We start from the raw sequence: 124,665 nt of genomic DNA, 5'->3' as shown, positions 1-124,665 counted from the left end.
CCAACTAGCCGATGCTCGCGTGGACTTAGGTTTTTCGAAATCCCGTGGGAACTCTTTGATTTTCCAGGATATTATCTATCTCCATTCCAAATTTCAGCCACATCCGTCCATTAGTTTTGTGTGAAGGAGTAACAAACATACACATACACACAAACTTTTGCCTTTATAATATTAGTGTGAAGTGTGAAATCAGTGGCGTGCATAGGGTTCAAAGCCAGGGTAAGCATTAGGGTATGAACTTATTTTCTGGCAGGTCATAATGGAAAATAAGCATTGATCTATTACAACTAGGGTAGGCAGTACTTTTATACCTCTATGAGCTGCACGCCACTGTTAAAAATTACTTGCTTTAACGATGAAGGTTTCATCGTGAGGAAACCTTCATGCCTAAAAGTTCTCCATATTGATCTCAAAGATGTGTGAAGGCTGCCAATCCGTACTTGACCAGTGTAGTGAATTATGGCTTGAGCGCTTCCCATTCTGAGAGGAAACTCGTGTTCAGTAGTGAGCCGGCAATGAGTGATGATCCATACTTAATATTATAAATGCGAAAGTGTGTCTGTCTGCTATCTTTTCACGGCCCAACAGTTTAACCGATTCTGACGAAAGGTACAGGGTTAGCTCATATCCCGGGGACGGACATAGGCTATTTTTTATCCCGGATAATCAATGAGTTCCCACGGGATTCCGAAAAACCCATCCGCTCAACCGATTTGTATGAAATTTGGTACCGAGGTAGCTTGCGTCCCTGTAATTGATATAGGCAACTTTATATCCCGGAAAATCAAACAGTTCCCACGGGATCTTCAAAACTTAAATCCACGCGGACGAAGTCGCGGGCATCCTCTAGTAAGTAAATAAAACTCTTTTTTCTTTCTCATAAATGCATTTAATTTGTCCGTATCATAAATAATAATATGTTTAGAATATCACAATTTGTTTGTTCTATACTCGCCGAAAACTTCTTTTGATAAGTACAATAACAGGGCTCTCTCCGTCACTTACTCCATACAATCGTAGTTCCAATTTCATTTGAATATTAAACAACCAAAGTCTATGAAATTTTGCAGACATATTTTAGATACTAATATCTGTGTCTGTGGTGTTTTAGATTTTTCTAAAAATATGTAGTTTTAAAATTACAGGGGCTCAAAGATTTGTATGTGAATTTTTAAGACCGCGTAACTTTGAAACAGAATATTTTAACAGAAATCTGGAAAACCACAGGCATTGATTTCAGTTTCTAGAAATATATCTGCAAAATTTCATGGACTTTGGTTGCTTAATATTCAAATGAAATTGGAACTACGTTTGTATGGAGCGAGTGACGGAGAGACCCCTCTTAAAATATAATACAATTTTAATACTACATAGTTACAGAATAAATCTTAGGTATAATGCGTAAAATATTACTTCTCACGCGCCATTTTAACATTATATGTCAACAGTACAATTTTAGGCTTCATTCGCACGAGAGCTTTTTTAACGTCCGTTAGAAAAGCGTTCAAATAGAACAAATATCTGTTCACACGTCAACGCTTTTTTAACGCGCACTTTGTATTTTCAGCACAACGCCGGGTTTTAACGCAACGCTTTTTATCGCTCATGCGAACGAGGCCTTAGTCCTAATTTTGAATGTGAGCTGTACTTTTTAACCGACTCCCAAAAAAGGAGGAGGTTCTCAATTCGTTGGTTTTTTTTTTTAATGTATGTTCCCCGATTACTCAAAACTCCTCGACCGATTTGAATTTTTTTTTTGTTTGACAGGGCATAGTGTGCAGGTGGTTTCATATAAGTTTGGTGAAGATCTGATGAATATCTTCGGAGATGGAGAACAGAACTCCTCAATGGATAAGAGCAAATTGCTCGCGATCAATGTAATAGCTTAGTAAACAGTAGGGTTTTAACTGGGCATAGCATATTATAGTACAGTGGGGCCACTAAAAATTGTGAAATAATAAATTTTCAAAAGAAAAATAAAACCAACTTCAAAAACCACAAACACTAAAATGTAAAAAATATTTTTGTTTAGCTACACATGTAATGTACCTAGGTATGAAGTCGGGCGAGCTTCACTCTTGGATTTCTAATTTTGTTTTAATATGCTCGCTCGACTTCATACCTAGGTACATTACACGCGTAGCTAAACAAAAATTGTATTTTACTTTTTAGTGTTTGTGGTTTTTTAAGTCGGTTTTATTTTTCTTTTGAAAATTTTTTATGTCATGACAGTTGACTTAGAGTTAAAATGACGCGTGAGAAGTCATTTTGTACGAGCTGTGTTCCTAGAAATGTCCGACTAAATTGTTCTGCCAACCACAGTATTACAAAATTAGACATTTCTAACAAAACAGTTTTTACCTACATAAGTACATGGTCGTGTCGAAAACATGACAAGTAAAAAACTAAATAAACACAAACTGCATGGCTTAATGATAACGTCACACTAAACGCGCGCGTATCTGTGTTTGGCTAAAAGGAACATTAACGATGGCTTAGTTCAAAATTGCACTAAAATATACAATTGGGATGGCTTGTGTCGAAAATAAATTAATGCTTAGTAAGTAATTATTATTAAATAGGGGGTCTTCCAAAATTCGTAAAATCCACGTCCTTTATTTTTTTTTTAAAGAATATCAGCCATGTTAAATGACTAATATTCCCCTTTCCTCTCCAACTAAGCGTCAGGCTTGTGCTAGGAGTAGGTACGACAATAGTGCAACGGGCGGGGTTTGAACCGTCGGCCATTCGGTTTGCAGTCCACTCCTTTACCGGTTGAGCTATTGAGGCTCTAAAGTTTATAGTTTTAAGTTTTATTATCCATTTTATAAATTGTCGATTGAACTAAAAAAAGTTAAATTACGTCAACGTTTATGACGTCCATCTGTGAATTTCATACGTTTTAAAGTTTGATAAAAAGATACTGATTTGACTAGTTGATTTTACACAAAAACTCGCTTAGTATGCGAGCTTCTATGAAATACTGTGGAAATACTGGCAAAAGACGTCACAGTGACTTGACATGCTTTATTAGTTAAATCGATAAGAGGGCTCTCTCCGTCACTCGTTTCATACAATCGTAGTTCCAATTTCATTAGAATATTAAGCAACCAAAGTCCATGAAATTTTGCAGACATATTCTAGAAACTCATATCTATGTCTGTGGTTTTCCAGATTTCTGTTAGAATATTCGGTTTCAAAGTTACGCGGTCTTAAAAAATTTCATACAAATCTTTGAGCCCCTGTAATTTTAAAACTACATATTTTTAGAAAAATCTAAAACACCACAGACACAGATATTAGTTTCTAGAATATGTGTGCAAAATTTCATGGACTTTGGTTGCTTAGTATTCAAATGAAATTGGAACTACGATTGTATGAAACGAGCAGAAACGAGTGACGGAGAGAGCCCTGTATGTAAAGGACGTAGATTTTACGTACATTGGAAGACCATCTATTTAATAATCACTGAGAAATAATTTCATTTTGCGTAGGCAAATACCGTATGTCTAGGTGTAAATCTGAACTAAGGCATCGGATTTAGTTCCTTGTAGTACAACTTATGAGGAACAGCGTTGGACGCGTTTCTATCGCGCTTTGTGTGACCAACCCTTTAATACTGAAGTTTATAAGATTCAAATTACAATAAAGTTATTGCTTAATTATTTCTAAACTAATAAGTACTTACTTGATTATTGAGATTCAAATAAAAACAACTATTTTACAAAATATGTTAGGATAAACTAAAGTATACGAACACAAATGGGTAAGATCATGCGCCCTGGGCGCGTGGACAGCACGCTGGGAAGAGAAATTAGTTGGCGCTCTACGGTACGATTTTTATGTATAGAGCTTATTTAATAAGAGCCTCACATTATAAGAGCAACCGCCGAGTTTCTTGCTGGTTCTTCTCGGTAGGAACGGCATTCCGAACCAGTGGTAAATTATTTGACTATTCAAAAGCACTTGTAAAAGTTTATTTGAATAAAAATCTATTCTATTCTATTCTTATGTCCCGGCCACATTAACAGCCAACAACGCGATATTTAACGGCGTTTCCCGTTAAGAGGAGTCTCTCCGTCACTCGCTCCATACAAACGTAGTTCCAATTTCATTTGAATATTAAGCAACCAAAGTCCATGAAATTTTGCAGACATATTCTAGAAACTAATATCTGTGCCTGTGGTGTTTTAAATTTTTCTAAAAATATGTAGTTTTAAAATTACAGGGGCTCAAAGATTTGTATGTGAATTTTTAAGACCGCGTAACTTTAAAACCGAATATTCTAACGGAAATCTGGAAAACCACAGGCATAGATATTAGTTCCCGGAACATTTCTACAAAACTCCATTGAGTATGATTGGTTAGTATTTCAATGAGAGACGAACTACGTTTGTATGGAGCGAGTGGCGGAGAGACCCCTCTTAACCTTAATGTAGCCGCACATTAGAATGGATTTTCGAAAATTCTAATGGAATTTTTAAAAAATCTAAATAAACTCGGATGAAGTTGCGAAAGAAAGCTAGTATGCCTACTAAAATACATCTATGTTTCAGCCTTATGCATACAATAAAAGTATATTCAATATTCATTCGTTAATTCATTCATTCACATTAATACAAAATCATTTTTACATAACACTCTATTATTGTCACTAACTTGATATTTTGGCTTAGATACAGTATTTAATATTTTATAAGTATAATTCCTATACATATAATTTTATACTTAGGTATGTACTTATTAAAAATCTAGGTAAAATGTATGAATTTTGAGGACTCAGCATATTTGTTAACTCTATGGTTGAAAAAATGGTGGTGCTAGCACACTTTGACTTTGCTTAGACTTAAGTTTCAGTTGAAACGAGACAGATTTATGCCAGTGGTATAACTCTGTCTCGTTCTAGAAAGGAGACAGATTTATGCCAGCGGTATAACGCTATCTCGTTCTAGAAACGAGACAGATTTATACCAGCGGTATAACGCTATCTCGTTCTAGAAACGAGACAGATTTTTACCAGCGGTATAACGCTATCTCGTTCTAGAAACGAGACAGATTTATACCAGCGGTATAACGCTATCTCGTTCTAGAAACGAGACAGATTTATACCAGCGGTATAACGCTATCTCGTTCTAGAAACGAGACAGATTTATGCCAGCGGTATAACGCTGTCTCGTTCTAGAAACGAGACAGATTTATGCAAACGGTATAACGCTGTCTCTTTCTAGAAACGAGACAAATGTATGCCAATTGCCAGCGGTATAACGCTGTCTCGTTCTAGCAAAGTCAAGTGAGCTGTATGGATCTCAGACTATGTGTCCACTGTCATGTCAAAAGATCGCTAACCTATAGTTCGCGACAGGTCTAGATGGCAATCGTGGTATGGTATTCTCCACCTGTCGCGTACTATACTAATTACAAAGTACTGCTAATACTTCCTAATTCTATAGGCCAGCCGCACGTTTTTTTTTTTATAAATCATCAACTAAACTTAGAAAATAAATTATATATAAAATGTTGTAGCTAGGTACCTACCTTGTTCTAGTAGGTATATTTTGGTTATCAGTTAGTAATCAAAGATAAAATGAAATCCATTAATAACAACTAATTGGATACATATATTAATAATAAAACTTACACGTAATTGATTTATAAATTAATATTTACATTATTTACATTTCGAGACTTTATTTTAGTGATGTTCGTAACGGTATTACAAATAACGTAACGTTACGCAAATTACGTTGCGCATACATTGAAAATAATGATTCGAGTTTGAATTTTTGCCAACAAAAATAATCAGCTTAATATAAATTTCGGCAGCCCGTCTTTCGAAAAATCTCTTGTATTTAAAAAAATATATTCATAGAAAAGGTTAATAAAAGTCTTTCATCTTATACTATTCTATTCTAAGTTCGCGGATTTTTCTGACTATCAAAATTCATCATTAAGTGAGAATACCAATCAAACAAATCTTGCAAAGTGTTTCAGAGGGGTGATTCGCTAACTCAATGAGCCACCAAACTCATTTGACATTTATTTATAATCCATTGAAGGTTTTCTACGAAGAATTATTTTATTATTTCTCCTCGAAGCAGTAATGTAGAACGAACCAATTTCAAACGAACTTGATAGCTATCATTTAGTTGTTGTTCACTGAGTTAACAAAATGCGAATCACCTCGTAAAAGTCACAGATGATTTCACTGCAGTTGACGGGCCACGATTGTCTTCAAAAGAATTAGCGGGCTAGTACCTAATGGTCACGGTTGATAAAATCCGAATGCGACATTTAAGAAGGTACTTCTAAGGAAATTTTACTCTCAGCGTGCGATGCAGAGAGCTATGCTTGGAGTTGCTCTACGTGATCAAATAAAAAATCAGGAAATCTGTAGGAGAACCAGAGTCACCAACATAGTACAGTGGATGTGAAGCTGAAGGGGCAATGGGCAGGGCAGATAGTTCGAAAAACCGTGGGGGTCCCAAGGTGCTGGAATGGTGACCTCATACTGGAAAGCGCAACGTTGGAAGACCTTTCAATAGGTGGACAAACAAGTCGAAGGGAAGCAAGACCGTGGTAGGTACGTGGAAATTCCAACAAGAGATCTATTTCCAGCAGTGGGCATCAGTTGATGATGATGATGATGAAGGAATATTCATTATATTTTAAAACCACACGAGTTCGCGTGTTGGTGGTGTGTTGTGTATTGCTTACTTTTCCTGCTTCTTTAGTAGTAGCAGGAGTGGATGTGCATATTGTATGCTGCACGTTGTACCTCAGAATAAGCAAAACCAGGTGGCTCTCTTCTACAATCAAGTCTCTGTACCATACAGATGTGTGTCTGCTTTGGCGGATCATAGCGAATCAAGTTCCTTATAGAAATATTTATCGACATAACTTTATCAATGTACATATTCGTTAACCCCGCCACCATGGTGGTGAAACTGTTGCGTATTATCAACTATCACGCTAGTGTAACCCCCTTCCTGCACTTGAGGGTTGGGGGTAATTTTTCCAAAACTACCCCCAAAATTCTCCACAGGCCGACCGTTTTGGGGTTGATTGTGACCATAAAAGGTGATTAAATTGGTGTAGTTGTATTGGTTTACTTCGGAGCTTTCTATTGAACTACATGATGATGAGCTCGCGGAAAATGGTCGTTGATTTTGTGGGTAGGCGTAGTTGTTTGGTATGACTTCAGGTTCGGTGTAGTTTTCGTAAAATAGGTCTTGGTATGACCCGTTTTGATGGTAATCTTCGTGATTATCGTATGGGGGGATAACTGGTAGGGTGTATTCGGGGTAGTTGTATCCTCCACTCGAGTCTGCGCTGAAGTCATTTTCGTTGATGTGACTTATTTTGTCGTGTCTGGGGACGATTTGGGGGGATTCGGTGGAGGGGACGTGGCTCGCTGCGGGGATGTCCACGTGGTTCAGCTTCGGTGGTCCTTGCTCGATGTTCAGGATTAGGTGTTTTTCTTCGATGTCGCTGTGAAGAAAAGAATATTATGAAATAAAGAATATGATGTCGGTTTTTATTCTTTGTTGCTATTTAGATCGTACAAATAAAGCGGTGATAGTGTAGTGGTTAAGAGGTAGGTCTCCTAGTCCGGGGGTAGTGAGTTTGATTCCAGGCACGCACCTCTAACTTTTCGAAGATAAAATCATCCTTACCTGAGCACGTAGTTGACGGAGACGATGCAGTGCGGTCGCGAGGAGCGCGAGTTGTGCACGATGGTGGCGTAGCTCTGCATCCACACCCACCCGCCCGACTTGGTCAGGAAGCGGTAGTACCGTGACGTCACTTGCCCCTTTGTTAATACTGTAAACAGAATATTAGTAACAGATAGAGAGTAGTCGTAGTAATCAGAGCCCCGATAGCTCAATGGTTGAGGAGCGGACTGAATTCCGAAAGGTCGGCGGTTCAGACCCCACCACTATTGTCGTACCCACTCCTGGCATAAGCTTTACGCTTAATTGGAGGGGGAAGGGGAGTATTAGTTATTATTAAAATGGCTAATATTCTTTTGTAAAAATAAAATAAAAAGACAGATAAGCGGTGGTAACTGGTTGCCGAGGGCTTCCTGGAGTGAGGTTAAGGATCTCAAGCTGCTGTTGTTCCGCCACGCCCGTGCACTCCAGCTGCACACGCGTCGTTTCATTTATCTCCATCTTCTTTCTTCTAAATCTTTTACTGTTACCGCTATACTGCTCTGGAACTCTCTCCCCTTGGATATCAAACAGTCTAAATCTCTGTCTATTTTCAAAACGAAACTGAAACTATTCTATTTATCCTCAATCTGATGTGTTTATTTATTTATTTCTACTTTTTATTCCTCGTATCTGTCGTCTATTCCTATCCTTATTCCGTTCTTATTTACTGTAATATTATTATTATTATATACTTAATTATTTATTTTAAATTTTATATATACATTATGTTTATTTATTTTATTTTATTAGTACATCCCTTCCACTTGCTTTAATTTTTATTATCTCCTCACCCTAAGGTTGCCTGGAAGAGATCGCTATTTTAGCGATAAGGCCGCCTTTTGTACATAAATCTATAATGTTATTTATATAATATTACTGTCTTGTTGGTGTACAATAAAGAATATTTTACTTTACTTACTCCATGCATACCATATATAGTACTATAAGTGTCACTCAGAAAAGCAGGTATTAATAATTTTAACGGAATATTGGAATGCCTGAAGGGTTATTCGAGAGTTTTAATCTTTAAAAACTAATGGGAAAATAAATAATTTAACTAGATATCCGATAGCGTGATTGATATCCGGCAGACAGCAAGACATCGTGTTATCCAGTTCACGATCTAGAAACGGAATATATATATGCAATAATCTTTCCGAAACTCAGAGGGAGGCTGAACTAAAAACCTTCAATACACCCGTATTTATGCAAGCCTCCTAGCAACAGATCGTATGACATCGAATCAGCCAAATATAGATTTTATTAAACTATCTTCATTAATTTTTTTATTATTAATAACCTTACATGTGTTATTCATAAAATATTGGTTGTCTGTAAAGTCGGTTTACTGACGATAGTTGAACGTGACAACAAAGGCCGATTGTGCTTCTTTGTCGCTCGTTCCGCGCTCTCGCTTGCACTTCAAGCCTTACATGGAACGCCTCAGAGCGAGGTGACGCCGCATGAGTCATGTTTTTTCGTGCGTGCAGCCGGCTCTATCGAATTATAAGACGTTGTCACGTCAATAGGTACTTACATGTACAATGTGAATACCGCATGTGTAACACATCTGTTCCATGTATGTAGTGGTATAGCGTCTTCTCGATTAGATCCTGCGGCTCGTAGCCAGTCAGCGACGCCACCCTGTAACGTTACAAAAATATCGTTACCGATATTATCGCTATACCGTTACTGACAAAACTTATCTATACTAATAAATAAAATTGGAGTGTCTGTCTGTAATTTCGAAATAACTACCGCATATTAAGGTCATATGGTTATTTGAACGATACTATAACTGAATCACACGTTTTTAAAATTTTTGTCTGTCTGTCTGTTTGAAAAGGCTAATCTTGGGAACGGCTGAACCGATTTTGACGGGATTTTCACAGACAAGTAGAGAATTGACCAGGGAGCAACATAGGCTACTTTTTTAACCGACTTTCAAAAAGGGAGTTGTGTTTTTCTACCTATGTACACCGAAATCTCCGAGATTTCTGAACTGATTTGCGTCATTTCATTTTTAATCGATAGAGGAACTTTGCGACATTGTTTCATAAAAAATTTGGAGTCCAACTCTTCAATCCTGATGCTGCAGAGGATCTGACCAATCCACGCGGGTGAAGCTGCGGGCATCAGCTAGTAACTAATATTATTGTGGGTACAGTTACTTTGAATACTCGATATTTGATCGATTTAATTAGTTTTTTCAGTTTACGTCATTATTTTTAACCCCCGACCCAAAAAGAGGGGTGTTATAAGTTTGACGTGTGTATCTGTGTGTCTGTGTATCTGTGTATCTGTGTATCTTTCTGTGGCATCGTAGCGCCTAAACGAATGAACCGATTTTAATTTAGTTTTTTTTGTTTGAAAGGTGGCTTGATCGAGAGTGTTCTTAGCTATAATCCAAAAAAATTGATTCAGCCATTTAAAAGTTATCAGCTCTTTTCTAGTTTTCTTGTAGAAAAGAAGGTTAACTAATCGTTAGGTTCATAATATTATGTCAATTGACAAATGTCGAGCTGTCGAGATGGACGTTGCCTAGATACATAATTATTTATTTGAAAATGATGTTTTGGAAAACTTAGATACTTTGGATAGCTATAATCCTAGAAAATCAGTTCAGCCTGGTTCAGCCGTTTGAAAGTTATCAGCTCTTTTCTAGTTAGTTGTCGGGGGTGTTGGGGGTGTTATAAATTTTTAATTTACACTTGTTATTCTACTTTCTCTACTTTATAATAAAGTAATAAAAAAATTGGAGTAAAATACCCTATTAGGGGGCTAGGCGCATGTTTCTCAACCCTATACAAATCTAGTAAAAAGCTTTTTAAGCTTAATTGGTGTATTATATGTATCGCATGTCACCCCTCACCACTCCGCGCCACTTCTGTTCTTTCATCCGAAAAAACTGTTGACAGAAAAAATCTGATCGCTTCCGCCAATTACGTCGCCATATTGTTTTACACCCCTTCGGAAAAGATTGCAGTTTTGAGCAAAAATGATTTTTTATGGTGCAAGTGCTTTTTAACCCCCGACCCAAAAAGAGGGGTGTTATAAGTTTGACGTGTATATCTGTGTATCTGTGCATCTGTCTGTGGCATCGTAGCTCCTAAACGAATGAACCGATTTTAATTTAGTTTTTTTTGTTTGAAAGGTGGCTTGATCGAGAGTGTTCTTAGCTATAATCCAAAAAAATTGATTCAGCCATTTAAAAGTTATCAGCTCTTTTCTAGTTTTCTTGTAGAAAAGAAGGTTAACTAATCGTTAGGTTCATAATATTATGTCAATTGACAAATGTCGAGCTGTCGAGATGGACGTTGCCTAGATACATAATTATTTATTTGAAAATGATGTTTTGGAAAACTTAGATACTTTGGATAGCTATAATCCTAGAAAATCAGTTCAGCCTGGTTCAGCCGTTTGAAAGTTATCAGCTCTTTTCTAGTTAGTTGTCGGGGGTGTTGGGGGTGTTATAAATTTTTAATTTACACTTGTTATTCTACTTTCTCTACTTTATAATAAAGTAATAAAAAAATTGGAGTAAAATACCCTATTAGGGGGCTAGGCGCATGTTTCTCAACCCTATACAAATCTAGTAAAAAGCTTTTTAAGCTTAATTGGTGTATTATATGTATCGCATGTCACCCCTCACCACTCCGCGCCACTTCTGTTCTTTCATCCGAAAAAACTGTTGACAGAAAAAATCTGATCGCTTCCGCCAATTACGTCGCCATATTGTTTTACACCCCTTCGGAAAAGATTGCAGTTTTGAGCAAAAATGATTTTTTATGGTGCAAGTGCTTTTTAACCCCCGACCCAAAAAGAGGGGTGTTATAAGTTTGACGTGTATATCTGTGTATCTGTGCATCTGTCTGTGGCATCGTAGCTCCTAAACTAATGAACCGATTTTAATTTAGTTTTTTTTGCTTGAAAGGTGGCTTGATCGAGAGTGTTCTTAGCTATAATCCAAGAAAACCGGTTCAGCGGTTCATTGAGGAGTTGGACTCCAATTTTTTTTTTAAATAATGTCACAAAGTTTCTCTATCGATTAAAAAAGAAATGACGGTTCAGAAATCTCGGAGATTTCGGTGTACATAGGTAGAAAAACACAACTCCCTTTTTGAAAGTCGGTTAAAAAAGTAGCCTATGTTACTCCCTAGTCCCTGGTCAATTCTCTACTTGTCTCTGAAAATCCCGTCAAAATCGGTTCAGGTGTTCCCAAGATTAGCCTTTTCAAACAGACAGACAGACAGACAGACAGACAGACAGACAAAAATTTTAAAAACGTGTGATTCAGTTATAGTATCGTTCAAATAACCATATGACCTTAATATGCGGTAGTTATTTCGAAATTACAGACAGACACTCCAATTTTATTTATTAGTATACCTAGATATATTGTGAACTTTTGAAAATACAGATTTTTTTTTAATTTTTAGGGTTCCGTACTTCAAAAGGAAAAACGGAATCCTTATAGAATCACTTTGTCGTCGGTCTGTCTGTATGTCTGTCTGTCCGTCTATTCGTCTGTCCATCTGTCCGTCTGTCGTGTCTGTCAAGAAAACCTATAGGGTACTTCCCGTTGACCTAGAATCATGAAATATGGCAGATAGGTAGGTCTTATAGCACAAGTATAGGAATAAATCTGAAAACCGCGAATTTGTGGTAACATCATTTAAAAAAAAAATTAAATGTATTTAAATTTTTTAAGTAAGATATAACTATACTATAGAGCCTCAATAGCTCAACCGGTAAAGGAGTGGACTGAAAACCGAAAGGTCGACGGTTCAAGCCCCGCCCGTTGCACTATTGTCGTACCTACTCCTAGCACAAGCCTGACGCTTAGTTGGAGAGGAAAGGGGAATACGGCGAAACACTTCGAGAAAAAGGTACGTAGCGCCCCGGCCGCCGTTTGGCTCGTCTTGGCGGGGGCACTGCCGTGCCCCCTGATATTAGTCATTTAACATGGCTAATATTCTTTTTTTTTTTAAAAAAACAACCAAGTGGGGTATGGTATCTTAGCAGTAATCATCAGTACCATCACATGTCTTCGTTTTTGCTGCGTTCTGGTTGTACCTTGTATTTGCTTCTTTTGCATTTTTTGCTCAAATTTTCGCGCGTAAAGTGCAAACAAGTGGCAATTATTCGGGACGCCACCGCGCCATTAGGGCTTGGTTTTTTAAAGTTTTTTTTGTCCTTCCTTCGTATAAGGGTGGACAGGAGAGAATATAGGTGGTATGGAAACTCCTTAAATTAATTTTGTTAGGTATACTGGTATACTCTATTTGTTTTTAGGGGTCCCTACCTCAAAAAAGGAAAAATGCAACCCTTATAGGATCACTTGGTTTTTTTCTAAACTCTTGTCAATAATACAAGAGGCGGCTGCTAACTCCGACGTGGTATCAGAGACTTTTATAAGTTGTTGGTTGTCTGTCTGTCCGTCTGTCGTGTCTGTCAAGAAAACCTATAGGGTACTTCCCGTTGACTGTAAATCATGAAAGGCAGGGCAAAAGTAAAGGAAAAAATCCGAAAACCATGAATTTGTGGTTACATCACAAAAAAAACAAAATGTGTTCATAAAGTGCGCGAGTATGACTCGCACTTGGCCGGGGGTTTTCCTTGTGATGTATGGAACCCTAAAAACGAATTAATTATAGACAAAGTATTATCTACGCGTTACGCTAAACTTAGTAGTAAGTAATTCGTAGTAGTAACTTGATATAAGTATTTGCTCTGAGTAGTCGCGTAAGACAAAAATATGCTAACTTTACATTCTTATTGTCAGTCAGCTAAACGGCACGCTTTGCTGATGCATGCGGAAATGAAATGATGATAAATGCATTTTGCTAATATTATAGATGTGAAAGTGTGTGTCTGTCTGTCTGCTACCTTTTCACGGCCCAACAGTTTAACCGATTCTGACGAAAGGGACAGAGTTAGCTTAGGTATATCCCGGGGACGGACATGTGCTACTTTTTATCCTGGAAAATCAAACAGTTCCTGCAGGATTCCTAAAGACCCATCCGTTTAACCGATTTGTATGATATTTGGTACCGAGGTAGCTTGCGTCCCTGTAATTGACATTGGCAACTTTTTATCAAACAGTTCCCGCGGGAACTTTAAAAACCTAAATCCACGCGGACGAAGTCGCGGGCATCCTCTAGTTTGATATATTTTGAAAATTTTAATCGGAGAAAACATTATCGATATAGATTCTAGATCCTAAAAATTATTTTTTTTGGAATTTCTGTCTGTCTGTCTGTCTATTTGTCTGTACACGCATCACGTGAAAACTACGGAACGGATTTTAAATGAGGTACAATGATAGCTGATACTCCGGGTCAACACATTGGGTTGTTTTATCCCTAAAAAAAAAAATAGAGATTCTTCGGGATACGGGATCTTTCTACCCGATTTTACTCTATAACTTAAAAAGTCCCTGAAAATAAAGAGCTCCCAGGGGGTTTTAAAACACTTAAATCTACGTGGTCGTGGGCAACATTGAAAAAAATTACAACAATAATTTATAACAATTAGTTTAGCTAAAAATAAAAAATAAACCAATGTCATCTCTATACTTTTCTTTATGCTGACACACGGAAGCTGGGGAAGGACATGCTTTAACAGTCTGTTAACACGTATGAGACTTGACAACTTATAATGAGCTCTATTTCCTATGTAATGAGGTTTATTATTACTTGTGGGATGTTTCATTTGCGACTATGTTACAGTTAAGACAGACAAACATCTACAGGACGAACGACATCAAACAAGAAGCCGTACAAGAGACCTAATATGTCCAGCAGTGGACATCGGTTGGTAATGATCGCACTCATTGACGTCGCACCACACTGCCACGCGTTTTGTATATCCAGACCCTTATTTCGATGCGAATTCGTCGTATTTCATGTATTTGCTATGTATTATAGTTAAGAGTATACTTTTACTAGCTATTAGACTGGCGTTAAGACCGCACCACGCAACCGCCTCGCGTTTAGTATACCCAGACCCTTAATTCGATGCGAAATCGTCGTAAGTATTTCATGTGTTTGCTATGTATTATGTTTAAGAGTATACTTTTTACTAGCTATTAGACTGGCGTTAAGACCGCACCACTCAACCGCCTCGCGCTTTGTATACCCAGACCCTTAATTCAATGCGAAATCGTCTTATGTATTTGCTATGTATTATGGTTAAGAGTATACTTTTTACTAGCTATTAGACTGGCGTTAAGACCGCACCACGCAACCGCCACGCGTTTTGTATACCCAGACCCTTAATTCGATGCAATATGGTCTTATCTCATGCCTTAAATCATCAAATTTTATTATAGAAGTCCGAATCATCACGAAACAAATAATAAATCGCAAAATGTCCCTGTCAAACATAAGGTACCTAGGTACCTAGGTGTGGTGACTACTTATTTTAATGTTTAATACGCCACGCGTTTTGTATACCCAGACCCTTATTTTGATGCAAAATCGTCTTATCTCATGCGTTGAATCATCCAATCTCATTATAGAAGTCCGAATCATCAGAAATACAAATAATAAACCACAAAAGGTGTCTCGTGTCAAACATCTGGTACCCAGGTGTGGTTACTACTTATTTTGATATGTAATACCTACTGATGTTTTTATTGCTATAAATACTTTGAACTGTGACCGTATCTATTACTTTTTCTATTAACAGGGCTCTCTCCGTCACTCACTACATACAATCGTAGTTTCAATTTAATTTGAATATTAAGCAACCAGAGTCCCGCAGATATACTTATTCTAAGAAACTAATATCTGTGCCTGTGGTGTTTTAGATTTTTCTAAAAATATGTAGTTTTAAAATTACAGGGGCTCAAAGATTTGTAGGTACGTGGTATGTGAATTTTTAAGACCGCGTAACTTTGAAACCGAAAATTTTAACAGAAATCTGGAAAACCACAGGCATAGATTCTGGAATATGTCTGCAAAATTTCATGGACTTTAGTTGCTTAATATTCAAATGAAATTGGAACTACGTTTGTATAGAGCGAGTGACGGAGAGACTCCCTCTATCACTTTGTACCTAGGTTGGGTTTTGTAGATTCAAAATACCTGGTATTTTCTAATAGGTACCGTAGGTGCTAGATGATGTGCGCGTTTTTTTCCGCGTGGAAGGTTTTTCGAAATCCCGTGGGATCTCTGATTTTTCAGGGATGAAAGTAGTATTGTCCGTCTCCGGGATACGAATCAGACAAGCTATTTCTTATTGGCGTCACTCAGAAAAGCGGGTATTATTTAAATAATTTTATCGAATTATTGGAATGTCCTCCCAAAAACCTACGTAGAAACACAGGTTCAATGCGTAGAGGTTATCCGAAAGTTTTAATCTAAACAAACTAATGCCAAAATACATACAAATCTTTGAGCCCCTGTAATTTTTAAACTACATATTTTTATAAAATCTAAAACACCACAGACACAGATATTAGTTTCTAGAATATGTCTGCAAAATTTCATGGACTTTGGTTGTTCATATTCAAATGAAATTGGAACTACGATTGTATGGAGTAAGTGACGGAGAGAGCCCTGTTATTGTACTTATCAAAAGAAGTTTTCGGCGAGTATAGAACAAACAAATTGTGATATTGTAAATATTAGATTATCTAATATTAGAATTGGAACTACGATTGTATGGAGTAAGTGACGGAGAGAGCCCTGTTAAAAGTGCTGTATGAATTGAACCCAGGAGTCGGGTCTCCTGCATGCAAGGTGGTCGATATAATTTGGCGTGACATGAAATGATGACTGTGTTGTAGGTAGGTACCTACTTTACAAGTGATGTCCATTTAGTTTTAACTAGCTGTGCCCGCGACTTCGTTCGCGTGGAATAGTGACTTTTCGCGCTTTATATAGCCACGGACGCTCAGGCGCGAGGCGCCGTGATTCTTTAAATTGACATAACTTTTTTATTTATGAACCGATTGACATGAAATAAACAGTAAATCCTAAGTGAAGCTTACTACAATATATTAGTGAAAACCGTATCTAAATCGAATAAGCCGTTTCTGAGATTAGCGTGCACAAACACACAGACAAACAGACAAACAGACAAAAAAAAAATTAATTACAATTTCGGGTTCGGCATCGATATAATAACAACCCCTGCTACTTTTTTTTTATATATTTCCATTGTACAGACACCACTTTTCTACAATTTTATTATATGTATAGAAGATTAAGTAACATTTCACCGCGATGAATAAATAGCATCATGACAGAAGGGCTGACTCGTTTTTTTTTAAATTTATTTAATCAAAAAATCGACGATACCTATAACAGGTGTGCGGAAAAACTTATCAAGTTTATGAATACACCTCTACTTTGTAAATTTTGTAAAAATTTGTCCTTAAATAAATAAAATATATTATTATTAAAAAAAAAATTAACATGGATCTTAGCTCACCAAACTGGTGGGCCAGTTTGTTGGCAGGTGGCCTTCTTATTTTAAGTACATAACTAAGTTATCCATACACCTTAATCTACACTTATAATAAACTGTACTACGAGTAAATATTTATTTAAACCTACCTACTTTACTAAACAGTCACAAATGAACACATAAAAAAATAAATAAAAATAAATAGTATAAAAATCAAAGAAAACACAAAACACAAATTACTAATCATGAAGCATGGTACTCCGTTAGGAAGTCCCTAAGTAGGTGTCTTGCGAAAAGGATCAGCTTGGCTGTCCAGCGCGGAAATGCAGTCAGTATTCTTGGCACTATTCCACGCAGGCATGATTTGATTAATCGTAGTTATGTCCGTTTTGAGCAATTAAATATCACATTATACTACAATAGCCTCGATAGCGCAACGGTTGAGGAGCGGACTGAATTCCGAAAGGTCGGCGGTTCAAACCCCACCCGTTGCACTATTGTCATACCCACTTCTTGCACAAGCTTTACTCTTAATTGGAGGGGAAGGGGAGTTTTAGCCATGATTAGCATGGCTAATATTCTTTAAAAAAAAAGTTAAAACACGTTTTCAGAGAAACAACGGGAATTCATCTCATAAACTTAATATACTATTGTGACTACTAGTGCAGGGAAATGTCCCATAACATTAAAGCTAATCCTAACAAAGCGTAGTATTTCACCGCTCGCGTCCCCACCCTAGTGTCGATAATAATTTATAGGCGTTCCGAGAAATGTATCGGTAAAGAACAATATGGCCCTTCAAAGCGTTTTCCATAGGCCCTGGGCAAGATTACATCCATCCATACTAATACCTACTAAAATTATAAATGCGAAAGTGTGTCTGTCTGTCTGCCTGTCTGTCTGCTACCTTTTCTCGGCCCAATCGCCGACCGATTTTAATGACAGATTTAGGATACATCCCGGGGAAGGATATAGGCTACTTTTTATCCCGGAAAATCAAAGAGTTTCCACAGGATTCTTAAAGGCTCATCCGTAATCCGTTTATCCGATTTAAATATGAAACTTGGTACCGAGGTTGCGTCCATGTTATTGACATAGGCTACTTTTTATCCCAGAAAATCAATCAAACGAAATTTAAAAAAACCTAAATCCACGCGGACGTCGCGGGCATCATTTAGTACATACAATACACAATGCGAAAGACGAAGATCTCAACCTGTCAACTGTCACTTGAAAATTGCGGTTTCCAAGGGATTTTTCCGAGGAGAAATGTATCGGTAAAGAACAATGATTCGAACTGTTTTCCATAGGCCCTTCTCAGATGACATAACGATGTGGGCAATAATAGGAAAGTCGATGATCTTGATTTAGTCACAGACCGGTACAGTTACTGTTAGGCAAAAAAGCGCACTGGATAATGGAGGCTATGGGTCTGCTCATGGAAACTGTTGTTTCCTATAGGCGAAAACAACAGGTTGATTGATAAACCAATCGCGCGGAAGAATAGACAACCCTATCGTAACCACTTTGTACAATGAAATAGATCAATAAACCACCCACTGCGCAAGTTCAATGTTAGAGGTATTTTTACTGGACGGCATGTGAATGTCGACACCTATGGCAAACCGCACGGGGCAAGTTCAACGTTTATTAGTTCACGGCACTTAGCAACGCGTAAAACTCTCTATACACTCTACAGCGCGGACTTCGGCGAAACGACACAGGTATGACATTGGACAATCGCATTGTGAAATATAAAATTAAAAAAAAAAAGATTCTGCGCTTCATCTCTCACTCGTCGTAACAAATTGCGGTCAAATCAGATTTTTAGAGTGAGGGAATAGAGTGCTACACGTGCGCGCATATATTATGCACTGCAATGTTTTCTAATGGCCCTAAAATTAAAATGCCAACTAAAATTAAAAGCAAAAAAAGGCCAAGTGCGAGTCAGACTCGCGCACCGAGGGTTCCGTACTCGGGTATTTTTTTTACATTTTGCATGGTAAATCAAAAACTATTACTGCGGAAAAATAAATAAAAATCTGTTTTAGAATGTACAGGTACTTTAAGCCTTTTCGTTGATATCCCATTTAGTGTAGAACTATCTTACTTTGAAAATTGAAAATACTAGGTATGTAGTTATTTGTTCAAGAACACATTTTAATTTTTTTTTTTTGTGATGTAACCACAAATTCACGGTTTTCGTATTTTTTCTTTACTTGTGCTATAAGACCTACCTACCTGCCAAATTTCATCATTCTAGGTCAATGGGAAGTACCCTATAGGTTTTCTTGACATACACGATAGATGGACAGACTGACAGCAAAGTGATCGACTATAAGGGTTCCGTTTTTCCTTTTGACATAAGGAGCCCTAAAAATATGTTGATGTCTCACCTGGCATCCAAGAAAATAAGTCTCATGTCCAGCGAAGCCCTGAACATGAACATGTTGGAGTGCAGCTATTGAGCTCGGTGACGGCGGAGGGCGGGAGGGAGTGTCCCACTGCCACCAGCCCCAGCGGCGCCGTGGCCTCGCCGAACCTCCTCGCGCGGAGGTAGCCCGAACAGTGGATCACCTATACAAAAACCAATAATATTGATGTCTTACCTGGCGTCCAAGAAGATCAGCCTCATGTCCAGCGAAGCCCTGAACATGAACATGTTGGAGTGCAGCTTGAGCTCGGTGACGGCGGAGGGCGGGAGGGAGTGTCCCACGGCCACCAGCCCCAGCGGCGCCGTGGCCTCGCCGAACCTCCTCGCGCGGAGGTAGCCCGAGCAATGGATCACCTATACAAATACCAATAATATTGATGTCTCACCTGGCATCCAAGAAGATCAGCCTCATGTCCAGCGAAGCCCTGAACATGAACATGTTGGAGTGCAGCTTGAGCTCGGTGACGGCGGAGGGCGGGAGGGAGTGTCCCACGGCCACCAGCCCCAGCGGCGCCGTGGCCTCGCCGAACCTCCTCGCGCGGAGGTAGCCCGAGCAATGGATCACCTATACAAATACCAATAATATTGATGTCTCACCTGGCATCCAAGAAGATCAGCCTCATGTCCAGCGAAGCCCTGAACATGAACATGTTGGAGTGCAGCTTGAGCTCGGTGACGGCGGAGGGCGGGAGGGAGTGTCCCACGGCCACCAGCCCCAGCGGCGCCGTGGCCTCGCCGAACCTCCTCGCGCGGAGGTAGCCCGAGCAATGGATCACCTATACAAATACCAATAATATTGATGTCTCACCTGGCATCCAAGAAGATCAGCCTCATGTCCAGCGAAGCCCTGAACATGAACATGTTGGAGTGCAGCTTGAGCTCGGTGACGGCGGAGGGCGGGAGGGAGTGTCCCACTGCCACCAGCCCCAGCGGCGCCGTAGCCTCGCCGAACCTCCTCGCGCGGAGGTAGCCCGAACAGTGGATCACCTATACAAATACCAATAATATTGATGTCTCACCTGGCATCCAAGAAGATCAGCCTCATGTCCAGCGAAGCCCTGAACATGAACATGTTGGAGTGCAGCTTGAGCTCGGTGACGGCGGAGGGCGGGAGGGAGTGTCCCACGGCCACCAGCCCCAGCGGCGCCGTGGCCTCGCCGAACCTCCTCGCGCGGAGGTAGCCCGAGCAATGGATCACCTATACAAATAAACCAATAATATTGATGTCTTACCTGGCGTCCAAGAAGATCAGCCTCATGTCCAGCGAAGCCCTGAACATGAACATGTTGGAGTGCAGCTTGAGCTCGGTGACGGCGGAGGGCGGGAGGGAGTGTCCCACGGCCACCAGCCCCAGCGGCGCCGTGGCCTCGCCGAACCTCCTCGCGCGGAGGTAGCCCGAGCAATGGATCACCTATACAAATAAACCAATAATATTGATGTCTTACCTGGCGTCCAAGAAGATCAGCCTCATGTCCAGCGAAGCCCTGAACATGAACATGTTGGAGTGCAGCTTGAGCTCGGTGACGGCGGAGGGCGGGAGGGAGTGTCCCACGGCCACCAGCCCCAGCGGCGCCGTGGCCTCGCCGAACCTCCTCGCGCGGAGGTAGCCCGAGCAATGGATCACCTATACAAATAAACCAATAATATTGATGTCTTACCTGGCGTCCAAGAAGATCAGCCTCATGTCCAGCGAAGCCCTGAACATGAACATGTTGGAGTGCAGCTTGAGCTCGGTGACGGCGGAGGGCGGGAGGGAGTGTCCCACGGCCACCAGCCCCAGCGGCGCCGTGGCCTCGCCGAACCTCCTCGCGCGGAGGTAGCCCGAACAGTGGATCACCTAAAGGTACAGATGGAACGATCATGTAATACAATTACTTAGAATAGAATAGAATAGAATTCATTTATTTGCATAATGTGTGTATAAAAGATGATGATATGATTACAAGGTTCAACACATTAGCCGGAGTGGCGTACAAATATTGTGTTAGTTATATCTACTTACATGCGCTTCGTTAAATTAAAATATAAAAAAAAAACAAATCAGACATTGAAATGAAAAAAAAAAAAAATTAATACGTACAATCCAAAAAAAAATGTCAAAACCGAATAAGAAATTAAAAGCCAGTCATAACCATGATTAATAAAAAATAAATAAATAAATAAAATACTAGGGTATACAGATGTCAAAATGAATGAAAAATATATCTTATTATGTCAAAATTTACTACACTTTGAATAGGAAAGGAGACCCACCACGAAGACATAGTTCTTTAATTTTAAATGCCGCTTTGCCTTTTTTAACGGTCTCCCTGACACAGTAGTAAACGCTGTGGTTTTATTAGTGGGAGACACCAGGTTCGATTCCCGACAGGGGTTAAAATTTTTATGATTTCTCTGGTCTTGGCTGGGGGGGGGGGGGGGGGGGTCTTCGGTAGGGCTAGTTACCACTCTAGCGGCAAAGTCGTACCGCCAAGGGATTTAGCGTTCCGATATTTTATTTAGTTAGGAGTAACTGCCATACCCCTTCTAGGTTAGCCCGCTTCCATCTTGAATTGCATCATCACTTACCACCAGGTGAGATTGCAGTCAAGGGCTTAAACTTATCTATACTAATAAATAAAATTGGAGTGTCTGTCTGTAATTTTGAAATAACTACCGCATATTAAGGTCATATGGTTATTTGAACGATACTATAACTGAATCACACGTTTTTAAAATTTTTGTCTGTCTGTCTGTCTGTCTGTTTGAAAAGGCTAATCTTGGGAACGGCTGAACCGATTTTGACGGGATTTTCACAGACAAGTAGAGAATTGACCAGGGAGTAACATAGACTACTTTTTTAACCGACTTTCAAAAAGGGAATTGTGTTTTTTTAGCTATGTACACCGAAATCTTCAAGATTTCTGAACCGATTTGCGTCATTTCTTTTTTAATCGATAGAAGAACTTTGCGACATTGTTTCATAAAAAATTTGGAGTCCAACTCCTCAATCCTGATGCTGCAGGGGATCTGACGCGGGCGAAGCTGCGGGCATCAGCTAGTACTGAATAAAAAAATGGTTAGCAAACTTAAAACTAATATCAAACGTGGATTTTATGAATTTTGGAAGACCCTCCATTTAATAGATCCTCAGAAAAAAATCATTTTTGACATACATCATCCCAATTCCAACAATCACACTTCTGAGATTCATACAAGTGGTGGATTAGATTAACAAATGCGTGTATTTGTTATTCGCAATCCCTCGCGTCCTCTGCTTGTACTGCGAGTGTCGCCGCGTGCATTTGTTAGTATAATTGAGAGGGCTTGTATGCATCCGTAATTAGTTCTTAGGGAGCTGGGATTTCAAATGAAAATATGGGGACACGTCCAACTATTATTCATATTTACTTTGTCACGCTTGATAATTTTTGAGTGATGGATAATTTTGCTGAAGAAATTGTGGAAACCGAAAACCTAGACAAATGGAAATAATTTTTAAAATTCATACGACACTAGTTCTTGAAGTTACCAATTTTTTTGAATTGGTAACTTCTTGAACTAGTTTATTATGCATATGCATTTTGTAAAAATCCCGCGGGTACTCTATGATTTTCCGGGATAAAAAGTTGCCTTTGTCAATTTCCAGGATGCAAGCTACCTCTGAACCTTCCATATAAATCGGTTAAACGGATGGACCTTGTTGAATCCCGTGGGAGCTCTTTGATAAAAAGTAAGTAGTAGCCTACGAGTATGCCCATCCCCGGCATGTAAGCTAACTCTACCCAAAATTGGTTAAACTGTTGGACCGTGAAAAGCTAGCTGACAGACAGACCGACAGACAGATTTTCGTATTTATAATATTAGTAAGTATAGAAGGTATGGATAATTTTATACTGTAGTTACCTTATATCCAGAAGTAGTCAGTCCAGCGTTGCGTTTCGCAAGCACGCACTTCATGCGTATGAAGAAGGCTCGCTCGCACTCTATGTCTACGTTGGGACCCCACGTACCTCCCACTGGGTACCTAAAACAAACAATCATAAATCAAAGTCCGTACCTCAAAAGGAAAAACGGAACCCTTATAGGATCACTTTGTTGTCTGTCTGTCTGTCCGTCGTGTCTATCAAGAAACCTATAGGGTACTTCCCGTTGACCTAGAATCATGAAATTTAGCAGGTAGGTACGTAGGTCTTATAGCACAAGTAAAGGAATAAATCTGAAAATCGTGAATTTGTGGTTACATCACAGAAAAGAAATTAAAATGTGTTTCAATTTTCAAAGTAAGATAACTATACCAAGTGAGGTACCATGAAAGGGCTTTGGGTACTTGTACATTCTAAAACAGATTTTTATTTATTTTTAAGCATAATAGTTTTTGATTTATCGTGCAAAATGTCGGAAAAATACCCGAGTACGGAACCCTCGGTGCGCGAGTCTGACTCGCACTTGGCCGGTTTTTTTTTCAATTGCCTGAGTAACACTTGCTTTAACGGTGAAGGAAAACATCGTGTGGAAACCTGCAAGTCTGACAGTTTGTTATATTCTATTCTCAAACGTGTGTTAAGTCTGCACGAAACGTTTTGCGTCTTCATTCCTCATACGCATGGCTAAGGTTTGGAATACTCTCCCGCGATCTGTGTTTCCTACCAATTACAATCCGGGTATCTTTAAAACAAGAGTGAATAGGCACCTTCTAGGTAAACGCGTCCCATCTTAGACCACATCATCACTTTCCATCAGGTGTGATTGTGGTCAAGCGCTTGCCTATAGTGAATAAAAAAAAAAAAAAAAACTTGCCCAGCGCGCAGCGTGGTAGACTATGACTTACCCAAGCGATGGCGGTACGATGTAGGTGTGTGGATGCTGCAGGCTGAGTACCGCGCTCATCTCCTCGTGATCTGCTTGGTGGATGTACTCGTATATCGAGTTGCCCGTCAGTTCTACCTGTAACCCAAAACCGTAGTTCATCTTCTAGGAAATCCTATTTTTTTCGTACTAAAAGTTAGTGAGAAAGATTGGGCCAGTGGGAGTTGGATTCGCAAATGAAGGGTTCCATCGTACAATATATTTCTGTTTTAGGGTACTGTATATATTCCGTTTTTCCTTTTGAGGTAAAAGGAAAAACGGAATATATAGGATCACTTTGTTGTCTGTCTGTCTGTCCGTCTGTCGTGTCTGTCAAGAAAACCTATAGCGTACTTCCCGTTTACCTAGAATCATGAAAGACAAGTAGGTAGGTCTTATAGCACAAGTAAAGGAAAAAAATCCAAAAACTAACTAAGATGTGGTTTAGGAGATTATTTGTTCAAGAAAATATTTTAATTTTTTTTTGTGATGTTACCACAAATTCATAGGTTTCGGATTTTTTCCTGCCAAATCACATGATTCTAGGTCAACGGGAAGTACTCTATAGATTTTGATTCCCTTTTCTTAATATACACGACAGACAGACAGACTACAGATGCACAGACAACAAAGTGATCCTATAAGGGTTCAGTAAGTATTTCCTTTTGTGGTACGGAACCCTGAAAACGAAAAAAAAGTCCATCATACCTACCTGACTCAACCCAAGGTGCACCGACGCCGTTTCACTAATGTACATGATCTTTCCATCGGGAGCTACTACGAATATGAATCCGTCCAGGGTCTGGAGTAGATGGGAACCCAGTTCTCGGATGGACAGCTCCCGAGGCTGTGGGGGTGGAGGTGCTGCACCCCAGGCGTCTCCAAGACCTGGGGATAATTTAAAATGTGCATAATCATCAGGATATATGTAATTATAGCTCTTCAAAAAGTTAGTAGTGGGGTGTGGAAGTTCTTACAAGAGACCGATGTCCAGCAGTGGGTGACGATGATGAAGCGAATACTTCCAAGAGACTTTTTAGAAGATTCGAGTTACCTGTCTCATCTTGAGATAGCTTGTGGTATAACAGATGCCTTGTCGAACTAAAAGATGATGGCAGACGTGAGACGGCAGTGGTAGAAGTTTGGCATGTTCTAGAAACTCGACGTTCTCCTTTTCTTTTCTGGATATTTTTGATCTGTTGGGAACTTCTGCTGAATTTAACTGTAGGTACCTCTAAAGAATGAGATCAAAAGTACCAGGCAACCAGAAGCTTCCAAGAGACATTTTAAGAAAAGAAGAAGCAACTCAGCTTACCATCAGGGAAAACCTGTCTCATCTTCAAATAGCTTGTGGTAAGTCGTATCACAGAAGCCTTGTCGAGTTGAGAGGTAATGGCAGACGGCAGTGGCAGAAGTTTGGATAGTTCTAGAAACTCGGCGTTCTCCTTTTCTCTTCTGGATCTTACTTTTTACACTTTCTCCTCTAACTTGGTAGTTTTATTGTCTTCACGATAAAAAGTACCAGTCAAGCATAAACTCCCAAGAGATATTTTCAGGAAATTCAACTTACCATCAGGGAAAACTTGTCTCATCTTCAAATAGCTTGTGGTAAGTCGTATAACAGAAGCCTTGTCAAGCTGTGAGGTGATGGCAGACGGCAGTGGCAGAAGTTTGGCAAGTTCTAGAAACTCAGCGTTCTCCTTTTCTTTTCTGGATCTTACTTTACATCCTATAAAGCAAGTCTTGGGAATCCCTGCTAACCTGATAGTTTTATTGTCATGATGGGATAAAAAGTTCCAGTCAAGCAGAAACTCCCAAGAGATATTTTCAGGAAATTCAACTTACCATCAGGGAAAACTTGTCTCATCTTCAAATAGCTTGTGGTAAGTCGTATCACAGAAGCCTTGTCGAGCTGTGAGGTAATGGCAGATGGCAGTGGCAGAAGTTTGGCAAGTTCTAGAAACTCAGCGTTCTCCTTTTCTCTTCTGGATCGCGCTGCGTTCTTGCTTTTCTCCTTCATGATTGCCGTGCTGAGGACGTGCGAGCGGTGCGCCTCTTTACGGCAAGCTGGTGGCAAAGATTTTTTTAGAGTTTAGTAGCTGGCTTTATTACCTACTAGCTGATGCCCGCGACTTCGTCCGCGTGGATTTAGGTTTTCCGAAATCCCGTGGGATCTCTTTGATTTTTCGGGATAAAAAGTAGCCTATGTGCTAATTCAGGATAATATCTACCTCCATTCCAAATTTCAGCCAAATTCGTCAAGTAGTTTTTGCGTGAAGGAGTAACAAACATACACACATACACACAAACTTTCGCGTTTATAATATTAGTGTGATCTATTTAATTATAAAGAGTGTAACCAGAACGCTAGCAAAAACGAAGACAGGTGATAGTACTGATATTTACTGATAAGATACAATAAAAAAACGACGTAAAAAATCCTGTATTTTAAAATGTTCACTTTCGGTTAGGCGGATCTTTAGGAATCCCGTGGGAACTCTTAAATTTTCCGGAACAAAAAGTAGCCTTAGGTTCAGCGGTTGAGCCGTGAAAACATAGCAGACAGACAGACAGACACACATTCGCATTAATAATATTAATTGTAGGTATGGATCATTGCATAATTTCGGATTTTCATTACCAATTCCTTCACTCCTGGCAACACTTAAACTTAATGGCGGCAATATGTTGTTTTATTGATGCGGTTTTAGCCTAAGGGCGATTAGGGTTGTCAACTATAGGTAGGTCTACGTATAAGGCGTCGATAACTTCCCACACTATTCTTTTTTCTTCCATCACAAGTTGGCACTTGGCTATAATCTCACCTGGTGGTAAGTGATAATAAAGCAGGATACATATTAGGTACCTACATGAAAACCTATGACAAAGCTGTTTGATTTTCCGGGATAAAAAGTAGCCTATGTTGCTCTCCAGGTCTTTAACTATAGCCCTGCTAAAATCACGTCAATCCGTTGCTCCGGTGCAACGTGATTGAAGGACAAACTACAACAAACACACACTTAAGCATTTATCACACTATCACACTTCACACTAATATTATAAAGGAGAAAGTTTGTATGTGTGTGTGTGTGTGTGTGTGTGTGTATGTGTGTATGTTTTTTACTCCTTTACTGGACGGATTGGGCTGAAATTTAGAATGGAGATAGATTATACCCTGGATTATACATAGGCTACTTTTTATCCCGGAAAATCAAAGAGTTCCCACGGGAATTTTAAAAAACCTACATCCACGCGAACGAAGTCGCGGGTATCAGCTAGTAATAAATATATGGGAGTGATAGGTAAATAACAACAAGTATTTTGCGAGGCGATTAGAAAAACATACATACATACTACTAACAAACATACATACACACTTACAACAAAAATACACTGCTAAACCTGTGCTTGTCAGGTAAAAATATAAAATATTCGACGTTGGCAACCCTAAGTTCCCATATTTCTATTTTCTGTAAGCCGGCAAGGACATTTGTAAGAATTACCAACCCTGAATAATTCAAGATGGCGCTGTTGTTTTTCCGCCAATTTCTTTTTTAAGGTTCCGTACATATGATGGTACGGAACTCTTTGAGTGCGAGTCCAACTATTACTACGATTTTTCAAATTTAAATTTAGATCTAAGAATCGTTTAAGAGCCGTAAAAAGGACAATCTTCTACTAAGATCCAGCGGATTGCACCCAGGTCCCAGATGGATACAGTTTAGTTTTAAAAAAAAAGAAAGAAATTTTCAAAAAAAGAAAATTTTATTTCCTGTGGTACCTAATTCAACATGGCGCGCTGTTGTTTTCCCGCCAATTTTTTTTTTGACGTAGGTGCAAAGGGTGTATGAATATTCATGTTTACATCATTAAAAACCTCGTATAAGTGTGAATGTATAATTTTATGATGAATAATTTCTGCTTAGAAAAGTTTTGTTCACTGTGACCGAGAAAAGTTGTGATAGCATAGTGGTTAACACTTCAGCCTCAGGTATCCAAGTTTCCGGGATTCGATACCGGGCACGCACCTCTAACTTTATATGACGGACTTGACAGACCTTCATTCAAACTTTCAACCCCTAAGTATAATCCCCTAAGGATTGGAATTTTGGAATACCGACGTATTTCAAGTTTCTTACGCTGGCGGCAGGCTGTGCGTTCATAGACCAATCAGTCAGTCAGGATATTATGTCTTTGTATAATTTACCCATATTAAGTACCTGTGTAAAAAATGTATATAGATATACAGACGCAACGTGCGTTGACACGTTGGCCCCGTGTCATATCAGGGAGACAGTATCAAGACCGGGAGCCGCAGCAGAAATGGCTGAAAACGGCAAGCGGCGCAAATATGCCTCTCTTATTGAGAGTTATATTTTTGTTCCGTTTGCCGTGGAGACCCTGGGGCCATGGAGTCTTAGTGCAAAAAAAAATTTACGAGACATTTCACCGCGTTTAATAGCCTCATCGGGTGACAGAAGGGCTGGCTCATTTTTTGCGCAACGGATCAGCCTGGCTGTCCAACGCGGAAATGCAGCCAGTATTCTTGGCACCATTCCTCGCGGGCATGATTTGTATAGTAATTAGATAAGGCTAGCTTTAAGTTTTATTGTAATATTTTCATTTAAAAAAAATATATAAAAATTATAAAACAAAAATATCATCCATATAGATATAAATACCTAGATATAATTGAAATCAGTCAAACATACACCAACCTACTAAAGCCATATATAATGTGTAACAGTTTAGAAACAAAGAAACTTGGAACTTCAATATAAGAATTATTAAGAAACGTATTAAAATGTACTTACGATATTCCATAATATTATCGATTTCAGTTGTATATTTGCTAAACACTTTTCGACACGGATATTTCATTATTAATTTGTAATAATTAATTAGTTTAATCTGTGGTAATATTTCACTGTACTATAAGTATTCTTATCTGTAGAATTTACTAATTCTAATTTTGAAATTTGGATGCATCAATATAATATTCTGCCGACAGTTTCAGAACGTACCTAATTTATTCCAGTTAATTTTCCAACGTTTCTTGTTTTAATTAATTGCACGTTCTAATTTTGAAGAAAACCGTGCTTTATTATCAGTCAAGAAATCAAAGTTTTGGTGTTGAATTCAAAACAGGAATTAAATATTATTAAGTTCTATTACAATTACGATTAAAATTATTATTTGCTCCACATTTCTATTTTAAAAGTTAAAAAATTGTCTATACTCCTTATAAGAAAACTATTTTCTTTCAACTCGAACACGTAAACTTTTACAAAGTCTGATCAAATCCCGAACGAAACGCAATTTGAAAAAAAAAAAATTGCACCTTACACGAACAGGTTCAAATTTATACTGGCGGAGCACACCTTCCTTCCTATGTCCGTTTCCAAAAAAAAGTTTAAAAAAAAAATCGACAGGTACATACAATAGCTGTCAAAAGGCCCGTATAGATTTTGACGACATCGGGTTTCGACAATATTTCTATTGTTATTTGTTAATACTGTTGTTGTCATCTTTATCTGGTTACGTAACGGTTTGGGAGAAGTAATGCTTACTAACTGACTTTTAATCAAACGAAAGTTTCATATCGACTAAAGATGGACCATTTCACAGATAACATGTGAAAATTCATGTGAACAGCCTTTTCACATAGGTATTTACCTTACCAAAGAAGTCATAGTCAGTCTACATGGTAGAGACCAAACTAAAAAACCGGCCAAGTGCGAGTCAGACTCTCGCACCGAGGGTTCTGTACTCGGGTATTTTTCCGACAATTTGCACGATAAGCTATTTTATACAAAAACCGGCCAAGTGCGAGTCAGACTCGCGCACTGAGGGTTCCGTACTCGGCTATTTTTTCCGACATTTTGCACAATAAATCAAAAACTATTATGCATAAAAATAAATACATAATAGGTCTGTTTTAGAATGTACAGGTTTCATATGTTACCCCACTTGGCATAGTTATCTTACTTTGAAATGAAAATATGTACTTATTAAAATGTTTCGTGAACACATTTTAAATTTTTTTTCTTCCTTTTTTCCTTCACTTGTGTTATTAAACCTACCTCCCTACCAAATTTCAATACTCTAGGTCAACGAAAAGTAGGTACCCTATAGGTTTTCTTGACAGACACGACAGACGGACAGACAAGAAAGTGATCCTTCATGAGTTTTTTTTTTCCTTTTGAGGTACGGAACCCTAACAACACTCCGATATTCTATCATAAACCATTCAATATTATCGGGCCATAACCAACCATTGTAATAATAATATTATAATAATGAGCATACAAATTATGCGCGAGCATGTCGCTCGCGTCGTAACATTTGTAAAGAATCAATTAATTGACAGCCGTTTGCATAATATCTGTGACGGCCATCTTGGATCGTGAAAATTTGAAAAGGCGATTCGATCTGAAATTCGAATCGATTTTGCCCGCCTTTTTTCACGAAAAATTGTTTTTAACCCCCGACCCAAAAAGAAGGGTGTTATAAGTATGACGTATGTATCTGTGTATCGTTATTGCTCTAATAATTTGGTACCCAGAGCCTCAATAGAAGGTTTGTAGTGCAGATACATTATCTAGTAATGACACAACATCGTTTGTTTTAGTGATTTTTATCTCATTTTTTTTTAAATTAGTCTAATTGTAAAGAATTTGGTATTTTGTTAAAAAAACCAAAAATATTCATAACTTTTAGAGAAAGTTAAATATGGCCATGCTGTAATTTATTTATTTTTGTTGGAAATGACCTCCTCTATTTCCCTACCGCGTTTTACCAGCCTGTATAAGGAATTTTGCCTTTTGAAAAAATAATGCCTGGTAATTTACTCAATATCCTTTCCTTGTCAATTAACATCCAATAACAATTTCCCAGCAGTAAACAATGACCCGTCCAAGTACCTACACGCCCTAAGTATTATAAGTAGCTAAGCGCGTAGTTGGGGAACAAAACCCGACACACGTGTCTAATCCCGCGGATCCGGGTCCCGGGTTCCCTTCCCGGTGGTCTGTCGTACTTCAAACTGTGTTGTTTTAGAGGGACTATGGGGCTGATAAACTATAGCCCATATTTTTTTAACCCCCCATCCAAAAAGAGGGGTGTTATAAGTTTGTATGAAAGCTTGAATTCCGGAATTTGATTTTAACTCCGGAGCTTCGAAATATTACAGATTAGTTTGTAAAAACGAAGTTATCGTGAACATAACCGGAGTTTCGATTTCATATTTTTAGAAAAAAGTTGAGCTTTTTAGCGTTTACATAATTACAGTAGTCAGTAGGTACATACAGTCTTCATAAATTGTACATATGAAATAGGGTAAAACTTATCCAATTTTAACGATGGAAAACATAACAAAAAATCAAAATGGAAAATCTTTTTACAATCAATTTTACCAGGTTGTAAAATTGATTATAATAAGATAATGTACTTCGTGAAAGAGAGAGTTAGAGAGAAGGTGATTGCTATCGTCACACTTTATCCTGTCAAACTATGGCGGTAGGCCTCCTGACTAACCCGATTGCAATGCGGTTAATCCTAAAGAGTTATCCAAATTACATAATTTATGTCCTTCCCGTGGGAACCAAGTAACAAGTCAATTTTACGCGCCAAAATCAATATCTATGGCATTGTCTTTTTTTTTTCGACAAAGGCGTAGTGTCATAATGCCCATTGTCTATGGCCGCAAAGACGGACGCACGTGTCTATAGCAGGTTTTACTGTGTTTTGTTGATTTTGGACCTTTTTTTGCCGAGTTACACCTGTAGAGTCATTCATGAGTAATTGATAATTTGCTTTGGGTGTGAGAAAATTTTTCGTACACTGTAATTTGTCGTAAAGTTTTTTATGAATGAAGACTCAATAGCTAGGTTTGCGTGTGGTTTGAAATAAATTAGTAAGGTCACAATTTCGATTCCTAATCCTATTAGGACCAGGTGGTCTCAAAGCTACATTTTGCGAGCCAAACTAAAAACCAAAATCATTTACTTATTTCATTTATGCTTCGTCTGTGACGCTGCCACCGGTTCGGAATGAAAATTCTAGCCGCTGGACCCAGGCGGTTCAAGACAAGATATGAAAGATCTATGGTCAACAGTGGACGTCTAGCGGTTGATAGCATCACCTAATTCCCACGCCTAAATAAAAAAAAACCCCCCCGACTTTACTACTTTCAAATTCAGCATTATCGTGTCAAAATGATGATATTTCGTCATTCTGAAATCATCCCTTATTACTGAAAGCATAAGGTTCCCAAAAACGAGTTTTTAATTCGTAGGTTTTTTTCTAAAACTCTTTTGTCTATGATCGGTTGACACTGACAGGTCCAAATTGGCGGGGCGGCATTGTAAAGCGCGGGAAAGATCGTTCAACAATGAGACCTGTTGTTTTAAACTTTTGCATAAATTATATTGCCTTTATTTATTACCGGGTTTATAGGCTTGCGTAGACTTTTATTTCGTAAATTTTGATGCAAGATTTTTTTTTATCAGTATCTATTTTTTTTTAGTACTATTTCATTGTTTTCTTTTTCAATTCATATGCAAAGGATTTAAAATTAAGTAGGTAAGCTGTTATACTACGTAGGTATTTGGTGCATGTATCAATAAAGCAAGGATTTTAAAAATTTAACTTGATATAACTTTATATGTTAATTTTTGAATCGTATTCAATCGATATAAATAGGTTTCTTATTTTTAATATATCCTACTAATATAATACAATATTATAAACGCGAATGTTTTCATGTATGGATGTTTATTACTCTCTCACGCAAAAACTACTGTACGGATTTGGAACATACGCATATACTCGTAGTAAATTTTTATCCCTGAAAATCAATGAGTTCCCACGGTATTTTTAGAAAATAACCACGGGATCCTTCCCGTCGCGGACATCGGCTAGTAAAATCATATTATATTCAAGTATTACGAGATAAAAAGTTTTATAATAATATTTTTTTTTCATACAATATAATTTAAAACTTGCTTTACCTGCAGCACTGCTAAGAAAACTAATCTATGGTAGGTAAAATTAAAAAAAAATCGACAATCAATTTCAACACCCTATAAAAGTTTACATAATCCGCTAAAATTCGGAATGCCATTACAATAAATAGTTATTTGTCACCTAATGGCATATCCGTGACTACCAGAAAGAAGATCGGACGCAATAAAAACAAATACGTCTCTAAACGCAACAAATAAAATGGAAAAAATTTCGAAAAACGTCCGCCATTTTGGATTTTTGACTCACGTACGCGCACCCAAATCGTTATAGATCGTTTTCGTGCGTGATGTTTCTACATTTTTTCGTTTACGGATTTGTTTGGAAGTTTGTGAGTTAAAACATTATTGGAGGAATTACGATTATTGATCTCTTTATGGGTTTGAGAGGGTGATTTTTTATTTTTACACGACTGTACTAAAAAAGGATTGTAAATAATAATTTGTAATGATTTCAGGCTGTAGGTAGGTATGTGAGTTTGTTGATTTCACCATAACTTCTAAATGCCTAAACAGATTTGTCTGTATGAATCCTTACATCATCCCGAGTAACACTGGCTTTATTTATTTTTGAAAAAATCCAATATGGCAGAAATAAATGGATAAAGACATGAAAAATTTCCTTGTTGGAAAGAAGAAACAATGTTTTAATTAAAAAAATTAACTATGAAGTAAAAAAAATTACATTTGAAAATTGTGCCACTTAGCCGCCATATTGATGTTTTCAGGGTTCCGTACCTCAAAAGGAAAAACGGATCCCTTATAGGATCACTTTGTTGTCTGTCTGTCTGTCTCTCTGTCTGTCCGTCCGTTCGTCCGTCCGTCCGTCGTGTCTGGCAAGAAAACCTATAGGGTACTTCCCGTTCACCTAGAATCGTGAAATTTGGCAGGTAGGTAGGTCTTATAGCACAAGTATAGGAATAAATCTGAAAACCGCGAATTTGTGGTCAAAAAAATTAAAATATGTTTCAATTTTCAAAATAAGATAACTATACCAAGTGGGGTATCATATGAAAGGGCTTTACCTGTACATTCTAAAACAGATTTTAATTTATTTTTATGTATTTTTTATGTGTTTTTGATTTATCGTGCAAAACGTCGGAAAAAATACCCGAGTACGGAATCCTCAGAGCGCGAGTCTGACTCGCACTTGGCCGGTTATTTTGGGTAGTCGTGTAAAAACGGAACAAAGATGGCGAAAACAGCTAGTTCTTTAGGTTTCTAAGTATAATTGATTTAAAGGGAGTAGTTAAACCATAACAAATAACAATAAATACAAAATCGTTGTAAATTTGCTCCCTGCAAGAATGTATGAAAGTGTTAAGGCGTGGACAGATTAAGATGAAATGAATGTAGAGTTTAGTCATTAAAAAATATCTCATACTCGTATAATAATGGAGTCCACTTGATTGTATTTTTATCCGACTGCGGCAAAGCCAAAAGGAAGGGTTATGATTATAGCAGTCTATGTATGTATGTATGTACATATTATGTATGTATGTATGTATTTAATGAATGTTTCTGTTATTTTATTTCTACCCGACTATGCCAAAGCCAAAAGGAAGGGTTATGATTATAGCAGTCTATGTATGTATGTAGGTTTGTATTTATGTGTTCTACCGTAGCGCCTAAACTAGGTAGTTGCTAAGCCGATTTTGATGAATGAGCTGTCAATCGATTCGTTATATTATAGTCTGGGTGACATAGGCTACATTTTATACGAATAAAATCGACTTGATGGATGTTACATCCAAAAAGTAAGGGTATCCAAAAATGATTTTTGCTATTGTATCGAGTGGGATATCAAATTAAAGTGGAAAAAATTCTGAGTATAAATATTATATCTAGTACTAATATTAAAACAAGTGTAAATTAAAAATTTACAACACCGCCGACAAGTGAAGGTTACAATAACTAGAAAAGAGCTGATAACTTTCAAACGGCTGAACCAATTTTCTTGGATGATAGCTAAGAACACTCTCGATCAAGCCACCTTTCAAACGAAAAAAACTAAATTAAAATCGGTTCATTAGTTTAGGAGCTACGATACCACAGACAGATACACACGTCAAACTTATGACACCCTTCTTTTGGGTCGGGGGTTGAAAAACACCAAGCGACAGAAAAACAATTTTACTATATCTGTCGCTATCATCGATGTATATGGATAGGCCCTTCGAAGATAAAAAACGCGCTCAAAAAGTCAATAGAATTTGCAAAAGTCTATTGACTTTGTCAATGACGATGACGTACGATTCAAGCGTATTTTTGCGGACGGAATTGTATGGGAAAGACTAATCTATGATGGTCGCTATCTATAGTCAGTTCACTGTTAGTAGTCAGGTTTTAGTGCTGTTTCTTCTGTTATGGATTGCAATTTGCACTGTATTATGGCAACACCTTAACGCCTAGCTGATTATAACAGTGGCAATGGGACGTGCCTGGCGCGGGCCGGCCACGCTATTTACGTTACGAGCACGCAGCTACGCCGTTACTAACATAGTTGCACGATGACACAAACTTGCACTACGAGACTTTGTAGGCTGAGTGCAGCTGCGTTTCTTTGCCTGTTGCACCAAAAGAAGTCAAAGCTCGGGGTCATTGAAATATAATACGAGTATGTGTGGGGCTTTACGTATAGTTTTTTTTTTTTAAATTCAGAAACAATACTGGGGTTTTTTGGTGGTGGAAATGACTGGGAAGCGCTCTAAAGGGGCGCCGCGCGTGTGTCAGCGAGCGCTGGTACAGACGAAGTCCATACTTATATAGTTTCCCTAACTTGTAAATAACTACAAACTTGACATTGGCTAATCTGTGTAAAGTCAGACGAGAGAAAAAAAAAGAGTTTTCTAAATTCTTTCTAAGCGGATGTGTACGTCACAATACGAGTAGCTATCTGCATGCCAGATTTCAGCCCGATCCGTCCAGTAATTTGAGTCATTTAGTCACATTTTCCTCTCACCTATTTTTTGAAAGGTGTAAAAACAACCAATACTTTAACGGAAGAAGTTATAAATCGTCCATGGTTTTTTGTGCAACGCAGCGCTAAGATTATGGGATTAGCGTGTTGGTCGGAAGCAAGAGTTATGGGTGTTGGGGCGATGGTAATCCAACGGCTAAACTGGCGAAACATCTGGCGAAGTTACTAACTACTGAATGGTTAAACGGTAAAGAAGTTTTATGAATTAACTACGTCGTTCGCGTGGACTACACAAATTATAAACCCCTATTATTATTATTTTTAAAGATAGCCACTAGCTGATGCCCGCGACTTCGTTTGCGTGGATGTAGGTTTTTAAAATTCCTGTGGGAACTCTTTGATTTTCCGGGATAAAAAGTAGCCTATGTGGTAATCCAGGGTATAATCTATCTCCATTCTAAATTTCAACCCAATCCGTCCAGCAGTTTTTGAGTGAAGGAGTAACAAACATACACATACACACACATATACAAACATTCGCCTTTATAATTTTAGTGTGATAATTAAAAGAATATTAGCCATGCTTATCATGACTAATACTCACCTTTCCCCTCCAATTAAGCGTAAAGCTTGTGCCAGGAGTGGGTACGACAATAGTGCAACGGGTGGGGTTTAAACCGCTGGACTTTCGGAATTCAGTCCGCACCTCAACCGTTGAGCTATCGAGGCTCTAATGTTTCAGATGTACATTGATAGATCAGTCAGTCAGTCAGTCTTTTTTTTTACTTAGGGATATAGCTATTTAAGCAAGCGTAGTGTGGGTCGCCCTCCAGCACGATGGACCGACGACGACATAAAGCGGCTGGCGGTAAGTAATATGTCCGCGTGGGTTTAGGTTTTTGGAAATCCCGATGATTTCTTTGATTTTCCGGGACTAAAAAATAGCCAATGTCCTTTTCCTACCTGCATTGCCTACTTTGTATTTGTCAAAATCCGTTAGAAGGAAAGTGTGTTTGTCTGTCTGTCTGCAAACTTTTCACGGCCCAACAGTTTAACCGATTCTGACGGGTACAGGGTCAGCTTATATCCCGGCGACGGACATAGGCTACTTTTTATCCCGGAAAATCAAAGAGTTCCCACAGGATTCCTCAAGACCCATTCGCTTAACCGATTTGTATGAAATTTGGTACCTAGGTAGCTTACGTCCCTGTAATTGACATAGGCAACTTTTTATCCCGGAAAACCAAACAGTTCCCACGGGATCTTTAAAGAGCTAAATCCACGCGGACGAAGTCCATCCTCTAGTCCTCTAGTATTAAATAATTTATCTAGTACGGTCTATGAATACTAAAATGACGTAACCCCAAAAACTGCTTTCTCCAAGAAAATATGTGAAAAATGTCTCACGCAAAACCAGTTTATGTGTGAGTTACGTTCAGTTAACGTAAAAAAAACAAGATAATATTGACACATCAAAGCGGAGCGGACTGCGGTAGCCATTTTGACGGTAAACAAACTTTTTTTTTAAAAATGGCCGCTTTGAATTTTTTTTACTTGAATCAAGTTAGCGCATGAGTGTGATCTCACCTGTGTACCTCGAGTACAGTTCTTTTATTAACCCTCGACCCAAAAAGAGGGGTGTTAGTTTGACGTGTGTATCTGTGTATCTGTCTGTGGCATCGTAGCACCTAAACGAACGAACCGATTTTAATTTAGTTTTTTTTTTGTTTGAAAGGTGACTTGATCGAGAGTGTTCTTAGGTATCATCCAAGAAAATCGGTTCAGCTGTTTGAAAGTTATCAGCTATTTTCTAGTTACTGTAACCTTCACTTGTCGGGGGTGTTATAAATTTTTAATCTACACTTGTTATTATTATAATTAGTGTAGATTTACCTAAGCATGGCAACGAAGAAAAAGTGCATTATATAATCAGATATAATACGTAGGTACATATAAACTTGACCCACTAACATCGAAATCTCGAAGAGTAAGCTTATTCAGTGTGCTCAATAAAGTGTTAAGTCAGCAAAAACTGTAATACAAGTGTTACAAGGTCAAAATTACGTTCCTTTTTCCCTTTTCCCTTCCTTTCCACCCCCGACGCAAAGGGGAGTTACATTATACTTAAGTTTGACAAGTTTTTAAATTTGTTTGTCTGTCTGTGCCTCATAATGCTCAAACGGATGGACCGAGGAATATTCAAATCAAATGCATTATTAAATCACATTTTTAGGGTTCCATACCTCAAAATGAAAAACGGAACCCTTATAGGATCTCTTTGTTGTTTGTCTGTCTGTCTGTTTGTCTGTCTGTCTTTCTGTCCGTCCGTCGTGTCTGTCAAGAAACCTATAGGGTACTTCCCGTTGTCCTAGAATCATGTTTGGCAGGTAGGTAGGTCTTATAGCACAGATACAGGAAGAAATCTGAAAACCGCGAATTTGTGGTTACATCATTAAAAAAAAAATTAAAATGTGTTCAATTTTCAAAGTAAGATAACTATACCAAGTGGGGTATCATATGAAAGGGCTTTACCTTTACATTCTAAAACAGATTTATTTTTATTTTTATGCATACTTAATAGTTTTTGATTTATCGTGCAAAATGTTGGAAAAAATACCCGAGTACGGAACCCTCAGTGCGCGAGTCTGACTCGCACTTGGCCGTTTTTTTTTTAAATGAAGCTTCGGAACTCCGTAACTTCAGACTTGTAGAGATAGAAATTACTCAAATTAGGGGATGCAGGGCACGCACTTTTCGGAGTTATGTGCATTTTAAGCGATAGGTAAATATTATTTATTTTATTTAAACAACTTTATTAATAATCATATTATTTACCGTATCATTTTACCGTATTTTTATTAATTTTTTTTTTCTTCCGTTACTTTAGTTTTCTGTTGTTTCTGTCATTTTATTTGTCTTTTGTTTCTGTTATTTATTTATTTTGTTGTTTCTGTTATTTAATTTTTTGTTGTTTCTGTAATTTTTTCTGTTGTTTTTATTATTTTATTGTGAGTTAGTAACTATCATATTATTAGACAAAGAATAAAAATACAGGAGATGCTTAAACAACAAAGAGCAGCCTTATCACTTGTCAATTAATTATTATCATTTGCTTACACAGTAAAGAAAACATCGTGAGGAAACCTGCATGAATGAGAGTTCTCCAAAATGTTTTTTTTTAACTATATAGACTAGCGCTTGGCTGCAATCAGACCTACTAGCAAGTGATGATGCAGCCTAAGATGGAGCGCGCTTGCCTAGAAGTTGCCTATTCACTCCTGACTTGAAGGTACCCATATTATAGGTGGAAGGGAAAACTGACGCCGGAAGGGCGTTCCATATCCTAGCGGTTCGAATTAGGAAAGAGGAAGCAAATCGCTTCGTATGTGTTCGAGGAATTTCGACTACGTACGGATGCAGAAAAGTAGGTATATTAAAACTCTGATGAGCCACACTTAGCCAGCGTGGTGTAAGTACTATAGGCTACACTTAGGATACCTAATTAGACAAAGAGTAAAAACCTCTACAGAATTGAGTAGCTTTAGCAATAGATGGATTTCTTAAATGTGTAAATAGGTATTAATTAGGCAAAATTAGTGTCTAAATATTAGGTAAATCGGTTTTATTTTTCAAATTCTGACTATCGAAACTTAAATAAATAAATAAACTTTTATTTCAGGCCCATTAGACCCATAATTGTGTTAGTATGACAAATAACTTAAACTATGTTAGTAGGTACTTATTTCTAGCTTAACAACTAATTCTATAACTAAAAACTATAACTAAAAAGCCCGAGGGAGCCTCTTGGCGCCTATGTGCGCACCCCCCCCAGCACCTCCAGAGAGGACTATCTAGTTTCCTGGCCAATGCGCTGAGAAGAGTGTTGGTACTACTCATTAGCCTGCGCATCATGGACGCGGCACGCTTGCGCATGATCGCGTAGAAATCATCCACGCGAGCATCCGCAAACATTGCCGACGCACTGCAGTGTCGAGGCTTCCTCAACACCGCTCTCAGCACATTGTTAGGGTAAAACCGGGATAGTTGCCCCACTTTTTGAAAAGGCTTTCTAATTTTCAAACTGTACGTTTTTCATAAAGAATTTCCATGAATATTAAAAGTTTGATCTTTGTACTAGCAATACGACTCGTTTTTGTTGATTTAACAATAACAGATTCTGCATAAATTGAATTTTTGAAAACTCATTTTTTTGAGGATAGATGCCTACCCATATGTATAGATGCCTCACTATGAAAATACTGAGGAGGATAGATGCCTGTGATGTAGGATAGACGCCCTATAGATTGAAATAAGTATAATACATAGTTTTGATATGTTTTATTTGTACTATTTAGGTAATTTTTATAATGGTATCCTTAAAAATAATTAAACTTATTAACATTTTTTTAAGAAAAAAAATCTAAATTTTAATGTGCGTAAGCAGACAAGCAAGGTAATATTAAAAATAATATTTAAAATTCTTAATAAAAAGCTAATATCTAAAATTTTCAAAATTTAACGAAATTAAAAAATCAACATAATTAAATGTTGTCCTTAGTTTAGGTCGAATTAGAAAGGGCTTTCAGTTTGCCACATCTTGAGCAATAATTTCTAAAAAGTGTACAAATTTCGTGCAGCCACTTCTGGCACGATATGCACCGAATCCAATCAGATTTTGACTTCGTGTGTTGATAGCTATCAAAGCATTCTATGCAATAATAGTTATCGTCTGTATCTTTTGGGCTTTCTTGGTTATCCCTCTTTGTTTTCTTTACAGGCAAACCTTGAGTTTTTTTCCCTCTAGTTTTATAGTATGTTGTTGTGGGTGTTTCTTCACTATCACTATCTGTTGTATCATTTTCTTTATCACTACCTTCTTTAGTTTTTTTATTTGTACTCTTAAATTTTCGTTTTTCTTTGGTAGTCTCAGTCTTATTACTTTTGTCTAATTTAGGTTTAACTCGTTTATTCTTCTTCTCAGCCATATTCTTCTTTTCTTTTATTTTTTCTTTTGAATTTAGAATATCTGCTGATTGCTTGGTCCTCTTAGCCATAGTCAAGGGTATTTGAGGTATTGGCGATGCTTGGACCAGAATTTTTGAAGGCGTTTCCTTTTCTTCTATGCCAGCTAGAAACTGTTCAATTGTATCGTCACCAATATCAACAATGCTTATATCTTCTAAAACTTCAGGATCAATCAAAATACTCGGAGATTCCCTATGGACTGAAGCCAGTATCGAATTCGGTGGTGTCTTATTTTGGTCTAATCCAGTAATATTTTCTCTTTCATTAACGGGATTAAGTTGACAACATGTCGATGAAGACGTCTGTGGTAGGGGTGTTTGTGCTCTCCTTTCAGCTTCGACAGGCACACATAGTTCCACAGTTTCACTTGTATTGTCCAGCTCTGGATGATGATATGACAAAGAAGACGTCTGAGGCAGGATTCTTGATGTTTGAGGATCACCTTCATCAGGTCCACGAGATTCGCCCGCATTTTGTCTGCTCAACCCAATATCTGATATTATAAATGTTGTATCTGGTAAAGCATTCGGATCAAGTGGATAAATTCCGCTACCTCTAAAGCCACCAAGAGCGTTTGCAGGTGTAGTAGCGCGAAGCCAAGCATTGCGTATAAGCGCTCCAGCATTGTAACGGCTGATCTTTTTGTTTGGATGCATGCGCATGAACTGATTAGTTTCATGGTTGAAATATGTTTTCAGAGGTCCAAATACCGATCTGTCTAAAGGCTGCAGAACTGAAGTTGTGTGACTAGGCAAACATAATAAAATTATGTCGTTGTCAGCTGCAGCTTGTAGCATGTCTGGTGCAGTTGAATGTGATGAGTGTCCATCTAAAATAAGTAGAACTTTACCCTGCGGTTTGAGGGGAATGAAGTGTTCCGTTAGCCATTTATAAAAAATCTCAGTATTAATATATGCGGACTTTTTATTCATATAAACTTTTGAGCCCGGTGGAAGTCCATCTTCAAATTCTGTCTTTTTATTCACACCTTTTATTATGACTGCCGGTGGAAGAAAATTACCAATCGCATTGCAACAGGCAATTATTGTCATGGTTTCACCTTTCTCCGCAGATGTGACTGAATTAACGACCTTTGCGCCTTTCTTGGCGATAACTTTTCCGGGTTTATTGTTCAACTGAATACCTGATTCGTCCATATTAAATATTCTTTCCGGTTTATCTGAAAGGCCATTATCTATCATGACTTTGGCCAAAAGTTCATAAAAATTATTCACTTCTTCTCTACTAAGACCTTTAGCTCTAGCCACAGATAAACCCTCAGCTTGTCTGATAGCCAGCTCTGGATTTCGTTCAATAAAACTTTTGCACCATTCATTTCCAGCCCTTTGGCTTTCATGGTCAAATTTATGTTTTAACTTCAGCTTTTCGGCAAATTGGTAGGCTAGCATTCGTATGGATCGTCTGTCTGGAGGAAATCCTGCTTCTCCAAGCTTCAAAATATGCTTTACTAGCCTCTTCTCATTTTCAAAACCGAAGATAGGATGTTTTCCTAAAGCAATTAAAATGAAAATTAAAGAAAATGTTTAGAAAATAGATAGGCTGCAATAAATTATCTATTTAGTAGAAGCGGAACAAACTACTATTATTTATATTATATTTGTTATCTTCCTATATCTACCTATATTTTAACACATTCAGTGTAGGAAAAAAATACCGATCTACACTTTTTAAGTGCCCGCTTACATTCATATATGTACTTACTAACCCAATGTTAATTTTGTTTTGTTTTTAGCAGCATAACGTCTCCGTAATGTTCTGGACGGAATTCCGAATTGTCGGGATATTTTGTTTATCCCCATGATATTCTTGTCCATTTCATCAAAAGCGTTTTGTAATGCCTCTGTAGTCCAAGAAACTATTCGAGGTCGTACTCCTTCCTTTCTTTTATATCTTCGTGGCATGGTTCAACTGTGATTAGTAGAAACAAACAAAAATACACATTCATTAAACAACATAATACTTGAAATATATTTTCAACACTATGATGGTATACAGCCCCAAAGAACATTACAAACCATCAGTAGAGATCTATATGAAAACGCAATAAGAATTATATCAAAATAAAAAAAAAGTAATTTTAAAAATATGCTATCATATAATGTATAGTATTATGGGGGATAGATGCCCCTAAGGGCATCTATACTGCAAAAAATTGGGGCGACTATCCTTTTTGTTATGGATAGATGCCCTTTTATTTTTTGAATTAACTAAATACAAAAGGGTAATTATTAATAAGTAGATATATAGTTAATTAACCAATATATGTATATAAAAAAATAAAACAGAATTTATTACTACATAAAAAAGATACGTAACAGTAAATACTTACGTTTGAAACTTTGAAGCATTCGTCGTGTTCGTCGCGGAGATAATCGCACGCACGAGCTAAACACATCAATCCCGTGCGATGGTCTGCGGGGCACTGAGCATGGGGCGCACGCGCTCTCGGTTTAGACTATTAACGCTGTGTTGCGATTTTGCGAAGTTAGGTTTTTAGAAAATGGGGCAACTATCCAGCTGCGGCATCTATCCCGGATTTACCCTATATTGAACACGCAAGGCACTGTAGGTCCGCTGCCTGTAGTCCGTCCACAGACTGCACGTGTAGAATGACTGGCAGTAAGCCCTGAATAAGGTCAGCTTTACTTGCCCAGTACAGCGCGCAAATCTGCGGGCTAACATATTGCCTCGGACCGACAGAGCCCGGCGCTCTCGTTCCATGTCACTATCATCCCTCAGGCTGTCGGTTACTACATGACCGAGATACTTGAACTCAGTTACTTGCTTCAGGGGATTACCACATAATTGTATCTTTGGTTTAAAGCTGGATAGTTTGTTCTTTCCCCTGAAAAAACCAAGAAAAGTCACTAAATTGGCTCTAATACTCTTTGATCTTTGCCTGGGCCAAATGGGAAAACTAAAAAAAAAAAATAGGGAACAGACAGCGTTAAAGCAACAAAGCTTTCAAAGATATTTTCTCCTAGAAAAAAACATGATTTCGTACCCATTTTCCTTGGGATCTTCATTTTTCACATAAAAAAATCCTTGGAACACAAACACAAAATTTAAAAAACCACCAAAATTAAATAATAATATCACTGGCACAAAAAAATCCCATTTTCGTTTTTCCGAACGTTTCTAACAAAGATGGCGGCGTGAAAAGCGCGCGAACCGAACTGTCAACTTAGAATGAACTAATTAGGTACAATGCATTTACAGTGCTTTACATGCGTTGAAATATATTAATATACATAAATGATAGGATTGTCTGTCCATCGAAATAATATGGACTTAGGTAGGTATGCAGTTTTTGTAAATATTTGTGTAACTTATTTTAAGTCAGTTAAATTCAATAGGTACACATTTTTTCTGGTAGATCATCATCGTCATTGATCATCGACGGCCAACTACTGAGCACAGAGTATACTTTTAGAATGTTAGTTTAAGCCATGGTTCACCATCTACTTAGTGAAAAGATACGGGGAACTCTCAGGTAGGTACTCGTACCTACATGCAGGTTACCTCACGATGCATTCCTTCACCGACACGATAATTAATTATTGTTGAGTTTGTTGTGGGCTCTTCTCAGACCTGGGCGCGTTTGGAACCCTCGTAGCTTTAGTTTTAAGTTACGTAATTAATTATCACCACTATATCTTACAAAAACAATTTCGACCATCAAAAGGAGTACAATTGTACCTACTTTGAATAAATGATTTTAACTTTGACTTTGACTTTTATTATGATATGAGACTGCATCTTTATTTTTCAAATTTATTATCGAAAAAAAATAACACAGACACAGTCACGGTTAAATATTAGTTAATTTCATATCTTCCGTGTTTTATTTGAAGCGAGCCCAGTTTCCGCGCGGTCAGCCATTTTCAATAAGTTATTGCTTGAGACATGACGTTGCCCTCATTTCTGTAGAGTGTCTTGTTGTACACATAGTCGGTTCAGCATATTTAATTCCACATTTTCAAGTATTAAAATTTTACTAGGTCAATCTTTAAGGCTTTTTTAAGGTTTTTTTTTTTTTTTGAAAGAATATTAGCCATGTTAAATGACTAATATTCCCCTTTCCTCTCCAACTAAGCGTCAGGCTTGTGCTAGGAGTGGGTACGACAATAGTGCAACGGGCGGGGTTTGAACCGTCGACCTTTCGGTTTTCAGTCCACTCCTTTACCGTTTGAGCTATTGAGGCTTAAGGTGTGACTTTTAGGTTGCCTGGTGGATATTGGTCTGAGCAATAAGGCCGCCTTTGCATACAATTGTTTTTAGTTTCTTTATTTTAAATTGATTATTTGATGTTTTGTGTGCAGTAATGTTTTCTATCTATGTATCTATCTGTCTTTAAAAAAATATTGAATAGTTTCCTGTGACAATTACTGTGTGTAAAAGAATACCACCGTTGCGGCACATTTGATGCGGCGTTTTATATTACTTAGATACATTTTTACTAGGGAAAACTTTAATATATTAAGTTATCGGGCATTTTTCATATTTCATGGCTCACCACCTATACGAAAATAAATACATAGCCATAGTCATGGTTAAACATTAGACAATTTCATGTATTCCGTGAAGCGAGCCCAGTTTCCGCACGGTCAGACATGCGGTTTGGTTTCCGTATCTCCAGAGAAATAGGAACCCTTATAGGATCACTTCGCTGTCTGTCTGCCTGTCTGTCGTGTATGTCAACACCCGTCGAGGGAATCAAAACCCGTTCTTCGAGTTGACCTAGAATCATGAAATTTGGCAGGTAGCAATATCTTATAGCTATGATAGCCTAGTGGTTTCTGTTACTTTATTTTTGTAATTTCTTTTATTTTATATTTGTAAACATTTTGATAAAATATGGTAATAGGTAATGAGATAAAAAACAAGTGTAAATTAAAAATTTATAACACCCCCGACAAGTGAAGGTTACAGTAACTAGAAAAGAGCTGATAACTTTCAAACGGCTGAACCGACTTTCTTGGATTATAGCTAAGAACACTCTCGATCAAGCCACCTTTCAAACAAAAAAAAACTAAATTAAAATCGGTTCATTAGTTTAGGAGATACGATGCCACAGATAGATACACAGATACACACGTCAAACTTATTACACTCCTCTTTTTGGGTCGGGGGTTAATGACGGGAAAAAATTGATGCAATTTTTCCGCATCGTCCAGCTGATTATATCAACCTGCACCTTTTAGGCACCTCACCTCACCTCTCTCTGCACCTCAGGCTGTCGCCTTTGCACACAATTGTTTTTTCTGTTATCTTATTTCTGTGTTGTGTTCCTTTATATGTGTTTTTGTGCGCAGTAAAGTGTTCTATCTATCTATCTATCTATCTGATTCTACCGCCCCGTTGTGCCGAACCGACTGTGTGTATAACATCCCTGAGACAAAGCTGCTGAAACAGCAGTTCTCTACTACAATAATATAATTAGTGCAACAATGTGTACATTGTTACAATTTTGTTTTAATAAAAATACCTATGCTTACAAGATCAATTGAAATTCCTCAATTTAGTCAATTATGACGTCACGACCACATGAAGCAATTTACTGCAATACCCAGCAATAAGTAGCTGAAAGTTTCAGCAATGTTATGTGTAATAATTGCTTCACTTATCCCTTCAGATTAATTTATTACGTATTGCCAAGCGCCAAAAATTGCCCATATTATAAGCGCACCATGATGTTCACGCAAGTAATTTTTTCAAGGTTTAGGTTTTCAGGGTTTTTTTTCAAGATTTGATTCAAATAGATTGTTATGGTTACCTATGATGACTACTTATCTATCATTATTTTTTTGATATATTTTGGTGGGATACCTTATAACTAATGTCAAAAAAAATCCAAATCGGTCCAGGCGTCTTAGGTTGAAATCTATAGAGCGCACTTTGACTTTGCTTAGACTTAAGTTTCAGTTAAAACGAGATAGATTTATGCCAGTGATATATCGCTGTCTCGTTTTAACAGTGTCTTCAGTCTGAGGAAAGACAAAGTGCGATCTATAAATCTCAGCCTTAGAGTAATCGGGTAACATACATATGAATTGTCCGACGAATTGAGAACCTCGTCCTTTATTTGAAGTCGGTTAAAAATGGAAACCAACCAACCAATGGTGTAGAAACCAAAGGAGTATGGGTTTAGTAAAAACTGCCATATTATATCCCCCAAAAAAGTCACACTATAGGTACTCTACAGACAAGGTCAAAACTTCAAAAGAACTTAGAGACAAGCATGTCTAGCCAAAATAATACTCTTGCGCCCGCATGATTAGATCTCGAACGCTCATGTGACCAAAGAAGTTTTAACGGTATTTACATGTTACGACTAATCGTTCGTTAACTGGGCTCTCTCCGTCACTCCATACAATCGTAGTTCCAATTTCATTTGAACATTAAGCAACGAAAGTCCATGAAATTTTGCCGACATATTTTAGAAACTAATATCTGTGTCTGTGGTGTTTTAGATTTTTCTAAAAATATGTAGTTTTAAAATTACAGGGGCTCAAAGATTTGTATGTGAATTTTTAAGACCGCGTAACTTTGAAACCGAATAGGTATATTAACAGAAATCTGGTAACCACAGACATAGATATTAGTTTCTAGAATAGGTATGTCTGCAAAATTTCATGGACTTTGGTTGCTTGATATTCAAATGAAATTGGAACTACGTTTATATGAAGCGAGTGACGGAGAGACCCCTCTTAACGTAAGGAGCGAAAACGTCTGTCTGTCTGTCTGTTTGTCTGTCCGTCCGTTAGTCCGTCCGTTCGTCCCTCCGTCCGTCCGTCCGTCCGTCCATACGTCCGTCCGTCCGTCCGTCCGTCTGTCTGTCTGTCTGTCGTTGTCGTATCGTTACCGTGTATCGAGAAGGTTCTCTAATGAAACTCTCAAGTGTCAATTTGACATGTTATCATCTTCGATCCGAGATAGACAAAGGCGAAGGAATCTATTTATTCCGTCGCACGTAGGGGTTGGGGGGCCATATTGTTTTTGTCTATTGTCCTGTTCTTTATTATGTTTATTTTATACCATAGAGGCATAGACAATGAATGTAAGTTTAGGCTATGATCGAAAATGCGAGAGTGTGTGTCCGTCGGTTAAGATTTGCGTTAAAGTGGATGCGACGGGTCTGACCTGTGAAATTCAAATTTAATTAGGTTTTTCGCAATTTGTAAACTAATACGACAACGTATAGGCTTATGGTATTTTAATTGCGACAATGGCAGTATCATCCTCACAGGTTTACATAAAAATCTTTACTTGAAAGGGTCCAGTTTAAGAAATTAGCTCTAGTATCGACTATTCTCACAAATTAGTCGATACCACAATTAATTTCTTAAACTGGACCCTTTCAAGTAAAGATTTTTATTTGAAAGGGTCCAGTTTAAGAAATTAGCCCTAGAATCGACAAATTTGTGAGAACTAATTTGGACAAAATGTAAGTAGGTACAGAGATAGGAGACAGACATAGACACTTACATCCCGGAAAATCAATGTTCTAACGGGATTATTAAAGGCCCATATCTGCTTAACCGATTTTGATAAAATGTACCTACAGCCCACAGGAGATAGACATATTACGCTGGAAAACCCCGGAAAATCGGCAAAGTTCCCTATGATTTGGTCCATCTGATTAACAGGTTGGTAGGTGTATAGGTACAATTATTATTGATACAATATACCTAAGTATTATAACAGTCAAGTAGGTAGGTATGCCTCTCTTATGGAGAATTACATTTTTGTTCCTGCCGTGGAGAATGGGGCCATGGAGTTTTAATGCAAAAGAATTCTTAGGAGACATTAAACCGCGATGAATAGCCTCATTCTAGAAGGGCCGGCTCATTATTTGCGCAACGAATCAGCCTGGCTGTCTAGCGCGGAAATGCAGCCAGTAGGTATTCTTAGCAACATTCCACGCGGGCATGATTTGTATAGTAATTAGATAAGGCTGGCTTTAAGTTTTATTGTAGTATTTTAATATTATTACAGTTAATTTCGAAATAGTACCTACTTATGCTAATAAATTGCTTCATTTAATAATTTTATCGGTTTTTACATACCTAAGTTTTTGTCATAATATTATGTGGAAATATTGCACCTTATCTTTTATGTAGGTACCTAAGTAGGTACATATCTACTAGCTTTTAAATATGTTCATATTCATATATGTATTTCATACTTACAAGGATTAAATATAAAATGTGTGTTTTGAGTTAGTACGTAAGTAGGTAATTACATAGAATAAAAATTCAAATAAACTTTAACTTAGTGCTTTTGAATAGTCAAACAAAATTTACCATTGCAATGGTAAGTTTCGTTTGACGACCAATGCATTGGTTCGGAATACCATTCCTGTGTGAAGCACCAGCAAGAAACTCGGCGGTTGCTCTTTTCAAATGATCAATTTTTACTTATAAATCCATACTTTTTATCATTTATCAACGTACACTCGGAAAAATAATTCGCTTGGCAGAGCATACTAATGCGCGCGTATGTATAACACACAAAGATACGACCCGATGCTATCCGATAATAGATACACTCACACTTACTACACTCACTCACACTTCTAGATAACCTTACCAGTCGTATAGGGTTGCAAATTTCACATCCGTCAACATAGTTCTGATGGCCGAGTGGTAATAGTGTTGAAGTTCTTAAATATGGCGTGAGTTCTAATCCTAGTGGGGGATTGCTTTTTTATTTTTGCAATTATTTATTTTGTCTTCTTTATACAGTCAAAATTATCATACTTTCAAACAATATAATTATAAGCAAGAAAAAACAAAAATAATAACACTTTTCTATTTTAGAAGTTATTTATTTGTCTTTTGTGCAGTTCATAAATTATTATAATAAGCAAGAAATAAATAAGACGCTTGTCAAAAAATTAACACATCAAGTTAACAGAAGGTATACAAAAGAGGAAAAAAAATTGACATACTTTATCTACTCCTATTACTCCTATAGTAATTTAAAACCAATATCGATGTGAAGTATGCTAAAAGTCGGTCAAGTATGAACGTAATGTTTTATTTACGTTTTGGGTTACTTTTAGGTTTGTGAGATGAATCAACATGTTAATTACTTAGTTAGAAATCAAAATCAATTATAACTTCTAACTGCAATAACAATAACATCACTCACAAATAGAATTAAATTAATTACCTATACTTTATTTAATAATGTATAAAGGTAGGCCACCCTCGTAAGCTATTACTTTTTGTAATCGACTCGTCATGTTAGTAACCATATTCCAGCAAGTCTATGCTGCCCCACAGAGACTCCCAGGTTGAAGTTACCACTTTATTCAAAGTATAATATATCGTTTACCTGTTGTTCTATTATTATAGTATTTTACGTCCATCCTTGTCCGACTCAAAAGATTTTTCATTATTAAAAATAACAACGTAATTACATCAGTCAAAGTTTATATATTTCATTGCAAAATGAAAGTCTATGGTCCTGGTGCAAACCATTCGTAATATTTTTTTCGTAATGTATTCCGGCCGCACGCAAATGCTTCCGCACAGTTTGTAGAACTACATTGTGCTTGGTCGCTGTCAACCAAATTTTTAAAAAGGAATCCACGCTATGCATTGCAACGATTTCTTGGTGGTGATGTGACTCCATCTTATAAGCTGATGGTTTGGGCCCAGGTCAACAATTGTCTACATGCCCCGTTTCTCCGTAGTGACAGACCCACAAGCGCACGGTATTCATCTGTAAATGATTATATCCTGGATTAATACATAGGTTACTTTTTATCCCGGAAAATTAATGAGTTCCACGGGATTTTTAATAACCTATATACACGGGAATGAAGTCGCGGGCATCAACTAGTATTTAGTATATTGGTTACATTGTTATATTATAATGCGTCTGATTAAAAGTATTAAATGGACTAAAAACATTACGCTAACATTTAGAAAATACTAAATGCACATAAGTAAAACCATAAACATAATTTCAATACGAGTAGGTTATATTTGTTTACTTACCGATATCATCGATTTCGGTTATCAAAATATTCCGCTCAAATAACAATCTCTGCTTTTTAAACAAAGATAAATAAATGTTCCATGGTGGTGAGAAGTTCAGTAGTTATTCAGTGTGAAAAATAACACAATACACCATAAATGAATTCACTATACTAGGATCTATTAATCCGCGTGCTCAAGTTCTATTTGACAATAATTTATAAAATAGGTAGGGTAGATTTAAAAAATGGGACATCAACTTGATATTGCCATTCTGTAATCTATAGGTATACCTACACCGCATAATTTATCGTTTTGTGGGTTCGAAACATTTCAGTGATGAATAGACCTTAACTGTCTTGTTTTAAAGCTTAAATTCGTCCACATATCTATAGCCAGCACTGCAAGTGAAAACTACTAATTAAAGTCGTGAATTTTAGACGTTATCTCAAGGTGGTTTAAGTCCATTTTACTCTGACATAATTGTGCTTCGACGATCGGATTCTATCAGCGTGGGTAAGCGGCAATACTACCTAGTGCCTGCTGTGGGGAAATCAGCGAAATATGTAATTTGTAATTATTGCAAGTAGGTATGGTGAAAAGAGACCGACAATTCATTAAAGAGAGATAGGTGTAAAATAATAAGTAAACGAGTTATGCACACACATAATGCTTCGTTGTGTTGCCTGCTTACCGATTTGTTTTGCTTTGTGTACCTAAGTAGGTACATAATCTCGATTGTAGGTAGGTATGATATGCTTTTTAAAAGAGCATAGGTACTTTCAATCCTACATAATCTTCGATTGTAGGTAGGTAGGTATGATATGCTTTTTAAGAGTATAGGTACTTTCAATAGATTTTTAAATTTTAAGGCAAGTTTAAAATTAACCGCATACGTGTCTGTGTACTGTGTATGTATATGTATATGTTTGTGTGTGTTGACATTGTAATAAAAGTACATAAATAAAATTAATTCCAACTTTTGTAGCCTTCCCTCTTAAAGTGTGGGCGGATTATCTACATAATGGGTGCTCAAATCATTAAGCACAATAAATGACATATTCTCAATACCGTGCCATAGAGTATAGAGGTGTAATGACAAATGAGGCTGCAACAAAAAGATCCCATAGCGCGTACGTGCCGCGGAATGTGCCGGCCGAATTACATTAGCTCGATAGACGGCTTGTCTGTGGTGCTTTTTGTTTTGGCGGGAAGTCGCTTTATGCGGGACGATTGTGACACTTCCGATGTGAATTTAAAAAAAAAATTGGCCAAGTGCGAGTGGGACTCGCACACGAAGGATTCCGTACCATCGTGAAAGAAATAAACCATTTTTTCATTTTCATGGCGGCCATTTTGAAATTTTAATGGTTCCGTATACATTAGCTCGATAGACGGCTTGTCTGTGGTGCATTTTGTTTTGGCGGGAAGTCGCTTTATGCGGGACGATTGTGACACTTCCGATGTGAATTTAAAAAAAAATTGGCCAAGTGCGAGTCGGACTCGCACACGAAAAGGATTCCGTACCATCGTGAAAGAAATAAACCATTTTTTTTCATTTTCATGGCGGCCCTTTTGAAATTTTAATGGTTCCGTATCACAAAAGGTAAAACGGAACCCTTATTTGGCACTTTGTTGTCTGTCCGTCCGTCCGTCTATCGTGTCTGTCAAGAAAACCTATGGGGTAATTCTCGTTGAACTAGAATCATAAAATTTGGCAGGTAGGTAGGTCTAATAGCACAAGTAAAGGGAAAAATCCGAAAACCAGAATTTGTGCTTGCATCAGAGAAAAAAAATTAAAATGTGTTCATAAACAAATTAGTAAGTAGGTAGGTACTTATTTTCAATTTTCAAAGTAAGTCTATACCAAGTGGAGTAGGTATCATATGATAGGGCTTTACCTGTACATTCTAAAACAGATTTTCATTTATTTTTATAGTTTTTGATTGATCGTGCAACATGTCGGAAAAATACCCGAGTAAGGAACCCTCGGTGCGCGAGTCTGACTCGCCCTTCCTAATGAGCTTTCTTACCTTTAGTTTTATACTATGGCAAACTATACTAACTAACTATATTTCTATGGAAAAATCACATTTTCAAACTTGCTTAAATATTTTAAGAATGTGTCACCAAATTCCAAAATCGTTGCCATTGTAATATTTATGCACGATAGACTGCGTGGCACCCATTTTTGTTTTAACAAAACTATTTTTTCTCAATCCGAAATTGGAATAAAATGACACTGACATTAAAAATTTCACACTTACAAAACAATTTCAGTTTTGCGTGCAATTTTATTAAGTCTCAGGATTTTGAACCTTAAACACTTGTGTTAGGGTGCTATAAAATTATTCTAAGTGTAATTAAAACTTGTAATTTGGTACGTGTCCGTATAATGACAGCTCCGTAGTAGGTCTTTTTCAGTGTCGCGATTCCCACGCATTTGTTTAGAATTGGGTGTTTAATGAATGCGTTTTTGTCACTAATTGTTGTTTTGCTAGCGGGTGGGCTGGGCGTATGCAAAAATGTGAGAAAAATGCTAGTTTCTTTGTTTTTTTGTTGAATACAAGTGTAAATTAAAAATTTATAACACCCCCGACAAGTGAAGGTTACAGTAACTAGAAAAGACCGAAAAGACCTGATAACTTTCAAACGGCTGAACTGATTTTCTTGGACTATTCCGCGCCTACGATCCAAAGTATCTGAGTTTTCCAAAACATCATTTTCAAATAAATAATTATGTATCTAGGTAACGTCAATCTAGACAGCTTGATATTTGTCAATTGACATAATATTATGAACCTAACGGTTATCTAACCTTCTTTTCTACAAGAAAACTAGAAAAGAGCTGATAACTCTTAAACGGCTGAACCAATTTTTTTGGATTATAGCTAAGAACACTCTCGATCAAGCCACCTTTCAAACAAAAAAAAGTAAGTTAAAATCGGTTCAATCGTTTAGGCGCTACGATGCCACAGACAGATACACAGATACACAGATACACAGATACACAGACACACAGATACACAGATACACACGTCAAACTTATAACACCCCTCTTTTTGGGTCGGGGGTTAAAAATAGGAAGCTTTATGCTTTTATCCGACTTTACTTCAATGATTAAATAGTGGTGTATCTATCTAAGTTTTGAGAGAAAACTTTTATTGGGAACAATTCCATTCAAATTGGCTAAGCCCTTTCTATTTGAAACTTTCAAACTTAAGTATTTTTTTAAAGTTTCATGTCTCCTGGGAAAAAAGGAACCCTTATAGAATCACGAGGATCACTTTGTACCAGAGTACTTAGTACTTTGTGTCTTTCACGACAGGTCATAGGTAATTAGATAAAACCTATAAGGCATTAGGTCAGGTAAGTAGGTAGGTACCTACTTCCCGTTGACCTAGAATCATGATTGGTAGGTAACAAATGTCTTATAGCACAAGTAAAGGGAAATTAAAGTATCCTTATCTACCAAGTGATAGAAAAACAATTTTACATCCATACTAATATTATAAATGCGAAAGTGTGTCTGTCTGTCTGTCAGTCTGTCTGCTACGTTTTCACGGCCCAACCGCTGAACCGATTTTAATGAAATTTGGTACAGACTTGGAATACATTCCGGGGAAGGACATAGGCTACTTTTTATCCCGGAAAATCAAAGAGTTCCCATGGGCTCTAAAAAAATCGAAATCCACGCGGGCGAAGCCGCGGGCATCCCCTAGTTATTAATATTATTGAGCGTTTATAAATAAGTAGGTAAGTAGCTTCCTTGTCGGGTTTTAGTTTTGAATTTTATCTTGTTTTAATTGAAAGCCAACTTTACCAGCTGGCAAGTGACCAAGTTGTGTATGTGTGAGTGCTACAGTGTTGTATCTATTGAATTATCTGTGTGCGGGGCGTATCCGGAACCAGGCCCCGCCTTTGTAGCACCTGTACTATTATAATAATATATATTCTGTGGTACCCACAGACAATGATATTTCAACTCATGCGATTTCAGCTTAGAATTTCAGGATAATCCTTCATACTAATATTATAAATGCGAAAGTGTGTCTGTCTGTCTGCTAGCTAGCTTTTCACGGCCCAACAGTTTAACCGATTTTGACGAAAGGTAGAGTTAGCTTATATACCGGGGATGAACATAGGCTACTTTTTACCCCGGAAAATCAAAGAGTTCCCACGAGATTTCTAAATAATTCCTCCTTCCATCCGCTTAACCGATTTGAATGAAAGGAACCGAGGTAGCTTGCGTCCCTGCAATTGACATAGGCAACTTTTTATCCCGGAAAATCAAATATTCCCATGGGATCTTTGAAAACCGAAATCCACGCGGACGAAGTCGCGGGCATCCTCTAGTATTTTAATATAAGTGAGTAGTTAGATTTGACACCACTAAAATATTTGAGCCTCGATAGCTCAACAGTTGAGGAGCGGACGTTGAATTCCGAAAGGTCGGCGGTTCAAACCCCTGCACCCGTTGCACTATTGTCGTACCCACTCCTGGCACAAGCTTTACGCTTAATTGGAGGGGAAAGGGGAGTATTAGTCCTGATTAGCATGGCCAATATTCTTTAAAAAAAAATAGGTGAGGTAGGTAGGTATATATCGCAATCTCTGTCCCTGCATCGCGTCTGCGAATGCTATGCTAATCGATCCCGGGATTGCCGGGATATGTGGGATTAACGGCACTTACTAGAGCGTAATAAACCTATTGTTTGTTAACACACACGCGCGTATGAGTGCTAGGATTAATAATCATAATATCTACACACAGGGTGTACCTATCCAGAACACTAGCAAAAACTTAGCGTTATTATTATACAACCTAAACACAATCCAATGCCAATGACCATTTTGTCTTATCTTGTAGTTTTAATAAGTATTTTTTTAATCCGCAATGTATAGCGTGCAAAATTCGAGTCAATGCCCCCACCTATCTATGACGCGGCATTGACTTCGAGTGACCTATTTACGGGACATTCGTTGACCTCTAGCGTCACTCAGCTGTTTTATTTGCAATATATTGTGAACTTTTGAAAAATACGGGATTTATTTATTTATTCGCGTTTTTTAGGGAAAAGGAAAAACGGAACCCTTATAGGATCACTTTGTTGTCTGTCTGTCTGTCCAAGTGGGGTATCATATGAAAGGGCTTTACCTGTACATTCTAAAACACATTTTTATTTATTTTTATGTATAATAGTTTTTGATTTATCGCGCAAAATGTTGGAAAGAATACCCGAGTACGGAACCCTCAGTGCGCGAGTCTGACTCGCACTTGGTCGGTTTTTTATTTTGTGGTAAGTATAAGTAGGTATATCTTATCAGTAATCATCAGTATTATCACCTGTCTTCGTTTTTGCTAGCGTTTTGATTACCCTCTGCCCGGCTAGCATGGGCAGTAGATAAAAATTATACCCACCAAAAACATTTCATGTAAAATGTTGCCAAGACTCACAAGTTCATAATGCTTTCACTGTTAAAAAGTGATGAGATCTCTAGTAGAGCCAAGCCCCTAGCTGAGCTTAGAATTGCGCTGCCCATGGGACCTATCCCAAGTCCAAAGTATTGTAAGGTTATTTTTAAAAAGTTGATTTGAGTTGTCAAAAATAATATAAAATTATTAATTTAGCTGATGAAGGTAGTTTGGTAAAATCGATATTTGGCTCATTCGATGTCATACAATCTGTTACTAGGAGGCCAACAAGATTGAACTTGCATAAATACGGGTGTTTTGAAGGTTTTAGTTCAGTCTCCTTCCGAGATTCGGGGCGATATCGCATATTTTTCGGTATTTGGGTTGTGAACTGGATAATTAGATGTTGTGATGGCAATCGCGCTCTAATTAAATTATTTATTTTGGCATTAGTTTGTTTAGATTAAAACTCTCGGATAACCTTGCACATTAAACTTGTGTTTTATTGTGTTGGTTACGGAGAGGACATTCCAATAATTCGATAAAAATGTTTAAATAATGCCTGCTTTTCTGAGTGACGCCAATAATTCAGAAGTGGGATGTGTCTCACGTTGTCTTAATTTCGCTTTGGTATCTTTTTGTAAACAACCCACATTTGATTAAAATTTTTATTGAGTTTGATTTGGTGATTAAAATTTTTAGTTTTTTTTTAATAATTTAGTCTTTTGTGAATTGGAAAGTAATTTGCAATGAGTGGTTCAGATTTTGTATACATCGAATGAGAAGTTAGTCGTTTGGATTTATTGTTGACTTGATATTAAAACTGAGAGTTCGGCAGTTCAGGGATAGGTTTTAATGATTTGACGGAGGGCAGGATAGCCCATGATTTGGATTTGACTTAGGGCAAGGAAGCCCGCGACTGACATGACAAGATTATTTAGAAACACGAGGGCGTGTTAAATTCAGGACGGCCGAACTGTAAGGTTATTTTTAAAAAGTTGATTTGAGTTGTCAAAAATAATATAAAATTATTAATTTAGCTGATGAAGGTAGTTTGGTAAAATCGATATTTGGCTCATTCGATGTCATACAATCTGTTACTAGGAGGCCAACAAGATTGAACTTGCATAAATACGGGTGTTTTGAAGGTTTTAGTTCAGTCTCCTTCCGAGATTCGGGGCGATATCGCATATTTTTCGGTATTTGGGTTGTGAACTGGATAATTAGATGTTGTGATGGCAATCGCGCTCTAATTAAATTATTTATTTTGGCATTAGTTTGTTTAGATTAAAACTCTCGGATAACCTTGCACATTAAACTTGTGTTTTATTGTGTTGGTTACGGAGAGGACATTCCAATAATTCGATAAAAATGTTTAAATAATGCCTGCTTTTCTGAGTGACGCCAATAGTATATAGCTCTTAAATGCTCTTGAGTATATCACATTTATAACAATAAAGAACAAATAACTCTACTTACAAGCTCTGATTTTACAAACCCTAAATCTTGGTTAAAAAAGGACGGCTTGGCCGTTTAATGTTCGTGGTACTTTTATCTGATATGACATTTAAGCCCGGAATAGCTTGTGCGACAATCATGAAGTATAATAAAAATTAGTAATTGTCGAACAAACTATTCCTTATGACCTTAATATAATATGTTATGCCATGTAATGCTTTCACGAACATTAAACGGCCAAGCCGTACTTTACTAAGCTCAGCTAGGGGCTTGGCTCTACTAGAGATCTCATCACTTTTTAACAGTGAAAGCATTATGAACTTGTGAGTCTTGGCAACATTTTACATGAAATGTTTTTGGTGGGATTTCATTTCTTTTTGGCAGGTACCCTAGATTTTTTTTTTTGGATCTATTTTTTGTAGGTACCTACATCATTTTCATGGCCCGCTCTCTATCGTTACCTCTTTTTTTTTAAGCTTTTATTCTTGCAATGTATGTAACTATGTTTGTTTGGGTGGAATCTTGCAACTCAATTTTAAAGCAGATATATCAAATTTCAGTCTTTTAGGACTTCAGGAAACACATTTTTTAAATTTACAGACTGGGAAAAGTTTATTTTCCTGTTGTTTTAATGAAATCCCTAGCCTACATACCAAATTTCAGTCTTCTAGGACTTAGGGAAGTATTTTAGAACTTTTGACTAGAGGGGTTTTGAATGGCAATAAATCTGAAACCATAACAGGTAGACAATTGATACTTGGCACGTTTGATAAGTCTGTCAAGGACATATTATCCTGAAAATATCAGCATTCTAGCGATAGACTTTACAAATAATTTGCTTCCCCCATACGTGGGAGTGGAGGGGGAAATTTTTAAATTTCTTAATTTTCCTGTAGTTTGTATGCAATTTCTAGTGTACACACCAAATTTCAGTCTTCTAGGACTTCGGGAAGTACCCTAGAATTACAGACTAGAAGTTTTGACTGTCAATAAATCTGAAACTATAAAAGCTAGACAATTGATACTCAATGCGTTTAATAAATCTGCCCAGGACATCTTATCCTGAAAATATCAGCTTTCTAGCGACAGATTTTACAGATTTGCTTCACCCGTAAGAGGCGTAGAGGGGGGGCATTTCCAATTTCTTAATTTTCCTGTAGTTTGTAGTCAATTTCTAGTCTACATACCAAATTTCAGTCTTCTAGGACTTCGGGAAGTACCTTAGAGGTTTTGAGTAGAGGTTTTGATGATCATCAGTGAGGGACGAAATCGGCGTATTTTAGGTATCAATAAATCTGTAACCATAAAAGCTAGATATTTGATATTTAGTATATTTAGTAAATTTGCTGAGGACACCTTATACTGAAAATTTCAGCTTTCTAGCGTCATCCAGACCGAAGTTATGACGGGTCGAAAATACGGCGAAACACTTCGAGAAAAAGGTACGTAGCGCCCCGGCCGCCGTTTGGCTCGTCTTGGCGGGGGCACTGCCGTGCCCCCTGATACCCGATTATATCCACTGATTTGTATGACATCAGTGGATATAATTGGGGGATATAATTTTTATCTACTGTCCATGCTAGCCGGGCTGTATACTTTACGGCCTCCTTGGCACAGTGGTAAACGCCGTGGTCTTATTAGCGGGATGTCCCGGGTTCGATTCCCGGTAGGGGTTTTGGAATTTAATAATTTCAAAATTTCTGGTCTGGTCTGAGTGTGTGGGAGGCTTCGGCCGTGGCTTGTCACCACCTATCGGCAGACCCCTGCCGCCAAGCCATTTAGCGAACCGTATTAGGTAAAGAGTTTGAAATTTTCACAGAATGTGTATTTCTATTGCCACTATAACAACAAATATTAATAAAAATTTAAAAATGGCCGCCATGAAAATCCAGACTCTATCATTATATTTACATACATATATGTATCTACGAAAGTGTGTGTCTGTCTGTCTGCAAGCTTTTCACGACCCAACACAGTTTAACCGATTTTGATGAAATTTGGTACCGAGTTAGCTTCCATCCCGGGCACGGACATAGGCTACTTTTTATCCCGGAAAATCAAGGTGTACCCACGGGAATTCTTAAAGGTCCATCCGTTTAACCGATTTGTATGAAAGGTTCAGAGGTGGCTTGCGTCCCAGAAATTGACATAGGCCACTCTTTAACCCGGAAAATCTAAGAGTTCCCATGGTATAACTACAAAACCTAAATCCATATGGACGAAGCCGCGGGCATGATCTAGTTAAAAATAAATAAAAATATTTCTCGTACGATAGTACCTATGGAACCCTTCGTGGACGGCACAACCTGCAAAAATAACATAGGTAAGTAGGTCTTAACAGGGCTCTCTCCGTCACTCGCTTCATACAATCGTAGTTCCAATTTCATTTGAATATTAAGCGCTCTCGGAAAGGCCTATGTCCAGCAGTGGACGCATACAGGCTGATGGAATGGAATGGAATTAAGCAAACAAAGTCCATAAAACTTTGCAGACATATTCTAGAAACTAATATCTGTGTTTTAGATTTTTCTAAAAATATGTAGTTTTAAAATTACAGGGGCTCAAAGATTTGTATGTAAATTTTTAAGACCGTGTAACTTTGAAACCGAATATTTTAACAGAAATCTGGAAAACCATAGGCACAGATAGATATTAGTTTCTAGAATATGTCTGCAAAATTTCATGGACTTTGGTTGCTTAATATTCAAATGAAATTGGAACTACGTTTGTATGAAGCGAGTGTGAGAGTGAGTGTGTTGTATGAGTCGTCTTAAGTATTATTTGCAGTTATTTAGGTAGTTAGTAGGTACATTGCACGCGCCGATGTAAGTGGCAGTAGGGATTTGTGATAATTTTTAAATAAATAAATCCACACTGCAGGATTCCAAACGTTAGTGCTGTTTCAACATTATTTGAGAGGAGTTTATTAGTAGTGAGGTCCAAACAAACGTAGTTTGGCTGTCATTTGAAAACTATTTGGTACAGACGTTCTAGGAACTAAAATCTAGATATAAAATACGTAGGTCTGTGGTTTTCTAGATTTCCATAAATACTCAGTTTCAAAGTTATACGGGTCTCAAACATACAAATTTTTAAACTTGTATAATTTTGGTTATTTTCAGGGTTCCGTACCTCAAAAGGAAAAGCGGAACCCTTATAGGATCACTTTGTTGTCTATCTGTCCGTCTGTCCTATAGGTTCTTGACAGCCACGACAGACTGTCCGTCTGTCGTGGTGTGTCAAGAAAATCTATATAGTGAACTTCCCGTTGACCTACAGAATCATGAACTTTGGCAGGAAGGTACCTAAGTAGGTCTTGTAGCAAAAGTAAAGGAAAAGTCCGAAAATCGTGAATTTGATGTTACATCGCATAGAAAAAATGTGTTCATGTGTGGTAATTTTCAACTTTCAAAGTAAGGAAACTATACCATGTGGAGTATCATAATATTATGAAAGGGTTTTACATGTAGGTATATTCCAAAACAAATTTTTATTTATTTTTATGCATAGTATTTTTTGATTTATCGAGCGAAATGTCGGAATATTATAGCGGAGTACGGAACCCTCGGTGCGCGTAGTCTAACTCGCACTTCCCCGGTTTTATTTACGGAAAACTGGCAAACCAGGGACATAGATAGGCAATTAGGTACCTAGGTAAGAACGTGTCTACCATATTTTGTACCCACTTATATTATTATTATTAAAAAAATACATTGAGTTTGATCTATACATATTAAGTACATATAATAAAATTGTAGAAAAGTGGTGTCTGTACAATGAAAATATATAAAAAAAAAGTAGCAGGGGTTGTTATTATATCGATGACGAACCCGAAATTGTAATTAATTTTTTTTTGTCTGTTTGTCTGTGTGTTTATGCACGCTAATATCAGAAACGGCTTTTTCGATTTAGATACGGTTTTCACTAATATATTGTAGTAAGCTTCACTTAACATTTAGTGTTTATTTCATGTCAATCGGTTCATAAATAAAAAAGTTATGTCAATTAATTCAAAATATGCTGCCCGAAAAGTCACTATTCCACGCGAACGAAGTCGCGGGCACAGCTAGTTGGTTAATATTATTCAAATGAGAACCAAACTAAGTTTGTATGGGGCGAGTGACAGAGAGTCCTCTGTTAACCTTGATTTTTGATTTAAAAGAGGCGCCGCGATGGAAGTGTGTCGGTAGCTACCCTCATGTTAATGAGCAAATTATAAGCAAATATACCTATTGGAGTTATTTCAGCTATAGGTAAGATCTTTTAGATACCTAGATACCTAAGATCTTTTTAGGATTTCATATCTAAAGGGTAAAAACAGAGCCCTATTTAATGTCACTCTGTTGTCTTTCTGTCCGTCTGTCCGTCTGTCTGTCCGTGTGTCAGAGGTCTCTAGATCGTAAACGAAATGAGTTACAAACCTGAAATTATGCTATTTGGTTGTAGAAAACACATATCAAATATTAAATTAGAAATTCAATTGAATAATTTTTCAGGGAATAGGTATTTACGTAGGTAGGTACTTACATGAAAAAGGAGCTGAAAAAATTATTTCTTTTTTATCCTAGCTTGTGGGGTATCATTGTTTAGAGCTGAGTAGAGCATTGAGTAGAGTATGAATATTTTTTTATTTATTTTTTATCTTAAAAAATAAGGAAACGGCCCTCAAAATTTTCAGTTTTAGAACAATTTTGTGACGGGGGCTACTTACTTAGGTATCTCAAAAATTAAATTAGTTAGGAATAAGAAATTTTGGTATACCTACTTATTAAAGTACCATAGGTATGAAATTATGATTTAAATAACAAATATCTACTGAAAACAACGATTTATTAAATAGTTTGTAAGCTGTTCCTAAAACAAACGAACATTTTTTTGGGTTTTTCTTTCACGGTTTATATCAGCTTCGCAACCCGCTCAGCTGCGTCGGTTACTCTGGTTCTCCTACGGATCTCCTCATTTCTGATTTAATCACGTAGAGAAACTTCAAGCATAGCTCTCTCCATCGCCCGCTGATTGACTGAGCTTTCTTATGGGGCCCATACTTAGCGACCATGACTCGGATCCATAATATTAAGTCATCACTGACAAGACCCACTGGTTGAAGACTTTGGTCTTCAAGCTCTAAGGAATTTTGAACGAAAAGACCTCTCGGAGATTCTCTAGTAAGTGAGTACTTAGGTAGGTAAGTAGGTACATACTAGGGCTTGAACTCCGGAGTTCTGGTTTTGGCGTAACTCCGGAGTTTCGAAAGATTACCCACAGATTCGTTTGTAAAAACGGAGTTATTGTGAACATAACCGGGGTATAGATTTTCATATTTTTAGAAAAAACTTGAGCTTTTTAGTTTTTACATATAAGTACATACAGTACAGTCTTAATTGTACATATGAAATAAGGTAATCAATTTCATGGATGGAAAACATAACAAAAAATCCAAAAAGAAAATCTTATTATAATCAATTTTACCAGGTCGTAAAATAGGTAAAGTTTCCTTTTCATTTTTCTAACAGTTTTTTTTTTGTTTAACATACTTACCTATCTAAACATTTAAATATTTAAGTGCAAGAAATATATAAATCATAAGCATTATTTAGCAATGAAGCTTCGAAACTCCGGAACTCCGGACTTGGAACGCTCCGACTCCGGAGCTGTCCGGAGAATAGACCTAATTTCAAGCACTAGTAGATACCTATTTTTAGCCTATAGGTAGGTACAGCTAGGTACCTACGTGGCTTTCGTTCTCAACGCCATAACAAGTCTCGAATTACATTTGGAAAGTCAAAAACAGGGCTTTGTTCCCCCTGACCTCAATACCAACGATTCTTTGTTTTAAATCTGCCGTTCATAATAATTTCAAGTTTTAAGGCCACAGACGGACGTCACGCTTAATTTATATCGACTTTTATAGATGTTTTCAGGGTCCCGTGCCCGAAAGTTGACAACGGGATCTATTAGGTAAAAAAAACCGGCCAAGTGCGAGTCAGACTCGCACACCGAGGGTTCCGGACTCGGGTATTTTTTCCGACACTTTGTAACCATTTACGATCACCTTTACTTGTGCTATAAGACCTAAGTACCTATACCTATTAGGTACCTACCATATTTCATGATTCTAGGTCAACGGGAAGTATGTATACCCTATAGATTTTTTTTGACATGTACACGACAGACCGACAGACAGACAGTTCCGATTTTCGAGGTTTTTAGGGTTCCATATCTCAAAAGGAAAATGGAACCCTTATAGGATCACTTTGTTGTCTGTCTGTATGTCTGTCTGTCCGTCCGCCCTTTGTGTCTGTCAAGAAAACCTATAGGGTACTCCGGTTGACCTAGAATCATGAATTTTGGCAGGTACTTAGGTAGGTCTTATAGCACAAGTAGGTAAAGGAATAAATCTGAAAACCGTGAATTTATGGTTACTTATATCATTAAAAAAATATTAAAATGTGTTTCAATTTTCGAAGTAAAATAGCAATACCAAGTGGGGTATCATGATAATATGAAAGGGCTTTATCTGTAGGTACATTCTAAAACAGATTTAGGTTCAGTTTTTTAGCCGGATCCTACAATCGTAGGCGTAAGTAGGTAGGTATGTGTACAGGTGCATTGAAATACAGTAGGTAGGGTAAGTAGCTGTACCTACAGCTGTAGTCGCTAAATCGGACCTAACAACAAGTGTAAATTAAAAATTTAAAACACCCCCGACAAGTGAAGGTTACAGTAACTAGAAAAGAGCAGATAACTTTCAAACGGCTGAACCGATTTTCTTGGATTATAGCTAAGAACACTCTCTATTAAGCCACCTTTCAAACAAAAAAAAATAAATTAAAATCGGTTCATTAGTTTAGGCGCTACGGTGCCACAGTCAGATACACAGATACACAGACACACAGATACACAGATACACACGTCAAACTTATAAAACCCCTCTTTTTGGGTCGGGGGTTAAAAACACTTCCCGCAAAGAATCGAATGTGTGTAACGAACCTAAAAATCGAACTTTTTTTCTTCAATGTTCACAACATTTAATTACTTACCTACATAATGAAATTATTTAAAGTTTATGTGAGGACGGAGGAACTGGGATGGTCGTCGATTTCTGACCGTCCAATGCAAATGCTCATCATCAAATTCAAAGTTACAAATTGTCCTTTTTGTGACACAATTTAGCCTGAAATTTAAAAATCGAACCGGGGTGGCTGCTCGCACCCCATTGGCCGCCACGGGGGTGTCTGGCTCAGTCGCCAGCCAATAGCGGAGCCGCTCTCGAACGTGCCCTATCAGCGGCAGGCACCCCAAGTATCTGAGGGCTCGAGTTTTGTTTGCGTTGCGTTTTACTTGTTTGTGGAATTAATTGATGTTCCTTTTTTAAAAGGGACGCGGGATTCGAGAGTTTGAGTCGAGGGCGAGGCGCGTGAAGTGTTCGAAATTCGAATTTTGAAGTGTCAGGGACTTAGGAATGCTTATTAGGAGCTAGGTAACCTAGTGTAGGTTGTATATTAATAACGACAGCCTCCTTTGTATTCGGGAGAGGGAGGGTTCGGTCCCGGGCACGCACCTTTGACTTTTCGGAGTTATATTTTTAGGGTTCCGTACCTCAAAAGGAATAAAAGGAACCCTTATAGGATCTGTTCGTTTAAGTCGTTTGAAGTTAGCTCCGAAGTACGGAAACCTCGTTATTCGAGTTTGACTCGCACTTGGCCGTTTTTTTTAATTTACCTACATATTTTATTCGATAGGTACCTACCTAGGTACATTAGACTTTGACTGCAAATTGCAATCTCACTTGGTGATGATGCAGTCTAAGATGGAAGCGGGCTAACCTGGAAGGGGTATGACAGTTTTTTATCAAACTCATAGGTACTTAGGTATCCTCTTTGGTTTCTACACGGCATCGTACCGGAACGCTTAATCGCTTGGTAGCACGGCTTTGCAGGTAGTGTGGTAGCTAGCCACGGCCGAAGCCTGCCACCAGACCAGATATTTAGAAACAATAAAATTTTAAACCCCTGCCGGGAATCGAACCCGGGACCTCCCACTGCGCCAGGAAGGAGGTTATGTGATTGTGTGGGTGTGTCAAGTTTGCCATTAGCACTTCGCCAGCGTGGTGGACTACCTATAGCCTGATCCCTATTTTTAACCCCCGACCCAAAAAGAGGGGTGTTATAAGTTTGACGTGTGTATCTGTGTGTCTGTGTATCTGTGAATCTGTGTATCTGTGTATCTGTCTGTGGCATCGTAGCTCCTAAACTAATGAACCGACTTTAATTTAGTTTTTTTTGTTTGAAAGGTGGCTTGATCGAGAGTGTTCTTAGCTATAATCCAAGAAAATCGGTTCTGCCGTTTGAAAGTTATCAGCTCTTTTCTAGTTACTGTAACCTTCACTGGTCGGGGGTGTTATAAAATTTTAATTTACACTTGTCTCATTCTGTGGAGATCCGTGCCCAGCAGTGGGCCTTTGTTGGGTTGATGATGATATATGAGATAAGTAGTGAAGTTCTTGTATAGCACGCGACAGGTCGGGATGGCAATCGGGGTGAGGACGCCACGCACAGCCCCCGCACTAACCCGGTGCGGGATAGCGCGGGTGACGTGCGGGTGTGTGGGAGGACCCCCGCCTCATAACCTGCTTGCCATGTCGACCTGTCGAGGTAGGTACTTATATAAAAAAAAATAGTGTTATGTCTTGTAGGATGGAACAGAACCCTTCGTGCGCGAGTCTGACTCGCACTTGCCCAGTTTTTTTTTTCAAATATTTTTTATTTTGCCCAGGCAAGTTTTGACAGTAACAATAGGCATAGATATTAGTGTAAGTACTAGGGACAAAGGTAGATTTATCCAAGTTAATAAAGAATAGGTAGGTAGGTAAATACTCATTGAATCATTTTGTTAGGTACCTACCCAATTAGTCATCGTATCCATTAAATATTCAAGATCACTATTGTCATTGATTTATCTAATACCTACCTATTACAATGTTTGGTTTTGTTCATGGTTTTTCTCTGCATCGTATTGCTAATCGTTGAAGGTTACGTCCTCTTCTATTAACCTCTAACTTTCCAGAATCACACTATCACACTAATATTATAAAGGGGAAAGTTAATTTGTGTGCAGGTATGTGTGTATGTTTGTTACTATCCTTCACTCAAAAACTACAGGACGGATTGGGCTGAAATTATAATGGAGATAGATTATACCCTAGATTAGCACATACTTAGGCTACTTTTTATCCCGGAAATCAAAGAGTTCCCGCGGGATTTTTAAAAACCTACATCCACGCAAACGAAGTCGCGGGCATCAGCTAAGTACTAGTAGGTAGTAGTAAGTATAAAATAAGACTACCCACTATACAGGTAGGTAAGTACTTAGGTACCTAGGTACTTTGATAGGTAAGTACCTACCTACTTAAATAATAAATATCACTTGCTTTATCGATGAAGGAAAACATTGTGAGGAAACCAGCATGCCTCCATGATGTTCTCAATGTGTTTAGCGGTCTATATGGCCTAACCCTTCCCCTTCTCATTTCGAGAGGAAACCATCTTGGTTTGTGCGATGGGTTTATCATGATTATGGTAATCATGATAAGGTACCTTGTACCTATCCAATCCAATCCATCAGCCTGTAAGCATCCACTGCTGGACATAGGCCTTTCCAAGAGCGCGCCACCGAACACGGTCCTCCGCCTTCCTCATCCACCCGCTCCCCGCCATCCTCCTTGTACTTTTTTTTTCCCCCTCTCCAACTAAGCGTCAGGCTTGTGCTAGGAGTAGGTACGACAATAGTGCAACGGGTGGGGTTCGAACCGTCGACCTTTCGGTTTTCAGTCCACTCCTTTACCGGTTGAGCTATTGAGGCTTTAAATCCTTCTTGTACTTACCTTCTAAGTACCTTGTACCTACCCATCCTTGTACTTACCCACTTACTCAAGCTTAATTTGTTTATTGTCATAGGTAGGTACTTAGATGATTTAGGTTTTGAGAATTTTTTGCCTTTCCAGAATGTAAAGTTGCCTAGGGCCAAATTCCGGGATGCAAGCTACCTCTGTACTTACCAAATCACACTAATATTATAAAGGCGAAAGTTTGTATGTGTGTGTGTGTGTGTGTGTGTGTGTGTGTGTGTGTGTGTGTGTGTGTGTATGTTTGTTACTCCTTCACGCAAAAACTACTGGACGGATTTGGCTGAAATTTGGAATGGAGATAGATAATATCCTGGATTAGCACATAGGCTACTTTTTATCCCGGAAAATCAAAGAGTTCCCACGGGATTTCAAAAACCTAAATCCACGCGGGCGAAGTCGCGGGCATCGGCTAGTTTTATATAAATTGATTAAACGGATAAGCCTATGAGAATCCCTTGGGAACGCTTTAATTTTCCGGGCCAAAAAGTAACCCATGTCCGTCCCCAGGATGTAAGCCAACTCTGTACCTACCAAATTTCATCAAAAACGGTTGATAATCTAGCAGACAGACAACCACACTTTTGCATTTATAATATTAATAAGCCCATATACCTACCTAATTATTTATAACTGTTTAAAATTGATGTAATGAAGGGTGATAAATTGGGATAGACCAGTGTGATAGAAATTAGAAATTTAGAAAAAAATATTTAAAAAAATTTTAAAAAAATATACTTGCCTAAAAAACTAATAAAATAAAATTGGGAAGTCTCAATCTACCTGAGAAGTTAAGTTATGAATAAGTAATTAAGTAAATACTTAAGTATAGCCTACCTAGGTGGGACAAACAAATATTTTGATTTAGTTTTATTTCTGTTTTATTATTATTACTTATCTATACTAATATTATAAAGAGGAAACCTTTGTATTTTTGTATGTTTGTATTGAATAGGCTCAAAAACTACTGGACCGATTTCAAAATTTCTTTTACCATTACTTAGAGGGATTCTTCCGAATCCGTATAGGTTATATTTTATCCCGGAAAATAGATAGGATTTTTCGTGGTAGTGTCCACCCGTGCGAAGCCGGGGCGGGTCGTTAGTTGTTTATACTTATGTAAATAAGTATAATAGCAACCCGCTTATTGTAGCTTATTACAATTTTCGTAGAGATCTCTAATAAAAAAAATTAATATAGCCTATGCTACTTAGGTAAACTTAGGTATGCTACTTATGTAGCTTAAGTAAATACCTTATGTAAAATAAGTAAGTATTTACCTGGATACGTAGGTAGGTACGTTATATTAAACAAGTCTAAAAGACTCTACATAATAAAAAATACCTTATAAGAATCCTGTAAGATGCTTCCTGGAAAGTGTAACGGCCATTTTCAGCACTTTTTGAATAGTCTCCATTTTGTTTTCAGAACACACAGGTAACATTTTTTAAATTTAGAACGCAATTAGTTATCCTTTATTAAACATTCTAAATTCAAATTCACTTTAGATATTTTCTTTTTTATATGCACTTTATTTCGTCACCACTTTAAGAAAATGAAATAATATTTTTTTACTAAAAAATAGCTCTCATCAAATCAACTTAAAAAAATTGTCTTATTTAATTTTTTTTTACTAAAAATAATTTATATATTTACATATTTAGAATTAATTACCTAAATTATTTTAAAACACCTTTTCTCAAAAAAAAAAAGAACCACCTATCTATAAAACTATTGTTCTGATGCTCTATCAGATTAAAAATCAGTAAAAAAATAATTAATTAGGTCACAGATAAAAACTGTCACTCAAAAAAAATAAGGTTTTTTAAACGTAAGGTTCGTTGTACACTTTTTTTACACAATATCCAGAGATAAAAAAAGATTTTTTTTAATTGATTACCACTAATTCACAGAGAGTCATAGGTGATAGGTTAAAAGGTCATCGTTTTAAACGCGTCGCATCGTCGCGGGCGTAGGTTATGAACTGAGGTGTCCCGTTTTCTCCCGGCGGGAGGGAACAGGAGGGCTGGAGGGGTGACTGAGGTGTGATAAACTCGCACTGAGATTTGCTTTTGATTTATAATAAAATAGCTGTTGCTTGCGACTTTACCCGCTTAAGTTTCTTCCAAATCTCGTACCTACCTTAGGGATTCTTTGAAATTCTAGGATGAAAATTATGCAATCTCTGTCTTCAGGATACACCTGACTAGCTAAGTATCTCTTTGCCAATATTGGTTCATTGGGAAATAAACAGAAAATGGATAGCAGATGCAAATAAAATTCACCTGCGTGGATATTACCTACCTATCTAAGTAAGTACTTATACTTACCTACGCTTAGGGAACTAAGTATAACTTCTTCTTCTTATTTTTTTAGAAATATCATAAGAATCCTTTGGATTATTCGGGACCTGTCATCTACAAAGCCTGTAAGAAGTATAATAGATACCTAGACTAGATAGGTATCTAGCGTGCAGCTGCAATATGCAACGCCCAGTTTTACCTATTCATTAAGTAGGTATCTAATATTTTATTTTTTAAATAGGTAAGTAGGTACCTAACTACTTACTTAAATATGACAAAAAAAATACAAATTAAATCAAATCAAATTTATTTTGCAAAATTGTTTGTAAATAACAGATAAGTAGATAGTATTTAAGTATTTACTACTACAATAGTTCAACCAATAAGGTTGAAAATATCATCTAAATTCTAAACCACTGTAACAGGCAAAGATGCCCAGAACGTTGGCTGCGTTACCACTTACCTCATTGAATAGCCAGACTAGGCGTACTTCTAATTCTGTGAGCGAGACTAATATGCTGACCGAGGTAACTGGCAGCCCTCCGGTCACCAGTGGACTCCGAGGATGCGATGGCAGGTCCTTAAAAAGGATCTAAGTAGCATCCTTGCCACACGAACCCATGGTTTCTACTTACTTACCTCAAAAGGCACAAATATGAAACTATTTTCTATAGTTATATTAATATTATGAAAGTGCTTAGCACTTATCGTTATTTTCTCAATAAGCTACAAACAGAAGCTTTACCAACAGCTAGATAGTTTATCTAAAAATTATTATTATGTCGTTACCGTAAAAACGACATATGTATCGTTAATTCTCAATCCAAAGCCAACATCATAAAGAAACCTCGGAGCATAAAATAACCATTTCAGCTCTAAAAGACCAAACAAAAGCCTCAAACCGGTTTGTGAAAAAAAATAAAAACGTCATTTGCATCTGACGTTTGCCTCTTCCCGCCTACTAGAAAAGGCGTGCGCTGGTTGGTCACGCTTGAGCCAATAGCGCTGAGAGATACGCAGGTGCTTCCAATTTTGAATTCAAATTATTTGGAAGGCGTCGCAAAACTGTTGTTGAATTTATATTTTATTGTATCATCTATATTGTATTGTTTGAGATTATTCTTGTTTATTATCGAATAAAAATAAATGAACTCTTATTTTATTGATCTACACGCTATTGTTACAGTTTAGTTTAGAGCTTTTTTTATTTTATTTTTAAAAATACCTACCGAATTTAGAGTATCTGAATTCCTATTTACTTACTATAAAATTAAGTATTAATTTGCTTCAAAAAGATTTAATTTTAAATAGGTATGTACCTACTTTGTTTTTTTTTTTACTTCTATCTAAAATGTGAACTATATGCCTTATGGCCCCATCGCACCGAGTCACCCTAAAATATCAAAAATATTATATATTTTTTTTATATATGTACCTACCATGTACCTTCTTATGTAGGTACAGTTAATATAAGTAGGTACGTAGGTACATTTGCCAGTAGGTAGGTATAGCCAGGTAGGTATGAAAAACACAACTCCTCCATTTTTGAAAGTCGGTTAAAAAGTAGCCTATGTTACTCGTTGTCTAATCCTCTACTAAGTAGTCAGTGAAAGTCTTGTTAAAATAGGTCTAGCCGTTCCGACGATTAGCTCGTTCAAACAGAACAGACAGACATAGGTAGGTATAGGTAAGTATCTGTGTGAATGGATGGACCTATTTGACAGACTATAAATTAATAAGTTATATTAAGATTATATTAATAAGATTATTAAGATTATAAATTAATAAGTTAGGTACGTAGGTATTTGTTACACGACTACCCAAAAAAAAATTATCTCACACATTCATGCACGCACACACACACACACACACTTTTAAGAACATTAATGCACGATATTTTCCTTCACCGTGTAAGTGAGTGTGTTTTAATTGCTTAACACGCCTGTATAACTCTTTTAAGTAAGAGGTGCGTGCCCGGAATCAAACCCCTGACCTCCGATTAGGAGGCAGATGTCCTAACTCCTAAGCATTATCCGTCATTGTCTTCAAATTCTGTAGCAGCCCTGCGCTAATGGGGAGGTGTCTACAAATTAGTTCAATTTGTAACAAAATGGCGCGCGGGGAGCGATGTGCCTGTAATTATCACCTTTTATTGTAGGTACTTACGTAGAATAATCATCTACATCAGAAATTCCCAGACTTTTTTCTCATAAACCTCATCATCATCATCAGCCTGTGGACATCCACTGTTGGACATAGGCCTTCCCTATAGAGCGCCACCACACCCGGTCCTCAGCCTTCCTCATCCAGCCACTTCCTGCCAGCCGCTTTCTACTTAACGTCAGTCCATCGTGCTGGGGGGCGTCCCACACTATACGCTTGCTTAAACGCGGTCTCCACTCAAGAACTATCCGGCTCCAACGGCCATCGCCTCTACGACAGGCATGGCCTGCCCACTACCACTTCAGCTTGCTAATAGTTTGGGCCATAATACCTACCTACTCATTTATCAAACTTCCCAAAACTCAAAAAATATGTGTAAATTACCTAGATCTATCTAACTACGGTTTGAGTTGCGGCTGAGTTTCAACCGTGAATAAAATTTAGTACCTATGCATAAAAATAAATAAAAATCCGTCCGTCCGTCCGTCCGTCCGTTCGTCCGTCCGTCCGTCTGTCTGTCTGTCTGTCTATCTGCCCATAATAGTTTTTGATTTATAGTGCTAAATGTTAGAAAAAAATACCCGAGTACGGAGTACCCTCAGTGCGCGAGTCTGACTCGCACTTGGCCGGTTTTTTCATATTACCTAATGTGATGGTTTTAACCGTTTTAACGACTGACTTCATCTTCCCTTATGCCTTTTCTCCTTCATCCCTCGTCGCCCTCATCGCACGCGCCACTAACGAGGTCACGTGTTTCTGATTGGCTTTGTTTTAAAGTTGTTTTATTTCATACCTCCTTTCCGAACGTATGCTGTGTTAATTGATTTATTTTCGGATGAAAATTTTTGAATGGGAAAAAATGTAGAAATTAATTGAGCTAACATTCAGCGGTTATGGGTTCGTTTTATTTTTTAACTAGCTGATGCCCGCGACTTCGTCCGCGTGGATTTAGATTTTTCGAAATCCCGTGGGAACTCTTTGGTTTTCCCGGATAAAAAGTAACCTATGTGCTAATCCAGGATAATATTATCTATCTCCATTTCCAGCCAAATCCGTCTAGTAGTTTTTGCGTGAAGGAGTAACAAACATAGACACACACATACACACAAACTTTCGCCTTTATAATATTAGTGTGACAAATGCAGCCGGAGCTGGCTGGCGAAACCAAATTCAGACGTTTTGTCCAGTAGAAAGAATATTTTCCTTGTCCTTCCTTGTGCGGCTATACGTCGACCAATAGGTACCTACTACCTACCCGCGTAGCCGAAAAAACTAAGTAGGTCCACAGTACAAGTTAAATGTAATTTTAAAATAGAGATTTTTATAAAGGTACACTTCAATTAAGAGCTTTTAAAAGCTGTATCTTCAACAATGACTAACTATTTTAAATGTAGTATAGAAGCGGGCGTTATTTTGCGGAAGTCCATGATATACAAGGAACCAAAAGCTTAATTTGCTCTAATCCGCCAAACCAAAGAAATCTGTATGGTGCAACATGCAGCATGCGACATGCACCGCCCGCCCTTCCACTCATAAACATGCAGGAAAAGGCACACGCACCACCACCACGCAGCACCACACAAATCCCAACACCACTCGACGCACGTTTCGCCCCGACACCGGAGCATCCTCAGGAGATGTAGGTTTAGGGAGGGCGGTGCATGTCGCATGTTGAAATGACAAGAAATCTGTATGGTGCAACACCATACAGATTTCTTTGTTTTTGACGGATTATAGCAAATTAATCTTTTGGTTCGTGGTATACCTGTTTAAAAAAAATCTATGTAGGTAAAACTCTCCTGTAAAAAATTGGTTATTTGTAAAGTCGGTTTACTGACGATAGTTGAACGTGACAACAAAGGCCGATTGTGCTTCTTTGTCGCTCGTTCCGCGCTCTCGCTTGCACTTCAAGCCTTACATGGAACGCCTCAAAGCGAGGTAACGCCGCATGAGTCCTGTTTTTTCGTGCGTGCAGCCGGCTCTATCGAATTATAAGACGTTGTCACGTCAAAAACATCTAAAACCCGTATTTTTGTCGCTGATAACCCGTATATCAAGAAGCGTGAGGTGGCAACCCTACGGTAGGTACCTATACCTATGTGATTGCACTCCCATGTCGCGTGTCGACAATTATAATGCACCCTGCCGTGAAACGACGTCACCTACGTACTATTATAATATGCCCGCGGCTTTGTCCGCGTGAAATGTTAGAATTTGTGAAAATCCTTGCTTACTAGAGTATGAAAAAAGCGTGGATTTGACTCGCTCCAGAAATTTAGGTACTTACTACATTGTCACACTATAATATTATAAAGGAGAAAGTGTGTGTGTGTGTGTGTGTGTGTTTGTTACTCCTTCACGCATAAACTACTGGACGGATTAGGCTGAAATTTAGAATGGAGATAGATTATACCCTGGATTAGCACATAGGGTACTTTTTATCCCGGAAAATCAAAGAGTTCCCACGGGAATTTTAAAAAACCTACATCCATGCGAACGAAGTCGTGGGTATCGGCTAATGATTTATAAACCTTTGAAAAGAACCACAACAGAAATGTAGGTATGAGTGAATGAATGAATAAAGCTTTAGTTTTAAGTTTTAACAAATTTAACAATTTCGACCATCAAAAGGAGTACAATTGTACCTACCTACTTTGAATAAATGATTTTGACTTTGACTTTGAATGAATAAATGATTTATTCAATAAAATGTAGCTGCAATGTTTTGAAATAATGTCTGATGAGCCTTATTTTACCATTTTAACTGGTGTTTGAATATTACCATCGAGTGATATTGAGTGTGTATTGGTTTATTAGATAAAGAATAAGTCCCTTTAGGGCTAGGCAAGGTTCCGAAGATACTGGCAGCGCAATACTGCTGCCAGTATCTTCCGAACCTTGCCTAAAGGAACTTGTTTTAATATTTTATTAACCCCCGACCCAAAAAGAGGGGTGTTATAAGTTTGACGTGTGTATCTGTGTATCTGTCTGTGGCATCGTAGCGCCTAAACGAATGAACCGATTTTAATTTAGTTTTTTTTTGTTTGAAAGGTGGTTTGATCGAGAGTGTTCTTAGCTATGATCCGAGAAAATCGGTTCAGCCGTTTGAAAGTTATCAGCTTTTTTCTAGTTACTGTAACCTTCACTTGTCGGGGGTGTTATAAATTTTTAATTTACACTTGTTTTAGTTAGGTATATTATATTTTTTAAGGTTTTTAGTTTTAGGTTCATTGTTTTAATAATTTAGATTTTAGATGTTCAGAATTTTACAATAATATGATGTAACTTGAAAATCGAATAAAGTTATAAGTAGATAAGAATTACATATTTTCGAACTTTTCATTTTTATCCAAAACCCCTGGAAAACCTTGAAAAATAACTAATCTAGGAAACCTCAAAAATATTTGTATTACATGAGCTCTTGCGGAAAATGTAAGTGCTGCCATCTTGAGTACTATAGATTAGTACTCAATAAAATAGTTCAAAAACTTTTCGGTAGATGGCGTAAAATTTAGTTTTTTGGCCTATTGCATACTAGATGTCAGCACTAAACATTGCTCTTTGCTTGCTACTCGATACTAGATGGCACTTTTACGACACATTAAAATAATTAAATGGAAAAGAATAAATAATTTAATTATTGCAGAGTAATATAAATTTGTTATAATTTTCCACGCAAAAGCTTTGAATTTTTTTTTATCGAATAAGATTGATTATTACAATAAAAATACATGTATTGAATGCTATCTGTCGGTGGGAAAAAGAATTAAAACAGCTGATATTGCTACTCCCATATAGATGGCGCCATTTCCAATGCTAGTTACTGTTTAATCTGCCACAAGATGGCGCCACTTAATTTTTCTTAATAAAATTAGATTTTTGATTTTTCAAGTCCTATCACAACTGGATGATTTTATAAAAAAACCGGCCAAGTGCGAGTCACTCGCGCACCGAGAGTTCCGTACTCGGGTATTTTTCCGACATTTTGCACGATAAATCAAAAACTATGATGCATAAAAATTAATAAAAATCTGTCTTAGAATGTACAGGTAAAGCCCTTTCATATGATACCCCACTTAGAATTGTTATCTTACTTTGAAAATTGAAACACATTTTAATTTTTTTAATGATGTAACCACAAATTCACGGTTTTCAGATTTATTCCTTTACTTGTGCTATAAGACCTACCTACCTGCCAAATTTCATGATTCTAGGTCAACAGGAAGTACCCTATGTTTTCTTGACAGACACGATGGACGGACGTACAGACAGACAACAAAGTGATCCTATAAGGGTTCCGTCTTTCCTTTTGAGATACAGGACTCTAATTAGAGGGTAAATAAGACACAGTTATCAAAAATGTACAATTAACATTTTTATTTCTTAAAATCTATTTTATTTTACTAAATAATTAAAATAGGAATATCCGATTCTGATTTAATTGTGCATTTTAGAAACATTTTGCTAATTTGTTTGTATAGAATCTGTGTATGAGTACCTATTTACACTATAATTTTTTTTTTCTCTCTCGTCTGGCTTTACAAAGATTAGCCAATGTCAAGTTTGTAGTTATTTGTAACAAGTTAGTTAAACTATACAAGTATGGACCCCGTCTGTGCCGGCGCTCGCCGACACACGCACTGCACCCCCTTAGAGCGCTTTCCAGTCAGTTTTAACAAAAAAAACACTCCAAAAAGGCAGAGCACGCCCGCCAGCTAACACCAACACAGACGAAGTCCACACTATCATTACATAATATTTTGTGTAGCTGAGTTGATAGTACTGTGACTGTGAAAACGAGATTTATGTCGGAAGTCAAAGTAAATCCATACTAATATTATAAGTGCGAAAGTGTGTCTGTCTGTCTGTTTGCTAGCTTTTCACGGCCCAACAGTTTAACTGATTTTGATAGCTACAGAGTTAGCTTATATCCCAAAGAAGGACATAGGCTACTTTTATTCTGGAAAATCAAAGAGTTCCCGTGGGATTCTTAAAGGCCCATCTGTTCAATCGATTTATATGGGTACAGAGGTAGCTAGCATCCCAGAAAATGACAGAGGCAACTTTTTATCGCGGAAAACTAAGAGTTCCCATGGGATTTTTAAAAAACTTAATTTAAGCGGACGATGTCGCGGGCTTCATCTAGTGTTCAATAAATCCCAAACTTGACAATTTTATATTACACTAGCTGACGCCCGCGACTTCGTCCGCGTGGATTTAGATTTTTCGAAATCCCGTGGGAACTCTTTGGTTTTCCGGGATAAAAAGTAGCCTATGTGCTAATCCAGGATAATATCTATCTCCATTCCGAATTTCAGCCAAATCCGTCCAGTAGTTTTTGCGTGAAGGAATAACAAACACACACACACACATACAAACTTTCGCCTTTATAATATTAGTGTGAAGTGTGATAGTGTGATATTAACTAGGTCATGCCCACATGGATATAACTTTATGAAATCCTGTGGGAACTTTTCGATTTTCTTAAAGTAAGCTACTAGAAAATCCGACGAAACAAAAATCTGTCAAATTGATAACTCTCTTTGGCTTTCTGGGACAAACATTATTTATTTGTAGTTGTTTAACTGGCAACTGACTGACTGTTTCGTTTAAATGGGCTATGTGGCTATGTCAGAAGACTAAACAACCACTCGTGGCAGTTTAGAGTCTTCCAAATAAAAATGCAGTAGTAATTAGAAGGCCAGCTTCTTCATGAGCAAGTACATGTGCTGGTCCACCTCGAACCCGTGCAGGTTGTTGGCGTCCCCCTGCAGCCTCATCAGCAGGCCGCCGAAACTGACGTACGCCGACAGCCGCGCCGCTGGCTCCATTGCCACCTCGTCACCATCTATCCTGCAACATTGAAGTGAAAATTTTTAGCTGCCTCGAAAGCAAAAGAGCCTTTTTATTTTATTTACATATTTATTAACCTTAAAGAATATAATATTTTTGTTACATTCTTTGCTTATTATAATATAAGTCATTTGTGGGAATGGGTATAATTTTTAGGGTTCTTATCTCAAAAGGAAAAACGGAACCCTCATAGGATCCCTTTGTTGTCTGTCTGTCTGTCCGTCCGTCGTGTCTGTCAAGAAAATCTATAGGGTACTTCCTGTTGACCTAAAATCATGAAATTTGGCAAGTAGGTAGGTCTTATAGTACAAGTAAAGGAAAAAATCCGAAAACCGTGAATTTGTAGTTGCATCACAAAAAAAAAAAAAAATTTCATGAACAAATAATTGATTAGTATTTTCAATTTTCAAAGTAAAATAACTATACCAAGCGGGGTATAATATGAAAGGGCTTTACCTGTATATTCTAAAACAGATTTTTATGCATAACAGTTTCTAATTTATCATCCAAAATGTCGGGGAAAAAATAACTGAGTACAGAACAGATAATCTTTTTAGCTATGTGATTTTGATTTTAAAGTAAAGCATATTTTTTCAAAAAGTTTTAAGTTTAAAAGTCTCCCGAAAAATTGTGATTTTCCACATAGCGGAATTTTCATGCAATTCTAGTTAATAGATGCTTATTACTTTTTTCTTTTTAATTCACTATATGGCGCTTGACCACAATCACACCTGATGGAAAGTGATGATGTGGTCTAAGATGGGACGTGTTTACCGAGAAGGTGGCTATTCACTCTTGTTTGGTTTACTTACTTATAAACCTTCCCATACATAACATATTCAAAACTGTCTGCCCTATTGCCTTCAGTCTCTAAGGGATTCCATTCACCACCATCTGGATATCCATTCTCTCGCAGAGTTGTTGCTAAAACCAATCTGAAAATATAAATAGACATTCATCACTTTCTGAGCAACAGAGTTGTTGATATCACACTATCACACTAATATTATAAAGGCGAAAGTTTGTGTGTATGTGTGTATGTTTGTTACTTCTTCACGCAAAAACAACTGGACGGATCGGGCTGAAATTTAGAATGGAGATAGATTATACCCTGGATTATACCCTGATGATGATGATGATGATGGTATGATATTACCCTGTATACAGTATGGCATATTATTGTAAATTGTACATTTGAAAAGAGCAACCGCCGAGTTTCTTGCTGGTTCTTCTCGGTAGGAACAGCATTCCGAACCAGTGGTAGATTATTTTGACGATTCAAAAGCACTTGTAAAAGTTTAATTGAATAAAAATAATTTGAATTTGAATTTGAATTAGCACATAGGCTACTTTTTATCCCGGACAATCAAAGAGTTCCCACGGGATTTCGAAAAACCTAAATCCACGCATGCGAAGTCGCGGGCATCGGCTAGTATGGAATAAAATTACCCAAGACCATTGCTTGGAGTTTCCCTATGTGATCAAATCAGAAATGAAAAGATTCATAGGACATCCATAAGGAGTATAGCTATATTTAGGAGCCTCACTGGAGAGTGTGTTCAAGAATTTTTTGACCTGTATGTTGATTCCAGGAAACCGTAATCTTCACATCACCTATCTGCTGTTCATGACATTTAGGGTACTTCTAAAATAACGTTGAGGCTTCAACATCACTGGCAGGCGTCAAATGTCAATGGAAGGTGTCACATTTGACGCAGGAAGCCCTATTTTTCTATGATTTTGTCACCATAGTCTAATATTTGATATATCACCAATTCAGGATCGCAGAGTTCCCAGGCCAGGCATTCTAAATTCAAAATATTTTTATTCACTTAATCTTTTACAAGGACTTTTGAACTATCAAAAGCACCACTGGTTGGGAGTTCCTTTCCTACAGAGAAGGACCAGCAAGAAACGATGATTTTTCGTTTATAATTGAACCACCAATGGAACCTTCCAGCATCAGATTTCCCTTCATTTTTACTACGGGTAGTAGGTACCTTTAAGTCAAGAGTAAATAAGCATCTTCTAGACCATTTCTTACTTGCAGGATTGCAGCTAAACGCTTGTCTATATATTTAAACAAAATTGGTTACCCACCTAAACTTATCACCAAGCTCCATAGGATATATCCATGAGTTTATATCCAATATTAGATCCATTTTGAAAGACTCCGATTCACAATGCAGTCTGCTGACTCGGTCGAACTTCTTTCCCTCTGGATCCATGTCTTTTACATTAAATATGTCCTCGAATAACACTCCCGCCATTGTGGTAACGAACACCAAGTTTAAAGCGTATCTAGCTTAAATAACATTTATTAAGTTCTAACGTCTAATAGTAATATAATAATTATTACTAAAATAATAACAAACAAAAGAGACAAGCAAAGAACACGCCGCTAATTTTTGGGCAAAAATTGACAATTGTCAATTGTCTGTGGTCAATTGACTTAGTCGTCTGTCATTTTGACAATCATTTACGTTTTATAAACTATAAAGTATGCTAGGAGAGATGTTACTTAAACGGCAGTGATATTATCGGAATCCTTTTTATAATACAAAATAGGGTTTTAGCTTTATAACTATCTCAGTTTTGTCGTAAAATTTTTGAGAAATATTCTCCAATATCTTTATTAATTAGTTTTATTATTTTGATGAAATCACAACCAATCCTCGTGATCATAATAGCAGTCCTTGTAAAAGCAACTCAAATATCGCCATGCGCATCTCGTTGTTCTGTCAAATGTCAAAACTCTATGCCTCCTCTTGCTACTCTATGCTTACTCTGTAATGTCAAATGTCAAACCAAAAAACTAACCTCTTTCTGTAGGTACATCTCGTTTTACACGTGTTGGTTTACAAACATTAAAATTATTCGTTTAGTTCGTTATTAATTTACAAGTTAATCACAATACGCTGTGTATAGAACGTTCAGTGCAGTGTTCGAACTTTAATTCAAGGAATCAACATGACGGACGTGCTACCGCCGGGTACCGAAGTGTTTACAGAGAAGAAGAAAAAGAAAAATAAAGATGCGGTGACCCTTGGCGCGTTCCAGAAGCTGGGAGACTTCAAGATCGAGCCTTCGGAGAGCGTTACTAAGCTGGATACAGCCTACTGGCCTTTATTATTGAAGAATTTCGATAGACTCAATGTGCGCACTAACCACTACACGCCGCTTCCTTTTGGCAGTTCGCCGTTAAAACGCTCGATTTCTGAATACGTTAAATCCGGCTTTATCAACGTCGATAAACCTAGCAACCCAAGCTCCCACGAAGTCGTTTCATGGATAAAAAGGATACTAAAAGTTGAGAAGACGGGCCATTCCGGAACCTTGGACCCTAAGGTTACCGGGTGCTTAATTGTGTGCATAGACCGAGCTACGCGGCTGGTCAAGTCCCAACAGAATGCTGGTAAGGAGTACGTAGCTATTTTTAATCTACATTCAGCTGTTGAAAACATCCAGAAAGTCACTCAAGGCTTGGAGAAGTTGCGTGGTGCTTTGTTCCAGCGTCCGCCATTAATATCTGCTGTAAAACGTCAGCTTCGGGTTCGCACAGTTTATGACAGCAAGCTACTCGATTATGACCAGGAACGTAACATAGGCATCTTCTGGGTTAGTTGCGAAGCTGGTTCGTATATACGTACCATGTGCGTCCATTTGGGATTGATGCTTGGAGTCGGTGGACAGATGATAGAGCTGCGACGAGTAAGATCTGGCATATCTGGTGAGAAAGAAGGTATGGTGACGATGCATGATATTTTAGACGCCCAATGGGCTTATGAAAACCACAAAGATGAAACGTATCTACGTAGAGTTATTAAACCATTGGAGGGTTTATTGATCGCTCATAAAAGGATCTTTATCAAGGACAGCGCTATTAATGCAGTTTGTTATGGGGCAAAGGTACTCTTACCTGGAATTCTAAGGTACGAAGATGGAATAGAAATTGATCAAGAAATTGTCATAGTCACAGCAAAAGGGGAAGCTGTGGCGTTAGCTATAGCGCTTATGACAACATCAACAATGGCATGCTGTGACCATGGAGTTGCAGCGAAATTAAAAAGGGTTATTATGGAGAGGGATACCTACCCTCGCAAATGGGGGTTAGGACCAAAAGCGTCTCAAAAGAAGATGTTAATTCAACAAGGGAAGCTGGATAAGTTTGGCAAACCCAATGAGAATACTCCGAAGGAATGGCTGAACAGCTACGTTGAATATAAAGGTCAGAAAAAGACAGAAAATGGAGAGGGTACAGTGGAAGAAGGTGGTAGGAAAAGAACAGCAAGCACAGCAAATGCAGAAGATCCTAATGATTCAGTAGAAGCGAAATCGGAGAAGAAAAAGAAGAAGAAGAAGCGTGACACCGAAGCAGAAGCAGACACAACAGTAGAAGCAGAGCCAGTAGCAGAGTCATCAGAAGCGAACGCAGATGGCTCTGTACGTAAAGAGAAGAAAAAGAAGAAGAAGAAGGACAAACACCAAGAAAAAGAAGAACAGTGAATATATATGTAGAAGTAAATCTTGTTGTACATAAACTAAACATGAAATAAATGTGATCTAAAGTTTATACTTATGTGTACATGGGCTTACTCAGGTAGTCGTTAAATATTGCAACATTCAAGACAACATTTTGTATCTAAAGGCAAATAATATACTTTGTTCGTGTTTTGTGACTATACGATAGTCTTAAGTTAAACTTTGACTTAAGCTGTTTATTTGAATAAACTGCTTAAGTCCAAGTCTAAGTCCCATACGAAGGGTTCCATACCATCATACCAGATATTATTATAACACTGTACTTTTTAATTTTTACTAGCTGATGCCCGTGACTTTGTCTGCATGGATTTAGGTTTTTCGAAATCCTATGGGAATTCTTTGATTTTCGGGGATAAAAAGCAGCCTATGTGCTAATCCAGGATATTATCTATCTCCATTCTAAATTTCAGCCAAATCCGTTCTGTAGTTTTTGCGTGAAGGAGTAACAAACATATACACACACACATACAAACTTTCGCCTTTATGATATTATAGAGTGAAGTGTGGTCTTGTGTGATTATTTGTTGTAGAGGCAACTGAAAATTTCAACTCTTACAGTTTATGAGATACATCCCACTGACAGACAAACAACAGGACAGCAGAGGTTTAGGCTGAGATCTATAGCCATACTTTGACTGTCTTCAGACTTAAGTTTCAGTTAAGACGAGACTGATTTATGCCAGCGATATAGCTGTCTCGTTTCAACTGTGTCAAAGCAAAGTCAAAGTGCACTCTATAGATTTCAAACTTAGAGACAGGGTCCCACTCAGTGGCGTGCATAGGGTTTAAAGCCAGGGTAAGCAGTAAGGTATGAACTTATTTTCTGGCAGGTCATGGGAAATAAGCATTGATCTATTACAACTAGGGTAGGCAGTACTTTTATACCTCTATGAGCTGCACGACACTGGTCCCACTGGCAAACTGTAGGTATGGAAACCTATAAAGTGAGCTTAAGAGGGCTCTCTCCGTCACTCGTTTCATACAATCGTGGTTCCAATTTCATTTGAATATTAAGCAACCAAAGTCCATGAAATTTTGCAGACATATTCTAGAAACTAATATCTATGTCTGTTGTTTTCCAGATTTCTGTTAAAATATTCGGTTTCAAAGTTACGCGGTCTTTAGAATTTTCATACAAATCTTTGAGCCCCTGTAATTTTAAAACTACATATTTTTAGAAAAATCTAAAACACCACAGACACAGATATTAGTTTCCAGAATATGTCTGCAAAATTTCATGGACTTTGGTCGCTTAATATTCAAATGAAATTGGAACTACGATTGTATGAAACAAGTGACGGAGAGAGCCCTGTTAAGTAAAAAATAAAAATATTTTTTATGTTTTAAAAATTTTAATTTGTAAAAGTGTAAGCTTTTTCTTTCTACTCCACAATAGACTTGTCTTCAAATCAATTTTGTTTTTTTGGTACCAAATGGGTACAATTTATTTTGCCAGGTGAAATGGAAAATCAATGACAGTGGACCCCCAGTGTACCCCCGGTAATCCGGCCCCTGTCTAATCCGACATGTCTATTATTATTGAATTTATTTTTGACATACATTGTCAAGTATGATTTGTACTTCAGAGTATGTATATTATATAGAATCTTATCATTACATCTGTAATTTGTCGGATTACAAGGTACTCTTTTGTAAAAAAATCTGGACTATAGGGGGTCAGGCAGTATTCTATAATATATAAATTCGATAGTTCGACAATGTCCTGCAAAACGTTTGTCGGATTACCGCGGGTCCACTTTATTATCAATAGCTGTGAATTATGCATCCTAATAAAATAGTAGGTATCAATAATAATAATTACTAAGTAATTTTTGCTAGTTATTGCTAAACATTTTTTTTACTTACTTAAGTAATTTTGTTTTAAGTGGTAACATAAGTAAAATGGATTGATGAAATTTCAAGCTGCAAATACCTGTGTTAGGATGCCTGTCCACTAAAGCGTAGCTGAGCGTTAAACTGGCCAATTAGATTCAATGACTAATGATGATTCAATTTTGTTTTTATGTGCCAAATGGATTACAGTTTACTTCGCCAATGATGCAAGAAATGGAAGAAACAGTTTAAGAGAATGATTTGATAGGTGGAAATTTGGAGTGTAGCTTTTAATTTGGATAGTATATGTGGCTATTTTGATAGCATTATTTTATTGAGTTAGTTTCTAGCCTAGAACAACTCAATCCATACTTCCATACTAATATTATAATGCGATAGTGTGTCTGTCTGCTAGCTTTTCACGGCCCATCTGTTTAAGCGATTTGACGCAATTTTATTATCAGCTTGCATCCCGGGGACAGACGTGCTACTTTTTGTCCTACAAAATCGAAGAGTTCCCACGGGATCTTTAAAAACATAAACGCAGGCGGACATCATCTAGTATTATAATTGATAATGTCGTTTTCCCAAAATTCGAAATGTTTTTGCTCCGCTCCGCTTTAGTGAACTGGCACCCTTAAGAGTTAAGGTGCAGACACATTGTGGCGTGTTGCAACGCACTAGTGTGACGATCCACCAATCGGAGCATGTCTCGAACAAAATGCTAGTCTAGTAGTAGTGTGGGTATCTCCCTATCAAATGTATGACTGGAAGCCTAACGTGAAACATCGTAGTTTGACAGCTACAGTGTAACGATCGTAATCACCTCTGATTGGCCGTTTAGGCTATGCGTTAATATCTACCAACGCATACCCTTAACGGCCAATCAATCAGTCGGTTGTAAGCAAGTCTTTTTGTATTTCTACTAAAATGTCAGGCAATATTGAGTCAGTGTCGGCCAACGATCGTAACACTGTCAGTTTACCGCGATCATAATTATTATTCATATTTACAGCGTTTGCAAGCTGCAACGCGCCACAATACAAGGTAATGTGTCGGCAGCATTAGTTTAAGCCTAAGTGTTAGTTATACTTACTATAATAAAATAAAAAGTCCTTTATGAATAAAAATAATTCTGTGTTGAAATTTGAAATAAATTACGGGTTTTGTTCCCTGCATTTATGTAATATCATTTGTATTTTAATTTATCCTTTAACGAATTTCTATATCTATACAAATAGTAAGTATAAAGATTTATTTGTTTATAATCGATAAATTCTGAAACTACTGAACCGATTTTAATAATTCTTTCACAATTAGAAAGCTTCTAATGGTGAAATTCTTCATAATATTATTAATGAAGGTACTAAATCCATTCTTCTATACTAATACTATAAATGCGCAAGTGTATGTCTGTCTGCTAGTTTTTCATGGGTCATCTGTTAAACAAATTATGATTTTTGGTACCGAGTTAGCTTAGATATATCCCGGGGATAGAAATAGACTGCTTTTGTTCCCGGAAAATCAGAGATCTCCCACAGGATTCTTAAAGACCCACCAGTTTAAACGATTTTTATGAAATTTGGTAAAGCTTCCATCCTGGGCTACAATATAGGCTACGATTTATCCTGAAAACTCAGTTTCCATGGGATTTTTAAAATTGAATCTACATGGACGAAGTCGCGGACATCATCTAGTTTGCTCTAGTTCTCTATAAATGTTACTGAACTGACTGAATGTTAATAAACGATGCGTGAACGATTGGCTTTAGAATTTTTTTAGTTTATCCTGGAAGCCTTGTTAGAGAGTAGGATATTCCAGTATACCTACAGTAGAACACCGATTATCCGAACGCCGATTAACCGAATCGCCAATTATCCGAATCGGTCCTAAGCGTAATATAAAAAATTAAAACCAAGCACTGTAAGTAAGTAATGTAATTTTTGTTTTGTTTTGTTTTGTTGTCACAAGTTGAAACTCGCTGGAGTCCAAATATATTTCAACTGTTATGGTTGAAAGCTAGAGGCAAGACACTACATGTTTTGCGTCGCGCGGCTTCCGTTTATTCTTATTCTTTATTACCAGTCTATGTCCGATTATCCGAATTTTCGATTATCCGAATCGACCCCGGTCCCAATTAATTCGGATAATCGGCGTTCTACTGTATTCCTTAATCCAAGCGAAACCAGGGTAAGTTAGCTATTTAATTTTGATGCTTGTTACTCAACAATAGATGGCGCTCATGGTATAAATGGTATTTGTCTATGGGTAGACGTAATTTTTTTCTGTGGTACCAACAGACTATACCTTGACCAAACCGTATACAGCGAGCTTAGTCTATGGTTCTCAAGCGTTCCACTCAGCATTGCCATACGTATGAAATTCGTACTATTTGGGTAATGTTGAAACCTTCGTTTCTTCAGTCTTATTTTAGTACCTTTTTTGAAGTTCCGTATTTCCAAAGAAAAAACGGAACCCTAATACACTTTGTTGTCTGTCTGTCTGTAATAACTCCTTAGCGGAATCAAAACTTATAGGCTACTTGTGTTGTTTTAGCAATGTCTTAATAACAGAAGTAAAAGGGAAATCTGAAAACCATGAATTTGTGGTTACATTACATAAGATTAAAAAGTGTTATTTTCTTGTTCGATGGTACGGTACCCTTCGTGTGCCAGTTCAATTCTTTATTAATGGCTGTTTTGTTAGTTGAGTCAACACAAAACACAAAATAATAGTATAAAAGTTATGTAAATCTGTATATTTTTAATTTTGAAATAAATTATAAGCAGCGTTGTCCATTTATGCATTCAACAAAAAAAAATACATTTGATACTTTATTGATGTCAATACTAAAACAATAATTATTTACAGCAAGCATTTTTTTTTTTCAAAAGATAAAGGAAAAAATCATACGTTCCATTCAAATATTCTATAATATGTACTCAAAATGATGTACAAACATTGTCATAGCACAAAAGTTCAACAAAAAAAATTGGTTGTCTGTAAAGTCGGTTTACTGACGATAGTTGAACGTGACAACAAAGGGCGATTGTGCTTTTTTGTCGCTCGTTCCGCGCTCTCGCTTGCACTTCAAGCCTTACATGGAACGCCTCAGAGGGAGGTAACGCCGCATGAGTCATGTTTTTTCGTGCGTGCAGCCGGCTCTATCGAATTATAAGACGTTGTCACGTCAAAATATTACAATTTACCCATACATTCTCTTTTGTTTATAATTAATTGAATTTTGTTTTTTGACGTGACAACGTCTTATAATTCGATAGAGCCAGCTGCACGCACGAAAAAACATGACTCATGCGGCGTTACCTTGCTCTGAGGCGTTCCATGTAAGGCTTGAAGTGCAAGCGAGAGCGCGGAACGAGCGACAAAGAAGCACAATCGGCCTTTGTTGTCACGTTCAACTATCGTCAGTAAACCGACTTTACAGACAACCAATTTTAGTGAAAACGGCTATAGTGCTCCAGGGTTAGACAGCTTCCATCTTAGACTGCATCATCACTTACCACCAGGTGAGATTGAAGTCAAGGGCTAGTTTCTATCTGAAAAAAATAAAAAAATCTTGATAATTAAGGAACCTCTGTAAACATATAATTCCATAATAAAACATATCACATTCTATGCAAAACTTTTCAAATTTCATCCTAAAACCCTCGCCTATTATATTAATGTTACCCGTGTCTTCTGTACCTTTTTAAAGCGTTTCCCATTTTCAGGCTCTCATAAGTAGGATTTACCACCTACCATCTGGCAGCACTACTTCCGTTTCCGCCTTCCGCAGCAACACAACAAAAATAATTAATAAATACCAAAAGTCAAAACCAGATTCGTGGTCTGTGGTCAAAACGCCATTTGAATTGAACGCCATTTTGTTTTTCAAACACGCGAAAAGCAAGTATTGATTAAACCAGTGTTTATAGTGTTCTTTTATTTGATGAAGAAACGTTAAAAATTGTAAGTAGCCATGTCCTTAGATTTACTGGTATTAAATTTCGACCCAGGCTTGTACAATTACGATTATTTTCAACAAGACGACGTGTGCCGCTTTTGTTGGAAAAGAGACGCTTCCTCACAATTAATCCAAATAAAGGTAGAAAACGATAGAACAGTAAAAAACGATCTAGCGGCTAAAATATCTGAGTGCTTAGACATCGATATAACTCGATGCGATCGCCCAAAAAAGATATGCGCGGAATGCACTAGCCAAATCGATAAGTTTCATACTTTCAAAAAAGTTTGTCAAGAAACCGACAAAAAGTTGCGTGAAATACTCTCAAATCACGAATTAATCGATGAAAATGTGAGCGATATGGTTATAAATGTTAAAATCGAAAAGGAGGATGTTGATTCGAGAGATGGTAATTTGGACAATTTGGATTGTCCGAAGGATTCTGACGGAGAATCTGAGCTTCCGAACAAAAAAAGATCTAAATGGAAGTACAAGCCTAAACGTTCAGCTACATATTGCAATATCTGTAGGTTAGATTTGGAAAACGCCGACAAATTCAATAGTCACAATTCAGAAAGCCATGGTATACAAAGAGGAGGTGGTTTTAAATGTTTTGGTTGCGAGAAAGTGTTCAGAAACCGTAGATCCCGACTTGGGCACGAGCAAAACTTCTGCAAGAACCTGAAAGATGGGTATAAATGTAGTTTGTGTGATAGATATTTGCCAAGACGTCGTATGTATGAGGCCCATATGTACGATCACAGGCAGAAGGGCACAGTTGAACTTCCCGAGGCGATTTTTAAGTGTAACAAGTGTAAATTGTTGCATAAAACGAGGCAATTGTTAAAAGAACACATGTTAACGCATAAAGGGGATGCAAAGAAATTTGTTTGTGAGGTAAGAAATGTGTCTATGCCCCTTTGGTTACAAAATATTTGCATGCCATAGAGATGTACAAAAAAAACCAATTACATATGTGAATGCGATTTGATTTCAGCTTTAATAACATACATACATCATAACTATTAGGGTTCCATAGCTTAAGAGGAAAAACGGAATCCTTTGTCTGTCAACCTAGAATCTAGAACCTAGAATATTGACGTAGAATCATGAAATTTGGCATGTAGGTAGATCTTATAGCACAAGTATAAAGGAATAAATCTAAAAACCGTGAATTTGTGGTTACATCACAATATACCAAGTATAATATGAAAAGACTTTATCTTTACATTCTAAAACCATTTTTTTCATGCATAAAAGTTTTTGATTTATTGTCCAAGTTAATTAAATTATATTGTATTTATTGTGGCCAGTTTATTGATTTTATAACTACAAAAGTAAGGGCCCAATTCAAATACATCCTCAAGCTTGAAGCTCGCATTATGTCTGAGTTTAGAAATCTGTCTTTTCTTTTTATTGCAGGCTCAATTTGTACCCAAACTTGTTGCATATTTTACACTGAAACAAATAATAGGTTAACAAACTAATTTATCCTCCGTCTCCCTTTCTCTCTCTTGTCTCCCTCTTCGTATTCCTCATTACTGAGGGTTGTGACCTCTTCCAATATGATTGCAATACATTTGTTTGACAGAGCTGCGGGCGAGTGTTCACGCGGAACGACTACCTTATGAAGCACAAACTCACTCACACAGGAGAGAAGCAACATGAGTGTCCGCACTGCAGTTTCAGAGCCACGCAGCGCTCCTCGCTCATTGTGCATATCAGGTAGGTAACTAGAATAAAATGACTGATTGTTTCCTTGTCTTTAGAGAATTCAATCCTAGGCCCTTAGTTCCAATCCTGGGATTAGAGGATTCATCATAATCATCATCAATCACCCATTGTATAATATGAATATTATTGTAAATTGAACAATTGAAAAGAGCAACCGCCGAGTTTCTTGCTGGTTCTTCTCGGTAGGAACGGCATTCCGAACCAGTGGTAAATTATTGGACAATTCAAAAGCACTTGTAAAAGTTTATTTGAATAAAAATCTATTCTATTCTATTCTATTGCCGGCTCACTACAGAGCACGGATCTCCTCTCAGAATGAGAAGGGTCTATGCTGGTCAAGTGTGGATTGGTGGACTTCACTTGAGAACATTATGGAGAATCCTTGTACATGCAAGTTTACTTAGGTTATTTTCCATCACTATTAAAGCAAGTGATATTAAAATGCTTAAAGTCAAAGTCAAAATCATTTATTCAAAGTAGGTACAATTGTACTCCTTTTGATGGTCGAAATTGTTAAACTTGTACGATATAGTGGTGATAATTAATTACGTTACTTAAAACTAATGTTACGAGGGTTCCAAACGCGCCCAAGTCTGAGAAGAGCCCACAACAAACTCAGCCGGGTATTCTGTTTAAAATGCATATAACTCTGATAATATAAGAGGTGCATGCCCAGAATTGGACCCCCAACTTCCTGAATAGGAGGCAGACATCTTAGACCCATCAAGCACGGTCGACTAGTCGCCCGGCGACTTGGTCGACCAAGACCATTAGAATCTAATTTAATTATATAGAAGTCTCAGTGATCATGCCAACGTAGTTGCCACGACTAAGTGTGCATACACACAACAACTTCCATATAATTTACTGATTCTATTGGTTGGTGTCCACTGAGTTGCCAGGTGATTAGTCGATGGTGCTTATTGGGTCTTAGCCCCTAGGCTATCACTGTTCTATAACGTAAGGTCGCCGGCTTATCGGTGTTTTATAGGGGATTTCGGAGAGTGTGCACAGGAACTTTTCGATCTTGTCCCCCCTTCACCATTTTACCACCGAACCGCAAGACGTCGGGCGAGTTTCCATCCTTATGTCGTTGACATTCCATCTACACGCACGAAATGTTTTGCGTCTTCATTCCTCATACGCATGGAAGGTTTGGAATACTCTTCCGCGATCTGTGTTTCCTACCAATTACAATCCGGGTGTCTTTAAAACAAGAGTGAATAGGTACCTTCTAGGTAAACGCGTCCCATCTTAGACCACATCATCACTTTCCATCAGGTGTGATTGTGGTCAAGCGCTTACCTATAGTGAATAAAAAAAAAAAGAAAAATGCACTTGAATAGTGGTATATTTTATTTATTATATTATAGGAAGCATACCGGTGAGCGTCCCTACCAATGCAGTGTATGTCCACAACAATGTATATCCAGTTCAAACTTGAGAGCACACCAACGGAGGCATCTAGGAATTAAAATGCATGAGGCAAGGAATTGATTCTTCTTCTTTCTTAATTTATAAAAGTGAAATTTTTTATGTGTGTGTATGTTTGTTATTCTTTCACGCAAAAGCTACTGGACGTATGGCTGTTTGCAATGGAAATGGATGTTAATAGGCTACTTTTTATTCCAGTAAAAATCTGTTTTTAAACATATCCACACGGATGAAGTCGCGGGCCACGTCTTGTATTGTTGTTGGAGCCAAATGTAACGTGGTGAAGCAGTCGAGGGTTCGTCGGCTACTCCGCCACGTACATTAATTAGAGTTTTCCCTATCTAGATTTGGGGGAACGGGAATTTTCAGGAATGAAACGCGGATTGACTGGACTACCTAATAATACTATTTATTTGTATAGCAAGAAACAGTTAAAAATTATTTAGCTATAATCCGCCAACAGAAAAAATCTGTATGGTCAAACATGCAGTTACAAGCTAAGCACCGCTTACCTCCCCAACCAAGCAATAAAGCCAAGTTCCCAAGCAAGCACTGCCACCACCACTCACATGCACCACCACACAAGACTTTTCCACTACTCTCGACGCACGTTTCGCCCCGACACCGGAGCATCCTTAGGAGATTTCAAGTCACTTGACAATACAGCATTGTAAAGTCGAAATCTCCTAAGGATGCTCCGGTGTCGGGGCGAAACGTGCGTCGAGAGTAGTGGAAAAGTCTTGTGTGGTGGTGCATGTGAGTGGTGGTGGCAGTGCTTGCTTGGGAACTTGGCTTTATTGCTTGGTTGGGGAGGTAAGCGGTGCTTAGCTTGTAACTGCATGTTTGACCATACAGATTTTTTCTGTTGGCGGATTATAGCTAAATAATTTTTAACTGTTTCTTGCTAAACATGAACTTCCGCAAAGTAACGCCTGATTCTATACAATATTTATTTATTTGTAAACTAAATCTTAACTTATTACAATACGGGCTAGTTCTATTTACAGAGTTACATATTTAGCACGCGGGTTTATCGGCACAGCGATTAGAAATAATACGGTACGGAACCTACCACCCTCCTTGTGGTACGAAGCTCTAACGAGTCACGGGACTCCAACTACCGGGCGACCGAGGGTAGATGTCACGTGCGGGGGGAGAGGCGGCGGGGCTGGTCACGGGGCAACGGGTTGCCGCGTACTCCAACACCTCCAGCGTCTATCCTGTGGTTGCGTCTGCCAGAGTTGCCACGAGCCGACACGGGGTCCACAGCACGACTGGCTGCATGCGGCGGTCGACCGGCCACGCGTTCGCTGCGTGATTGGAAATTTCCACTGCCTCTCGTCGATGTGGGTACTTCGGTTAGCGACTTGCTTCGCTACATCCTCCTCCCGGGAATGGAGACTTTTACCTGGAAAAGTCACAGTTATAAAAACAGAATTCGCTACTGCAACCCCTCAACCGTTAAACTAGTTTTACTGATAACCACATTTCCCCCCCTTTTATTTTTCTACTGTTCTTTCCTTTTGTATTTGGGCAGTCTTATGATTCCCATGCGGGATCCTCCATTTCTCTTTTTCCCTCTTCTCTTTTTCTTCTTTTTTGTCGGTTGCGCCGGCTCTTCCACCTCAGTGACGAATGCCTGGTATTCGCCTGTTCGCACGTGTGGGTCAATGTCCAGGCACTCGTCCCGTTCGGGTGTGGCCAACCCTCCAACCACCCATGGCCCCACCAACCTCTCGGTTATATGGGCCGAATCGCGGGAGAGCCCCCCGGTACTTGCTCTGTACCTGTCGGGTGTGGCCAGTGTCTCTGTGTTTCTCGGTGTTAAAATAATGTTCTGGCCAGCCCTCGCTTCCACTTTATTCTTTGGGTTGCATGTGCCCACCCGTTCCGGGGGCACTTCTTTCAGTTGAATGTTATCTAGAATGTGCACCGTGTTTGAAATTGTTGATGACTGTGGCCTTGTTCCATTTTCTGCATATTTATAGGTTAATTTTACTTTTTGCCTAGTTAAGGGTATTCTGAATTTAATATGTACAAATAGTTGACTAAAAATTAAAATCTGCCTTCAAGTAGGTATTTGTCCAAATCTAGGTTAAACAATAGTTTCTTAACCTATTATTATTTGTTTCAGTGCAAAATCTGCAACAAGAAGTTTGGGTACAAATTGAGCCTGCAAGAGCACATGTCAACTCACGCTCCGGCGCAAACTCACGCCTGCGACCAATGCGCCGCCTCTTACTCACGATTGCGGGCACTGAAGAGGCATATAACCGCCAAACACACTGAGAAGATGCCAGCAGAGTGAAGTTCTTACGTCAACTCACGTTTGTAAACATAATGCTGCCTCTTACTCACGATTGCAGTCATTGAAGAGGCATATAGCTGCTAAATCCACTGAGAAGATGCCAGCAGAGTGAAGTTGTTAGGTCAACTCACGTTTGCGAACATAATGCCGCTTCTTACTCACGATTGCGGTCATTGAAGAGGCATATAGCTGCTAAAACCAACTGAGAAGATACCAGTAGAGTGAAGTTGTTAAGTCAACTCACGTTTGTGAACATAACACCGCCTCTTACTCACGATTGTGGTCATTGAAAAGGCATACTGCTAAATCCACTGAGAAGATACCAGCAGAGTGAAGTTAAGTCAACGCACGTTTGTGAACATCATGCCACCTCTTACTCACGATTGCGGTCATTGAAGAGGCATATAGCTGCTAAAACCACTGAGAAGATACCAGTAGAGTGAAGTTAAGTCAACTCACGTTTGTGAACATAACGCCGCCTCTTACTCACGATTGCAGTCATTGAAGAGGCATATAGCTGCTAAACCCGCTGAGAAGATACCAGCAGAGTGAAGTTAAGTCAACTCACGATTGTGAACATCGGCGCCTCTTACGATTGCGGTCATTGAAGAGGCATATAGCTGCTAAACCCACTGAGAAGATACCAGTAGAGTGAAGTTGTTAAGTCAACTCACGTTTGTAAACATAATGCTGCCTCTTACTCACGATTGCGGTCATTGAATAGGCATATAGCTGCTAAGTCCACTGAGAAGATGCCAGCAGAGTGAAGTTAAGTCAACTCACGTTTGTGAACATAACGCCGCCTCTTACTCACGATTGCGGTCATTGAAGAGGCATATAGCTGCTAAAACCAACTGAGAAGAAGCCAGTAGAGTGAAGTTGTTAGGTCAACTCACGTTTGTGAACATAACGCCGCCTCTTACTTACGATTGCGGTCATTGAAGAGGCATATAGCTGCTAAAACCAACTGAGAAGATGCCAGCAGAGTGAAGTTAAGTCAACTCACGTTTGTGAACATAACGCCGCCTCTTACTCACGATTGCGGTCATTGAAGAGGCATATAGCTGCTAAAACCAACTGAGAAGATGCCAGTAGAGTGAAGTTGTTAGGTCAACTCACGTTTGTGAACATAACGCCGCCTCTTACTCACGATTGCGGTCATTGAAGAGGCACATAGCTACTAAACATGTGAGAGATGACAGCAGAGTTAGTTACTAAAGGAATAAGCACGATAACTAAGGTGTGTGAATATAATGCCACTTTTAACTCACGTTTGGGGTCACTGAAGAGGCATATAGCTACGAACAGACATGATGGAGTAACTTTTTGTTGGAATTTTGGTCTTGTGGTCTAAAATTTATTGCCTTCTTTCGGCAAATTAGGTTTTCATACTAAATTTGCCTTCATTCAAACATTCATGGTATAATTTTATTGTTGCCAAATGTCTCAGCCAACTTCGCTAGCAATTTCGTCTTGCCGGCGTCTTGACAGTAAATCACAAAATCAAAAGCGAGCACTCATTGAACAGGGGTATCTCAAACAAATGTTAAAGTTATGTAAATGATCACACACTTTATATGAATAAACTATTTTTATATTATAAAGTTTGTGTTCATTCAAACATTCCCACTACAATTTTTGTCTCTGCCAGAGTTCTGGTCTTGTCTCAGCTAACTTTGCCAGCGATTTTTTCTTGCGGGCGTTTTGATGATAAAAAACCTTGCTTACTAGAAGATTACAATGAAATTGACTAAAAAAAGTAAGTTTGCCTTCATTCAAACATTCCTAGTACAATTTTGTTGTTGCCTGAGTTCTGGTCTTGTCTCTTGCTTTGCTAGCAATTTTGTCTTGCCGGCGTTTTGATGGTAAATCACAAAATCAAAAACGAGTATTCACTGAACACGTGGATCTTAAACAAATATAAAAAAATTATATAAAATGATCGCACGCTTTATATGAATAAACTATTTTTCTATTACATATAAAGTTTGCGTTCATTCAAACATTCCCAGTAAAATTTTTGTCTTTGCCAGAGGTTCTGATCTTGTCTCAGCTAACTTTGCCAGCAATTTTGTCTTGCTGGCGTTTTGATAATAAAAAACCTTGCTTACTAGAGATTACTACGAAATTGATAAAAAAATAAGTTTGCCTTCATTCAAACATTCCTAGTACAATTTTGTCGTTGCTTGAGTTCTGCTCTTGTCTCTTGCTTTGCTAGCAATTTTGTCTTGCCGGCGTCTTGACGGTAAATCACAAAATCAAAAACGAGTATTCACTGAACACGTGGATTTTAAACAAATATAAAATGATCGCACACTTTATAGGAATAAACTATTTTTCTATTACATATAAAGTTTGCGTTCATTCAAACATTCCCAGTAAAACTTTAGTCTTTGCCAGAGGTTCTGGTCTTGTCTCAGCTAACTTTGCCAGCAATTTTTTCTTGCTGGCATTTTGATCATGAAAAACCTGGCTTACTAGAGAATACAACGAAATTGATTAAAAAAAAAAATAAGTTTGCCTTCATTCAAACATTCCTAGTACAATTTTGTCGTTGCTTGAGTTCTGGTCTTGTCTCTTGCTTTGCTAGCAATTTTGTCTTGCCGGCGTCTTGAGGGTAAATCACAAAATCAAAAACGAGTATTCACTGAACACGTAGATTTTAAACAAATATAAAATGATCGCACACTTTATATTAATAAAATAAACTATTTTTCTATTACATATAAAGTTTGCGTTCATTCAAACATTCCCAGTACAATTTTTGTCTTTGCCAGATTTCTGATCTTGTCTCAGCTAACTTTGCCAGTAATTTTGTCTTGCTGGCGTTTTGATGATAAAAAAAACCTGGCTTACTAGAGATTACAACGAAATTGACTAAAAAAAAATAAGTTTGCCTTCACTCAAACATTACTAGTATAATTTTGTCACTGCCAGAGTTCTGAGGTCTTGTCTCTTTTGCTTTGCTAGCAATTTTGTCTTGCCGGCGTTTAGAGGGTAAATCACAAAATCAAAAACGAGTATTCACTGAACACGTGGATCTTAAACAAATATAAAAAAAAAAATGACCGCACACTTTATATGAATAAACTATTTTTATACTATAAAGTTTGTGTTCATTGAAACATTCCCAGTACAATATTTGTCCTTGCCAGAGTTCTGGTCTTGTCTCAGCTAACTTTGCCAGCAATTTTGTCTTACTGGCGTTTTGATGATAAAAAACCTTGCTTACTAGAGATTACAACGAAATTGACTAAAAAAAATAAGTTTGCCCTCATTCAATCATTCCTAGTATAATTTTATCGTTGCCGTTTAATCTCTAGTAAGCCAGGTTGGCTTACTAGAGATTACAACGAAATTGACAAGTCATGATTAGTATGGCGAAACCATTTCTTAGTTTGATTGCTATAATTCTATCCTGTACGGATATTCATACCCTACGTGTTGACCGTTATCGTCACACAGCATTTTAATAATTTGATCGTAGTTTTCATGTTATGGTAATTTGAATTAAGCTCGTGAAACCTTCGTACAGTCTGTAACTTCCGCACCGACGCTGCTTTCCTATCTTCGTCGTTATTGACGTGACAACGTCTTATAATTCGATAGAGCCAGCTGCACGCACGAAATAACATGACTCATGCGGCGTTACCTCGCTCTGAGGCGTTCCATGTAAGGCTTGAAGTGCAAGCGAGAGCACGGAACGAGCGACAAAGAAGCACAATCGGCCTTTGTTGTCACGTTCAACTATCGTCAGTAAACCGACTTTACAGACACCAATTTTTTTTTTTTATACGCCTCTCTACTCGCCTACTCAGGAGCAGGGGATTCGAGAGAGGTAACGACGATTTCCGTCTTGTGAAAATGATGTCCTTACGTAAATAAACCTTAGGGCTAGACAGTATATAAAGCACTTTAACTCTTATTTTGTTTCACAAACTTCGGCATTGGTTGATATATTGCTGTCACGCTGTGTCGCGCAGCAGATTCTCGGCCAGTGATAGGAGCATATGATTCGGGAGTAGATAAATTGTGCTTTCATCCATTTTGCGAGCGTCTTCGCCCCTTCACTGAATTAGTACCGTCCCCATAATATCCTCAATAGGAGGTATAACTACGGATCACTGTAACTGGTTTCGCTGGCAGCGATGTTCACGATGCTACATGTCGAGCTGCATTTTTTTTCTTACCTACCCACTAGATTAAGTATTACATATGTACCTACCTTACCAATTTGTCATTATACTTTTTTTAGTTTAGCTTTTTTTTTTTTATTCTTGATTTTGGGAGTTTTTTCCATTTGGAAAATGCCACTCCGTAAGGCCACGTTAGGTATTTAACTACTTGTTTGCGTAAGGCCTTCTTGTACAGCCGTAACAGTGCCCTAGCCTCATCCGACGGAGGTTGGGATAGGGCACCGTTACAACCGCCGACCTGGCGAAGAATGGGAAATCTATTGCAGATCTCCCATCTCTCCGCCTCGTTCCGCACACATTCCACTAATAAATGGTGTATGTCCTCCGGTCTATCACAATCGGGACAGTCAGGTGATATGACTTTTTTCATTAAGTAACCTTTATTTAGTGGAATGTGTCCGGAACGAATACGCATCAAATGTACACAATCCTTTCTATTTAAGGAACAGTTGCTAACCCAAGGTGTAAGAGGCTCCGACTGAATAGTACGGTACCAGATACCTTTGTCTCTCGAACGTCGATCAAAGTACTCATTCCATAACTTTACGCACTTATCTCTTACCACATTTGTACAGTCTGTATGAAAAGGGAATACTTGTAAAAAATCTCCTTCGTACATTGCCTTGTCAGTGAGCTGGTCCACCTTATCATTTCCATGTATGCCTATGTGAGATGGAATCCACTGAATTTTGATATTTTTATTTTGAGACCTGAGTTAGAATTTCTTTAATAATTTCGTAAGCAATCGGACTGAATTCCGAAAGGTCGGCGGTTCAAAGCCCACCCGTTGCACTATTGTCGTACCTACTCCTAACAGCTTTGCGCTTAGTTGGAGGGGAAAGGGGAATATTAGTCATGATTAGTATGGCGAAACCATTTCTTAGTTTGATTGCTATAATTCTATCCTGTACGGATATTCATACCCTACGTGTTGACCGTTATCGTCACACAGCATTTTAAAAATTTGATCGTGGTTTTCATGTTATGGTAATTTGAATTAAGCTCGTGAAACCTTCGTAGTCTGTAACTGCCGCACCGACGCTGCTTTCCTATCTTCGTCGTTATTGACGTGACAACGTCTTATAATTCGATAGAGCCAGCTGCACGCACGAAATAACATGACTCATGCGGCGTTACCTCGCTCTGAGGCGTTCCATGTAAGGCTTGAAGTGCAAGCGAGAGCGCGGAACGAGCGACAAAGAAGCACAATTGGCCTTTGTTGTCACGTTCAACTATCGTCAGTAAACCGACTTTACAGACAACCAATTTTTTTTTTTTTTATACGCCTCTCTACTCGCCTACTCAGGAGCAGGGGATTTGAGAGAGGTAATGACGATTTCCGTCTTGTGAAAATGACGTCCTTACGTACATAAACCTTAGGGCTAGACAAGTTTAGTTAGTTAGTTTCACAAACTTCGGCATTGGGCAAATATTGCTGTCACGCCCTGTGTGTCGCGCAGCAGATTCTCGGCCAGTGATAGGAGCATATGATTGGGGAGCAGATACATTGTGCTTTCATCCATTTTGCGAGCGTCTTCGTCCCTTCACGTCCCGTCCCCATAATATCCTCAATAGGAGGTATAACTACGGATCACTGTAACTGGTTTCGCTGGCAGCGATGTTCACGATACTACATGTCGAGCTGCACATTTTTTCTTACCTACCCACTAGATTAAGTATTACATATGTACCTACCTTACCAATTTGTCATTATACTTTTTTTAGTTTAGCTTTAGTATATTACGAATCAGATTTTTGATGCACTAGAGGTCGAAAAATCTGCTTGCGGATTGTATTTGTGAGGTCTGCTCACGCAGTTACTTTGCAGTCGGTTCATCATGGCTCTTATAAATTATTTGAGGAAAAAAAACCCTCTCTCTCTGGAGTCCTGAGGAATTCTGTCGCACCCCTCTAATAAGACCACCTTCAGTTCATTGATGGTCGAAGGGACTGGATTTCTGGACCGGACCTTTCTCTGGGAGTTCCAAACGCACTCTGATCTGAGAAGAAGCCCACAGCAAACTCAGTCGGTTAATCTTTTTGTTATCACCATTTCACAATATCACGGAAACCTTAGTCCTCCAGTTTGGTGCCTGGTTTGAATTACAGGTGATTATTACCCTGACCCCAAATGTCTCGGTTATACATCCCTGTGTCAAAAGTAAATAGACATGGTAGTTTATAAAAAAATGTTTATTACAACGAATCCAACTCAATTAAAAAATTAAAACGTGGTAATTAATAGTCACACACATGCGCATGCACCGGAATTCAGATCAGCTTCCGTAAACTGATTTACGACGTGGGCGTCGGACACTCCATAGTGTGTCGATGCTCCTTTTTTTCAAATAGGGTTTTTATTCTAGCTTGCATAGAATCAAACCATCATCTGATCTTGTCTTAAATTACTCCATTCCAAGACCTATTCGTCAACTCGGACGCTAGAAACTCGCCCGCGCGGCCGAGTTGGGAAAATAAAATATTAATTATTCTTTTATTATGCGACTCGGCCGCGCCACGCGGTCGAGTTGCCGAAGTAATTTTTTCGTATATTGTATTCGTCAACTCGGCCGTCAATGAAAATAAAAAGCATTATTGTACAGTCAAGTACAAAAGTGGTTCGATTTTAAATATATTTTTCTATAGGTAAAATAAAACAAGCTTAAAAATATAAAAACATGTATATATTTAAAAAATCAACATAGATGTATAAAAAAATAAGCTTAGTCTAATAGGATTCAACAATCGGTATGGACAATTATTAAAGTACATGTTTGACAGACACACTAATGTTTTTATTATCACATAAATCATTTAACTTACACACTAATATTTATACTATCATATAAATCACTTAAAAAATCACAGATCATTTTAAACATCACAGATTAATTAAAAACTTACTTTTTTGAAAAATCACTACAATCAACTGACTAGTATTATTTGTCATAATTATGCAATAGATAAATAACAAAATTATAAAACAAGTCGTTCGATACAGAGATCTATATTTATTTTCCCTTGTTTATATTCATTAATGGTAGTATATATATTTTCATCAATTTCTTGTGTTTCTTTAAGTTTTTTGGTTATGTTAGACCCTTTTTGGTATAATACATTAAAATAATCATCTTCTTTTTGTAATATTGTTAAAAATTGTGCTATACTTTTGGGTTTGGCTGGTATTTTTTTGTTAATAGTAGAATGCCAACTTTCAATCATATTGGTTGTACGATGTTGTGTATTGTAGCAGTTCCATTTATTAAAAAAAAATGATTCTTCACTTAACCACGTTTCTACAAAATAATCATTGAATGAGACTATATTTGGAGTTCTTGGACATTGTGACATTATATACAACCAACCACTTTCTACATCTTCTTTAGGTAGATGCGCCAAAACAGAGCAACGTTTTATATGTTTTCTGGCTAATTTAAATTTGGTTAGGCCTAAATTGTCAGCTCTTTGCCACAAACTTTTCGAAAAATGAAAATGACAACCACTTATTTGTGTTTCAGGGAATGTTTCTGTAATTGCGGACAATGCTGCTTGCTCAAAGTCTAGTACAAATAATTTTGGATTAAATTGAGGGATTTGGCTTTTGATAAGGTTAAACAAAGTGTTATAGATATTTTTTGTTTTACTTGGCAGCAAGGCATATACCACTGGCATAATATTGTTATACATCTCATTGCTTCCTAAATCAACATGCACGGTGTACAATTGTTGAAAAGGCCTTAAACAACATTTGAAGGTTCCATCACATAAAATAGTCAAATTTGAGCGAGATAATATTGTTCTACAATTTTCATTAGCAAAAACTAGAATTCTGTTTGATTTATAATTATAATCAGCTAATACAAAATTTTTAAATTTTTCAGAAACAATAATTTCACTTGGGGATTTAAAACAGACTTTTGGGACGTCCAATGATTTATTTCTCTTTTTATAAAGCTTATTTTTAACATTCACAAAGTCAGGTATTTTTTTAATCAAATTAATTCCACTGTCTTTAAGTTTTGATACAGTTTCTCTATAAGCACTCGGCACTGGAATAGTATAGTCCGATGTAATTTTATCAATACACTTTCCAAGTTGTATTTCTAATTCGTTGGATGCGAAATCAGGCTCACAATTGTGTATATCCTCTCTTTTAATTGAGTTGTCAGTAGAAGTAACTAGTGCCGCCTTGCACGTGGTCCTTTTTATACAGTACCAAGTGGTAGTACCATCTTTATTATTTCTTTTTTCGTTGTATTTATGCCCCGCGCGAAGAAGCAATCGCTTACCCCTTTGTGATGTCAATATTTGTAATTGGGGTTGATTTTGTAAGCCAGATGGCCCTGGTTGTGATTCATCGCCTGTAATACAAAAGTAATTAATTATAGAAATTTCTTAAGCAAAATAGCATTATTTTCAATTACAATGAAAAGTAATTACATTACATGAGATTTTAGCATGATATTTAATTTTTGCCACAGATTATTATACGCAAACTATTACTGCATGAACAAAATAAAGCACATTCTTTTATATTTTAATCATAAGCAAGCATTTAAGGGACCGTCATGGTTTGAACCGCTCAAATTTCGAGTTAATATGAAAATATATATATATATATCTAGGTACTAAAGTCATACGTGATTGCTTAAAATACATTTTTCTTTTCCTCACACAAAAAAGCACAAACTTGTTGCTAATATGAGATTTTTTAGGACGGAGCCTTAAATAGCAAACAAAAAGTGTTAGAGACAAATGCAACGTGGATGGTTAATAAACCCTAGCGTTAACCTCGCTAAACTTAATTTTTTATTGTTCTCACCTGCATTCATTGTGTTTATAATATTTGCTACTTAATAAAAATCAGAAGACTGGTTGCATTAGCTGTAAAAAAAATTGGATACACTATACATTTTGTTTTAGATAAGTTGTATAGAAATCAAGAGAGTATTTTAGTTTAAATTAAAACAGACGCCGTTACAACAAAGCAGTCAAAATGGCGGCCATCTGCTATTCAAAATTACTGTTTATTAGTTAGGATTACCAAAAAATACGATCGTGGTTAACAGGAGTATGAAAAAAAATAGATACTTAGCTATAATGGAATATTGCTATAAAATTAATATTATAAAATAGTATGATTTGGCTTACTTACCTTTATAAAACTTCACAATTTTCACTTAACACAACACAAGCTCTGTGGCAGCCTTTAAGATGGCGGCCTGATGAGTAAAAGTGACATGGATCATTGACGCGGGCGCAATATATAAAATATACCACATGCGAATATGTACTGAATCTTAAGGCACGAAGGTTTAATTTCCGTTATTCACTTTGATGTTGGGTGTGGTGATTAAGTTGCCAGCTAGGAAAATTAAATACTTGCCTATTTAAAATAATTATATATGAGGGAATAAATTAATATCTTTCAAGACAAATGGGGATAAAAGTAATAAAGGGAACTGTCCAATATTGGCTTGGCGTGGACAGAATTCATACAAAAAAACAATTATACCAAAAATTATCATAAATTAAATCATGATTATTTGTGATTTTCAGTTGTATCAATATAAACTGATAAAATGTTTATTTATTAAGTATTTTAATCCATTAATTATTTAGTTCCGGTTTATTTCCGGTTGGTAATTTGATTATGTCACGTTGCCAGTCTAAAAAACATATAATATTATTAAAAACAAATAATAATCGATTTCAATACATATATTTTTGAATCGATTATTTGTTAATTGATTATTTATATAAAATATTGTTAAATCGAAAACAAAAAGAAAAAGTTATTTCCCAAAGTGCTTTTAGTAAAAATCATTTACTTATGGCGAAAAATCACACAGTTATACTTAGGTAAATTGCTATTGAATAGATAAAAAGCAATATCAATATTGCTCGATTAATTGTAATAACTTCGATTATCGATATTATTCATTAATAATCTATTTTATTGTTTCTCGAAAATGACTTTTATGGCAACCCTAGCTATAGACTTTACTTATCTTTACTCTTTTGACTTGTCATTTTGACAAACTAAATGTCATTCCGCATTCGACATTCGGCTTTCGCTTTCACTCATTGTGGTTGAATTGTGTTTACTATTTAATCGTAGTGAATATTAATTGTTGTCATTTTTGTTTCGTTTCCCGTTTTTTATCTCGACTTTTGCTATTTATAATGGACACCGATGACGCTATTTACGACGACCCTGGCATTCCTACCGGTACCGATCGAAGCCCTAATGTTGACCCCGGACTGAACACGGAACACACGACTCTCACTGAATTGAGATATTGTGTTAATTGTGGTACTGATGTAACTCAAAGGAGAAGGCATAGCCTTGAACTTGTAGAGGTTATGTCCGTAATACGACACTGGATTGCACCCCAAGCGGTAAGTGTTCAATGCACTATTTGCTATTTCGCGCTAATGTTTATTTAGGATAAAGTCGTAGTTATGTTGCTGCATAAGCTGTGCATGAATACATGGTTATTGTCAGGGGATAATACTAGTAACATTTTCAATTTTGAAAGCATATGTATTTTGTACTTGTGTGCAGTAACATCATCTTTATTCATTACTAGCGGTCCGCCCCGGCTTCGCCCGTGGTACATAATATATAGCCTATAGCACTCAGGGATCACGTACATATCCAACGGTGAAAGAATTTTTGAAATCAATCCAGTAGTTCCTGAGATTAGCGCGTACAAACAAACAAACTCTTCAGCTTTATAATATTAAGTATAGATTCAAAATAAAGCAATTTATATATAATATTTTCATTCTTAACAGGTGACTGATAGCACTATAGTATGCCACTCTTGCTGGACTTTAGCTCTCAACCAGTCACACCACTCCACTACGACTAATGATGATCAACCTTCTACTAGTGGTGGTCACCATCGTCGTGTTTGTATTAGTTGTGGATGCTCTTTGATGAGAACAAGATCTCACAGGCTACGTACTGATACTGAACGTGAGGCACGCATTCGAAACATAATAATGGAGAGGATTATGCCCCGTCAGGTAATTATTATATTTAGTATTTGTCACTTATAGCTTCTATATATCTTCTTAATATTGTTAGCATTAATGTACATGAATTCGCTTTGTATCTCATATAATAATTACTAAACAAACGTTTGCTATATTTTTATTTGGCTATGACCAAAACCTTGTTACTAGCGATGAGGTTGATATGATAAGTTTATCATAGTTAAAAAGTCTTGAACTTCATTTTGTCCTCATAATACACAAATACTCTTAGTATATTATACATTATGTATTCTAAGCAAATTAAAAATATGTTCATATAAGTGAACTTTATTTCAGCTGCATGGATCAGATGAAATCTGCCACCCCTGCTGGCAGAGAAGTGATCGATTGTCAAGTCGTACGCTTGAGCCACCTCAACAAGGAGCATCAACCATTATTCTACCGAACCTTAAAAGAGCAGTAGATACCCAAGCACATTGTTTTTTCCCAGACTGTAACTTACTGGAAAGACTAACAGTTCCTAAATGGTTGAGGGTAAAGCTTTTTGCAGATTTTAAGTTTTATGTTCCACCAAATTGTAGAATTTGTACATTCCATTTGCAAAATGATAATTGGCAGCAATTGGAAGATATTGCACAACCAATACAAAGTTTTACTACAGACCATATTGAGGATTTTGCATCATTTATAAATGAAAGGGCCACTATGTTAGATTTTTCCAATATAGATGATATGTCGGAAGATTTTGTACATTTTTGGGTAGGCTTAACAAAATCTCAGTTTAGGCAACTTATTTTTGATGTACCTAGCTTAAGGAACATGCAGAAGGGCTCAATAGCACTTGCTGCATACTTAGTTAAATTAAGAACAGGTGACAGTGATGAAAGACTCGCCACATTGTTTAATATGCCCCGAACAACATTATTGAGATATATGAATAAAGCACGTAATGCACTTAAGCAAGATTTTGTTACAAGAAACTTGGGCATAAATAATATTACTAGGGCTGAAATTGCAGCAAGGAATTTGTTAATACCAAATGGACTCTTTTGTGCAGAAGATAGGAAACCCATTGTTATTATGGATGGTACCTATCTATATGTACAAAAGAGTTCAAACTATATGTATCAAAAAGATACCTACTCCTTACATAAGTATAGGAACTTAATGAAACCTTTTATAATAGTGTGCTGCGATGGGTACATTGTAGATGTAATAGGCCCATATCCAGCAACAACGTCTGATGCTAATATAATGTCAAATGAATTCAGCGATGAGACAAAACCATTACGGCAATATTTTCAACCTGGAGATATTTTCATACTGGATAGGGGTTTTAGAGACTGTTTGCCATTGTTAGAACAGAACAATTATTCTGTCCACACCCCTGCATCCTTGCAAGAAGGTGAAAACCAGTTATCAACACTAGCAGCTAACCAGTCTAGAATGGTTACCATTTGCAGATGGGTTGTTGAAGCAGTAAATAGCATTTTTAAACAATCTTTTAAGCTTCTAAGGCATGAATTTTTTAACGTTGCATCAAGACATGCCATGACAGATTTTACAGTAGCTGCAGCGTTGATAAATAAGTTTCACCAAAGGATAAGGGATAGGGATGATGCAAGCCAAATCCTTGAAATCATAAATGAAAAGCTTTACATGAACAATGACCTAGCAGATTATGTTATCAGAAATAATTTAAATAGAAGGCGAACACAATTTTTAAATATCAATGTTGACATAAACAATGTACCCTTTCCCAGACTGGAGCTAAGCGATTTAATTCTTATAGCTTGCGGGACCTATCAATTAAAGCAAGCCCGGTCCTACTATGGGGAGCACATTAGAGGTGATGGTTCCTATACAAAAGTATGTAGAGACATGGCGGGTAACCTATTGGAAGGTTTTACTGTAACTGAGAATTCATCATTACTGCGAGGTAAGATCCACAGCAGGCACATCAGTAGAAAAATATATTTTGTTTATATTTTATATGAAAATAATAGGTCAGGCAGAGAAGCCATAAAACAATATTGTTGTAACTGCATTGTGGGTCGACAGACAGTAGGTTGCTGTGCCCATGTCATGACAATAATTTGGTTTATGAGCTGGGCAAGGTATCAAGAGTCAATAAATCCACCTGCCCAGTTCCTAGATAATATTCTATTAACATACGAATCAGAATAAATAAAATAAAATAAATGGATTTTTAATTTGAAACCCCTTCTCATAAACCTCCATAAAAAAAAATTAGGAACACCTGGACACAAAACTTTATTAATTTTCTAATTTCTACTTGTTAGTGCTATTATCTTACAATGTAATTATTATTCTCAGTGACTGTCCACTTCAAGCCAAAACCCCCATACAAAGTGGACAGTCTTCTTTCGACAAATATTAGGCGTAGATCGGTTTTATGGTAGTAGATTATTGGTTTTAAAAAAGAAAAGCTAACCAAGTGTACAAGTATATTGAAAGAATGAAAATTTGATGTCTCGTTCAAGAAAAATTAAAGGCGAATGACGAAGACCTCAGTTTTGTCAATTTTAGAAATTACAATGTAGTAATTTCATATGATATGAAAACAGTTTCTGCAGGTAGGAGTTTCTCTCAATATTTTTTGTAAATAATTAATTAAACTGAATTTTTAATTTAAGCCTTACAACATTGCACACCAAACCTCTCGTCTTCCTTATCACAATAATAATACTGATTATTAACGCCCTTATAGAAACCGGTTACTTTGGCGCAGCGTCGGCATACATACATTTTGTGACGCGTGATCTTGATAGGTTAATTACAGTAACCCTGTCTGTTTGACATTGGTTTGACGTTTTTCATCGATACGCTGTATTACACACTCAGAGCAAGCTCCCTTAACTTGGCGGCGAAAAATATTCATTTTTAATTATTTTTTTACTAAATCGTTTGTTCGTCGTTTGTTCTTGATTGTTCGATCAAATTTGATGTTTGTTCGATATTCATTTTTTTATAAATTATTATCAAAATTTTGTCCTTAGGTTAATCCAGCTCTTAGGGTGCCTTTCCACCAGAGATGTGCTATGCTACGTTCCATCAATCATATTCATTGGCCAGTGCTATGCTATGTGCAGCAATGAATATGATTGGTGGATATCAGACGCATCTATAGCAACGTAGCATAGCGTTCAACTTATTCTGGCTAAAAAAATAATTGTTTGTTTTAAATATTTTATAACGTGAATGTACTTCTTGTATTCGGCCGAGATGACGAATAAACAAATTCACAAAAATGAATTGTATTGACTCGCCCGCATAGTAATTAAGCCTACGGCCGAGATGTATAATAAAATAATAGGTATAATTAAATCTTCCCAACTCGGCCGCGCGGGCGAGTTTCTCAAGTCCGAGTTGACGAAAGGCTCCATTCCAATATAACCGTATTTATTATGTAAACATCAAGTTATTTCTAAACACACATTAAGAATAATTAATCATTCCTTAACTAACATCGCCTCTAATTCTTTTTTATTCGAGGGCTTTCCAGGTCTTTTTGCAATATTCATTAGTAAAATGTGCCAGACATTCTCAATAGGGCGAAATCAGGCGAATGACCTGGCCACGGTAGAAATTGAAGCCCTTTTTGAGATTTCCAAGCAGTAATAATTTAGCTTGATCTAGCAAAAACTGTTTGAACTGGACGGACGGGAACTACTATTTCGGTTACATTGTGCGAACATAGCTATGTTCACACGATGATGCTGAGATGTTCAGATGATGCTGAGAATGGTGGTAATGATAGGTGAGATGAAGCCGCCATTTTTGAAGACTTCTTCTATCGCCAAGAGCCCGGAGGTTTAAAATTCCAAGTTAGCCCGCGTCTATCTTGGACTGCATCATCACTTGCCATCAGATGTAGATATCATGTAGATTGTAGATGCATCAGATGAGATCGCAGTCAAGGGCCAACTTGTATCAGACATAAATAAATTGTGAAACGACTTTGCTCAATTCCTTCAGATGATTTGACATTTTCATTTTTCTGTGCAACTCGTACACTTTGTACACCGTTTGGGCCCACAAATGGATTTACAGGGTCACTATGATTTACCTTTTTATGTATGTAACCACACTGGACCAAACAATTGTAATTTTTCCATATCCCGGTTCGCACAATTGTGCCCCCTGTCATGTTTTTTTATATTTTCATTTACATTTTCTGTGTAAATCTAGATAATCTTGAAAAGCTGATGAGATTGGAATCCAGCCCAAACTCGGGTTAGTAAGAGAACCGTTGGGTACTCTTAAGTTTTTATCCTCTACGCCATTTCTGTATTCGAACCCACGACGTCTTCTACTAGGTACATAATATTATATCGCTGGAAGGATAAATCAACTCTCCTGTCTTTTGACCAATGAGTCTTGATTGGTGTGTCTGTCCGATAATGATGCACTTATGCACGTATCGCCCTTCATATTTTGTTATTAGTTTGTGGGCGACAAATCCTATATTTCACTTTTACCCGATATTCACCTTTTTACCATAGTGCATAAGTATGCAAGTGTAACTATTTATTTATTGCGTTTTACCCTTGCTTGGAATCGAACCCAAGCCCTTTTGGACCACTACAGGGATATCTACTCATGTGACACATATCCACTCATGTGCCAGTTTCCACATTCTTTATTTTTTTCTATTATTAAAAAAAAAACATACCTAGGATGTCATTACATTTGCTTATCCATCTCACCAGGCTACAAAACAAAAACAAATTAAATTAGCAACACACAATAAAAACATATTTACAAAAATAATACTTACACATACATAATTCAAATTGATTTATACAAAAATAATAGTATTATAATTAATTGAACCTATTATTATTTATTATACAATAACGATTGCTTATTTTCTAGCATAATCTTGCTATTTATGATCTTACTCAGACGAGTATGGAAAACATTCAGCTGCGAAATTTTTTTTGTATGTAGAGGTTCATTGAGCAATGCGCAGTGCACAGACCAGCGGCGCCGGCGCCTGCGCAGCCGTTGCTGTTCTACTCCTTAAGGCTACCGGCTCCAAACACCGGGATATACCGAGAGTGTGTGTGTACCGACGTGACCACCACAAAGTGACCCCCGTGGCGTTTCAACGATTACTATTTCATTCATTATCTATAATTAACTTAGCTTTAGTTAAAAGTTAATTCATTTTATGGAATTTCTTTCTCATGCACATGTCGTACCAATTTTCTTTAGTTTCAGGGTTATATTTATTTCGAAATATGTTTGATCTATTGAGTCCACTATTGCCATTACTTTTGAATAAACTACTCTTGGGGATCTACCCTTTAAACGATTTTCATCTTTTATGTAGTCATTTATGAAATCGTCCAAGTTTTTTTAATTTAAATTTTGCCTCTTCTCAACAAATAACCGCTTTTTTTTTAAATACTGCTTGTTCTGCTTGGTAACGTTGTTGATTCCTCGTGGCAGCAATTTTTTCTATATTAATTGCCTTCTCTATGCTTAATTTTTGAAGTAGTTTTTCTATGCTTCCCGGGAAATCTTTCCCTGCAGTTTTAGGACTATGTGCGCCATCTCCAGAAATGGCAAGCCACAGTATGAGTTCCATTTGTAGTTGTATTTTGTGAAGCTGTTCTGCCCAAGTTAAGCATGCTTGATCCAACTACCACGCCGCCGTGCCCTTCTCCATCTCTAAGCGCAGGAGGTCTTTATCGTGTGGGTAGCATCGACTGCAGTGGTGTATCAAAATGCAGCAAAAATTGATGCTTCATGGATTTGCATTTAAAACAGAACCAAGAGAAGTCACTTACCGGACTGAGGAACACGCAACGATGTCAGGAGACCCCTCTGCTCGCTGGCAAGGTCCAAGATAATTTTGTGGTCCCAGATGGCAGAACTGGTCAATTATATAATTTTTATGCCGCTGAGCCGTTGGATGCTCGCTTTTCGTATCGCGGTTCGCGGAAAGATGTCGGTGCGTGTCGATTGCGAATGACAGCTTACAGTACTGTTGTAACTAAGTAATAGAGCAATACCCTGCAGTAGGATAGCGATGTAGGAACTTAGTAAATGATGCAAGTATATAACTAATAATAATAATAATGTTTATTTACCAAAAAACGTTGACAAACGTATGATTTGGACCCCTAACTCCCATAAAAGTAAAAACTGTGCAATGGGAGTTAATTTTAATATAGTTAAAGTATTACTTTATTGATTTTACTTATTTACTTAGTACAACTATTATAATAGTTAACAACGCTATTCTCACAACTTTGCTCTTATTTCCTCCGCAACTCCATCGAGACTGCCGGCCAGAAACTCATCTTCCATCAAGCTTGCAGCCGTCAAGGTGGGAGGAAACAGGTCTGATTGGTTCCCGCCGTTTTGCGTCAACCGACGTTAACCAATCACAGAATGACAACTCTGATTGGTCCATTAAAAAAAATAAAGTTGCCAACGTAAAATAAAATCATAATGAAATTGCTGGACTTCGTCTGCGATGGCGTTTGCTGGCGCGCGTGCTGTGCTTGTTTGGAGTGTTTTTTTTTTGTTAAGAGTGGCTGGTTTTTGTGTTGGTGTTTTTTGGTGGTGGAACTGACTGGGAAGCGCTCTAAAGGGGCGCCGCGCGTATGTCGGCGGGCGCCGGCGCAGACGGAGTCCATACTTGTATACATTCAATAACTTGAAAATATCACAAACTTGACATTGGCTAATCAGAGTAAAGCCAGATTTAAAGAAAAAAAAAACTGAAATTGCTAGTTGGATTAAAATCCTAACATAAGTGTTGCCGGTTTTAGCGGTGTTCTACTTTTATAAGCGGCCACATTGTGAACACTGACTTGTTGTAAACAAGAAATATACGAATTTAGGGAAAAAGCTGGTTTGCGCTAGGAAAAATTAACCATAAATAAAACTAAACGAAAGTACGAAACAATAGGTACTGTCTGCAGCAAGTTATAAAAACGTACTTACCTACTTAATAAGAAAGTATGAAATATTTATAGGTTAGGTATAAGGAAACTACAAAAATTAATAAAAAAATTGAGTATATTTTTATTAATAATTGATAATTTTATTAATAATTGAGTATATTGAGTTAGTTTTTAACGAAGCGAGGATACCTATTTGGAAGTGAAAACAATATCTCGCATACATCTTCGAATTGACGGCCCAGGCCCATCAGTTTCCCTGTCGTATTTTTTTTTTCCTTGTCGCTATGACAAGACGTCACCGCACCCCTGACGAGATGTCAGAGACATTTTCAGTACCATTATTATCTACATATACATAGGGTTGCCAGATGTGTTGAAAAAAAAAACCGGACCAGTTTTTAATTTTAATATTATTAACATAAAATTAACTTACCTAAAAAGGTAACTTTCTATCTTAACTAAATTTACATTGAATAAGAAAAAAAAACGATCAAAAGAGAAGAGAAAATCATTATTTCCAATAACAGTAGGTAAATCTACTTAAACTTTTTTAATATATTTTGTATTAGATGCCACTGCTTTCAATAAAGATGTATTGTCTGAGATGGCATCTTTGAATTCAGTGCAACTAGCAGATATATTAAAGAAAACGCACAATTCACTCTTCACAGTATTAACGGCGAGACGATTTCTTTCGTCTGTCCATACATTTCCCATGACGCTAAAGATTCGTTCCACAAAAGCATTAGATATGGGAATACTACACACATACTGCACTATTTTCAATAAATTAGGCGCTGCTTCGTTGGTAAAAAACTTGCACCACATATTAATAGAGTTTCCTTCAAGTGAAGAGAAAACACTTTGAAGTGCAGCCAGTTCTTCATAAATGTTTTCAGGGGGATTTTGCTGCTTCCATGGAGACAATGACCATAACTCAATCAATTGATCCAGCGTAGGAAATCTTCCGCATTCGAGATCTAAACAACTAAATGCCTTATAATTGTTATTTTCAAAAGAATACCACTGTTCTATATATGCTAGTGCTCTTTGGTAAACTATTAGAGCGTTTTTAGTAAATTCTCTTGATTGATTTTCTGAAAGATAGCCTTGTCTTAATGCCATATGAACTTTCATTCCGAAATGTTTGTCACTTATTCTCTTTGCAATACTGTCCCGGAATTTCACCATTATATTGTGCAAATGAAATGCTGCTGTGGTACGTTTTTCTAACAAAAGTAAAATTTCTTGAAAAGAAGCCATAAAATTATGAGTGAAATATAAATATAATTCATTGTAAGTAGGAGTGGTTTCACTTGCAATTTCGTCTACTTGATCAGACAAGATAGCCCAAAGAGCCCTAGGACAATTATCAGAACCTTGTTCTAAGAAGTACCTTTTCAATGGTCCCCACGACAAAAGCATCCTATCAAGAGCTTTAAACAAACTAAGCCATCTTGTAGGAACATGTCGTATAACTTCTCTGTATTCGCTCTCAAAGAAATCAAAGCACGCCTTCAACTCTTCTCGTTTCTTCGCGGAACAAGAAAACTCTGCAAATACTTTCATCACTATATTTTCGACATCAACAGGCATTACTTTCAAAGCGTTTTTTGCGCAGTTGTGAAATATGTGGTCATTACAGTGAGCAGCTATAATTTCATTATTTTCTTCAGATTTTAGCTTTTGAAAAACGGAATTATTAACTCCAAAATTTACAGAGGCATTATCTGCTCCATATGCTGTTACTCTACTCCACGACAGTTGTGAATTATTCATGACTTGACATAATTGTTCCTTAATAGATCTTGAATCTTCGAATGAGTCTTCATAAAAGTCCAAAATTTTATGACAAATACCGTTTCTTGGTGAGAAATATTGAATCGCAACTGGAAAGAACTTTCTGTTTCCTTTATTAGAAGCATCGGTAGCAATGGAAAACGGAACTTCATTCTTTAAATCCTCCTGCACAAGTTCCATCGAATATGGATATAAAACTTGGTTTGCGATAGCAGTACATTTAGTGCGTCCTCCTGTCATTTGCTTTACGATATCTGAATCTATAATTATTTTTTTTTAAACTTTAAATGAGCAATCTTGAGCAAGATACGAAATATGGTGCTTGATACCATGATAAACTTCAGTCAATTCGGCAATACTAACTTTTTCACTTTGTGCGCTGCCTTTTCGAGTAAAGAAAGAACTCATTCGCTGAGACATGGCTGCAGCACTTTCTGAATCTTTGTGCTTCTTTGACGCAGCGTGATGCGTTAATGCTTTCAAGCCATCATAAGCCACCGTGAACTTATTTTTACACAATTTGCAGTAGCCTTTTGTGTTGTCTTCGTCACATTTATTTAACCACGAAAATCGAGATTCCCAGTCAACATTATAGTGGCAAACCCTTCTTACTTTTTTAGGTGGAGTTTCTTTACTTGTTGATGCTTCCTCGTCTTCCATTTTGATTGACAAAGCCACACACAAACAAGATAACGATGAAACACAGCACAGGAAACAAAATATAATAACAATAATAACACGCTGCAAGCGTCGCTAAAAATACTTTAGGGCGCGACTACTCTCACTAGTCACTTGTAACTATTAAGCGACTGAAGTGAAACAAGTGCGTGGGAGCGGGTCGGGGGTGGCGGGCGGCGCGTCGAACGAAGCGTTCGAGAGTGGTTTAAGCGCCAGGTGAATGAACTACTCGTAATTTTTACTAAAACCGGACAATCTTTTGTCCGGTTTACCAAGATTTTCTTGACTGGACAAGCATAAAGAAAAACGGACTGTCCGGTCGAAAACCGGACATCTGGCAACCCTACATATACATTGCTGCCATCTAATAGGAAGCTCATTTATGCCTTTGCGATAGAACTCTGCTGATCTAGATTCGACAAACTGTGTGAAAGCATTTTGCACTGCCTCCTGAGAATTATTATTGGCCATGTCCAAAATTTCGTTCTTCTTTTCATACGCTTTATTAAAACACCTTCTTCAGTTGCGACTATTTTCCCTGGATAAATTTTTTCGTCCCACCTGATAAGAACATCCCTTGGTGAGTCCCATGTGACTTGCCTGGTATTTGTACTTTAGTCAACCAAAAAGGTCAAAATCGGCGGAAAGTATCTAAGGTCACTTAATCAGATAGTTTAAAAGTGTTTCTTCTTCATAATGTTTGTTTAGTAATTAATTTCCAAAAAAGAAGCCTCTTTTTTGTAATTTCAGGAATTTGGGCGTTTTTTAAGAACATAAATTAGCTTAAGGAGATGTCTGAACTTTTTTAGTTTGTCCTTAAAATCTCTTTAAAACTTCTCTTCTTTCCTATTCGAATTTTTAGTGTTTCATGTATCTGGCTATTTTCGCATATAGTATTGCTCCACGTCTTCTTAATCGCCACTTTATCCGAGCTGCTACCAGGTCCCTATACTCATTATTCTCCGCTCCTCAGCCGACAGGGTCGTTCTCTTTTCACCGTTTTCTTCTGCCGATGAATATCACAATTCCAATGCTTGTTGAAGCCACTACTTCAATAGGCTGTGAGTTTAACATTTCCTCCAAGTCGGTTTCAGTCAAATCTTCATCTTGCGATTCAAGCAAGCGGAGTTTGATTCTATCTATTCGAACCCATATCGTCCTATTTCGATTTCTACTTCGTGGTCGGTGTCCTCCCTGCTGTTACTAGACGACGTTGCCACATCTGAACTGTCTCCAATAGGTTTTTGAAACCAATCCTTGATAGTACATTAATTTCAGTATATCTATTTTAATAAAAATATCTGGGCTTGAATTGAAATTCTCGTTACATACATTTTCACTCAAATTAATACACATATTTGTCTGGTCTTTTATGGACTCTTTAGATCCAATGTCTGTGGAGTACTCGTGCCCAGTAATATTGAGCACTTTTGTCCTCATCTCTGAAATCGGTGGCACTACAGAGACGTTCCCGGTGGCGCTGCGTCCCTTAGCCGCTGCAGCATTCTTATTAGGTGCCCCTTTATTCCAAGTCCTTCCATGTCATTTTTGCAGGTAGTTATTTTCTTTTGATGATTCATTCTTACAAATTACAAGAATGATTCTTCTTTATAAACAATTAGAATTGAATCAAGTAAGTGTGTAGGAAGTGAAATGGATTCTTGGTATCTAGCCTAACTCATATACCATTTAATTGACATTATATGTATTAGGACTTAATAAAAATACTCTGCTGGAAGCTTGAATAACTGTATTTAATTTAGGTTCAGAGCTAACATGTCGACTTCTTGAAACACTCAATCAAACCTCACACACCTAGGTCGGACATATTGCCACCTACCTAAACTCTCCTTGCAGCCGGGAACACAACAATATTTATCTGATGGCATGATAAAAACGTAAGTAAATTTTTTAGACAAAACCAAAGACTAACAAAAACGTGACAACAAAGGCCGATTGTGCTTCTTTGTCAGTCGTTCCGCGCTCTCGCTTGCACTTCAAGCCTTACATGGAACGCCTCAGAGCGAGGTAACGCCGCATGAGTCATGTTTTTTCGTGCGTGCAGCCGGCTCTATCGAATTTTAAGACGTTGTCACGTCAAAATTATTAACAGATGTGGAATTTCGCAGTTTTCCAAGAAGAAGAATACGCAAGGGAAAAATCCAGTTGAAGCGTGGTCTTGTAGAACTTAGCAAGGCGCGTCCAACGGTGTAATAAAAGATGTACACTTTTCGACACTTTGTAGAGCTTACAAGCCTGCAACTTTTGGTGTATCACACTTGTAAATCGGTTCAGGAAACCCCACTTTTTAAGGTTTTTAAAACTTTGAAACACGCGGAGCGACCTCGGAAACACTCAAAACACGTGCGCCTTCAACTACGGGCGGGAGCGGAGAGAATGTACCTTAACCTGTATTGACTCTAGTCGGGATTCTGATGCAGTCCCCTTTTTTACACAATTACGGACGAGGGGGGGAGAGGTACTCGCAGGTTCAACGAGCCTCACTGCCAGCACCTCCTGTTTTGTTCGCTGATTTTGGTGCTGGTTTGCATTGCCCACCCGTCGTAAGCGTTTTTCCACGTTCCGACGTATATGGCGAACGGCCGGCGCGTAGTATTTATGAGCGAATGGCAGGAGGTGTGGGAAGCAGGGACGGTGCGCGTCGCCTGCGCGCTGATTAGCTACCGATCGTGGAATATGGACATGTCTTGAAACGTTAGTGTTATTAAGTATTAACATTTGTGACGGGGTAGGCCGTCATAGGAATAGGTAAAATAAAAGTCCCGGGTGTGGGTCGATCCAGCCTTTACTTGTCTTTTCCACCGCACGCACCCTGCAGTTTGAGTTAGACAGAACGAGACTGGCCTGCTCCAGGAGGGAATCCGTGGCCTTCTGGGGTTCCGCCAGGCAGGTTATCGTCGTGCGTCCAGAGGCAGCTCCTCTTCCGCCAGGCAGAAAGACGGCCGTTGCGTTTAGCGCCTATCAGCGGACCTGGAACCCCAGAGTGGGTAGCGTAAGGAGAGGCCAAGTTGCTCGTCCGCCATGGTTGTCCACGGTCCAGCGACCGCAAGCAACACTACAGCGCACACAAAACAGTTTAGTTTACAGTGTAGGTTATTGGAACTCACCCCAGCGGGTCCCTAAGGAGCACAAGCACACTTGTATTTTAGACAGAGGTTAAAAGGACGTGTAGTGCGTTTATTTTAGTTTCTATATCGCGAAAAACGACCGTCCGTGCCGAGTCCGTGTAGCGAGTGAAGCGCGCGTGCCGCGCCGGCAGCCGCGCGTCGCGGCCCGTGTGCAAAACCAGTTGCTAGTAGGTAGGGTTCGGTAGCCGCCCGCGCACTGCAGTTCAGAGCATGAAAAAAACCCGGGTGGCGCGAAAGAAGCTTGCGGGTTCCGCGGTGATATTATATAGGCTTTAAAGTAAACAACTTATAACGTTACACATTTTAGAATTTTCCATGAATGTTATCACAATATCAACTGTTAAATTATTATTGATTGAAAACATAATTGAGAATCATAAGTTGGTCAGTGGTTAAGTCAAAATTAATGACGTTTAGACAGGGTAAAATAATGAATATGTTAGTATGTTAATAATAATATTATATCGACGTCTCATAAGCTTTTTTTTAAAATTTATTTATCTAAATTAATTTTACAGGGCTCTTACATTTTTTAACTCGCCAAACTGGTGGGCCAGTTTGTTGGCGAGATAGTGGTTAACGGAATAAAAACATTTATTCGGGAGCCACTTAATTAGTTTTTGAATTGCATTAAATCGCCATGGCGTTGGCCATTCTTCGTATTTTCCGTCGTACGTCGACAGCTGTATTTTAGGCAACCGTGCTACATGACACGATTGGCATTCGAACTTCAATTACTGGAACTGGCTTTGTTTGGCTTTTTTTTACATAGAATTCTTCACATGACTCGATTGGCACTTGAACTTCAGTTACTGAAACTGGCTTTGTTTGGCTTATTTTACATAGAATTCGTTGTTGACAAAATATGGCAAGTTACCTCTCTGCTCCCTTGTGGTGCACCTTATTAAATCTTGGTGAGCTTGCTTGAATGTTTGCCAATATTCATCCATAGACTTAATTCTGGATCCTGTGACGGGGTAGGCCGTCACAGGAGTAGGTAAATAAAAGTCCCGGGTGTGGGTCGATCCTGCCTTTACTCGTCTTTTCCACCGCACGCACCCTGCAGATGAGTTAGAACTGAACGAGACTGGCCTGCTCCAGGAGGAATTCCGTGGCCTTCTGGGGTTCCGTCAGGCAGGTTATCGACGTGCTTCCAGAGGCAGCTCCTCGGCGTTTGAGCGTTGCACCAGGCAGAAAGACGGCCGTTGCGTTCAGTGTCTATACAGCGGACCCCAGCGGGTCCTTATGGAGCACAAGCACACTAGTATTTTAGTCAGAGGTTAATTTAAGGACGTGTAGTGCGTCTATTTTAATTTCTATGTCCAGAACAACGAACCGTCCGTGCCGAGTCCGTGTAGCGAGTCAAGTCGCGGCCCGTGTGCAAAACCAGTTTCTAGTAGTAGGGTTCGGTAGCCGCCCGCGCACTGAAGTTTGAAGCATGAAAAGCCCGACCGGCGCGAAGGAAGCTTGCGGGTTCCGCGTTAACTATTTATTTAATTTTTAAGGAACAAGTTACAATGTTACAATCCCGGATACCCCTTTGTGAGGCGTTCTTTAGGGCATTTCTTAAGGTTGATTTTAGACTTTTGGAATAGTTGCGCCGTATCATCTAGAATGCTTAGAACTTCGCGCGCCACATTGGCGTGCGCCTTGCTAATTAGCGTAGGTATCTTTACTCGACGCGCTTCGTGTTTAGAGTGGCGGTTGGTCGCTCGGCTTGGCTATCTTTCACAAATGTCCTGCTATCCTTCACAAATGTCCTGCTAACCTAATTAACTGGCTAAATTTAAAGCTAAGTTGCTCAAATCATTTGATTCCTCAATAGGATAACGATAATAATTAGTGTCAATCCCTAGCCGTAAGTATATTGTATTTTAGATGATTTAGATAATTTAGCTTAGTTTAACTTAAATTTACTTTAACTTAATTTTCATCTTATTATATTCTTTTAAAATTTATAACTTAGGTATTTTTTCATAGTCCTTAGGTTAGCTATTATATTATATTTTATATTTTACTGTACGACTTATGTTTATGTTAATGCACGCTGTGACTGCCCGTAAGTGGAGTTGCATAAGAGCAATAGAAAGTAAGGAACAAAATGTATAATTAAAATGTGTAACTCTGTGGGCGGTACTATAGTAAATAAACAAATAAACTGCGGGCCATCTGCGTGATGGCTAATCTCTGTAGAGAGACTTACATATATTAAAGTGCACAAGTGTATACGTTATGTTATGACGGGGCGTCTCGGCGTTGGAGAAATAAACACGAAGTTAGATGAACACCCCGTTTATTTATTGTCTTGTTCACACAGTCTATTTGGAGACTTGGGTTATACTGAGTGCGGAACCCTAGTGAAGGGTTTATCGAACCGGAGTCTCTTCTCCAGTCTTTTTCCGAGGTCCAACCGGCAGGCAAACACCGGGTCCGAAGTTGGAGCGGATAGGACTGAAGAGTTGAGAACTGAATTATTGTTGCCAAATGCATCGTTTTATAGGCCCCATACTGCTGATTGATGATTTATTATTGATGTCAATTTGGAAATGGCAAGTCAGCAATATGCGGCCTAGGCTAGGGTTATAACAGTTCGTCACAAACACAGGAGCAATTTCTATTCAATTATACAGGGTTAAATAAAAAATATCAGAAAGCTCTCGGTACGTCATTGTTATCCTGCGAATCTGGGCACACCTCAAGTCGTAAAGTCTCAGATCCGTCTTCTATCTTTTAGCACTAGCTAAAAAGAGAACTGCTTCAACATTGAGGGAGGCTGCTCGTTTCAGCGGACGGGTGGGTGTCTCAATGCATGGACTGGGATTTGCGGTTGACAGAGGTTTCACACCTGTGTCAGGAGTCGGGATGAGTGGGGGCGGTTGTAGGGGTGAGGTGGGTCGAACAGGAGTCATGTCGTCATCCTCGGATTCCGACAGGGCGGGCTACTCGGAAAGCTCGGTGTATGCATGGTAAGATGATTCAACGTTGAGGGAAGAGAAATACTACCGATGTTTCTATTACCTTTGTTATATTTTCGTTTCCCAAATATCGATTCATCAATCTGCACAACTTTGCCGGATTCTTCAATTTTGCCAAAACTTTCCTGTTTATTTAAATAATACAGGACATTAGCTTCGCGGCAATAATTATACCAATCAGCTATAGTTACTGAGGATAAACTGGATTGTATTTCTTGTTTTAATGGCCACGTATGGCCTCATCGTAACTCCAGCTATGTCCATATGCATAAATTAAATAAAAAACATGCCTTATGTCTATTTTGATATTTTCAAAAAACGTTCTTTTTGTTCTAGCAGTTGGACCCATGGTCCAAAATTTTCAACAATACTTATAAATCTTGGGGTGGTTTATTTTCGTCAACTACCCTATTTTGTCACAAAAATAGGGGTTGCATTTAGAATGTTCACCAAATGCGTGTTGATGACATGACAAGAGGTCGGTCAGAAAGTAATTGAATGTCTGAATTATTTTTATGTTTTTTAATACTTTTGCAAATAGTTGCTCGGATTACCTACCCATGATCCAAAATTTTCAACAATACTTAAAAATCTTGGGGTGGTTTATTTTCGTCAACTACCCTATTTTGTCACAAAAATAGGGGTTGCATTTAGAATGTTCACCAAAGGCGTGTTGTTGATGACATAAGAAGAGGTCGTTAAAAAGTAATTGAATGTCTGAATTAATTTTACGTTTTTTAATACTTTTTCAAATAGTTGCTCGGATGCAAAAAATATTTGTTTAGTAACTAATTTACGGTTTAAAGAAGGTATTTCGTATCTGTTGTCAATGCGTTTAGTTTATTACAGAAGTTTCTTAAAAAATGGTTTCGGCACTCCACTTTCTCAACTATGACATCAAGGGTAGGGTTGCGCTTCCATTGTTCTGGAATACGTGCTTGAGTCGCCATCTAAAATTAATCTACCATAAATTAAACCATGCATCAGCTCCCCGAGCCTGCCACGTTTTCATATCGAGACGTTAAGATTTGTGCAAGATTCACTCAAAAAACCTTATCCACGAATGTAGAGGAGACAGACCAAAAGACAGAAACTCGCTATTTACAGTTTTTTCTAATATTATATTAGCCTTTCGTCATTCATTTCCCTAAGCTTTGCTCCACATAAACAACGAGTTTATAGATGTCTTTTGTTTGCTGACGTATAACATTATACTGATGTGTCGAGAGATTGGCGTCAATTATTATTGAGAGAGCATGGTCTTCTGAAAAACCCTCTAGTTTTGGGCGTGCTAAATACTCTCGCCTTTTTTTATATTTGTACCTCGTTGAAATGAGCAGCCACAGAGTTGTTTTACAATAGCTGCTGAAACCCGCTTTCGAGCCTGGAGAAGTTGTAGAATACCATCACACTAATATTATAAAGGAGAAAGTTTGTATGAGTGTGTGTGTGTATGTTTGTTACTCCTTCACGCAAAAACTACTGGACGGATTGGGCGAAATTTAGAATGGAGATAGACTATAGCCTGGATTAGCACATAGGCTACTTTTTATCCCGGAAAATCAAAGAGTTTCCACGGGAATTTTAAAAAACCTACATCCACGCGAACGAAGTCGCGGGTATCAGCTAGTCATACATATTTATTGCTATCTGTGGCAACATAAATTAAAAGTAGAAATCTTTTACTCGAGGGATGATAATATTTTGGATAAATGAATAATTTTTGTTAACATTTATTATTTTTTCATCACAATTGGTCCATATAAATAAATCTCAACAATATTTACCTGTGACAAGTAGGTAACTGTGTTTGGATTTGATAGTACCTAACCTAATAGTTGGTTGTTTCTTTTAATTTAAATACTCCGGGCAATAATTAGCAGATCAATCATTCATCTTTAATGGAATATGGACATTTAAGTTCTAAAATTTTGTTACCTTCAATTAATTCATCAGTAGAATGTCCAATAAAAGGGCATATAAACCACAATGTTCTACTTTATTTACCAGTTTTCCCCTCGTATGCTTCTATTGCTTCGGTTTCCGTAGACTTGCCCCATTCTAAGGCCGGGCTCACTATTTTTTTATTACATAAGGCTTTATGCATACATTTCGTGGTCCTTTTTAGCAGTAAATTAACATTACATACCTCACACTGTTGATCAGCGCATATGTTTCCTATGGCGAGCAGGTCGGAGTTGCCGCGGGCGCCGCAAAAGTGACACGTGCCCGCAAGCCCCACGCGCTCTCGTCCCCCGCGCTCCCCGATGCGCCCGCAGATGCAGTTCCTGCGCCATCAATCCCGCGGAATTCCACCAGCGTCTCCACAGTTTAGCAGCATTATTCATAACACGGGGGACGGCTGCAGGGCTGGCGCGTAGGGCAGCCTCCGTGGGACGTGCAGGCGATAATGATAATGGGCACGCTCTCCAGCGCCACGCCCGCGCCGCTGCGCAGGTAATCACCCAGTTCGATTATTCGATTTGCCCGTCTGTCCGTTCGCGTGTGTGTCCGTCTGTCCTGTTCCCCTTGTTTTTTTCTTTTCTTGGGGCCATGAGCGTCCATGTGCTTGCGCTGGCAGGCAGAGGGATCGCTGCGGCTAGAGAGTACATGTCCTTGTGGCTTGCCGGGGTCGTCCAACCAACCCATCGTCGTCAAACCAATGGTATGCGAGTCTTTGCCCCCCCTGATACGGTGGGGCAGCCTGGGCCCTGGGCGCCGTCCGTAGACGTCTTCTGGGTGCCAGGGTGGTATTTGGCACTGAGCCGCTACCCACTAGGAGACCAATACGTGTTTTGGGATCCGCCATTTTATTTTTCCTATTATTTGTATGTTATCTGAGTAGTTTTTGTGTGTGTCTCTGTGTGTGAGTGTGGAGTGTGCGGGAGTTTAGGATTACTTATGGGAATCTTTATGATAAGTCATTTGGTTTAGGAGTGGGGTAGGAGGAGCACGGGAAAGGGTTTCTCGGAAACTGTTCAGTGTTGAGAGTGGTACCGTCCTTCTTGTCCAGGGTCCTAGGGACGCCGGCGATCCGCAACCCCGCCGACCCGCCCGGTTGCATGAAGGGTGCCTCGTATAGCCGCACTAGCGAATGTTCGGGAGTCGCCTGATATCGGCTGAAACCCAGACCATTAGCCAGTTCTGCAACGCCGGGTAGTCACCAGGTAATCACCCAGTTCGCAACGACTCGGCGTTGCAAGTGTACAACGTATCTACACCACCCGTCGCCACTGGCATGGCTGGTGGCAAGCTCGGCGGTTCAACGTGGCTGTGTATGTGGCACGGTTGCCGCCACGCTCCTGTGGTTGCGAGTTGGTGTGTAAATATGGTGTCAGTAAATAACTCTGTTAACAAAAATAAACATTGTGATTGCGCCAATTTATAGTATGTTAATTTAATTTAAGTATTCTAATCGAAATGTGGACTGTATTAATAATTCGAAATGACGCGGGTGCTAAATACAAAGATAGGAAATTCAGAATCTAGACGGGATGCAGCACTAACCTTTGTGAAATTTAATTTTTCGTCTGCAATGGCGCTGTTTCTTCGAATTGTTCCTATCCGTCCCCCTAATCTGTCCCCCCGGGGGGACGGTTAGGAATAAAAAGTTCGATCTGTCCCCCTACACGCGACGA

At 37.9% G+C, this 124,665-nt stretch overlaps 7 protein-coding genes and 1 long non-coding RNA gene across 12 annotated transcripts; 4 read left to right on the top strand and 4 right to left on the bottom strand.

The window, feature by feature from the left end:
• Positions 1-5,445: 5,445 nt before the first annotated feature.
• LOC123878876 (single-minded homolog 1) lies at positions 5,446-69,685 on the bottom strand. 4 transcript variants are annotated; one of them, XM_045926249.1, is made up of 10 exons: positions 69,491-69,685; positions 26,366-26,457; positions 25,961-26,090; positions 25,103-25,278; positions 24,374-24,489; positions 23,449-23,569; positions 21,222-21,400; positions 9,250-9,356; positions 7,674-7,821; positions 5,446-7,488 (listed from the first exon to the last, which is right to left on the bottom strand). In XM_045926249.1, the coding sequence occupies exons 2-10, from the start codon at positions 26,408-26,410 to the stop codon at positions 6,903-6,905; spliced, it is 1,608 nt and encodes a 535-aa protein (XP_045782205.1). In that variant the 5' UTR covers positions 26,411-26,457; positions 69,491-69,685; the 3' UTR covers positions 5,446-6,902. The 4 variants fall into 4 exon arrangements, with proteins under 4 accessions (XP_045782205.1, XP_045782204.1, XP_045782206.1 ...); XM_045926248.1 differs by lacking the exon at positions 69,491-69,685 and adding an exon at positions 44,384-44,622; XM_045926250.1 differs by lacking the exon at positions 25,961-26,090 and having other exon boundaries at positions 26,236-26,457.
• On the bottom strand, positions 40,356-43,926 carry LOC123878871. The gene is made up of 3 exons (XM_045926239.1): positions 43,709-43,926; positions 43,085-43,287; positions 40,356-42,868 (listed from the first exon to the last, which is right to left on the bottom strand). The coding sequence occupies exons 2-3, from the start codon at positions 43,278-43,280 to the stop codon at positions 40,893-40,895; spliced, it is 2,172 nt and encodes a 723-aa protein (XP_045782195.1). The 5' UTR covers positions 43,281-43,287; positions 43,709-43,926; the 3' UTR covers positions 40,356-40,892.
• LOC123878908 lies at positions 59,834-85,103 on the top strand. The gene is made up of 3 exons (XR_006798911.1): positions 59,834-59,956; positions 73,803-73,818; positions 85,094-85,103. It is a non-coding gene; the product is annotated as an uncharacterized LOC123878908 (long non-coding RNA).
• Positions 78,202-80,894, bottom strand: LOC123878899 (DNA-directed RNA polymerases I, II, and III subunit RPABC3). The gene is made up of 3 exons (XM_045926275.1): positions 80,566-80,894; positions 79,278-79,400; positions 78,202-78,465 (listed from the first exon to the last, which is right to left on the bottom strand). The coding sequence occupies exons 1-3, from the start codon at positions 80,733-80,735 to the stop codon at positions 78,306-78,308; spliced, it is 453 nt and encodes a 150-aa protein (XP_045782231.1). The 5' UTR covers positions 80,736-80,894; the 3' UTR covers positions 78,202-78,305.
• Positions 81,262-83,038, top strand: LOC123878877 (H/ACA ribonucleoprotein complex subunit 4). The gene has a single exon (XM_045926251.1). The coding sequence runs from the start codon at positions 81,436-81,438 to the stop codon at positions 82,969-82,971; it is 1,536 nt and encodes a 511-aa protein (XP_045782207.1). The 5' UTR covers positions 81,262-81,435; the 3' UTR covers positions 82,972-83,038.
• A 3,608-nt stretch (positions 85,104-88,711) lies between the features above and the next one.
• LOC123878882 (zinc finger protein OZF-like) lies at positions 88,712-96,225 on the top strand. Of its 2 annotated transcripts, XR_006798904.1 has the most exons (5): positions 88,736-89,701; positions 90,396-90,529; positions 91,912-92,023; positions 94,107-94,838; positions 95,167-96,225. XR_006798904.1 is itself a non-coding variant. In XM_045926260.1 (4 exons), exons 1-4 carry the CDS (start codon positions 88,820-88,822, stop codon positions 94,278-94,280), a joined length of 1,302 nt encoding a protein of 433 aa, XP_045782216.1. In that variant the 5' UTR covers positions 88,712-88,819; the 3' UTR covers positions 94,281-96,225. The 2 variants fall into 2 exon arrangements, 1 of the variants encoding a protein (XP_045782216.1); XM_045926260.1 differs by having other exon boundaries at positions 88,712-89,701; positions 94,107-96,225.
• Positions 96,226-100,916: 4,691 nt separating this feature from the next.
• On the bottom strand, positions 100,917-104,011 carry LOC123878879. Its single transcript, XM_045926255.1, has 3 exons — positions 103,632-104,011; positions 103,299-103,360; positions 100,917-102,837 (listed from the first exon to the last, which is right to left on the bottom strand). The coding sequence occupies exons 2-3, from the start codon at positions 103,306-103,308 to the stop codon at positions 101,453-101,455; spliced, it is 1,395 nt and encodes a 464-aa protein (XP_045782211.1). The 5' UTR covers positions 103,309-103,360; positions 103,632-104,011; the 3' UTR covers positions 100,917-101,452.
• Positions 104,012-104,199: 188 nt separating this feature from the next.
• Positions 104,200-107,904, top strand: LOC123878448. The gene is made up of 4 exons (XM_045925619.1): positions 104,200-104,878; positions 105,278-105,511; positions 105,818-107,420; positions 107,819-107,904. Exons 1-4 carry the CDS (start codon positions 104,663-104,665, stop codon positions 107,902-107,904), a joined length of 2,139 nt encoding a protein of 712 aa, XP_045781575.1. The 5' UTR covers positions 104,200-104,662.
• The last annotated feature ends 16,761 nt before the right edge of the window (positions 107,905-124,665 follow it).

Source organism: Maniola jurtina, chromosome 26, assembly GCF_905333055.1.
Source record: "Maniola jurtina chromosome 26, ilManJurt1.1, whole genome shotgun sequence".
Taxonomy (NCBI): domain Eukaryota; kingdom Metazoa; phylum Arthropoda; class Insecta; order Lepidoptera; family Nymphalidae; genus Maniola; species Maniola jurtina.
This window is presented reverse-complemented; position numbering and strand designations above follow the sequence as displayed.

Bases quoted from the DNA above. Each gene is read 5' to 3' on its own strand.
- LOC123878899 (XM_045926275.1), bottom strand. From the start codon at position 80,735: ATGGCGGGAGTGTTATTCGAGGACATATTTAATGTAAAAGACATGGAT. The intron at 79,401-80,565 runs GTGGGTAACCAA...TTATATTTTCAG, and splicing joins GAGCTTGGTGATAAGTTTAG to ATTGGTTTTAGCAACAACTC. The intron at 78,466-79,277 runs GTAAGTAAACCA...TCAATGTTGCAG, and splicing joins ATGTATGGGAAGGTTTATAA to GATAGATGGTGACGAGGTGG.
- LOC123878882 (XM_045926260.1), top strand. From the start codon at position 88,820: ATGTCCTTAGATTTACTGGTATTAAATTTCGACCCAGGCTTGTACAAT. The intron at 90,530-91,911 runs GTAGGTAACTAG...ATTATATTATAG, and splicing joins TCGCTCATTGTGCATATCAG to GAAGCATACCGGTGAGCGTC. The intron at 92,024-94,106 runs GCAAGGAATTGA...TATTTGTTTCAG, and splicing joins TAGGAATTAAAATGCATGAG to TGCAAAATCTGCAACAAGAA.
- LOC123878876 (XM_045926247.1), bottom strand. From the start codon at position 44,405: ATGAAGATCCCAAGGAAAATGG. The intron at 26,458-44,383 runs GTACGAAATCAT...CTTTGCCACCAG, and splicing joins GAAGATCCCAAGGAAAATGG to CTTGCCGTAAAGAGGCGCAC. The intron at 21,401-23,448 runs GTAACTACAGTA...CTGTACCTTTAG, and splicing joins TGACTACTTCTGGATATAAG to GTGATCCACTGTTCGGGCTA.
- LOC123878448 (XM_045925619.1), top strand. From the start codon at position 104,663: ATGGACACCGATGACGCTATTTACGACGACCCTGGCATTCCTACCGGT. The intron at 105,512-105,817 runs GTAATTATTATA...ACTTTATTTCAG, and splicing joins AGAGGATTATGCCCCGTCAG to CTGCATGGATCAGATGAAAT. The intron at 107,421-107,818 runs GTAAGATCCACA...TATTATTCTCAG, and splicing joins GAATTCATCATTACTGCGAG to TGACTGTCCACTTCAAGCCA.
- LOC123878877 (XM_045926251.1), top strand. From the start codon at position 81,436: ATGACGGACGTGCTACCGCCGGGTACCGAAGTGTTTACAGAGAAGAAG.
- LOC123878871 (XM_045926239.1), bottom strand. From the start codon at position 43,280: ATGCCACGAAGATATAAAAGAAAGGAAGGAGTACGACCTCGAATAGTT. The intron at 42,869-43,084 runs GTTAGTAAGTAC...TAATTGCTTTAG, and splicing joins CAAAACAAAATTAACATTGG to GAAAACATCCTATCTTCGGT.